The 105,527-nt window shown below is 35.3% G+C and overlaps 3 protein-coding genes and 1 non-coding gene across 4 annotated transcripts; 2 read left to right on the top strand and 2 right to left on the bottom strand.

Annotated features, from left to right (window-relative positions):
* Window positions 1-2,291: 2,291 nt before the first annotated feature.
* On the top strand, window positions 2,292-42,030 carry LOC131855695 (serine protease HTRA2, mitochondrial-like). Its single transcript, XM_059206995.1, has 14 exons — window positions 2,292-2,438; window positions 12,078-12,261; window positions 13,295-13,454; window positions 18,362-18,451; window positions 19,045-19,221; window positions 20,617-20,825; window positions 21,260-21,459; window positions 24,938-25,250; window positions 33,152-33,283; window positions 33,676-33,772; window positions 34,236-34,403; window positions 35,454-35,554; window positions 37,353-37,417; window positions 41,838-42,030. Exons 1-14 carry the CDS (start codon window positions 2,404-2,406, stop codon window positions 42,004-42,006), a joined length of 2,100 nt encoding a protein of 699 aa, XP_059062978.1. The 5' UTR covers window positions 2,292-2,403; the 3' UTR covers window positions 42,007-42,030.
* On the top strand, window positions 28,013-32,439 carry LOC131855693 (uncharacterized). Its single transcript, XM_059206993.1, has 2 exons — window positions 28,013-28,476; window positions 31,507-32,439. The coding sequence occupies exons 1-2, from the start codon at window positions 28,146-28,148 to the stop codon at window positions 32,289-32,291; spliced, it is 1,116 nt and encodes a 371-aa protein (XP_059062976.1). The 5' UTR covers window positions 28,013-28,145; the 3' UTR covers window positions 32,292-32,439.
* A 374-nt stretch (window positions 42,031-42,404) lies between the features above and the next one.
* On the bottom strand, window positions 42,405-44,484 carry LOC131855702 (uncharacterized). The gene is made up of 2 exons (XM_059207002.1): window positions 43,065-44,484; window positions 42,405-42,994 (listed from the first exon to the last, which is right to left on the bottom strand). Exons 1-2 carry the CDS (start codon window positions 44,482-44,484, stop codon window positions 42,405-42,407), a joined length of 2,010 nt encoding a protein of 669 aa, XP_059062985.1.
* Window positions 44,485-63,338: 18,854 nt separating this feature from the next.
* On the bottom strand, window positions 63,339-63,411 carry Trnav-cac (transfer RNA valine (anticodon CAC)). The gene has a single exon. It is a non-coding gene; the product is annotated as a tRNA-Val (tRNA).
* Between the last annotated feature and the right edge of the window lie 42,116 nt (window positions 63,412-105,527).

The raw sequence follows: 105,527 nt of genomic DNA, 5'->3' as shown, positions 1-105,527 counted from the left end.
TAACTTCATGTCCTTCCTAATATTCCTACCTAGAAATTATATTAATATTAAAAATCTTTATCTCCCATTTCTAGTTATATCATTACCTAATACTCCCCTATAATTACAATAGTCAGTGTGATATTAGAATACGTTTTAACCATTTCCAACGTCGTCATATTAAGAATTGATAAAAAGCAATGTAAAATTGATAATGCTTAAGCTTTTTTAAGTGTAACAACATTGTTTTATTTATTTTCGTTTCCATTACTGCTTATAACGAAAGTTGAAGTATTGTAATGAATTTAAAATGCAGTTAATTAGATCTGTTATTTATTAAAGTAGGTTGCAAGTGATTTATTTATTAAAGTTAAGTTATTTATAGTTTAAAATCAATGAAAACATTATTTATTATGTTTTATGTAATATAGACGAACTCTGATGTGGAATTGGTGGTAGACAGTGCCTCGTTTCGAATATGTACTGTTAAAATAGCTCTCATGTACTTGGGTCGGTGGATATCAACTCTGTTGGTAGATTACGGTCTAATTTTTATTTAAAACTACTGTTTTTTTTTAATATTTAGACTATAGTAAATTAAAGTTTAGTCATCGCTGCAGATTTGCAGCAGGTTAAGTACTTAAAATCTAAAAGTAAAGTAAAGCAAGAATCGTTACTCAAAATTATAATTGTGTTATATCTAATGCTGAATCATGCCTATATGACATATATAGATTATTATACAACCTAACCTTTGTACTTTCTTATAGTCTGTATGTATTTGCCATTAAATTATAAAACAACGTAGACAAACGTATGTTGTGTTGAAGAAGAAACTCCGCCGGTCAAATGCCAGTATTCTAAAGACATAAAAATGATTAATTAGACATAATTACCTATTTAAATGTCATTCGATCATTACCTGCTATTATTAACATGGTATTATTGATAAATTATTTATTGAATTAATTTTAATATCACTGGCAGTGAAATTATGACATCAACTCTGAAATACAATGGTGTTATTAGAGTAATTTATGTTAATTCACAATCAAAATCCGTTCACTCGACAGAATTATAGATGATTTCTATCTTCTGTAATTTTGTAAAGTAAAAACGGTAATTCAGTCTTTCATTAGTAAATTAAAGTAGTAATTTTTAATCCAAACCTTCATTGAAACGAAATATTTTCTTTAGAAAGTTTACACTCGATCCTGAGGAGGTAAAAACCATCGCTCCTAAGAATATCCTTCAATTATTCGGGTCTAGGTAGATATCTCTGAAAAAGGGCGAGCACAATAGATCTATGTAGGTAGCGGTGCTACAGGTCCAAGTAACGGACAGTAACCCAAACCCATCTATTAAAAAAATACATTAAAAAACAGTAATTTTGTTTTTTAAAAAGCAACTGCCAAAAATGAGCTTATTAACTATCGTTATTGTTTCATTCAAAATTACCCTAAAAGAACTAGGACGAGCTTCGGGTTGTGAGTGAATAACCGAATTTATTAAGAGAGTGATAACCACAATGGTGCCCATCACTAGTCTAAACGGACGGGTATCCTAATATTAGTTATTGTATCAAAGATCTCGACGTTCCTCAAATTTATTCGATTGTGTATTCGATGTTTTAACATATTCGTTAGTCGAGTGTTGTATTATGTGTGGACGATATAAATATTATGTATAAAATATACGAGATGTTACTTAAAAAAGCGTTTTATTTAGACTAATAAGACATAACCTGTACTAGCTGCACTCGCGGTTTCACCCGTATGAAATTAATAGCTTTTGTGTTATTCTGATATATAAGCTATATTACTTTAAAGTTTCAGCAAAATCCGTGTAGTAGTTTGTACATGAAAGAATAAGAAACATCCATCCATATTCACAAATTTTCGCGTTTAAAATATTAGTAATATTCTGTTTTAACGCAGGATAATAACAGATAGGTATATGAACTATCAAGTTCATTATGCGATTTGTAAATAATTATATAAATAAAATATGTAGATAGCATTTTATTGTGGATGTTACCTTTAAGTGGAAAGCCAAAATTAGTGTTAAAAAAGTTTAGTATCATTTTAACATTATATTACGCAAGTTGTATTAAGCGTTAAAAACGCTTATTTAAGTACAAGCGCGTTTATCACAGCTCTAGCATACCTGTCACTCAATCCCGTCGTTGAATTTTCCTTCATTCAATGCGAGCGACGAATGAGAAAGCCGATATATTTCGCTCGCTCATTCTCGACTGTACGTAATCAAAATGAAATCATTCATTATCATTCAGTTTATTATACGCTCTCTCATAGAGAGTTTGTCTTATTTGAGGCTCGTTGTGTTCGTAAATTACTGTTGATTTCATAAATTATTAAAATTTAAATAAGTTTATTGTTATAAGTGTGTGTTGTAGAAGATATTATGAACAATAAAATGTATTTTGGAGGTGTGGAAGGGTGAGTAGAGGTTATTCCTATTTATTTCCGCACACAAAACCTAGATTACAACTTCGTTGAAAACTCGAAAGTCGAAAGGTTTGCCTTGACTCATAAATTCCTAATTCTTTCGTAACAATTAATTATTAATACGTTTATATATTATTTAAATAAATTACAATAATATAATTATTAAATTTATACGTTATTTTACATTAGTACGATTGTTTTATTTGCTTAATTTTAATGATATTTGTAAATACACTCATCACTTCTAATAATGTTTATTCTGGTATTTTGGTATGTACATAGAACCATGATCTACCTATTTGACATAAAGTGAATAATAATATCTACAGACAAACAAATGTACTAAATATATATAGAGGACAAATTAACTTGAACAATGGAAACTTGAAATATAAATAATTTAAGTATGTAATGTTTTTTTTATGGATTAACATGAACTAGTGCATTCACCTGAGTTGACGTTATTTTTATTAGGGATGATAATGGAATGTTGCACCTGTCTGCGCTTACGGTTTACACTGGCGGGGCTCCAGTGGGGGATGATAAGATGAATATGAGGTCAGGTCAGTTAGCCCATTGTGACAAATTCAACAAGAATTTATCACGATGGTTCCATTAAAAAAACTGTTAGGGGTGGGGAGAAAGGCAATTGTCAGTAATGTCGACTGATGACCCTATAGCAATGCCCCATGTTAGGTTGACCTCCACGCAGTACCCACAGGAAAGCATCATGATAAATTACCTGTGAATTTGTCACGATGGGCTAACTGATCTGACCTCATGCTCATCTTGTCATCCTCCACTGGTGCCCCGCCAGCGACAACCGTTAGCGCAGGCGGGTGCACTATTCCATTATCATCCGTAAGAGCAACCGCCAAGGAGCTTGCTTTGAAGCTGGACTTCGGTTGTAGCATGAGTGCCATCCATAAAAAAAAACCTAGCTCAATTTTTTTCTTTTTTGGTTCGTTTTTCCCATTTTAGGGAAAGGCAAAAGGACTCAGCCCATACAGCCATTGTCTTCAGTAATATTATCTTATATTTTTCATTATCTCCCATTAAAAACTGACGTACGCGGACGCTTTTTACAAAAAGTCTAGTCTCGGTAAACACGTTTCACGTTTATACGCTTAGTTAGTCCATACTTATGATTATGACTAAACTAAAAAACAAATTACTAACGGTATTATTGTATTACTACGGTATAAAACTCACGTACTTGTAATTACGTATGCACGTGTTTATATATATGTTAACCAATAGGAGAGCTGGAAACATACGGCTCGGCTGACACGCCGACGGAATCATCATCATTTAAATATATACTTTATATGTATAATAACATAAAGTCAGTTATGCGTATGCGAAGTTTTGAGGCATTCAAAGAATGTTATGACGTTTACCTTGAACCATTGCATTGAATTTCAATTGAAATATATCTAAAATGCATAATACATTTATGTTTTGTTGTTATCTTTTTTTTATACTATAACTAGTTACCCATCCCGGCTTCGCACGGGTGTACATGTATTATACATATAAACCTTCCTCTTGAATCACTATCTATTAAAACCGTTTCAAAATCCGTTGCGTAGTCCCCCTCCGATCGATCCCCCGTCAAATCAAACGGGGATCGATATTACGACGGCCTGAGCCGAGTTCGAACCCCTAGTGGTGCCCTCAGACTAAAGTCGTATCCGTCAAACGGGACTTGGCCTTCAGCCGCTCCATAAGTCCTTCCGCGGGTTTGGAGTGCCATCTGCACTCGCTCCTAACCGTCCAGTGAAGCTGTAAAGGCCAGCTGCGGCCAACAGCATTACAGTAGTCCGAAAAAAAAACCGTTGCGTAGTTTTAAAGATTTAAGCATACACAGGGACAGACAGCGAAGCGACTTTGTTTTATACTATGTAATGATGTCAACTCTGCTATTTGGCAGTTTGTATTCACACATAAAAATGCAATTTTTAATAACATTTATTTAGATACCAAGTTATGTGTCTGGATCCTCCTCTCGTCCTGGCACGGCAGCAACAGGCGGCAATTTTAAAATGGCAAAAATACACAAATATGGAGAGATCGTATTGATTTCTGTCATTTGCCGCAGAGACGCTGGGCTCTTGGAGCACAGAAGCTTAATTGTTTTTGACAAATATTTCAACTCATCGAGGTTACTTGTGACCCGAGAGCTGGTAGCTACTTTGCCCAGTTCTCAGGGGCACGCCAGTATCTTGGGTACGTTGCACAGTGGGAACTTTGACTCATTTTCGTCTCATAAATCTATAACTTCTGTATTAATAAAGATATGTACATGATTTTTTTTCCTGATAATCTTAAATATATATACTTTTAAATAATGTATGCTTTGTGAGTAAAAAAATATTTCTAATAGTTATAAATAATTTAGGAATACAAGAAATATAGAATTTGTAGACTTACATTTATGTCCTAAGAAGTTTATACAGAAATAAGTAAAAGTATCAGAGTAAAAAACAAAAATTCTTATAAAGATAGCTTACAAGTCACTCAAGAGCTCCTTTTCTTCATCAAAAAGTACTAAATATTTTTAATTGGAAGGTTTTCTTAAACTTGTTATGTATGGGTCAGAGGTACATAAAAATGCGTGTAGAACATCTTTGTTAGAGGCTACCCTCGTACATTGTCTTGCAAGATGAAGCCTGAACTGTTTATAGTCTTTTTTCCGTGACTCTTGAGCATCTTCTGAAAGTTGCCCAAAAGGCAAGACAGAAAAGTAATGTATCACTCGTTCACATTTCATTTCATAACATAAAGCATTTTTATTAATTCCTCATATATACTAGTAATTTCTGATGTGCAATGATAATTTTGGAAAAATCTTGTGGCTGTATTGCCGTCATTAGTGTTGCCACTAACTTGCTTCGGCTTATCTATATTTAATCCAAGTTCTTCTCTGAACCTTCTTTGTACATAAGCCTTCTTTTGCTTTTTTAAATTTTTATTTTCTGTTGTTGTGGCAGATAATTTTTATTGATTTGTATTTTGTTTGTAAGATAAATGTAAAATAAGTTCCACGAATGCAAAGTTGAAAGGCCATATTGATAGGAAGTTTCATCGACAGGTTTATTTTGTACTTTTTCTAAATTGTTCATCTCTGTGGGTTTTGCACTGCAAATGGTACATACATTTGATTTCTGGTTTAACGTTAGTAATTTCTATACATAATTTTGGCGGATAGCACGATTCTTTAGTTTCACGAATCAACCTGTATGATGGAAACAATAAGTAATTCTTTACTATCAAACAACTCCTCATATTTTCGTACTGTGCCTTGTTCAGATCCAATTTTATGAAAATGCTAAGAGCTTAATGTTTTGAATACGCTGTTATATGTGCCGGTTCATTAATAAGATTATTCATTAAGATTGCTCAATTCATCTAGTTTTCTGTCGTCAATGCTCGTAAAATATCAATGATGAAACCCTTAAACCCTGTACATATGTACAGGGTTTAAGGGTTTCACCATTGACTCATATGAGTTCAGTATGAAGTCCACAGGTATCAAGCAAGCCTTGTTTTTCCCTTTCTTTATCCGAACTGTCTTCGTACGTTTTAGAAGGTCTTCCTCTTTTCTCTGTCGAAGTAGGAGGTTCAGCTTCGCATGTAGTTTTTTCTAGATTTACAGTGAAAATATCATCCTATCAATTGCTATTTTATTTAAAAACGTTCTTTCTTTCTACCACATTTCGTATAGCGTTGACGAAACTGAGTTATGAAGGACTTCTGAATACTTGCGATAATTTTTGCTATATTCGGATCTGAAGATTCGGTAAAATTATTTCGTAGTTTGATATAGAATCAACATAATTTGTATCACTTTAAATCAATAAGACACTTAAGTCGCGTCTGGTACACGACAATTCACTCATTGGGGCGAGATGAGTAATTAACAATTGTTTAGTAATAACAAATGCTTATAAAGAACTGTAATGTTTCATATGCAAATACATACACTATTTTATACTTAATAATGATCATATACGTGTGCAAAATTACTTGATAAAAAATATTTATCATTATGCGGTATAGAATAGGTCTGTATGGGAATGGGAACTATATACTGTGTGAAATAGTTGATAAAAGTAAGGCAAAAGATAAAATATAAAGTAATAATTGAGCAAAAAGTATTTTTTTGAATATTCAGACAGAGAATCTCAAATAAAGAAGAAAATCTTAATATACGTACTTAGAAAAAACAAATCTCACCATGATATTATACTCGATTTAAATATTTTACGCAGTGAAACTGCAAAAAAAAATGTTATGCCATCAAATTACATTATATTTCCTAATAAATAAAACCAAATTTAGAACTTCGGCAAGCTTCGGCAACTGTCAAATCTCCAAGTGAAAGTCTGAGAAAAGAAAATAGTACATATAACGATATATGGATTTTTAGTTAAATAATATTCGACTAAACTAAATATATTTTTATTTTATAGTAAAGTACACATTCTAAGCATTCTAAAATGGTATCACACTATATGACTTGATATTGTTTTGATACTATAAACTTGTACCAAACAAATTTAAGTTACAAAATTATTTTTGTATTTTTTTCATTCCTTGACTTTAGAGGCTCTATTCTATGAAGTATGAATAATCATAGATTTGAATCATATTTATAATGATAGAGTAACTCTTTGGCTACAATTTGAGGTATTATACAAGCACACGGAGTTTTAGAAAAAGTATTTATGAGATGGCTTTCTTAGGCGAGTTCCCACTGTGCGTTGCCTCGATGTGCTGCGTTGGATTGCAAGTGATTGTTTTGTTTTGTGAATATTTATATATTTAATTATTTATTCTTCTCAAATAACTATATATTTAAGAAATAGAAATAATCTTTATTGAAATAAACTCATTACAAGCACTTTTGAATAGTCATATTTTGATTCTACCACTCATTCGGAATGCAGATTCATCACAAGAAGAATGAGAAAGAGACTTGTATGTTGCTCTTTTGAATAGATTTTTTTTAATACAAATAATTACACAATAACAAGTAAGAGGCATGCGATAATTTAAAAATTTTAATTTGTCAACTTTGCTATGAGCTAGTAGCTAGTATATAAATAAATAGTTACTTGAGTAAGAGAACAAAAAGGTAATAATTATCAGAGCAGACCTTCTTCTGCATGAATACATCAGTCTTATCTATTTCTGCCGTCTAGCATCTTTGGATTTACAAACAGCATCCAATAACAAGATAATAACAATAATAATAATCTCAGGACAATTCACACAGCGCCATCTAGACCCAAGTTAAGCTAGCTAAAGCTTCTGTTATGGGTACTAGATACCTGATACAAATACATAGATTTTTTTTTGTAAATACATACATATTATACATAGAAAACACCCAGACCGATACAAATAATCATACTCATGAATACATTTGTGCCGTGCGAGGAATCGAACCCGCGACCATCGGAAGTAAAGCGGTGTGCTAAACCACTAGACTACCGAGGCTGCCAAATAAAAACCAAAGCTTCTCCGTTTTAGGAAAATGGTTATAATCGAGTAATAAGCTCCTTTCTAAAATCGATTGAAAAGCTAATATGAGCTTTCCAAATGTTTGTCTTTGCGTTTCTCTGTTGGATCTTGTGTGTGGGTGTGGCATGACGTTTGCAGCTTTGGAAAATACCCAAAATTGGATTTGTATTAGCGAACTTGTTGCAAAACCATGTTTTGACTATTCTTTCAAGTTATTTTCCAACGCGGACAAACAACGTGACACGTAATTTTTATATATAAAGATATGTAATGTTAATTATTCTCTTATCTGTGGTATATATAAAAAAACAATATCTCTGCGTGTTGGGACGAACTGGTGCATCATTCCGTTTATATCATTATGCAAACAAGATAATTGAACTCCTGTTTACCACAGTTCAATACTGAACCATGTAGTAATTGATAAGGTTATTTCCTTCAATAAACAACCTTCACCCGCATGTTGATAAAAGATAACAAATAGATTGCCAATATTGTGGGCATTGAAACTATTCAAGTACGCAATTGACTGATTACGTTGTTTTGTCGCTGTACAAATATTCGAAGTATGACGTATGTACCTATATACCTCGCCGTCTTAAGGGGCCCTTGGGCACACTTGACGTATGTACCTATATACCCCGCCGTCTTAAGGGGCCCTTGGGCACACTTGACGTATGTACCTATATACCCCGCCGTCTTAAACTAAACTGGGGCCCTTGGGCACACTTGACGTATGTACCTATATAGCCCGCCGTCTTAAACTAAACTGGGGCCCTTGGGCACACTTGACGTATGTACCTATATACCCCGCCGTCTTAAACTAAACTGGGGCCCTTGGGCACACTTGACGTATGTACCTATATAGCCCGCCGTCTTAAACTAAACTGGGGCCCTTGGGCACACTTGACGTATGTACCTATATACCCCGCCGTCTTAAACTAAACTGGGGCCCTTGGGCACACTTGACGTATGTACCTATATACCCCGCCGTCTTAAGGGGCCCTTGGGCACACTTGACGTATGTACCTATATACACCGCCGTCTTAAACTATACTGGGGCCCTTGGGCACACTTGACGTATGTACCTATATACCCCGCCGTCTTACACTAAACTGGGGCCCTTGGGCACACTTGACGTATGTACCTATATACCCCGCCGTCTTAAACTAAACTGGGGCCCTTGGGCACACTTGACGTATGTACCTATATAGCCCGCCGTCTTAAACTAAACTGGGGCCCTTGGGCACACTTGACGTATGTACCTATATACCCCGCCGTCTTAAACTAAACTGGGGCCCTTGGGCACACTTGACGTATGTACCTATATACCCCGCCGTCTTAAACTAAACTGGGGCCCTTGGGCACACTTGACGTATGTACCTATATAGCCCGCCGTCTTAAACTAAACTGGGGCCCTTGGGCACACTTGACGTATGTACCTATATAGCCCGCCGTCTTAAACTAAACTGGGGCCCTTGGGCACACTTGACGTATGTACCTATATACCCCGCCGTCTTAAACTAAACTGGGGCCCTTGGGCACACTTGACGTATGTACCTATATACCCCGCCGTCTTAAACTAAACTGGGGCCCTTGGGCACACTTGACGTATGTACCTATATACCCCGCCGTCTTAAACTAAACTGGGGCCCTTGGGCACACTTGACGTATGTACCTATATACTCCGCTGTCTTAAACTAAACTGGGGCCAATGGGCACACTTGACGTATGAACCTATATAGCCCGCCGTCTTAAACTAAACTGGGGCCCTTGGGCACACTTGACGTATGTACCTATATACCCCGTCGTCTTAAACTAAACTGGGGCCAATGGGCACACTTGACGTATGAACCTATATAGCCCGCCGTCTTAAACTAAACTGGGGCCCTTGGGCACACTTGACGTATGTACCTATATACCCCGCCGTCATAAGGGGCCCTTGGGTACACTTGACGTATGTACCTATATACCCCGCCGTCTTAAACTAAACTGGGGCCCTTGGGCACACTTGACGTATGTACCTATATACCCCGCCGTCTTAAACTAAACTGGGGCCCTTGGGCACACTTGACGTATGTACCTATATACCCCGCCGTCTTAAACTAAACTGGGGCCGTTGGGCACACTTGACGTATGTACCTATATACTCCGCTGTCTTAAACTAAGCTGGGGCCCTTGGGCACACTTGATGTATGTACCTATATACTCCGCCGTCTTAAACTAAACTGGGGTCTTTGGGCACACTTGACGTATGTACCTATATACCCCGCCGTCTTAAACTAAACTGGGGCCCTTGGGCACACTTGACGTATGTACCTATATACCCCGCCGTCATAAGGGGCCCTTGGGCACACTTGACGTATGTACATATATACCCCGCCGTCTTAAACTAAACTGGGGCCCTTGGGCACACTTGACGTATGTACCTAAACGGCACACAAGAATTCGGGAACCTTAAGGAAAAAAAAAACTCATTACGTATAAGAACATAGGTTTAGGCGAAGTAATCAGTATAATGGCGTAGTATATGCCTTGTAAATACCTTCTGATAACATTACTGATTTGTGAAAATAGTGTAGTGTGCCCGACAAAAATCTTTTGAGAATAAATGTGTGAGAAAAATTGTCAGTCCTTCGGGGGGCCCTTGAGAATGGGGGCCCTGGGCACGGACACATAAAAAAATCGCTTCAAAATCAGTTGCGTAGTTTTAAAGATGTAAGCATACATATATACGGACAGACGATACATATATAGCGACAGTGACTTTGTTTTATACTATGTAGTGACATGCATATATTTTGGTTTTTTTGCGGAATACTCTAATGCTGTTGGCCGCAGCTGGCCTTTACAGCTTCACCAGACGATAGGGGGCGAGTACAGATGGCACTCCAAACCAAAGGAAGGACTTATGGAGCGGCTAAAGGGCAACTCCTGCCTAACGGATACGACTTTAGTCTGAGCACACCACTAGAGGTTCGAACCTCGGCTCAGGACGTCGTAATATATATTTTTAATAAGTATTCTTTGTGAATTTTTTAAAACTGTGTACGTTAGGTCATCATGCCTATTCCGTATTCGAACCAAGTCACGGGATTAGCTAGTATAGAATATAGATAAGAAGGAGTACAACAAAGTATAATTAATATAAATTGATAATACAATCATATTCGCGTTCTATTTATACATACACTGCCTCGGTGATCTAGCGGTTTAGCTCACCGCCTTACTTCCAATGGTCGCGGGTTCGATTCCTCGCACAATACAAACATTTGTATTCATTAGTATGATTGTTTGTCTGGGTGTTTTGTATGTATATTGTGTAAGTATTTACAAAAAAATACATAGGTATCAGTTGACCTATCAGTTGTCTAGTACCCATAACATAAGTTCTGCTTAGCATGGGATTAGATGGCGCTGTGTAAATTGTCCTGCGATATTATTATTAATTACTGTCACATTGATTTTTTTATGGTTTATAATGTTATAACTCACGCGTCTACGCTAACCGATTTTTTTTATGGATGATAATGAAATGGTGCACCCGCCTGGGCTAACGGTTTACGCTGGCAGTGCACCAGTGGAGGATGATAAGATGAACATGAGGTCAGGTCAGTAAGGTCGCCATTACAAAATCTCAAGAAATTTATCATGATAGTTTCCAGGGGGAACCGCGTAGAGGTCAACCTGGTACATTGATAGCAATGGAGTTATTAGTCCACATTACAAATCCTCCCTCACTGGTCACGGTTCAACTGTTTTTTTAACGGATTACGCTGTCACGTCTATTTTAATCCATTAAAAAAACAGTTGAACCGTGACCAGTGAGGTTACGCTAATGGTTTACGCTGACGGGGCTCTAGTGAACCTAATCCCAAGGTTCAGATTAGTTAGCTCACCCTGACAAAATCTCAAGAAATGTGTCATGATAGTTTCCAGGGGGAACCGCGTGGAGGTCAACCTGACATGGTACATTGCTAGTATTGGTGTTATTGGCCCACATTACTAACCATCCCTTTTTCCCCGGTCACACTTAGTTTGGACAACTTTAGTTAACTGTTTCCTGTATCTTCCTGTAACAAACTTATTATTTACCCCCAGCGGAGCAACACATTCCAATATGGTCATCTGTGACAACACAGGACAAGTGGTTGGAAGGTCCAAAGGACCTGGCACCAACCAGTGGGCGATCGGCATGGAGGAGTGCACCAAAAGGATAGTGGCTATGGTGCAGGCGGCGAGGAAAGATGCCGGGATACCCAACGATAGGGTACTGGATTCATTGGTAACTATTATTTTTACTATAATAATAATAAATGTTTATTGTGCATAAAAAAAGAATAAATAATTACAAAAGAGAAGGAAAGAAATATATGTGAATAAAAAGAAATCGCTCAAAACGATCTCTTACAGACAACCTGGGAGATAAAAGTATTGTATAAGGGAAAGGTAGGTGGCGCACTATAGAAAGAGAGTTAAATATTATATGAATACTAAATACATATACATACAAATACTAAAGAATTAGTCTAGCTATTCAAAGAGGGAACGCTGCCAGTATCTTCGGAACGTTGCCTAAAGGGACCCCTTTTAATAATATATTTTAGTCATCATATAATACTAAAGGTATATAATTATAAATAAAATACACATACATAAGTTATCATCATCATCATCATCATCGCAGCCCGGAAGACGTCCACTGCTGGAGATAGGCCTCCTCCAAAGATCTCCACGACGATCGGTCCTGCGCTGCTCGCATCCAATGCAATGTGGGTTATATTTTATCACAAAAATCTAGACAAAGTTCCGGTTTTATTATACAAAATAGCTTGTGCCCGCGGCTTCGCTCGCGTTAATTTATCCCCTTAGAGATGGGATTTATCAAAATTCTTTCTTAGGGGAATGCCTACATCATAGTAGCTTTGTGCATGCAAAGTCTCATCCCGATCGGTTTAATATAGACAAAGTTTCGTACAAACTTTCATCCCCTATTTTATCCGCTTGGGGGTAGAATTAATCAAAACCCTTTCTTAGCGGATGCCTACGTCATAACATCTATCTGCATGCCCGATCCGTCCAGTGGTTTGGGCTGTGCGTTGATAGATCACTATGTCAGTCAGTCACCTTTGAGTTATATATATTTAGATATTAGCTGTTATCCGCCATTTCGTCGGCGTGATATTGCAATAAATAAAATTACTAAATTAACAGTTGCCTAAGTTACTCCTTATAACATTAGCTATCTACAAGTGAAAGTCCTATCACAATCGGTGCATTCGTTTCAGATATACTATATATGATGCTCTACTTCTCAGGGTCTGACACTCTCCGGCTGCGGACCAGAGAGCAGCAATTCAGAATTGGCAGCAAGAGTAAAAGAGGAAGACAGCAAGATTGGTCTCATCTACGTCGGGTCCGACACTGAAGGGTCCTTGTTTACTGGAGCCCCTGATGGGGGCATGGTTCTGATTGCTGGTAAGTACAAAGATCGGTTTACTTTCTTTATTTCCCTCCAATCGATCCCCTGTACAATTCAACCGGGAATTGATATTACGAGGTTCGAACCCCTAGCGGTATCCTCAGACTGAAGTCGTATCCATCAGGAGGGAGTTATCCTTCAGCCACTCCATAAGTCCTTCCGCGGGTTTGGAGTACCATCTGCACTCGCCCCTTATCGTCCGGTGAAGCTGTAAAGGCCAGCTGCGGCCAACAGCATTAGAGTAGTCTAAAAAAGAAACTTCCTTTATTATTGTGTAAATTTATTTAGTTGTATTTATAAAATATATGTTTATCTATAATCTATACATATGTATAAATAAAAGTGGAGTGTCTGTTTGTAATATTGAAATAACCGTTTTTTACTACATATAAATACAAATACGGTACATACACAAAAATACATTTTTTTACAATTTTTGCCTATCTCTTTGTTCCGGTTAATCTCTGAAATGGCTGGGCCGATTTTAACGGGACTTGTATTAGCAGGTAGCTGATGTAATAAGGAGTAACTTAGGCTATTTTTATTTTAGAAAAATAAAGTTAAATTCCACGCGGAAGAAGTCGCGTGTACAGCTAGTCGTCAATAAAAAAAATAGGTCAACATACGAAGTTAATCATAGGGAGCAATAACATCGTACAATCAGTTGACAGTTGCCGTTTATCGGGTGACCAATATTCCTGGGGCCATATGTCAGACAGTCGCCTCTGGTGTTTGAATACGAGATAAACACGCCACAATGTTACACACTCGGATGCTGTATATCAATGTACTCAAAGATTATTACTTCTTTCTTCTTCCGCGTGGAATGTAACTTTATTTTTCTAAAATAAAATATTTTTTTGAAAATACAACTAGCCTAATTTACTCCTTATTGCATCAGCTACTGTCTGTCTGTTTGTTCCGGCTAATCTCTGAAATGGCTGGACCGATTATGACGCTTTTTTGGCAGGTAGCTGATGTAATAAGGAGTAACCGGAATGGTAACTTTATTTAGTAACTTTATTTTTCTAAAATTAATATTATCTTAAAGTTAAATTCCACGCAGACGAAGTCACGGGTGCAGCTAGTATTAAATAAGTATTCTGTAATGCTTAATAAATGTTCTTATTATTATCCAAAAATTCTCATCTCCCCTCTTAAGGAGAGGAGATGGCAACATACCCCCGGCAGAAGCACAGTCGGCCGGGGTTCAGGGCCCCAGGGACAGAAACCGGCGTACAATGCGGGCAGAATCTAACAGCACCGCTTTCTGCATCTTTCCCGGGAGTGAACCGCCTCGGAATCCCAACCGTCTGAGATGTTGTTCCAGACTGGTTGGGATAAGACCGTTCACCGACATAACGATTGGAATGATTTCGGTGGATATTATTATTATTATTATATGAGCATAATGGATGAGCATGAAGTCGGATAATTTTGCTCATCGTGGCGAATTTACCAAAAATGTTAAGATTACTAGACAATTGATATAAATACATAATTTTTTTTCTAAATACATACATAATATGTATATATTTCAGTACTCGTAATACAATCTATATTCACGTTAAACTCCGTTTAGTAGTTAAAAGGTAACAAACAGTCAGACAGACATGTGTTGAAGTTTATAGTATTAGTACAGATTGTTTTGTTATTTGTTATGAAAAGAGGATGTAAATGTAGGTCAGTCCGCTTGATAGATCTCATTAACTGGGTAATAATGATACTCCTGATAACCTCTCCTTGACTTCTAGAAATTAATACATACAGTGCTATTTACAAGACGAATAATATTTTAAGGAAGGTGTTACATATGAATGTGGATGGTTATAAGGGCAGAGGAAGGCCGAAAAAGAGATGGATGGACTGTGTGAAAGATGATATGTTAAGAAAGGGAGTAAATAACGAGATGACTTGGGTCTCTTGATAACCTATCCTTGACTTCTAGAAATTATATTAATAATATATTTAGTGTAACAATTTACAATACAAATAATATTTTAAGGAAGGTGTTACATATGAATGTGGATGGTTATAAGGGCTGAGGAAGGCCGAAAAAGATGAAGTGTGAAAGATGATATGTTAAGAAAGGGAGTAAATAACGAGATGACTAGGATCTCGTGATAACCTCTCGACTTCTAGAAATTTAGTGTAACAATTTACAAGTCAAATAATATTTTAAGGAAGGTGTTACATATGGATGTGGATGGTTATAAGGATAGAGGAAGGCCGAAAGAGATGGATGGACTGCGTGAAAAATGATATGGTAAGGAAGGGAGTAACGAGATAACTGCGAAGCAGAATAAATGAAAGAGAAGAACATATTACGCCGACCCTAAATAAACGTAAGAAACAAAAATCATATGATGAATTTACAAGAGAAATTGCCATCATCGTCATTTCAAGTATTTATTCATTGATGAATATGGGGCCTATAGGTCCCGCAGGCTATAGACTTCGGCTCAAATAGGGCAATTAACTTACTAATATTAGAAACAGGAAAGTTTTAGTTTTAAATGAGTTTTTGTTACTTTTTCACGCAAAAATGTATTATATACAGAATAACAGATAAGGTATAAATTTTACGCGGGTGAAACTCGAGCACAGCTTGTTCTAAATATTGACCGTCCCTGCTTTGCTCAAGTGCAAATCATTATATAGTACTACCTGTCCCGGCAAACGTTGTTTTGCCTTAAATAAAAAAAAATTAAGGGTGGACTACCCCTAACATTTAGGGGGATGAAAAATAGATGTTGGCCGATTCTCAGACCTACTCAATACGCTCACAAAATTTCATGAAATCGGTCAAGCCGTTTCGGAGGAGTATGGGAACGAAAACTGTGACACGAGAATTTTATATTTTATATATAAGATAAAACAAAGTAGCTGTTGCTGTCTGTTCGTCCCTATGTATGCTGAAATCTTTAAAACTACGCAATGGATTTAGAAGCGGTTTTTTTAATAGATAGAGTTATTCAAGAGGAAGGTTTATATGTATAATACATGGACACCCGTGCAAAGCTGGGGTGGATGGCTAGTAACTTATAATATCAATATATACTCTCAATAAAATAGCAGAAACAACGGACTTGTTTGTGTGTAGTCTGTGTGAATTCACAAAAACAACATTGTATGTTATATGTTATGTTAACGAATATGTATAATATAGAATTAGATACACTATTGTATTGGGCTTAGGTCTGTAATAGTAGTTGTGTAAGTAAATAAATAAGAAATAATTTCAATTAATTATGGTCGAATTTCTAATACTAGGCGACTATTAATTATTATTTTTATCCATTAAAATATATACGAGGAAGTTTGAAAGTTGCGCCGGTTATAGAAAAGTTGCGAGGTAACAGATTGAGCTGGTATGGGCATGTTATGCGGAGGAATGAGGACCATGTCTTATGGAAAGTGTATAATATGAATGTGGATGGATGTAAAGGGAGGGGACGCCCTAAGAAAAGATGGATAGATTGTGTGAAAGATGATATGAATAAAAGAAGAGTATGTTTAGATATGACGACTGATAGAGAGCAGTGGAAGAGAATGACATACTGCGCCGACCACAAATAATGGGATAAAGGCAATGATGATCCATTAAAATATAATTTTTTGTGACATTTATAACTATTAGTATTAAATTTATCGCTATTTTTTGTCTTTTGCAATTTTTTTATGTTAATCTTTTCTTTACTATAACATGTATGTATATCTTATTTATTATTGTTATTGCCTATCTTATCAAAGTATAGTACTATGTATGCAGTTAATAAATCTAGGACTTCTTAGTATTGATATAAATATGATTATGATTACGCAGAAATGATATGTTGCGCAGACATTACGGTTTATTTGTTTATTTTACACATTGACATTTTTCTCTTGAAATGCCTTTACATGTTCATTCACACGGGAAGATTCCCGTTTCTTTCACGCAGAAAAGATTATGCATGTAAATGTAGACAAAGATTCCGCGTCCTTCATTTGTGCGTGCTCTCTTCTTCTTTCTCTCTCGCGTCTTTTTGTAACAATTAATTATCATTGCAAAATGGCGGACTTTCTTATTCGATACACTCTTGACAGAACGGTTGTGGTCATTATGTAGAGGAGTGAGAGGTTATTGTTATCCACCTTACGACAGCTCGCCATTTCTCGCCACTTGCTGCCTGGTACACTCGTTGAGTGGACCGCCTACCGCTGCTTTAACCTGATAAAATGGCGGATATCTGACCGCAAAAAGGCCATAATTCTGGAGTTATTGATAATATATAAATGGTAAACGTGTCTTCGGAGAATAAAATCTGTGCAAAATGAAATTTTAAAAGAAAGTGAAATAACATGAAATTTACGCGCAATCACGTGCAAAAGTGCACACAAAAAACAATTAATTGCACTCACAAATGCGCGTGCTATGCGTGAAAGAGTGAAAATTAATGCACTTACGACTGCGCGCGCTACGCGTGAAAGAGTGAACACGATTGCGCGCGCTACGCGTGAAAGATTGAACAGGATTGCGCTCGCTACGCGCGAAAGAGTGGACACTAATGCACTCACGATTGCGTACGCTACGCGTGAAAGAGTGAACACGATTGCGCGAGCTACGCGTGAAAGAATGAACACTAATGCACTCACGATTGCGTACGCTACGCCTGAAAGAGTGAACACGATTGCACGCGCTACGCGTTAAAGAATGAACACTAATGCACTCACGATTGCGTGCGCTACGCGTGAAAGAGTGAACACGATTGCGCGCGCTACGCGTGAAAGAATGAACACTGATGCACTTACGATTGCGTGCGCTCTTTCCCGCGCTAAATAGCGTGTGAAAAAACATGTCGTATAAAAGCTGGTAATGTTTAATTATGTGTTTTTAACCTTAATTTTTCTGTTCTTTCAGGTACAGGCTCCAATGCCTTGCTAAGAACGCCTGACGGTAAACAGTATGGATGTGGAGGATGGGGCCATCTGTTGGGAGATGAAGGTAGTGGTAAGTTGTAATCTTAGATCTATTTTTTTATATTAATATATGGAATAAATACATATTATATATAGAAAATAGCCAGACCGGTACAAACAATCATACTCATGAATACAAATGTTTGTGCCAAGCGAGGAATCGAACCCTCGACCATCGAAAGTAAGGCGGCGTACCAAACCGCTAGACCACCGAGGCCGTTAGATTTATAAAAAACTAGCTTTTGCCCGCGGCTTCGCTCGCGTTAAGTTATCCTCTTAGGGATGGAATTTATCAAAATCCTTTCTTAGGGAATGCCTACGTCATAGTAGCTTTATGCATGCAAAGTCTCAGCCTGATCGGTTTAAAATTGACAAAGTTTCATACAAACTTTCATCCCTATTTTATCCATTTGGGGGTATAATTAATCAAAATCCTTTCTTAGCGGATGCCTACGTCATGACATCTACCTGCATGCCAAATTTCAGTCCGATCCGTCCAGTGGTTTGGGCTGTGCGTTGATAGATCACTACGTCAGTCACCTTTGAGTTATATATATTTATAAAAAATTAACAACTCCTATCATAATAATTTAGATTAGACTTATAAGTTTAAGATATTTTCAGCTTATTGGATCGCTCACCGCGCGGTTAAAACAGCCTTCGATAGCATAGACGGGCTCCGGCCGTCCCCTCATCCCATAGACAACGTATGGGAAGCTGTTAAGGAGCATTTCAACATCAACACACAGGACGACCTGCTCCCTTACGCGTATAAGAACTTCGATAAACCACAGTTTGCTGGTGAGTTTCGGATTATTATTTTTAGTGACTGTTGCAGTTGTGGACTGTGGGTTCCTCTTTATCGGGCATTCGTGTCGTCTGCTTGGGTAGGCTACGTGGCAGAAGTGTCGAGGGCGATATAAATAAAAGATAGTCTCGTGTATAACCAATTATATTTGGAATTATTTGCAGTAAGAAACGATGTTAGATCGACGATGGCGTTCGGCAGAGAGAGTGTTGCCATCATACAAATTTAAATGTAAATTATTATTAATGTTGCCAACAGTGACATTTGATTTGGTCGTCAGTAGAAACAGAAATAGATAAATAGATAGATAAAATCTTTATTCGTATCTATATATCATTAGTACAAAAATTCAATTAACAAGTAAAGAAAGAAGAAAATAACACATAAGAATAATAAAAAAACACATAACACTTTAATTTACACGTGAAATAAGAACAAAAATAGAATAAAATTAATAGAAAATCATTTATTCAAATAAACTTACACACTATTGAGTAGTCATAACAATTTTTTTTATCTACCGCTCATTCGGACAGCTGTTTCATCACAAGAAGAACGAGCAAGAAACTTATGTTTTTCTTTTAAATGCTTCTTATATATTTTTTTTTATGGATGATAATGAAATGACGCACCCGCCTGCGCTAACGGTATACGCTGGCGGGGCACCAGTGGAGGATGATGAGATGAGCAGTCAGGTCAGTTAGCCCATCGTGATAAATTCACCAAGAGTCTATCACGATGGTTTCCAGGGGGAACCACGTGGAGGTCAACCTGACATGGTACATTGCTAGCAATAGGAATTTCTATTTCCCATTACTAATTTCCAGTTCCAATTCAAATTGTATATTTGTAAGTATTTTTAAAAAACCTATTTACCTATGTTAGGTAATATTATAGGTCCTTTCCCAGCCATTCCTTTTAGTATTAGTCCTTTCCCACCACTGCCCATCAACCGCTTTCTGTTCTTAGGGGCCGTTCAAGTATTACGTAAGCACTATAGGGGGGCGGGGGGTCTTTTCTTTGCTTATTTTGGATGACATGGGGGTGGGGGAGTCTGTGTGATGATTACGTCATCGGTCGTAATTTACTTTTTTACACGAATGGCAACCCTCTCATTGTCTTTGTTAAAAAAACAATACATTAATTGAGAAATGTTTACGTAAGCATGGGGGGAGGGGTAAGAGCTTTGCTTACTTTTGCTGACAACGGGGGATGAGGGGTAAATAATTGTGATAAATCTGCTTACAACAGCCCCTTACCTAATGGTTAGCTGGTAGAGATTGCCATATGGCATTAAGCTCGCCAAATTGTACGATTTTTAAAAGTGCAATAAAGAAAAAATAAATAAATAAATTCATTAAGTAAATAAATATTTCCCATGCTTCCAGCTTTAACAGCAACTCTATCAAAACTGGCCTATCAAGGAGACGCGCTAGCTTGCCATCTCTTCGCTGAAGCTGGGAGTGCAATAGCAGCCCATATAGCTGCTTTAGCTCCGAAGTCTACTGGAAAAGTCAGAATAGTCTGTGTTGGGTCAGTTTGGAAGAGTTGGGATGTGCTCAAACCTGGTGTGCTCAAGGAGTTAACTCATAGGAATGTAAGTATACATTGGTATAAGCACTTCGGTGGTATAGCGGATTTGTACACCACCTTAATTCCAATGGTCATGGGTTCGAATTCTCGCATAGCACAATTGTTTGTATTGGTCTGGCTATTTCAAATCAAAATATCTTCCTTCATGTAGGTCTATTACTGATTCTTATGATATGTCGAATCTGCCGTCAGTTCGGAATGATTTCTATATACATATATTAATATCTAAACTGTTAGACTACCTGTATGTTTTTACACAAAATAATATTTAAATGTTTATAACAGTTGTCTAGTACCCATAACACAAGCTCTGCTTACCGTGAGACTAGTTGCGCTGTGGTAATTGTCCAGGGTTATTTACTCATTCACTCATTCACTCATTCACTCAATTACTCAATTACTCATTTACACATTTACTTATTTATTCATTTTTTCCAGTTAAAAATTGAATTGGAGTTTGTCAGGCTACGAGTTTCCAGTGCAATGGGCGCGGCATGGATTGCAGCGAAGCACGCCAACTGTATACTACCGAGAGATGACTCCCTCTTCTGTGATATATTGTACACATACCGAGGCGACGAAGTCTCCAATGGCACGAATGGCAACGTGGTAAAGTTGAATGGCAACCACAACAACGTGCACTGCGGTTGTGATAATTGGACCAATTGGAATTAGTGGTTGCTGATATGTAAAAAGTAAAAAAAAAACAATAGCTGGGTTCAGATAACTACAGCATACTGTCATGTAAAGTGTTGTATTCATCTGTCACTGCGACAGATGCAAATGCTTCTGATCACCCCATCAGGCATAAATGTCGTGAAGGTACAGAATATAGAAGGGTAATATAATATTCAGAGTCATTGACCTGTAGTGACATGACCTTAACATGACCATTAGAGGCCGTTTTAAGCCACAGATTAAATTAAATTAAATTGACCTTGATTTAAAATGATTCCTTTGTATAGATGTTACTTGAGACTAGTCGAGAGAACTGAGCAAAGAATCACTACGTTTTGGTCAAAACTAAAATAAAGTTAGTATCATGATAATGCAAACAGAGTATAGAGAGTGACGGAATGACACCTCGCTCGCTTCTCTATTTTTGAGTAAATTTAGTACACAAGTCTGCCTTCACTTACCATGTACGTTCCATATTTAAAAAATATGTACTGAATACCAAGGATTTGCTTATCTATTGAGTCGTTTCAAATATATTCTGTTTGTTTTCATTATCCTGTTATAAAAGGGATAATAAAGAGGGCAGAATATTCCTAATGATCTTTAAATCGCACTGCTATTTTTCCCCGCATATTTTATTAATGTATTAGTTTAAAACGATTTTCGCGCGTTTTTTGTCTAAGTACCAGGATTTATAAAATTTTCACAAAGTTCCATATTACATAAGTCTTTTTTTTCTGAATTATTTCGTGCCTTTAACACTGGCAGTGCGGATTATTCTTACCATTTGGTAGACGATTAATTTGTAATTAACCTTAAAAATAAGTTGATTATATAAAAAATGAATGATTATATACGCTTCAAAATGGAGATTAAAAAGGATCTGATGCCAAGCATAACCAAATAATTACTGTAACATGCTAATTATTTTAGTGTATTCAATGTTATATTTGTTATTTTGAAATTTCAATCAAGAAAGATTATAATGTAAAGATTAGAATGCATTGGCATTGGCTATTGCATTAATTATTTAAAAAAAAATGTAATGAACTTTATTACTTTTATTTTTATTTTCGTTTGTACGTTATTGCACGCTAGAGTTGTTACGTTTATTTTATTATTTGTAAAATAACTTTAATTTTTAACAAGAAATCCATGAAATGTGAAGGACAAGTCAAGGACAAATAATTGTCAGAAATTTATTTAAAAAAAAAAGCAAACGATTAAGTTGTGTTTTAAATGCTTATTTTTATGTCCTAATATTAATACAGAATATTATTCGACTATCATAGCTGCTAAAAATGTATATATTGTATATAGATGGTAATCTATTAATATTTAGAAAATTAAGGATAAATCAAATATATTTTCTGTAGTATATAGTTCCTATTTGTAGAAAATATTATTTCTTAAGACATATCATGCTAAACCATTAAATAAATTTATAGTTGTGTTATATTGATTTAGCTATAAGTTTAATCGATTATTTTTATCCATCTCTTATATCAAGATATACCTATAGATAAAAACTAAACTATTTTCCCTACCAAGCAAAATGACTGGAAATAAATTAACATAATTTTTCAATCTTTAAAATGGACCTCTGTGTGAATTTTGCAACGAGATCAGTCGTCAAGAATGTACTCATGCCATATAAAAACGGTTTCAAAAGATAAAAAAAAATAGTACCTAATGTAAAACGTTTTTAATTTTGTTACCTTATTCATATAATTTTTTTAAACTTTGATACTTAATTCTTACACCATATACTCCCAAATTAGCTTAATAATATCGTACATAATAATCTTTATTTTTTTTTCTTTATTTTTTTTTTACGGTTGAATTCATCTAACTAGTCATCCGACAGGTGATACTAAATTTATTTTCCGGCTTGGGTTATCTTGGGAAAATTTGTTTAGTTTCATGGTGGGTATACAATATCTATAGTTGAATGTTGCATTCTAAAGCATTCAATTATAGTATTTTATATTGTAATTACATACACGTTTATTTAAAGTTATGAACAAGCATTTTATGAATGAAAATAAATGTCGCAAAGTACCTATATTGACGTTTCATTATTTTGAAAATAGTGGAGTGAGAAACTTGTTGGCTGTATCCGTTTGAGAATAAGTGTAAAACTGATGAGATTTGAAATGTTAATATATTGTTATGCAAAAAAATGGGACCGATGATAAATATTATCCGTTCGTATATGTCAAGGATTCTAATATTTCTTGATACCTACGTAATATTTCATATAACAAAAGTCAGAATTTGAGTAATGCATTAATGCAAGGTTTCTTTGCCCATTCCTATCCATTATTACGAAGCAGTCTATATCAACTGTTTAATTACAATGCAAAACAATGTACCTACCACATATACATGAAGTTCCAAAATTGTAATTACAAAAGAAACTTATGATAATCTATTTAACAGAAAAGTTGACTCATAACGTTTCATCATCATTGCCTTGCCTTTATCCCATTATTTGGGGTCGGCGCAGTATTTCATTCTCTTCCACTGCTCTCTATCAGTCGTCATATCTAAACATACTCTTCTTTTATTCATATCATCTTTCACACAATCCATCCATCTTTTCTTAGGGCGTCCCCTCCCTTTACATCCATCCACATTCATATTATACACTTTCCATAAGACATGGCCCTCATTCCTCCGCATAACATGCCCATACCAGCTCAATCTGTTACCTCGCAACTTTTCTATAACCGGCGCAACTTTCAAACTTCCTCGTATATACTCATTCCTTATTCTGTCATTCCTCGTAACCCCACACATCCATCTTAACATTCGCATTTCTGCCACGTGCACACGCCTTTCGTCCATCCCCTTTACGGCCCAACATTCAGATCCATACAAAATGACAGGTTTTATCATAGATTTATAAACTTTACCCTTTAGTTTCAAGGGCATTCGGGGGTCGCATATCGTTCCCGAGACCTGTCGCCATTTCATCCATCCCGCACTAATTCTGTGCTTTACATCGCGGTCTATGTCGGCATTGTTCTGAATAACTGAACCGAGGTACCGAAAATCGGAGCAGACCGGAAGCATTACACCGTTTAGATAGATAGGCTTGAAACTGGAGAGACCGCCGAAATCGCAGAATAGGTATTCAGTTTTAGCGTTACTCGTTATAACGTTTAATAGTTATAATTAATGGTTGTAAATAGCAGTTATTTTATGAGTCACATCCCTTTTCACATGCAATGTCAAAAGATTCATTCATTCAAGCAGTTACATTCATTCTTTCATTCAGTTCAGTATATTGTCAAAAATGTCCGTCATAAGAACGTTATCTCGTATTTTTATTAAACATCCCATTATAAATATAAATTATAGATCTTCAAGTAGATTAATATCAACATTTAACACCGATAGTAGATGGCAAGATAATAAAAGAAATTATTTTAGCGGCATTTTGGCGCTCGCCGCAGGTTTTATAGGTTATGTTAGTTTTAAAGACAAAGTTTATGCTGCAACAGTTATTAATGACTTGAAAGGAAGACGGCAGAAGTATAACTTCATAGCTGACGTGGTGGCGGTGTCTGCACCGGCCGTGGTGTACATAGAAATCAAGGATGGACGTAGAGTTGACTTATTCAGTGGCAGACCACTAACTCTCTCAAACGGTTCTGGGTTTATAGTGAAAGAAGACGGGTTGATATTAACAAACGCTCATGTTGTTGTAAATAAACCGAACGCTACGGTTAGCGTAAAACTCATGGTGAGTTGCAATTGTTAATTTTGTTATGCAATCTTATTGACCACCTCGGTGGTGGGTTCGATTCATCGCATCGAACAAACATTTGTATGAGTATGATTGTTTGCATGGATTGGATGTTTTCTATATACTATATTATGTACAGTTGTCTAGTACCTATAACACAAGCTCTGCTTATTTTGAGACTAGATGACACTGTGTGACTTGTCTAAAGATAGGATTATGTCCTGGGAAATACTTTAAATCAATATAAAAAACATTACACACATTGGCATGTAAATACAAGATACAAATATTATGATATCACTTTTTATGCCATGATTTTTTTTGCTACACTTATTTTTGCACTGCTAAAAATTTCTCTCTGTACGACCTATGGTTGACTGGTAGAAAATACAGCATGGTGTTAAATCTGCCATATGTATTGTTACTTTTGTACTGTGTGCATTAAATAAGCATGGCAGTATTGTCTTTAAGAATAATGAACAATGGTAACCTGAATAATGATGAAACTTTTAATTTAAATTAATTATGGTCTAATTTCGACCATTGCGAGACCACCAGTAATAGTATTTCAATGTTTACCTATTGCACCGGTAATAGCAATAGGTAAATATTGAAATACTATGAAAGCAGATGACATTGATGTTATTTTATGGTAGATATGTCTGCAATTTGTCCTATGCTTTATAAATTACTTTAGACCTTACCTTAGCCCTTGTAAATATTTTATCATCAGCTCTGTTCGAGCGCTATCGAACATGAGTTATTGACAGCCGCTAGGCCGGGACACCTTTCACTTTGCCTTGCGCCTACGACGTCACCGCACGCGTACCTTATTAATTAGCTAATGTTCCTTGTAATATTATAACTCCTCGTATTAAATATAATAAATTACAGTCCACTTCTTATTTTATTTACGAGTTATCAACAAACTGGTCCATCAGACTGGCCTTAAGTAACCCGCAAGATTATACCAATACCATTGGAATTTCGTTGGAGTTTGAACTTGGGCATTGCAATAAGTGCTACGAGAATACGACGTGTCATCGCTTCTACGGCGCATCGAAGTCGCATTATATAAGGAGAAGAATGTATCAATAATTATTCCCGAGGCCTTCAAAAGACAGTGGTGTAGAAATTCAAGACAACATTACAAATTGATGCATCCTGCCTTCACTTCGAGAAACTTCTATACATATACTGAGGATAATTCTTGTGGATAAGGACAACATCTAGTGAGTCTGTTCCAATTATTTCCTTTCTATATAATCTCCGCATACTTTCGTGCAATTGGTGCTTATTTTTCAATTATTCTTTTTTTTTCCTTCTTTCACTACTTCAAAATAAGTCAATAGTCGCCAATACCTATATACATATTTAATATTTAAACGCATCTTGCTTACTTTTATATTATACATATTCGATTGTATTAAGCGTGCGTATAGATAAAATCTCGCATCAATATTCGTAGGTACATTTGGCTAACGATTGCATTATTGCACCGCATGGACTTTGCACTACGCTGCAGCTGACCGTAACTTCACTCGCGGTCAAGGTCGTGCTTATCTATTCAATAGAAATTATTTCTTTTGCTCGTGTTACTACGCAATTATTATAATTGAATAGCATCTTTACATATTTTATATACATAAATAACTTTTCTTTTTCATTTCTATATTTATTTTTCGATATTAATTTATAATCTTTTCGTTATATTAAGTTAAAACTTATTTAGCAATGGCAAATAACGAAGATTTATTATGTAGAAAACGCAGTGCTATGAAAGCTAAATTAACTAATTTTAGTAATTTTATTACTGTACTTCTCAGCTGTGAATCTATTTCGGACCTCCAACGCATTGAGTTGGAAGGCCGTCTAAGTAAATTCGATGCATTGTTTGGTGAATTCGATGAATTACAGTTGGAGATCGAAGTACTTGCGGATAACCCAGAGGGAGCGTATGCAGAGCGAACCAAGTTCGAGGAACGGTATCACTCATTGGCTGCGCAGGCGCGTTTACTACTTGGCACTGGCAATGCTGCCTGCGCCGGTGGTGACGGCGGGTCTGTAGCGGGCTCCTCGAATAAAAACACAGGTCAATCATTCCAAAATGGCTTTATACGCATGCCGACCATCAATTTACCTCATTATGACGGTAGTTATAATTACTGGCTAGAGTATAGAGAGACATATTTATCGCTTATCCATAATAGTAGCGCGATAGATGACATTAGTAAATTCCACTACCTTCGTGCGTCATTAAAAGGAAGCGCAAAAGAAATAATTAAGAATATTGATTTCAAAGGAGACAATTATCAAATGGCGTGGAGTTTACTATGTGATCGGTATGATAACAGTAGACTTTTAGTGCATAATCACGTGCAGGCACTGTTCAATGTTGATAAGCTGCCAAAAGAATCACATTTGTCGTTACGTTCACTCATAGATAGCATTAATAAAAATATTAGAGCGTTAAAAACATTGAACGAGCCCACGGATTCTTGGGATACGCTTATAGTGTATATGATGTCATGCAAATTAGATCCCATCACTAGTAGGAACTGGGAGGAGTATCGCAATACATTGGATACTGCACCCACTTTATCACAATTTTGTAAATTCATTAGCAACAAAGCAGATTTATTAGAAACATTAGAAAACAATAATCAAAATCATAAAATACATAAATTAGATAATAAACAAAAAAGCTTCATAGTTGCCACTAATAATTATAACAATCATAACAATAATCAAAACTCAAACCAAATTTCTTACAATAAAACCCCATTAAAATGCCCCCTTTGTTTTAAACACCATCTATTATATACATGTGAATCTTTCAGAAATCTATCTATAGAATCACGAGTTTGTAAAGCAAAGGAACTCAATGTGTGTATGAATTGTTTACGCACAGGTCATATCACATCAAGATGTAGATTATCACGCTGCAAATATTGCAAAGGAAAGCATAATACTCTCTTGCATGTAGATGACCAGACCATGTCTACGTCTATTAATAATTCTATGCCTAGTAGTAGTAGTAGTGTCGCCCTTCCTATTGACATTGCCGGTATTTCTTCTACTAATTGTCCAACAGGCAATGTCGCTTTATCTTGTGACACTATCATACAGAATACTACTTCTTCTATTTTACTGTCCACAGCTATGGTGAAGGTTGTGAGCGATGACGGTGAGAAGTTCGACGCCAGGATCCTACTCGATAATGGTAGCACAGCCAATTTTATTACGCAGACGCTTAGTAACAAGCTGAGATTGCCTCGGCGGAACATTAACTCCACAATAACAGGTATAAATAGCCAAACATCAAATAGTACACAATCTTGTAATCTTACTATTATATCACTTGATGACAATTTTAAAATTACTATTGACTGCTATATTCTGCCTGAAATTACAAAACTGTTACCTCCAGCTTCAATTGACATTCGCAACATTCCTATACCTTCAAATTTACAGTTAGCCGACCCTTCTTTCTATTGTCCGTCAGCTATTGACATATTAGTTGGTGCTGAAGTATTTTGGGCGGTTCTCGGTAGTGCATCTATTAAACTCGGTAAAAACCAACCTACATTATATGCATCTAAATTCGGTTGGATAGTTACCGGTCCTGTGATTGTTTCATCAAAGTCCTTCTCAACAAAACAATCGCATTATTGTAATCTACAAACTAATGAATTAAACTTAAATTTAAATAAATTCTGGGAGTTGGATTCGGTTCCTTTAAAATATAGTTTATCTCCAGAAGAACGAGCCTGTGAGGAAAGCTTTCGTACTAATACCACTCGAAACAAAGACGGTCGTTTTATGGTAACTTATCCATTGAAAGACAACTGTAACACGTTAGGTAATTCTTATGAAATGGCTAAACGTCGATTTCTTTCCTTAGAACGTCGTTTTCAACGTGACCCTAACTATAAAGAGAAATACGTTCAGTTTATGGCAGAGTACGAGCGCCTGGGACATATGACTGAGATTACTTCACCATTGAAACCGCATTCTAGTAGCGAGATTGAGTATTTTTTGCCGCATCACGGTGTGGTTAGGGAATCCAGTACTACAACTAAGCTCCGGGTAGTCTTCGATGCCTCTGCTGCTTCCACATCTGGAATATCATTCAATGATATTCAGATGGTGGGGCCTACTGTCCAGGATGATCTGTTCTCCATTTTACTACGTTTCCGTCAACACAAATATGTAATATCTGGCGACGTAGAAAAAATGTATAGAGCAATTGACATCACTCCCTCCCACCGTTCTTTACAACAGATAATTTTTAGATCGAATCCCAATGAACCCTTAAAAACATACAGACTTAATACCCTAACTTATGGCACAGCTTCTGCCCCTTACTTAGCCACGAAATGTCTGGTTAGTTTATCGCCAGAATCAAGTAACGAAACCGTAAAGACTTCTATTGAACGTGACTTCTATGTCGACGATTATCTAAGCGGTGGTAATTCAATTTCTGAGGTGGTCAAAATGAGTAAGGAAGTAATTTCTATTTTATCTTCTGCAAATTTTCATCTACGAAAATGGCAGTCTAATTCATTTCAAATCTTAACTGAAATTTCAGGTATTACAGAGGCTTCAAATAGTTTAGATTTTTTTGAAAAGAGTACTATTTCATGTAAAACGCTAGGTTTGCGTTGGTTATGCGATTCAGATACGTTAGTACTTTCTATCTATATAGATACAAACAAACAAATTACAAAACGCAATATCTTGTCAATTATTAGTCAGATTTTTGATCCGTTAGGTCTAGTCAGTCCGTGTATAGTAGAAGCCAAAATAATTATGCAAAAGCTATGGCTTAGTAAATATGATTGGGATGACATTATATCTGACGAGTTAAAAGATCTCTGGCTTTCTTTAATAACTACCCTTCCTTGTCTAAATAACTTAAAAATACCTAGATGGGTATTATGTGACAATTATGTATGTAACGAAATACATGTTTTTACAGACGCGTCTGAGGCGGCATATGGTGCATGCATTTATATTCGTTCTACAGATAATAAAGGATTAGTTAAAGTCCAACTTCTAGTGTCAAAAAGTCGAGTGGCACCGGTTAAGCCCACTACAATACCACGTCTTGAGCTCTGTGGCGCCCTCTTAGGAACAAGATTGTGTACTAAAGTGATGAGTTCTCTTACTTTACCTATTAGTCATTGTCGGTTCTGGTGCGATTCGACAATAGTGTTGAGTTGGTTATCTATGGCAGCTAATACATTAAAACCCTTTGTACGCAATCGTGTACATGAAATACAGGAAAGTACAGCAGGGCATACGTGGAGTTATGTTCCGTCCACGGATAATCCGGCGGATTTTGTTTCTCGCGGGCTGAAGGCTGACCTAATCAGCAACTGTTCTTTATGGTGGTCAGGGCCAGAGTTTTTATTGTTAAATAAAAATGATTGGCCAAAAATGCCCAATCAAACTGTGAAACAAGATCCACCTGATGTAGTGTCATCGCATCGCTTTACATCACTCGACCTTACATCAAATCCTCATTCACATGTATTAATAAAATCACAATATAATAATCAGTCATTATTTAAAACACTAATTCATAAATTTTCAAATTTTCATCGTTTGCATAGAGTAGTTGCTTATATACTAAGATTTTCTAACAATTTAAAAGGTAAAAACAATAAGTTGCATGGTTTTCTTACTAGTAAAGAACTTACTGATTCATTACAGCTTATTACAATCCATGCCCAAAAGGATATGTTTCCAATAGAACTTAGTTTACTTTCATCAAAAAAATTATTACCACGTAAAAATAGACTTGCATCTCTAAGTCTATTCGTAGATAATAATGGTATTATTCGCGTAGGCGGCAGACTAGACAATTCTCCCTACGACTATAATATAAAACATCCCATATTATTGTGCGCAAAACATCATTTCACTAAATTAATATTTATTAAATACCATAAAGAATTGTTACATGCTGGTCCCCAGCTTCTTTTAGCCAATATTCGACATACATATTGGCCTCTAGGAGGCAGAAATCTTTCTAAATTAGTAGTCAGGAATTGCATAAAATGCTTCAAAAATAAATGTTTAACAATACAACCTATTATGGGACAGTTACCGACATCAAGAACAAAATTAGAGTTTCCATTTTTACATTGCAGTGTCGACTATGCTGGGCCAGTGTTTATAGCTGACCGGAAAGGGCGAGGTTGCAAGCTTATAAAGTCATACCTGTGTATTTTTGTGTGTCTTGCAGTCAAAGCCGTGCACATCGAGCTCGTTACAGACCTATCAAAAGAAGGGTATATGTCTGCTTTAAACCGTTTTGTGGCTCGTCGAGGTAAACCTCAAAGTATCTTGTCTGACAACGGTACTAACTTTGTCGGCGCCTGCAACGAGCTACAAACGTTTTTACAGAAATCTGATATTTCATACGAGGTCACCCAACAGGGTATTGAGTTTGCATTCGCTCCTCCCTATTCACCACACTTCAATGGTATCGCTGAGGCAGCAGTCCGTTCCACCAAACATCATTTAAGGCGATTACTGCAAGTAGCTCATTTTACGTATGAGGAGATGGCAACATGTTTGACTCAAATTGAGGCAGTTTTAAACTCACGTCCATTAACCCCTATTTCCTCTGATCCTTTAGATTTAACAGCCCTAACTCCTTCACATTTTTTAATTGGACGACCACTAATGTCGGTTCCACATCCACAAGTAATTGACATCAAAATTGAGCGTCTGGAACGCTATCACAGGGTGCAGCACATCAAACAACATTTCTGGCAAAGATTTCACCTCGAGTATATTTCTCTACTCCAACAGAAAACCAAGTGGACGTCTTCAACTGGCCAGCTGTCTGCTGGAACACTCGTCCTAGTAAAGGATAGAGGACAACCGCCGCTACTGTGGCTCCTGGGGCGCGTCACTAAAGTTTTCCCTGGCATCGACGGGGCCGCACGCGTGGCCGAACTGAAGACCAAGAAGGGAACAATTTTGAGGGCTTTCAACAACCTCTGCCCTCTTCCTGTTTCTTGAATACTTCAACCCGAGGAGGATGTTCGAGCGCTATCGAACATGAGTTATTGACAGCCGCTAGGCCGGGACACCTTTCACTTTGCCTTGCGCCTACGACGTCACCGCACGCGTACCTTATTAATTAGCTAATGTTCCTTGTAATATTATAACTCCTCGTATTAAATATAATAAATTACAGTCCACTTCTTATTTTATTTACGAGTTATCAACAGCTCTATAACTCCAACAAGTTCAAACCAGTGTAGCTACCTATTTTTTTGGGTTGATAATGGAATGGTGCACCCGCCTGCGCTAACGGTTTACGCTGGCGGGGCACCAGTGGAGGATGATAAGATGAGGATGAGGTCAGGTCAGTTAGCACATCGTGCAAATTCATCAGGAATTTAACACGATGGTTTCCAGGGGGAACCACGTGGAGGTCGACCTGGCATGGTACATTGCTAGCAATGGGGTTATCAATCCACATTACTAACAATCCCCTTCCCCCCAACCAGTGTAGCTAGCCTATACCATATCTGAACACAATTAGTCTAGGGAGAAAAGGGAATTGTTAGTAATGTGGACTGATGATCTCATTGCTAGCAATGTATGGTACATTGCTAGCAATGAGAGGCTGACATCCATGTTGTTTCCCCCTGAAACCAGCTTGACAAATTTCTGGTGAATTTGTCATTATGGGCTAGCTAACCTGACCTCATGCTCATCTTATCACCCTCCACTAGTGCCCCGCCAGCGTAAACCGTTAGCGCAGGCGGGTGCACCATTCCATTATCATCAATAAAAAAAACAGTATTAATCTAACTGGAATAAAATCTCAATAAAACACTATTAGAAATTGAAACAATCTTTACCCATTACAGGATGGTACCACCCACACTGGGCTAGTAGAAGATGTAGACCTAAAATCTGACCTGGCCACACTCCGGATTCCTGTGAATGGTCTACCAACTATGAAGCTTGGCTCCTCGGCAGATATCAAGCCTGGCGAGTGGGTTTGTATTTTATTAACAAACTAACACACACACACATACATCCTTACTAATATTATGAATGCGAAAGTAGGAATGTTTATTACGCTTTGACACAAAAAAAAACTAATTTTTTTAAAGAAAAGGCGTGATATATTTGACCAAGATAGTCAGACAGGACTGACTTTTTAAGAGCGAGGAGCTGTTCTACTGAAAGCGGCACTCTACCTGTTACATACGGAAAACCACATCTGCTTATAATCCATGTGACTGATTGCAAGATATCTAATATATAAAAAAAAAAAATTTTTTTATAAAAAACTAAAAATAAATTATAAATATATATTTAGGTATGTAGGTACTAAGGTCTTAGTTGGTTCCTCCCCTACTAACTTGTTTTTTAAATATCATTACAGGTAGTAGCAATGGGCAGCCCTTTATCCCTCAGTAACACAGTAACGGCTGGTGTGGTCAGTTCAACGCAGAGGGCCAGCGAGGAACTCGGTTTGCGGGGTGGGTAAGGTTCTCCTTCAATAGTCATTTGTTTTGAATAGTGTGTTTTTGACACTTGATTTAATGTTGTCAATAGCTAAGTTTCCATAGTGGGCGGATCGGGCTGAAATTTGGCATGCAGGTAGATGTTATGACGTAGGCATCCGCTAAGAAAGAATTTCGATTAATTCTACTTTCATCTCTGATTTCATCTCGGAGATGAAAGTTTGTATAAAAATTTGTCAATTTTAAACCGATCGGGCTGAGACTTTGCATGCATAAAGCTACTATGATGTAGGCATCACCTAAGAGTGGATTTTGATAAATTCCACCCCTAAGGCGAGCGAAGCCGCGGGCAAAATCTAGTGATCAATACAGGCCGAATATATTTAAATTAATTAACAATAAAAATTATCATTCTATTGAACTTGTGCTATCTATATAGATAATAGGTTTATTATTCAATCTACATGTATGATTTCAGGTAAAGATATGGTCTACATACAGACAGATGCGCCTATAACGTTTGGGAACAGCGGCGGGCCCCTAGTGAACTTGGATGGTGAAGCGATCGGTATCAACAGTATGAAAGTCACCTCCGGCATCTCATTTGCTATACCCATAGACTACGTGAAGGAATTCCTAGCTAAGAGTAAGTGAATATCATCGTTACATATATAAAATACAGTTGCTGTCGCTGTCTGTCCCTATATACTATAACATTATTTTCTATGTATAATATGTATGTATTTACGAAAAAAAAAATTATCTATTTAGTTGTATCAGTTATCTAGTACCCATAACACAAGCTTTAGCTAGCTTTATCCGTGGAAACCTATAAGTGGCCGTTATCATTTAATTATGTTTATAACTATGTTTGTAAATAGCCTTGGTTTTCCGAAAATAAATAAAAAAAAATTAAATTAAATTAAATTGGGACTAGATGGCGCTGTGTGAATTGTCTTGAGATTATTATTATTATTATTATATGCACATGTTTTATACATATAAACCTTCCTCTTGAATAACTCGCTGGAAAAAACCGCTTCAAATCCGTTGCGTAGTTTTAAAGATTTAAGAATACATAGGGACGGACAGACAGCGACAGCGACTTTGTTTTATACTACGTAATAATGATAGGAGGCCACTAGTTACAATTAATTTATTAATTATTGATACTTGAAATTTATTATTATTATTAATAATAACCCTGTACAATTCACACAGCGCCATCTAGTCCCAAGCTAAATAGAGCTTGTTATGGGTACTGGGTAATTGATATAACAACATAGATTTATTTTGTAAATACATACATATCAGAAAACAACCAAAATTAGTACAAACAAACATACTCAAGAATACAAATTGTACCGTGCGAGGAATTGAACCCGCGACCACTAAATTAATGATTCTTGAAATTGATTATTATTATTAATAATAACCCTGTACAATTCACATAGCGCCATCTAGTCCCAAGCTAAGTAGAGCTTATGTTATGGGTACTAGACAACTGTATTTACAAAAAAATCGATTTATTTAACATAACAGATAACATCAAAAATTAATACAAAAAAACTCTTGAACACAAATTGTACCGTGCGAGGAATCGAACCCGCGAAGACGGTGAGCTAATCTGCAAGATCACCTAGGCCGGCTAATTAAAAGAATGTACATATGTTAAAACAGCAATTACTGTTTTCAGGAAAAACCAAGCCTCCACAGGTTTCAAAGAGGTACCTAGGAATCACTATGCTGTCGTTATCACCCAATATCCTGATGGAACTGAGGATGAGGAATCCGGAGGTAAGGTACAAGGTTCTTATTCCATACTAGTTGCAGCGCTATCTGCATATAATACATTTTTTTTATAATTTACGATCTGTACCCGCGAGTTCATCCGCGTAGAATTTAACTTTATTTTTCTAAATTTTATTTATTTATAATTCTTTATTGCACCAATATTAAAAGTAGATACATAAAAAGAAAATAATATATAACAATACATTAAAGAAAGAAGAAGGTACAGAAGTCTTATCGCTAACGCAATCTCTTCCAATAAAGTAGGTGGCACGTGAGTGGAAATAAGGTAACAAAATATAATATATACATATATATATATATATATATAAACTTACTTAAATAAATTAAAATGAATAAATACATACATACACATAAAAATTATACATACATATAAATATTACACAAATAACACACTATACTAAATGTAAGAAGCAATAGAAGTGGAAAAGAAGTGAACATAAGAGTATTTACGGGGAGAGAAAGTGAGATTTAACTAAGTTCTTAAAGATTTTAGTTCTTTATTTCAGATAAATAAAGTTCCTTTTACAAATTTTGTCTGTCTGTCTGTACCCGCGAGTTCGTCCGCGTACACTTTTACTTTATTTTTCTAAATTTTATTTCAGGTAAATAAAGTTCCTTTTACAAATTTTGTCTGTCTGTCTGTACCCGCGAGTTCGTCCGCGTACACTTTTACTTTATTTTTCTAAATTTTATTTCAGGTAAATAAAGTTCCTTTTACAAATTTTGTCTGTCTGTCTGTACCCGCGAGTTCGTCCGCGTACACTTTTACTTTATTTTTCTAAATTTTATTTCAGATAAATAAAGTTCCTTTTACAAATTTTGTCTGTCTGTCTGTACCCGCGAGTTCGTCCGCGTACAATTTTACTTTATTTTTCTAAATTTTATTTCAGGTAAATAAAGTTCCTTTTACAAATTTTGTCTGTCTGTCTGTACCCGCGAGTTCGTCCGCGTACAATTTTACTTTATTTTTCTAAATTTTATTTCAGATAAATAAAGTTCTTTTTACAATTTTTGTCTGTCGATCTGTACCCGCGAGTTCTTCCGCGTACAATAGAACTTTATTTTTCTAAATTTTATTTCAGATAAATAAAGTTCCTTTTACAAATTTTGTCTGTCTGTCTGTCGGTCTGTTTGTTCCGGCTAATCTCTGAAATGGCTGGATCGATTTTGACGGGACTTTTTTTGGCAGGTAGCTGATATAATAAGGAGTAACTTAGGCTACTTTTACTATAGAAAAATGAAGTTAAATTCCACGCGGGCACAGCTAGTGTAAAATATAAATATTTACCGATTTTGACCGGACTTTTTTATCAGGTAGCTGATGTAATAAGGAGTAAGTAAGTTAAGTTAGTCCTACTACTTTTATTTTAGAAAAATAAAGTTAAATTCCACGCGAACGAAGTCGAGGGAACATCTAATATAATAATAATAATAATAATAATCTCAGGACAATTCACACAGCGCCATCTAGACCCGAGTTAAGCTAGCTAAAGCTTGTGTTATGGGTCCTAGACAACTGATACAAATACATAGATATATTTTTTTTTCGTAAATACATACATATTATACATAGAAAATACCCAGACCGATACAAACAATCATACTCATGAATACAAATGTTTGTGCCGTGCGAGGAATCGAACCCGCGACCATCGGTCGTAAAGCGGTAGACTAGACCGCTAGACCACCGAGGTCGTAATATGAAGTATATTTTAATAGGTCTCCTTTAAAAAGAAATTTTTATTTCTATTTCTGTTTCTATTTTTTTATATTGTTGCAGATGCCGACGGATATCGATCACGGAATACTCGTTTCGAAAGTTATCATCGGATCACCTGCATATAAGTAATATTAATTATATAATTAATAACTAGCTGAAAATTTCATGCCGGCGAAACCGGGAGCATAGCGTATATGTTATTCTGATGTATAAGCTATATCACTGTAAACTTTCATAAAAATCCGTTTAGTAGTTTTTGTGTGAAAGAGTAACAAATATCCATCCATACTCAAACTTTTGAGTTTATAATATTAATAGCTATATTTTGACGACCTCGGTGGTCTAGCGGTCTAGCACACCGCTTTACGTCCGATGGTTGCGGGTTCGATTCCTCGGCACAAACATTTGTATTCGTGAGTATAATTGTTTGTATCGGTCTGGGTCTTTTCTATATATTATATGTATGTATTTACGAAAAAAAAAATCTATGTATCTGTATCAGTTATCTAGTACCCATAACACAAGCTTTAGCTAGCTTAACTTGGGACTAGATGGCACTGTGTGAATTGTCCTGAGATTATTATTATTATATATATATATCTTATAATTAACTAGCAAGCCACCCCGGCTTCTCTCGGGTCCTATATATGAGGTTCTTTTATTAAAACTAAGATGTCTCCTAAAGTGTTCGTTTATTTTTTAATTTTATTTTATTTACTCAATTAATACAATATGTGTTATAATTATACATATGTATGTACAATACGTGTTGGCAATTAGCTGTAAATGTTACAGTTTATATTTTAAAACTATTATATTTCTTATATATAAAATTCTCGTGTCACAGTTTTCGTTCCCATACTCCACCGAAACGGCTTGACTGATTCTCATGAAATTTTGTGAGCGTATTATAGGTCTGAGAATCGGCCAACATCTATTTCTCATCCCCCTAAATGTTAGGGGTAGTCCACCCCTAATTTTTTTTTTTATTTTAAGGCACAACAACGTTTGCCGGGACAGCTAGTAGTTATATAAAGATAGGTTATAGCCCAAGAGCCCACGACTGCCAGACATACGTCATTTTAATAAACGTGTAAGTTCTTGTATGTGTGTCCCCAACACAGGTAAGAACGATCCCCAAATATGAAACCTGGATCGTGGTTCCTTTGGCAGGTACCAGGTAACAAAGGTGTAAAAAAAATCATATCAAATTCGTTATTTTAAGAAACTCCATATTTTCATATATTGTTCGTAGCACTATTATAACTTGCGCTGCTCATTGCCAGACACGTAGTGTGGTTCCAACCCCCGCCGGACCCCCCTAAACTATACTATTTTAGAAATAAACTTACGTCATTTTAATAAAGCTGAAATTTATATATATTATTGAGAGTTCTCTCAAACTGAGATTCCTAAATTGCCAGACAGTTTTCTTGGTTCCTTATCCTACCAGACTCATTGAAACCGTATATTGGGTAACAACGGTGTATACATTTTCATATCAAATTCGTTATTTTAAGATGCTCCATTTTTTCACATATTGCTCGTAACAGTATTATAACTTGCTCTGCTCATTGCCAGACCCTTAGTGTGGTTCCAACCCCCCGCCGGATCCCCCTAAATTATACTATTTTATAAATAGACTTACGTCATTTTAATAAAGCTGAACTTTATGTATATTATTGAGAGAACTATTAAACTGAGTTTCCTAAATTGCCAGACAGTTTTCTTGGTTCCTTATCCTACCAGCTCATTGAAACCGTATATTGGGTAACAACGGTGTATACAATTTCATATCAAATTCGTTATTTTAAGATGCTCCATTTTTTCACATATTGCTCGTAACAGTATTATAACTTGCTCTGCTCGTTGTCGAACCAAGAAAACTGTCTGGCAATTTAGGAAACTCAGTTTAATAGTTCTCTCAATAATATATATAAAGTTCAGCTTTATTAAAATGACGTAAGTTTATTTATAAAATAGTATAGTTTATGGGGGTCCGGCGGGGGGTTGGAACCACACTAAGGGTCTGGCAATAAGCAGAGCAAGTTATAATACTGTTACGAGCAATATGTGAAAAAATGGAGCATCTTAAAATAACGAATTTGACATGAAATTGTATACACCGTTGTTACCCAATATACGGTTTCAATGAGTCTGGTAGGATAAGGAACCAAGAAAACTGTCTGGCAATTTAGGAAACTCAGTTTGAGAGAACTCTCAATAATATATATAAATTTCAGCTTTATTAAAATGACGTAAGTTTATTTACAAAATAGTATAGTTTGGGGGGGCCGGCGGGGGGTTGGAACCACACTAAGGGTCTGGCAATGAGCAGAGCAAGTTATAATACTGTTACGAGCAATATGTGAAAAAATGGAGCATCTTAAAATAACGAATTTGATATGAAATTGTATACACCGTTGTTACCCAATATACGGTTTCAATGATTCTGGTGGAATAAGGAACCAAGAAAACTGTCTGGCAATTTAGGAAACTCAGTTTGAGAGAACTCTCAATAATATATATAAATTTCAGGTTTATTAAAATGACGTAAGTTTATTTACAAAATAGTATAGTTTAGGAGGGTCCGGCGGGGGGTTGGAACCACACTAAGGGTCTGGCAATGAGCAGAGCAAGTTATAATACTGTTACGAGCAATATGTGAAAAAATGGAGCATCTTAAAATAACGAATTTGATATGAAATTGTATACACCGTTGTTACCCAATATACGGTTTCAATGAGTCTGGTATGATAAGGAACCAAGAAAACTGTCTGGCAATTTAGGAAACTCAGTTTGAGAGAACTCTCTATAATATATATAAATTTCAGCTTTATTAAAATGACGTAAGTTTATTTCTAAAATAGTATAGTTTAGGGGGGTCCGGCGGGGGGTTGGAACCACACTACGTGTCTGGCAATGAGCAGCGCAAGTTATAATAATGCTACGAACAACATATGAAAATATGGAGTTTCTTAAAATAACGAATTTGATATGATTTTTTTTACACCTTTGTTACCTGGTACCTGCCAAAGGAACCACGATCCAGGTTTCATGTTTGGGGATCGTTCTTTCCTGTGTTGGGGACACACATACAAGAACTTTCACGTTTACTAAAATTACGTATGTCTGGCAGTCGTGGGCTCTTGCTCTATTAGGTAAGGATTCTTATTTTATTTATCATAGAAGGCAAGGCTTCTGTATACACGTCAGCATCTTGGACCTTACCCAAAAATAAGTTGAATAGTCGCAATGCTCGAACAGTTAGGACAATTAATCGAAATTAAATAATAGTAATAATAATAAACCATTAAGTTCACTACTTATAATGGACTTACCAATTAATAATTCAAATTCAATTAAAAAATATCTTTATTCATGTAGGTCTATTACAGACTCTTCTGATATGTCAAATCTACCGTCCGTTCGGAATGACTTCGAGATGAGAAGAACTGACAAGAAACTCAGCTCGTATTCTATAGTCATTTATTCATAAATCAATAATACAATTGTGTTTGAATATAAGTACAGTTCATAAAATTTTCAAATAAATGTTGTACATGTTTACAATAATACAGATCCATTTTTAAATTCGAATTTGGGAGAATAGAGTGACCATCAGCATATGGTATTGCAAAAGCAAATAGTGTAATCAGTATTCACAACTCAAACAGACCAGTCCCCACAAACTTAATAACATCGGAGGTAAGACGATGCGCTAAACCCAGACCTTTTACGACCTTATGCGGCCTTATTACAAAAAGATAAACCTGGTTTAGCACTAGTAATAAACCATTCACCAATGTATTCCTTATTACAAAATGAAGTTTATCTCTAAACCGTGACTCGTCTCTGGTCTAAAGTTAGACCTGCGATGCCCCTAGTTTAACAGTGGTCTAAATGAAAAAAGTCAAACTACATTTTAAAAATTGTATTGTAAGTTGTTGTTTTTCGAAAAATATTTTAACTAAATTAAAAATATATTTAAAGCTAATTTTACGATAATAAAAATATATAAAAGACGTTATTTGTTATTTTTTCACTCATTTTACTTTGAAATAGTCGCCATTCGAATCGATCCAATAAAAATATCCCGCCGTTCCTTTTCTCCCTATAGGACTCCTACTTGTAATTTAAAACTGATTTTCAGCCTAATAGTACATTAAAAAATATTATATATTAATGAAATAGTTATAATGAAGACATAGATAGTTATAATGAAGAAATAGATAAATAGAAATAAATTTATTTTTTGTTTATACATTTTTATTTGAAGTAATATTATTTTTTATCTTTTCAGTTTTCTGGTAAAACGGAACGTAATCGTACGCTAACAGACATGAGTGACTGATTTCTGTATGGAATACATAATGAACGATTTAACTGTAGTACTAAGTAGTCCTCTGTTAGATCTGGATTCGTAATAATGTTAGGTTTATTCCAAGTATTAACTTTAGGAATGGTTTAAACCTCGACCATTTAGACCACGTTTCGTCCGAGTTTTAACAGATTTTTTGTAATAAGTATATGTTTTTTTTACAGCGGCGGTCTTCAACCGGGGGATATTGTAACGAATATAAACGGAAAGCCGGTGCACAGCGCTAGCGACATCTATACGATGTTGGAGAACTCCAGCGGCAGTTTGCGTGTGGACGTCGTTAGAGGCCGCCAGCGGATCACTCTGTCTGTCACACCTGAGATACACTCGTAACATATTGGGATATTACATGCCTAGTCGTCCCATCCCTAGCCATGGGTTTAGTTGAGTTAGCTTGAGATACATATTGGGACATCATTACAAGCCTTTTTTTTTTTTTTTTCATCAGGAAAATCCGTCATGGAGACCCAGTCGCCATAGGGGGCGAGTGGGTACTGCCGGACTACTACCGGCTAAAAACCTGATGGTATACCTCTCTGCTCGTAGCAGGCGAGGTCGCGGGAAACGACATTCGTCCGTTTCCCCGCCTTGAGCACTGAATGGACACCCCAAGAAGGCACAACGGGATATACGCCGCGCGCCTCCGCTCGGGCCACTTTCCGTCCAGAGAGCTTTGGATGGCCCTACCCATCCGCAGCTCTGTGACCCCGGTTGGATTGGATGTCCAACCGTTAGGTGTCCATCCCTTCCCCTCCGCCGCCGCTGGTCGGTGCCGGTGCACGGGCCTTCGGCGGGCGACACTCCTTGGTGACGCCCACTCTGTGGTCGGACTTGCGACCCGCCGCAGCACAATACCGACATTTCGGTGATGGCGCGGCGCACCGTGCGGCCTTATGGCCGGGCTCGCAGCAGCGGAAGCAGATTCCGCTGCTGTCTTCCACTGCGGTGCATCGCACGCCCACATGCCCTGTAAGTAGGCAGCGATAGCACCGCTGGGGACGTGGGTCCAGCGACTGTACCCGCGCCATCACCCATCCGACCCTTAGTCGGCCGGCCTCGACCAGTTTCCTCGCGGCGGTCACTGGGCACCGCACCCAGATAGATCCCGTACCCTGGGAGTTGCGCCGGATTTCCCCGGTTTTCACCGAGGATTCCAGGCACCCCCCGTCACGCATCACAGCGACGACGACATCAGCTACCAGCACCGTGTCGTCCAGGTCTCCGATCCTCAGTTCGGCCGACTTGACTGGCCTGGAGACCCGGACTGCGTCCTCGGGCAGGACCTCCTCGATTCTGGCAGCTAACGCGTCTGCCACCTCTCCTGTGTTGGCGCCGGGGATCTCCAGGATACGGGATCCGGTCCTTCCGACTCTAAACCTAAGGTCGCTGACGCCGAGCTCGGCCAAAGAAATACTTCGCTTCGGTGAGCAGCGACGCATAGGTGACGCCCCTATCCTCGGCCCCCGGCCTCATGGTCAGGACTACTGCCGTTAACCGAGGGGGGCGTGCTTTCACCCTTTTCTTACGCTCGGAAGGCTTTCGCTGCGGTTCCTCAGTCTGGCCGCCGCGCGGCCCCTTCTTGGGTTGGACTTTGGCGGGACCTGCCTGGCCTGTGCCAGCGCCTTTGCCCTTCCCGCGTCGCACAACCGTCGACCAGCCCTCCTTGTTTGTTTTTGAGGTCGACGGTTGCGGAACGCTCTTTCCGATAGGCTCGCGAGAATACTGGCCATCGCCAGGCACTGTACCGGATGATCCGGCAGTAGGCGCACTCTTAGCCGCTTTTGGTGGTCGCCTGCGGTTCGCCGAGATAGGGTCTTCCATCTCGGCGAAGCGGCTCTCCATCATTTCGCCTACTCGCCGGATGATCCGGTCTTCGGCGTCTTCGTTAATGGTCCGGGGCGGGGCGTCTACCGAGGCCACTACCGACGTCCCCGATGTGATCACGACCGGTGGGAACTCGGCCGCGTTCTTAGCCTCCTCCAGCTTGGCCATAGCTGCATGCATAGCTTTACGGTCCAGAGCATTGGACTTCTTAAGGTCCTCCAGAAGCCGTCTGCTCTCCTGTGCCTCCCGCCTCAACTCCTCTCTCTCAGCTTTCAGCTGCGCTAACTCCTCAATAATGGAGTAGGTGGAGCTCACCCTTACACGCAGGTCCATCAGCTCCGTCTTCTCTGCCATGCACTCCGCGGCTGCCCTGTTCTTCTCATACAGGAGCTCCTCCAGCTCGTCTCTGAGACGGGAGTTCTCTTCGGCGATAGTTGCCATTTCTATGTTGGCCGACCTCGTCTTCAGGACTTCGGACGCCGAGCGGATGGCTTCAACAGCGCCCTTCACTTCCCTGACGATGGTGCCCTTAAGGTTGCCGGACTTTTTGATAGCGGCAAGAACCTGAAGAGCACTCTCCTCAATTGTTGCTCCCAATTCATCGGCGCGAAGCACCAACTCCTTACTAGTTTTTCGGCGGGTACCCGCCGAAGATACCTCCACCAAATCGACGTCGTCCTCGGATTCCGGATGTACCGGCCTCTCGACAACTCGTCTCTTGCGATGAACTCGCTTGGGCGAAGTGCTCATCACTAGGGTGATTGATCCCTCCGATTGCGACCCTGTGATCTCGTCCTCGGTGATGGGTGTTCCAAGCGCCGACTCGTACCTCCTACTACCTTCTCTCACCCTCGACTGACTATCGTTGTCCCCCCCAGAAAACGTGGGACAGTCCACCCCCGGCATATCCGGTGCGGTGGAGGAGGATTGTCCGGCCGCGGAGCGGCCGGTACCTCCCTGGGGTAGTTTCTTTTTACGGCTAGCCATTGTCATATTTTGTTCCTTTTTACGGGTGTGGTCTCGAACTCCCTCCAACGAAACAGAAAAAGAGACATAAACCAAAAGACAGAACAGACCAAAGAATAGGAAAGGACAGAAACAAACAAAACAAAAAAGAACCAAAATAAGAGGGGAAGAAAACCAAAACAGAAGAAGTAAATAAAACAAGAACTATTTACAAATCTATTTACAAAAGAACTATGTACAAATATATTTACATTACTAAAACTAAACTATTTACAATTACCTATATACACTCCTAACTATCTGCCGGACTATCGGCCGACATAGTAGCAGTATCCCGAAGGAACGACTACTATCCCGCCCAGGGCGCACCAGAACCAAACCATTGCTCGGCCACCGTTCCCCGCGGACGTATCCAGGAGGATGGGGAAGCCTCCCAATGGATGGCCCATACTTGGAGGTTGTCCGACCACGTCGCCCCAAAAAAAAAAATCATTACAAGCCTAGTCGTCCCTCCCTAGGCATGGGTTACATACATATTGGGACATCATTACAAGCCTAGTTGTCCCATCCCTAGGCATGGGTTTACTTGAGTTAGCATAGCATACACTCCTAACATATTGGGACATCATTACAAGCCTAGTTGTCCCATCCCTAGACATGGGTTTACTTGAGTCAGCATAGCATACACTCCTAACATATTGGGACATCATTACAAGCCTAGTTGTCCCATCCCTAGACATGGGTTTACTTGAGTTAGCATAACATACACTCGTAACATTTTGGAATGTCATTAAAAACCTAGTCGTCCATTCCTACGCATGGGCTTACTTGAGTTAGCATAGCATACACTCCTAATATATTGGGACATCATTACAAGCCTAATCATCCCATCCCTAGCCATGGGTTTAGTTGAGTTAGCTTGAGATAAATATTGGGACATCATTACAATCCTAGTCGTCCCATCCTTAGGCATAGGTTTACTTGAGTCAGCGTGAGATACATATTGGGACATCATTGCAACCTACTTGTTCCATCCCTAGCCATAGGTTTACGAGTTTACTTGAATTAACATGAGATACATATTGGGACATCATTACAAGCCTAGTCGTCCCATCCTTAGGCATAGGTTTACTTGAGTTAGCATGAGATACACTCATAACATATTGAATATCATTACAAGCCTAGTCGTCCCATCCCTAATGCATGGGTTTACGTGAGTTAGCATGAGATACATATTGGGACAACAGTCATCGTATATTTGTAGGGATTTTATAGATGTCAACGGTTTAGTAGACCGCCTTACGCTGGTCACAGATTCGATTCCTCGCACGGTACAAAAATTTGTATTCATAAGTATGATTCTTTGTATCGGTCTGGATGTTGTATGTATATTACGTATGTATTTACAAAAAAGAATGTAAATTTAAATATTTATATATATCAGTTGTCCAGTACCCATAACACAAGCTCTGCTTAGCTTGGCACTAGATGGCGCTGTGTGAATAGTACTGGGTTATTATTGTTATTAAATCAATCAGTTTAGAAAACAAATAGTTATAACTACGTTAAATCAACTTCCGAATTTATTTGTAACATAATAAAGTTTAATTTTGGATGTAGTAACTAACATATAAAAATGTATAGAATTGTTATGTTTAATAAAAAAATGTAGTTACGTCTTTGTTATTGTTTTATGTAAAAATTGTTATTATTCAAGAACTGTCTGAATAAAGGTTACTTAATTTTTTATGTGCATGTTTTTATTTAAATACTATCTGTACCCGCGACTTCGTCCGCGTGGAATTTAACTTTATTTTTCTAAAATAAAAGTAGCCTAAGTTACTCCGTATTACATCAGCTACCTGCCAAAAAGAGTCCCGTCAAAATCGAACCAGCCATTTCAGAGATTAGCCGGAACAGACAGTCAAAAATTGTAAAAAATGTTTTTTGGCGTATTTATATTCATGTGCATGTATTAAAAACTGTTATTTCAACATTACAAACAGACACTCCAGTTTTATTTATATGTATAGACACCAACACCTTTCACTTTGAATTTCGTATACCAGTTCACGTAACTATACAAAAACTGTTTTTATAGAAGTCGAACATTTTTTTGTTTGAATATATTTTGTAATTCTTTTAGCTTCTGCGTTTACGCTTGCTTTAGCAGAGTGTGAAATGTTTTGGAAGTGTTTTATTTATTATTTACATATATTGTGACGACCTCGGTGGTCTAGCGGTCTAGCACACCGCTTTAAGTCCGATGGTCGCGGGTTCGATTCCTCGCACGGCACAAACATTTGTATTCATGAGTATGATTGTTTAGGTATTTTCTATGTAGAATATGTATGTATTTACGAAAAAAAATTATCTATGTATTTGTATGAGTTGTCTAGTACCCATAACACAAGCTTTAGTTAGGGTAACTTGGGTCTAGATGGCGCTGTGTGAATTGTCCTGAGATTATTATTATTATTTCTTTATATATATATATTATATATCTCCCTTTGATGGGGTAATAGACTGATCATTGCGGGTAAAAATCACCAAACAATGATAGTATAAATGATGAATAATGAGGATGGATAATTTTTAAGTGGAAGACAAAAATTTGCGGACTATTCTCATCATCATCATCGCAGCCCGGAAGACGTCCACTGCTGGACATAGGCCTCTCCCAAAGATCTCCACGACGATCGGTCCTGCGCTGCTCGCATCCAATGCGTTCCAGCGATCTTGACCCGATCGTCGGTCCACCTTGCTGGAGGCCTTCCCACGCTGCGTCTTCCGGTTCGTGGTCGTGGTCGTGGCGGACTATTCTACAAGTGTTTAATATTACAGCTTTTTGGAGAAGGATGAAAGTAAGTGGGTGAAGTTTTAATATCTTGAGGCTACTGTGTAGGGATGTTGGGATGACACCTGTGGACGAGATAATAATTGGGAGAGTTTTTACTGTTTCTATCTGCTATTATTATTATTATTTGTTACATAGTTCGAGGGTTATTTATATGCGTGTGGTATTTTTAGATTTATACATGTTAATATTTACAAGACGAGATTGTATTTGCGATGTTCCTACTTTTAGGAGATGGATTATTTACACTGGTGAAATATTTATGTATATTTATCTTTATCTATATTGAATTAGTACAGATAACATAATATTACATAGTATTAGTTATTAGTTATTTTGGACATTATATTTCTATGTTTAGTTTTAATTATTTATGACATTTTTATAAAAATTATTATTTGCACATTTTGACCCACTCAACACTTCCTATGCCACGCTCTATTGGCTGGACGAGATCTCTTTTAGGTATAAGTCCTCCTTCGTTAACATTAGTTGTAATTAATATACATACAAATGTATTTAAGTGCAATAAAAAGAATATTTAATATTGCGACCTCGGAACTTATTAATATAATAATATCATTAATTAAGAATAATTCTATTGAAATACTGGTTCCAAGAAATAACAGAATACTAAAGCCGTGGATTACATTAGGTATTTTGAGATGTATACGTACAAGAGACAGAATGCACGGAAGAGTAAGGAAGAATCCAAATAATAATACTCTGATAATTACATATAAAAGATATAGGAATTTTTGTAATAATTTACTGAAAAAGGTTAAAAAACAATATGAAAAAGATCAATTAATAAGGTACAAAAATAATTCTAAAAAACTATGGACTACTATCAGAGAAATTACTAACACAAATACACGAAAAGCCTTACCTTTAGAACTACTGAAATCCCACGAAAATCACATTGTAGCAATTAATAAAATTAACAAATATTTTACAAATATAGGAAAACGATTGGCGGATAATGTTCCCACTACTATTCAACCTTTTTCTAATGAACAACAAATCCCCCTGAATTCTTTTGTTCTTTTGCCAACTGACAATGCTGAAGTAGAGCGTACAATTGCGCAACTTAAACAAGGCTGTTCTCCAGGTTGGGATACAATAAGTGCTATGGCATTGAGTACTATATCTCAGTCGGTATCGCCAGTTATTACTGATTTAATAAATCGATGCTGTGAGGAGGGAATTTTTCCTGATGTCTTAAAGAAAGCAATAGTTCTTCCTATTTTTAAGGCTGGTGATAAGGGATGTATCGAGAACTATAGACCCATTGCAATTCTATCTACATTGTCTAAGGTATTCGAGCGCATTATAAATTCCAGACTAATTACCTTTTTAGAAAAATATAAATTACTCTCTAAGGCACAATATGGATTTAGACCTGGTTTATCTACAGATAGTGCGATGCTTGATTTTACAAACTTTTTAATTGATAAAATTGATCATAAAAAGAAATGCTTAACTATATTTCTCGATCTCGCTCGGGCTTTTGACACAGTTTCTCCACAAAAACTTGTAAACAAGCTCAGTAACCTAGGTGTTAGGGGTTCACCATTGGCACTATTAACAGATTATCTCAAAAATAGAACACAGCTAGTTAAAATAGGTGATAATGTAAGTACGGATATACCAATTACACTGGGTGTTCCACAAGGCAGTATATTGGGTCCTACGTTGTTCCTGTGCTATATCAACGAACTGTGTCAGCTTAACATAAAAAATTGCCGAATAGCGTCATATGCGGATGATACTACCCTAACATTTTATGCAGAATCCTGGAGTGAACTTTTTAATGTTGCTCAAATTGGTTTTGATAAGGTATGCCATTGGCTGATGACAAACTCTCTAACACTAAATGATGATAAAACGAAGTATATAGTATTTTCAATTAAAAATCATGCCAATTTACCTGACTCTAATCATACAATTCAAGCGCATAAATGCAGTTTCCCAATAATACAAAATTGTAATTGTCCCAAAATTAATGCTACTCAATCTATTAAATATCTTGGTGTACATATTGACTCAAATTTATCATTTGAAAAACACATACACACGATCTCACAAAAAATTCGTAAGCTCAGCTATGTCTTCAGGCAACTACGCGAGGTCGCAGATATAAAAACAATAAAAACAGTTTATTATGCACTAGTACATTCAATATTATTATACTGCATCACTTCATGGGGTGGATGTGTGAAGACCAAGTTAATAACCTTAGAAAGGGCGCAGAGAATGTTGCTTAAAGTGATGCTCTCTAAACCACGTCTTCACCCTACCACAGAGTTGTATGGAGAAGCTGAGATACTGACTGTGCGACAAATATATATACTTCACACAATTATAACTACCCATTCCACTTTAACGCAGAATAGTGTAAAAACCATTTCCAATACTAGAAGGTATCTCCAAGTATGTGAGCACTCAAATGTGAAAACTACATTTGCTCAGCGATTTTACTTATTTCAAAGTAGATTCCTATATAACAGAATAAATAAATTATTGTATATATCTCGAAGTAATTTGAGAGAATGTAAATATAAAGTTACAAAATGGCTTTTAAAACAAAATTACGATGAAACGGAAAAGATATGCAGTGTAATAAAACTATAATATACATAAATTAAATACACACATGTAAATATAAGTAAATATAAATTATAAGTTTATATATAAATTTTACATAGATCACTCACTCACACACATACACACATACGCACATACGCACACATACACACACACACACACACACACACACACACACACACACACACATACACAGACACACACATGCTCAATGCACTCCACGTTTAAACTTAAAACTAGCTGTATAACTAATTTATATGAAGGGGAGACCTGGTGTCTAAGTTACAGGCTATGGCTTAGTTTGGGCTCCAGATTTCCCACAAATTATATTTGTGATTTTTATTTGATAGCATTTATATAATAAAACTAGAATTATGTAATTTGTGGAGATGAAATAAAAAATTTATTATTATTATTACATATATATATATTTATTATATCTCCCTTTTTACGGGGGTAATATAGTCAAACACGCGGGCCTTAGCCAAGCATGGATGAGTTATGTGATGAAGATAGAAATTTTCTGACTATTCGGCATGTGTTTAGTATGACGGCTTTTTGTAATAGGTCTATTGTAGAGGAGGGGATGTGCAACGTGTCTAGGTGTTTGTTCAGACTTTTTGGTATAACTCCTGTGGATGATAAAACTATGGGTACTATGTGGATGGTGCGTGCTTTCCATTGTTTTTTTAATTCTATTGCTAGATCTGTGTACTTTGTTAGTTTTTCATTGACTGTGCTTTGTATATTGTGTGTGTTTGGGATGGCTATATCTACAAGATATACTTTTTTTTTGATTTTGTCGTGTAATGTTATGTCTGGTCTATTGTGATGTACAGTTTTGTCAGTAATTATTGTTCTATCCCAGTACAGTTTACAGTGATCGTTTTCTAATACATTAATAGGGCTGTATTTGTAATATGGAACTTTGCTTTCTATGAATTTATATTTATATGCTATATATTGATGTATAATTGTAGCAACTTGATCATGGCGGTGCTTATAATCATTTTGAACTAATGTCTTACAAGCACCCGTGATGTGTTGTATGGTCTCGGAAACACTATTGCAATGCCGGCATAAATCATTTGCCAAATTTCTGTCTTTTAAGATGTGTTTTGTATAGTTTCTGGTACAAATTATCTGATCCTGAATTGCTAACATAAATGCTTCGGTCTCTGGGAAGAGCTCACCGCGTTTCAGCCATTTGTTTATTATTATTTATAATATTTGCGGTTATTGGTATCTATCCTTTCCTTTTTTTTTTTAAATTTATTTATTTTTTTTACGTTTTTTTTTGTGTGATTATGAATTATTCGTGATTGCCGGTATGTATTATTTTATTTTATTTTTCAGTCTTTTTTTTACATTATTGAGTGATTTCCGTGTTCAGGACCTTACGTTGATGTATTATTTACACTAATTAAGTATTTTAATTAATATTTATTATAATTAATATATTTCCGGACCGTCTCAAAATATCTGTGATCAAACCTATTGGTGCGGCGGTGGCTATGATCTAGCCTTCTTCGATGGACTATATTGTTGTATAGGAAACTGGCTGGTCAAATATGAATGACTTACCCTTACTTCAATGTGCTTGTTCTTCAGTGGGCCCACACGGTTACGGGAATCTCAGGAAATTCACTCAGGTTGATTACAACTATTAAGACATGCGTGCGATATGAGTGCGACGTGCGCGCGCGGCGAAAGCTATGACATCACTGATTATTGAATTAGCCGGGAGGGGTGTCAATGCACATCAACAAACCAGGTACGCATCGCGTTTGGCGTAACCATGCCCCCCGCCTTGACATAATGTCAAAGTAAAATTAACAAAAGAAAAAAAAATAAAGGAACTACACAATTGAACCTTATTGCGAATGCGACAAATACAAAAAACAAGAAAGAAAAAATACAAAAAATATCAAATGCGGAATTTACTAAATAAGAAAAATGCAAAGGATTTTAACTTAACTTATTAACCTATTATAAATGCGTACTACCTATCTTATAGAATACATATTATTGCAAAGGCAATGGACATATGCGGTGCGTTAGGAGGGATAAGGGTCCACTTAATTCCATTGTTAGCTAATTCCTTATCCCAAACAGATCTACATTCTTGCGATAAAAACAAATAAAGTTCACGTAGGTAGGATCGTGCCACTATAAAATTAGTACCATGATCCGTATACATGCATTGAATAGGACCGCGGCGAGCGAGAAAACGTTTTAACGCGGCGAGAAAACAAACTGTACTCAATTCACTTGCGAGCTCAATATGAACAGCCCGAGTGGTTAAGCACGTGAATAAGCAAACGTATGCTTTGCGAGTGGTTATACCACGACCGCGATAAGGGGTTACAAAAAACGGACCTGCGAAATCACAGCCACAATGGACAAAGGCTTTAGGAACTTCCTTCACCCTTAGTGCAGGCAGATCACCCATCGGTGGGAATGTAGGACGCGGTTTATTGCGGAAACAAATATTACAATTAGCTACGATCGTGCGAATCATACGTCGAGCTGCGAGAATCCAATATTTAGTACGTAGTATTGACATTAACAATTCTGGGCCTGTATGCAGGTTTTTACGATGAAAGTGTGTTACAATTAATTGAACTATATGATCTCTGCCCGGAAGTAATATAGGGTGTTTATAATCGAAATCTTCATCAGAATGAGTCAGACGACCACCAACTCTTAAGAGATTGTCTGATAAAAATGGATTTAATTTAATTATTGATGCGGTACAAGGTTTCTTATTATTTAACTTGCTAATATCGTTTTTAAAATGAAACCCCTGCACAGCGCGAATAATTATACGTTCGGCGAAATCCAAATCGGAACTGGATATGACGCCGCGTGGAAGAATGTTAGCGAACTTATAAATATAACAAGTTACACGAAGTAATTTCATCCATGACGAAAATTTGCGAGCGAGCGAATATAAATAAGGTTCCATAGAATCTTCAATGGTAACCAGTGCGATAGGGTTTTTATTTCCTTCATCGGAAGCTAACTGAGCTACAGTACGTAACGCGAAGTACGGGCTGCAACGTAAGCCAAATGCAACTTTATTAAATTCAAAGACTTGGAGTGGGACTTGAACTTTTATTCGTAAATACATTGGTCGCACATCAGCTGAGATGGCGACTGCGAACAATCTCATATTCAAGAGAATAATAAATAAATCCTGTTGTAAGGAAGGACCTGTATGTAGAATATCATTAAGCGAAAATCCAGTACTAGACTTCGCGCTTGCGTCTAGTACCGGCCTTATTTTCGTGGACACTTTGTCCTCACGTAAGACTGCGTGATGCGGTATAAAATAACTAGGGCTGTTATTTTCAATTACGTCTACGGGAGAAATATATTGTTTTTCTATATATTCGTGAATTACCTCATCATAAAGGTATTTCAGTTGCGGTTGCGATGCGAATTTACGTTCCAAATGATAAAATCTGCGTTTAGCGATATCGAAAGAGTTCCCTAAAGACTTAGAACTATACTTAAATGGTAAAGCGACTTCGTAGTGACCTGATTCGTTACGAGTGGTCGTTGTGGTATAAAAATCTTCACAGTATTTATCGTCTATACTTGTTATTGGTTTGCGATCTACTTCTTCAATCTCCCAAAATTTGCGAATTAATACTGAAACCTCGCACGAAGTGGTGGAACAGAACGAGAATGAAGAAGACGTAGAAGTTAAGGTGGGAGCTTCACCTAAAATAAGATAACCGAGAACAGTCTCCAACGCGTTTGGAGTACCAGGTGAATTTATAATTTTACCTCCAGACAAAAGGGTCGCGAATAGATTGACACCAATCAAAAGGTCAATTTCTGATGGTGTTCCCCACGTATCATCTGCGAGCGGAATATTAGTTAAGTAACTGAGCGCGCCAACATCAATTTGACATGTTGGTAAGTTACCTGTTATTTTATTCAAAACTAAAGCGCGAATATTATAATATTGCTCATGATTAAATCTCGATCGGAAAGAGAGATCAACTGCACCCTTAACTGGTTCAGTGGCGCCTCCTATACCCTTAACGGTGGTATGTGCGTCCGGCTGCATGGTTAAACCCAATTTTAAACAACACTTAGAAGTAATATAATGCTTTTGTGACCCGGGGTCCAATAAGCAGCGAATGACAACATCACTCCCATTACGAGCAGTAGCAAATACCTTGGCAGTAGCAAGTACTTCAGTCACATACGGCTGCTCATGAATGGACGATGAAAGCGTGCATAACGACTCCTTGTCTCCACCAGTGGTGGTTCCAATAGGAACGGGAGTTGGTTCTAATCGTGTCTGTTGTGTGGGTTGTGTGTGCGCAAGCGGAGTCAATTGCGACGAAGAAGATGGTGGTAATTGGCGACCTTGCGTAGAAGATGTCTGTGCGTTTTTCGTACCCTGAGATACTTGCGTAGGTGCGGAATTATTATTTTTAAAACAAAGCAACGTATGATGTCTCGGATTGTTACAATTTCGACAGGCGGAAGTTGATTGACAACTGAAAGAGTTATGTTGACTACTTAGACATCTAGTACACATACGGTTAGTTTTAATATAATTAAATCGATCATTAATTGTGAAAGTTGAAAATTGTTTACATTTATATAATTGAGAATGTGAATCACCTTTACATAAGGAACAATAAATGCGTTGCGTAGGATTAGTACCTAAAAATGTACGTGGCGATCGAGCGATCGATCGTTGATGCGACTGTGCACGACCACTGGCGGACGCGGCGGCGGGACCGTCCAACTTGGTGGCGGCAGCGGCGCCGGCGGTGCGGTTACACGTGCGTTGTAATATTTTTACGTGTTGACGTATAAATTTTATAAAATTTTCAAACTGCGGTATGTCATCTTCTCTAATTGATGACTCATACGACTGCGCGGTAGCCTGATCTAATGCCTTTAATCCCATATAAATAAATATAAAATCATCCAGCTTTTCAATTTTAAGTTGCTTTAATGCTGCGATAGTCGACGAGAAAGTATCAATAAATTTTTCTAAGTTTATTGCCGAAGGACCGTTAATTGATTTTAAAGAAAATAATTTATCTAAATATGACGTTGCAAGAGAGCGTTTATCTTGATACTTGTCGATTAAAGCTTGCCACAATATAGGATAATTTTCGGCTGCTGGTACTAAGCCAGCACACAGATTTCTAGCCTTTCCTGACAGGTGACTCATAAGATAATGAAAACGTTCTGAGTCCGAAAAGGATTCATTGTCATGAATAACCTGTTTGAATGTTTCGTAAAAGAAAGGAAATTCTAAAATATCACCTGAGAAGACTGGTAACACAATTTGGGGGATCCTTACTGATCCCTGTTTGTTGTCTGGTAAAGCAGACTGACAAGCGGGAGCTGGAGTTCGCGAAGATTGAGGTTGTAACGAGACCGCCATCATCTTTATAGAATAAAACATTTCGTCAAAAGCGGTGAGAGATTGATAATTAACTACATAATCAGGGTTTAGTTCCAAATTAAGGAGAATAATTTCATCGACAATTTTAACATACTCGGTGCGCATTTGATCGATCAGGCTAACTTTTGCAATAAAAACATTACGATGTTTCTCCATTTTAGTTTTCGAAGATAATTCATAAATAGACTGAAGTTGCGAAAAATATTGTGCACGTTTTGCTTCATACATTTTTAATTTTGCGTTTGTGTTAGCCATTATTATTATTTATATATATACTTCTTAAAAAATAACAAAGGAAAACCAATAAATGCGATATATAAAACTATGTGCGGTAATAACGTACAACTATACCTGTACTACCGTAAAAGGGCGAGCGATAAACAATAATAAAGTATAATAGGTATTTAATGTACTAAATACCTACAAGACAGACAGATGTACTTGTAGCGAAAATAAGTACACAAATGCGAGAAATGATGCGCGATATAAACTAGCATACATAAAAAATATATGCTTACTATGCTATAAAACTACTAATTAATAATGCGAAAAATAGGTACAACTATTATCTATATATACCTATATGCGAGAAAAATAAAATAATGCATAAAAGCAATATTTTAAATATGCGGTGCGAGAAGTAAATCACAATAACGTTTTAAACACTAAAGCGCGTGACAAATAAATTTATATATACCTACTCATAAGCGGTAGTATGTAGGTACATAAGTGCGACAATACGGAATGTAGGTATCGACCATACATCTACAAAAAAAATATGCGAGCGAAACATAAACTATACATAAAGCGAAATCGAAGTGAGTGATGTCATAGAAAATCAGATAATATATCTATAACTATAACTAAAAAGATATAAAATAACTATGTTCACAACTATTATTTTACGCGGGAGTAGTCTAAAGCGTTGTTGTTAGTCACTGTGTCGATACACCACGTATAACTTAATCATAGGTACGTAGGGCACGATCTTTAACCGACATGTATTGTATAAAACAGCTATGCGAACGAATACTCAAACAATTTACAATAACCAGCGTATTATACGGCGAGTACTGCAAGGAAATAAAATATCTATTACGAACAGAAATAAAATCGCTGCTTATCAATAATTATTCAGATTAAATAGTGTGCTTTCCCTGCTCACTTTCTTGTGTAAAGACTACGGTAACTAATACTAACAATCTTAACATTCAAACACTACAATCATCATACATAATATTCGACAGGTAATATTGTTTCGTCAAATAGTATAACGACAACTATAATATTTCTAGAAGCTTCGATCGATCGAACAATATCGATATAATGCGGGTGAATGTGAAATTAAATGAACGAAACAACGCAAACAGATATAAAGCGAAATTGAAGAATTGAGCTGCGAGTTATGAACAATTCATAAGCGACATAAATATAAACTTATTTATTAACGAAAATACCAATGTATCGTTATATTTGTGCAACCGTGGTATGCAATTTGAATAGATCCTATTACATGCGCAATAAGGTTCAATATTACATGCGAGTCATTCACTCGACTTTCACAATAGGAAAAAATTAAAACAAATTTTAAATAAATAAATTGCGTTTCCTATTGTGATCCGGCGACGGAAGGCCAATAAATGGTGCGGCGGTGGCTATGATCTAGCCTTCTTCGATGGACTATATTGTTGTATAGGAAACTGGCTGGTCAAATATGAATGACTTACCCTTACTTCAATGTGCTTGTTCTTCAGTGGGCCCACACGGTTACGGGAATCTCAGGAAATTCACTCAGGTTGATTACAACTATTAAGACATGCGTGCGATATGAGTGCGACGTGCGCGCGCGGCGAAAGCTATGACATCACTGATTATTGAATTAGCCGGGAGGGGTGTCAATGCACATCAACAAACCAGGTACGCATCGCGTTTGGCGTAACCACCTATTCACAAGAAAGGCGATACTTTAGACATAAATAATTACCGACCAATAGCTTTAATCTCAAACTTTGCGAAAATTTTTGAAAAAGTTATGGCTAACCGCATAAACGATTTTATTGTGAAGAATAATATCATCAAACCTATGCAAATCGCTTGCATGTTACCACTTAATAAAAGATATCTGTGAAAATATTAATAATAGAATACCAACAATAGCACTATTCCTTGATATGACAAAAGCTTTTGATATGGTAGAACATGAAGCATTACTTAACAAATTGGACAATTTAGGTATCAGGGGAATTTCATTGGATTGGTTTAGAAGCTACCTACAAGACAGAAGTCAATATACCGAATTAATGAGTATGCAAAAAAATGTAAGAGAATCAGTACACTCTCAGTTTAAATTTAATAGAAATGGAGTTCCTCAGGGAAGTATTCTGGGCCCATTACTTTTCCTCCTTTACATAAATGACTTGCCAGACTATGTTGACCAAAAGTGTATTCTATTTGCAGATGATTGTACATTACTATGTAAGTGTACAAATTTAGCTACATTTAATAAAGATATTAATAGTGTATTGGATAGAGTTATACGATGGCTAAATAATAATCACTTGAAAATTAATCTACAAAAGACTAAATGCATTCATTTCAAGACATACTCCAGCCCAAAAATTGACTTAAATATATTGCATGATGGAACAAAAATAGACAAAGTGGACTCTACTACATTTTTAGGAATTACACTAGACGAAAACTTGAATTGGAAAAAACATGTTGACAATATTTGCAAAAAAATTAATAGATTTGTATTTGCATTGTTCAGACTCCGACAAGTGGCCACTTTACAAACTGCGCTCAATGCGTATCATGGGTTTGTTTCTTCTGTATTGCGTTATGGATTGCTAATCTGGGGCAACTCATGTGACATAGATAGAGCTTTTAAAGCTCAAAAAAAATGTATTAGAGCCCTTTGCAATGTCGGATGCAGAGAATCATGTAGACCTCTATTTAAGAAACTTGGTATTCTTCCGTTGCCTTGTATGTATATACTTGATATCTGCACGTTTGTGAAACAACATCCAAACTTGTTTAGCACACATGATCAGATAAAAGACTGTCTCAGATCACAGAGAAGAAATAAAATATTGGTACCAAAGAGCAATTTGACGCTTTACCAAAGGAATGTATCATTTATGGCACAAAAAATCTTTAATAAATTACCACCGGACTTGAGAAAAATGCCCCTAAATAAATTAAAAAATCGATTATATTACTGGTTTTTATGACATCAAAGAATATTTATCTGATGATTGTTGACTTTTTTTTTTTTTTTATTACTGTATAATTGGAATGGTACATAAGACATTAATTTTAAATTATAATATTATAAATTATTCCATTTTAATATACCCAAAATTTGCATGCCCGTAAATTGGGGCAATTAAACAGTTGCCAATAATATTATTACCTGGACATATTATAATATCTAACTGTATAATACGCAAATAAATAAATTTCATTTCAAATTTCATTCATTTCATTTCATTTGTGTTGTTTTATTTTTTTAATCACTTTTATATATATATACGAAGTCGGACATTAGACTTAATTAAAAATCAATTATTATTTCCGTGTTTCCGTCAGTACGTTTAATTGATTTATTTCCAATCCAATATTACGCGGACGGTGATATTTGACGATTGGTTATGTCACTACTTATTCTACATACGTACTTAGCAGTACGTAGTTATGTCTGCATTTTGGATTATATTTTTTATTTCCGTAAGTTTTTTTGATATATATTTTATCAAATTAGATGTTCGTTTGGTCGCCGGATAGTCAACACTAATTTCTAAGCTATATCCGAACTCTATTCAACGCCTGATGATGAACCTGATGATACCTCATTCAGAACCGAAACACTTGTCGCAATATGGGTGTAGACTCAATAACGGTCGGAATTTGATCACCACTGCAGAACGTCGTAACGCTTCCATTAGCGAGGATTCCGCACTGAATATTTGTGTACTCACATATGTTAATGGATTGAAACAAAATTAGATTGAATTTCTATCCATTAAATATTTATTTTTGTTATATGTGTATTTTTTAAAATAGCGCTATCTATTCTCAACGGGACAGGGGACTGTTATTAATGGGAACTAGTAACCTACATTACTAGCAATGTACCATGTTACGTCGACCTCCACGCGGTTCCACCTGGAAACCATCGGATAAATTGCTAGTGAATTTGTCACGATAGACCAACTCATTTTATCATTCTCCACTGGTGCCCCACCAGCGTAAACCGTCAGCGCTGGCAGGTGCACCATTTCATTAAGGTCCCAAAAAAAAAATCCCATACTAACCAGAACTTGTGTTATGGTTACTAGACAACTTTTTTATAAATAGATGTACAAATTTAATATATATAAAAAATACCATGACAAACATAAAAATACTTGGGGAAGGGGATTGTTAGTAATGTGGACTAATAACCCCATTGCTAGCAATGTACCATGTCAGGTTGACCTCCACGCGGTTCCCCCTGCCAACCATAATAAATTCTTTGTGAATTTGTCACAATGGGCTAATTGACCTGACCTTCATATTCATCTTATCATCCTCTACTGGTGCCCCGCCAGCGTAAACCATTAGCGCAGGCAGATGCATCATTCCATTATCATCCATAAAAAAAAACAAAAATACTGACAAAAGATATAACAAATTTTCTATATATATATATATTTCTGCCGCTTATGCGGTAAGAAGAATTAGACAATTAACAGATGTAGCAACGGCTAAACTCGTGATTAAAAAATTTAAGTAAGTAATTAAAAAAAATTATGAGGCAAAGCAGCTGATATAAATACAGTATTTATTTTGCGAAAGAGGGCCATCCGCTCCATTTTCGGTATGGGCTCCAGGGAGTCTTTGCGTGAATGTTTTAAAGAATCAAATATCCTCACCGTTGCTTCTCAATACATCTATGAAAATATTATGTATGCCAGGAAAAACATTAACAGTTTTAAAAAAGTAGGTAGTAGGTGATTACACTAATAAAAGCTTACCTAATGTCAACAAACTAATTTCACCTAAGTGCCGTTTAACGAAAATCAGTAATTCGTTTTATGCACATTGCGTAAGGTTTTTACAACAAACTCCCAGGGTCTAATAAAATTGCCAGAAATAAAATTCAAATGTGTCATAAAATATTTTCTTTGTAAAAAAGCTTATTATAAAATTGAAGAATTTATAAATAATAATAATGTTTTTGTAGAAAATATCTATCTTAAAATTCATAACGCTGACAATGTTATCTGATTGAACAGAGATTAAGTGCGTAGCGGTTTCTATGTTGATTGTCGCATGCCATACCTTGTTGTTAATTAAATATAAGTAATTCAATATTTATTTAAAAGAGCAACACACAAGTTTCCTGCTTATTCTTCTTGTGATGAATCTGCATTCCGAATAAGCGGTAGAATAAAAAAAACTTGACTATTCAAAAGTGGTTATATTAAGTTTATTTGAATAAAGATTATTTCTATTTCTATTTCAATTTATAGCTGTAAGATTCGCTACGCCTATATAAATAATATTTTCAGATTATGATGCAAGACATCTTAGGATTCAACGGTCCCAGTTATCGAGTTAGTGAGTATATAATCATTGTTTTTAACGACTGGCTTTCTTAAGTACTGTATAAGAAATTTATATAAAGAGAAATTGCTTGCTGTTGATAAAGACGTATATTTGAAAATGGCAATAATAGAAGAATAGAAATACACGTTTTAAAATATATATTAAAAAATATAATATACCTAAGTATTCCGAATGAGCGGTATATAAAAAAAAACTATAAATATAATACATAAATTATGTATGTACATAGATTTTGTTTAGTTAATTATATATTATAGTATCAATATCATACATTTTTTTCATCACTGCCCTACAACGCTTTTTAGATCTACCCAAAGGTTAACTGGTAGAGAATGCGATATGGCATTAAGCTCGCCTTTTGTATTGTATCTTTTACATTGCACTGAATAAAATATTATTCTTTCTTTCTTCATTGAACACTCTTTGAAGTACTATAAAAAAAATAAAACAATATATTGAAAAGTGCTTAAATTAAGTATATTTGCGTAAAGGATTTTCTGTTTTATAATATTTTGTTTAATTCTGCTACCGTTAGCATGGTGGTCTCTCACCACAAATATTGTGCGGAAACCTGACCACCGCTACTGAAAGCGTTACCACCTTCTACCGTTCTCTATTGGTGACCAAATACAGACCTTTAATCTACTACATCGGAGTAGATTGACAGACCTATTGAGTAATGAAATGGACTTCCGCAAAATATTAAAACGAAAACTCTGATTACCCCGTTCGGGAAAACAGTCGAGGATGTATCCCACAGATAATAAAATATTACATACAATGATATAAATTTGCCTAAAATAAAAATAAAACCTTCCGATTACCCCGTTCGGGAAAATAGTGAAGAATGTAAGCCACAGATAATAAAATATTACAACTATTTTTGTACATTTAGGTGTAATGGATGGTGATATACCTATACTAAGATATAATTCTCAAAAGTCTGCAATAAATACAAGTAATTTAATTTTATAATCTGTGCAGTTAATATAAACAAATGACGAGCGTGCATGGCAATAGTTGTTCATGCACTGGGTTTTCATTTACTGTAAGAAATAGACACCTATATAAATATACCTACATTGGAAATAAACTGGCTTTTAAAAAGAAATTCAATTAAGTTTCTTGCCAGTTCTTCTCAATTAAATCAGTATATTGAACTGGACAGTAGGTAAAAACTATTAATACAAAAACTTGACGTTCATAAGCGCAAGTGCGGATCTAGCTATGGCGCCAAGAGGGTGTCACATAGTCGTGGTCAAGTCAAGAACTTATAATTTAATTTTGATAACAACAGATACAAGTAAAAAGTAGGTATTTTATTAATGTACTATACGTGGATAGTTATAAGGGCAGAGGAAGGCCGAAAAAGAGATGGATGGACTGTGTGAAAGATGATATGGTAAGAAAGGAGGTAAATAATGCGATGACTGCGAACAGGGATGAATGGAAGCGAAAAACATATTACGCCGACCACAAATAAATGGGATAAGGAAGAAGCAGATGATGATGATGATGTACTTAAAAATAATAATAAAATCTGTATGATGACAAAATATATAAATAAAATCATTTCGTTCAATTAGTGGTCCACCTAGGTCCTGACCTCAGGGGGAGGGTCATGACCCCCCCATGACCCACAGGATCCGCGGTTGCATAAGCGGCTAAAATGTCTTTCATGAATATATGTTTTTTGAATTGAAAACAGCTTTATATACTTCTATTTGTATTAATTTACCATAAAGATACAAAACGATATGGACTGGGTGGATTGTATGATTGGATACTTTAATAAGAAAATAAATCAAATTCAAATTCAAAATGTCTTTATTCATGTAGGTCTATTACAGACTCTTATGATATGTCAAATCTACCGTCAGTTCGGAATGATTTCGAGATGAGAAGAACTGACAAAAAAACTCAGCTCGTATTCTTTTCAAATTAATATTGAATTAACTTTTCTAATGTTCCACACAATTTTCTTAATTTCTTATTTCATAAGAACCTTCTCTTGACAATAAACAACAAACAAGAATTACTAAAATCGGTCCATATGTGTGCTGTAATCCAAACGAAATAGGGTTTATTTTTGTATCCTCGTATATTGACATAATCCAGAAGAAAATAAAAATTATTTGCACAATTATAGATATTATTTCAGTGTTTACCTATTAAATATAATAACTTATTTATAAAATAAAAAATAAACAGAAAAAAGCTATGTATCCTCGTATATTGACATAATCCAGAAGAAAATAAAAATTATTTGCACAATTATAGATATTATTTCAGTGTTTACCTATTAAATATAATAATTTATTTATAAAGTAAAAAATAAACAGGAAAAAGCAATGTTTCCGCCCGGGATCGAACCGGGGGCCTTGTGCGTGTGAAGCACACGTGATAACCGCTACACTACGGAAACTTGATGAAAATTGGCGAAACTTAGTAACACCTTTACGAACTTACAACAGTAAATTATGATAGAAAAAGTTTTGTACTGTATTGGTAAATGTTTTTTTTTTATTTTCTGCTTGAATTTTAACGCATTATTTAACTCTCGGAACAGAGTGGCCGGGTCAGATAGTTTGTTTATAAATATGACTATTCAAAAGTACTTGCATTAAAGTATATATGAATAAATATGTTAAGTTTATATGAATAGGACATTTTAGCCGCTTATGAACGTCAAATTTTTGTATTAGATTATTTATTGCCTAACGTCCAAATAAACATGAATACAATATCGGGCGAAACGAATGTTTTTTTTTTCAGAACCAAACGATCCGGAATGGGTAAATGACTTGAAGTATTACGTGAAAGAGTTGTCATTTGGTTATGGGAAGGACGAGGTGAATTCGCGTTTGGAGCCCATCGTACAATGTTAGTAAGCGTTAGTGTTAGTGTTAGAGATAAATGCAAGTTTAACTCCAATCAATCGATCCATCTATTATTCAATCTATCAATCCATCAATTATTCAATCTATCAATCCATCAATTATTCAATCAATCAATCCATCAATTATTCAATCAATCCATCCATCAATTATTCAATCAATCCATCCATCAATTATTCAATCTATCAATCCATCAATTATTCAATCTATCAAATCCATCTATAAATTAATCAGTCCATCAATCAATCAAATAAACAACTAATTCACTAATTAATCAATCACTTTAGTTTGCAGATGAAAGTTTGTATGTATGGAATGTTTGTATGTTTGTATGTATGGAAGTCGAAAAAGGGGTTGTATGTAGGGAATAAAGTACTCATTAGTACTAAACACAAACTACCTTCTTTTAATATCATTTTAAAATAATAATAAAAAAAAATTATCGGATCTTTTCTATAATATTGATGTGAACTCTAGTAGTAGTGTAGGTTATTGTAATATTTTTAGTAGGTAGTTGTACATAATATAATAATTAGCAGTAAATAGTTTTGTTTCGTTGTTTTTTCAGTTCTAGAAAGATATTACAAAGTGAATATCACGGATGTAGATGGTAAGAATCTATTTTAAATACAATACATAAATTTTGATTTAACAAATCATTACCATTAAATAATCTATACATATAAATAAAATTGGAGCGTCTGTTTGTAATATTGAAATAACCGTTTTTTACTACATGCATATGAATATAAATACGGTACATGCACCAAAATATTTTTTTTTTTACAATTTCTGTCTGTCTGTCTGTTTGTTCCGGTTAATCTCTGAAATGGTTGTACCGATTTTGACGGGACTTTTTTGGCAGAGGTTATTAAATGAGAATAAGGAGTGACTTAGGCTACATTTATTTTAGAAAAATAAAGTTAAATTCCGCGCGGACAAAGTCGCAGGTACAGTTAGTTTATAATATTAGTAAAGATATACCTACAACTGATTATCATTTGTTTTTTATTACAGTCGATAATTTTGGTAAGTAAATAATAATCTCAGGATAATTCACACAGCGCCATCTAGACCCAAGTTAACTTTCTTATTATATATTAAGTAACTGGCTACTCGCCCCGGCTTCACCCAGGGGTACATGTATTATACATATAAACCTTCCTCTTGGGGGGGATGGGGATTGCTAGTAATGTGGACTTATAACCCCATTACTAGCAATGTACCATGTCGGGTTGACCTCCACGCGGTTTCCCTTGGAAACCATCGTGATAAATTTCTGGTGAATTTGTCACGATGGGCTAACTGACCTGACCTCATGTTCATCTTATCATGCGCAGGCGGGTGCACCATTCCTCTATCATTCACAAAAAAAAATTTCCTCTTGAATCACTCTATCTATTAAAAAAAACCGCTTCAAAATCCGTTGCGTAGTTTTGAAGATTCAAGCATACATAGGGACGGACAGACAGCGCCAGCGACTTTGTTTTATACTATGTAATTATTAATAGTATACATTTTTTTTAAACAGGAAATGTTCGTATTATTTACATGCCTAAGTCACTGAAAGGAACTCTAAGAAATTATAAAGGTGCGTATATATGTTTGTATATCAAAAAAAATCGTGCCAGGATGTAGTCTCAAACCCGCGACCAACAGAAGTAAAGCTGTGTGCTTAATCTCTAGACCACTGAGGTTGAACCTACACTATATTGATGTTTATAGTAAAATAAATTGAAATAGAAATAACCTTTTTCAAATAAAATTAATATAAGCACTTTTAAATAGTTTTATAATATTTTATTTATTTTATTCGTAAATACAATTTGTATCGAATTTCATTTTAATCGGTTATTTGTAATTACAATTTGTAATTATTTGTAATTATAATTTGTAATTACAAATGTGTGTCTATTTATAATTACAAATTATATACGGTTTCATAAGTGTTTAGTGAAAAGCTGATAATATTACAGACAGACACTTCTATTTTATTTGTATCAATTTATAACTACTTACCCGGTAATGCATTTATATAAATTAAGCCTCATTCGGGAATAAACCTACCTCTGTTATAGACCCGGCTGAGGCAGGAATTTCCCTTTCAATTTACTACCCGATACAGACAGGACCCTTGGGAACATTAGGTATAACAAATTCATAATTCACTTTCCGTGTTACATCTAATCCTGCAAATAAACACAGGCGGTAGATCGATTTTTTTTATACAATGATTGTGGCAAACCAGCATACGGCTCATCTGATGGTATGGTTACCGCCTATGGGCGCTTAAGACACCAGAGGTGTCACGTGCGCGTTGCCGACCCTTAAGAAACCTTAATATATTCTTCTTGAAAAACCCTATGCTGTAGTCGCTCGAGAAAATCTCGGCAGGTAATACCAACGTAATGCACCACAGATGAGTAATATTGCATGGCATGCATGCTGTAGTCGCTCGAGAAAACCTCGGCAGGTAGTACCAACGTAACCCTGGCAGGTAGTACCAACGTAATGCACCACAGATGCAGAATATTGTACGGCGCGCATGCTGTAGTCGCTCGAGAAAACCTTGGCAGGTAGTACCAACGTAACCCTGGCAGGTAGTACCAACGTAATGCACCACAGATGCAGAATATTTTACGGCGCGCATGCTGTAGTCGCCCGAGAAAACCTCGGCAGGTAGTACCAACGTAACCCTGGCAGGTAGTACCAACGTAATGCACCACAGATGAGTAATATTGCATGGCATGCATGCTGTAGTCGCTCGAGAAAACCTCGGCAGGTAGTACAAATATAATGCACCACAGATGTAGAATATCCCCCTCCGATCGATCCCCCGTCCAATTCAAACGGGGATTGATATTAGGACGGCCTGAGCCGAGGTTCGAATCCCTAGAGGTGCCCTCAGACTAAAGTCGTATCCGTCAGGCAGGAGTTGGCCTTCAGCCGCTCCATAAGTCCTTCCGTGGGTTTGGAGTGCCACCTGCACTCGCCCCCTATCGTCCGGTGAAGATGTAAAGGCCAGCTGCGGCCAACAGCATTAGAGTAGTCCGAAAAAAAATGCATAATATTGCACGGCGCGCATGCTGTAGTAGCTCGAGAAAACCTCGGCAGGTAGTACCAACGTAACCCTGGCAGGTAGTACCAACGTAATGCACCAAGACAAACAATATGGTACATTCATATTGTGTTAGTGATCTGAGAATATTCTCAGATCAGAATTATAATATCAGAATTAAAATAAATAAATAAATAAATTTCATTTTTTTTTTATTAAGTATTTTACGACCCTGGAAATCTCCTTTCAGCCAAACAATTACATTCTACAATTTTTGTATGGCAACTTGTCAAGACATCAAATATTTCATATTTATCAGGAGTAAAGCTGTTTGTATTTATGTATATTTAGACATCAGGGTTGTCACTTTCATTTTAAACATTTTATTTATATTTTCTATTATTTAGTATTCGAGTAAACTTGTTATAGTAAATCTAGGACATCAAAACTCTAAATTACAAACTCATACTCGTAGAGAAAATTACTAAATTGAATGCTCGGAATCTTTGCTCGGACATTGCAAAATAGTCTTTTGAACTGGACGGTAGGGCAAAAATAATTATAATGTAAAAACTTGACGTTCATAAGCGGCTAAAATGTCCTACATGAATAAATTATTTTTGTATTTTGAATTTGAATTTTTCGACTACTCGTTATCGATAATATAGTTTTTTTTATTATCTTTTGTATTAATGACATCCCAAGTTTATCATCACGATAATCGTAGGGTCCGTTTAGAAAACATAAATTTCTGAATTAGTATAAGGTAAGGTAAGGTAAGGTATATTTTATACTAGCTGTGACCGCGATTTCGTCCGCGTGGAATTTAACTTTATTTTTCTAAAGTAAAAGTAGCCTAAGTTACTCCTTATTATATCAGCTACCTGTCAAAAAAAGTCCCGTCAAAATTTATCCAGCCATTTCAGAGATTAGCCGGAACAAATATTATAAATAGCGCCATCTAGTATTTATAGACCGACCTACTACACTGACTTCGGTCTATAAATACGCAGGTCGGTAGTTGAATAATCCTCTTTCGTTGCATGAGCCGCGGCATTCAGTCGACGAGCGCAGAGCGCGCCAGTTGTGTTTTGGATACTAAAGTGAATTGTATTAGAAATGGGTTTATTCCGGTCTTAGTTGGGCCTGGGGGGAAGCTGCAAGTAGTGAAGGTGAGTGTTAATGCATTCTAAAAGGGCCTTTTAAACCTACACCCGTGTCACAAGTCATGGGTGCTACTTGGTTTCCCTTACGATAGCCGGCTTCAAAGCCTAAGTCATGATTATTAGTGGATCTTACAATCATCACGATGATTCGCACGGTATCAATAAACCCGATCTCATAAATATAATAAATCCTATTGTTAATCAAGAAACATATTTCTAAAGTCTCCTGAACTGTACCAACTAACGATACGATAAGACTGGCTAATGCCAGTAATTTTTAGGGACTTTTATCATAGTATGATAATTTATTTTTATGATTAAAGCCCCTAACAAAATTTAATATTAAAAAATAACAATAAGCGAAGTTGGCAACCCTAATAGCCTGATTTTACTTGGCAATAATTTCGACGTTTTTTTTTTGGAATGTATTCAGATCACAATTGACCCAAACTTCGATAACGTTTCATCCGAATAGTTCTCAATCACGATTTTATATAGCAGTTTAGTTATGAATAGTTATTGTAAACATTATATACATAAAACTAGCTATTCCCGCGACTTCGTTCGCGTGGTTTTACTTTATTTTTCTAAAATAAAAGTAGCCTATTTTGTTCGTCTCAATTCATTCATTCCTTAGGTACTGATAGGTTCAAACTAATACATTTACATCCTGCATCATCCCTTATTTTATCCCCATGGGGGTTGAATTTATCAAAATCCTATTTAAGCGAACGTCTTCATCATAGTAGCTCCAATCTTTAATTTCAGTTCAATCAGTCGAAAATCTAAGAATCTATTTTATCCCCTTGAGGGTAGAATTAATCAAAATCCTTTCTTAGTGGATGCCTACGTCATAACACCTACCTGCATGCCGAATTTCGTCCAGTGGTTTGGGCTGTGCGTTGATAGATCACAATGTCAGTCGGTCACCTTTGAGTTATATATATTTAAATAATACATAGAGAAATAATCTTTATTCAAATAAACTGACTTTTGAATAATCATATTTTTTATTCTACCATTAATTCGGAACGCAAATTCATCACAAATTTTATAACATATTATGAAATCTGAACACAAGTTACAAAGTTAATTGGTGTGCACAGGTTGTTACAGACATTATACAGCCTCCCTCTGTCGGTCTGTCTGTCGGTTTTCAAGGCCGTAACTCCGGCGACCCACATTTTAATATGCTGCATGCTAACAGCAAACAAATTCCCTTGTATGTATATTTAACGACAGAATGAAACTCCCGGAAAATTAGGAAGTAAAGTTCCACAACTTGGAACATTTTATATGAAACAAAAGTTTCATTCACGTACACGTAGGTACACATTTACTTTTCGGCGATCGTATCACTAGTGTTGTTGAAATCAACAATTGCAATCCCGTGGTATTGGGATTGTATTTTTTTATATACCATAATAATAACAATAATAATAGTAATAACTGAGAGAAAGAGAAAATGTCTCGACCCGGCTCACGAGGTGACCGAAATGTGGGGGGTGATGTCCACCGAAATCATTGCAATAGTCATGTCGGTGAACGGTCTTATCCCAACCAGTCTGGAACAACATCTCAGACGGTTGGGATTCCGGGGCGGGAAAGATGCAGAAAGCGGTGCTCTTAGATTCTGCCCGCATTGTACGTCGGTTTCTCTCCGTGGGGCCCTGAACCCCGGCCGGCTGTGCTTCTGCCGGGGGTAAGTTGCCTTAAGAGGGGAGATGAAAATTGTTGTATAATAATATAATAATAATAATAATAAGTCGGAGTGTTTCGGCCCGTAAGTGTGGAGAAAATCAGCAAAAGTTGAGAAAAAAATAAAAAAAGAAGAATAATAAATAATCTACTTTCCACTACAAAAGGCTGTTATCTTAGATACATGTGCAATAATGCGTCGCTTCTTAAATGCTACAGAATAAAAATAAATTAAATATGCCTAGTTTTCGTCTCAAAAAAGTAAGTACATCTTTCATTGGACATTGTATACGTTTTTATAATAAATTGCCAGATAGTGTTTTAAATTTAAGTGAAGGCAAATTTAAGATACATACACTCTGCTCTAAAGCTTATTATAAAATAAACGACTACTTAAATGACTACAATGTGTGGACTTAATTACAATTTTAACTTTTGTTATGAGGTATATGATTTTCCCATTGACATGGATAATGTAATAACATTAAAGAAACTTATTATAAATTTTGTAATGACATATTGTAAATTTAATATTGTAATGGGTGAAAACTGTGATCGGTACAGCCTATGCTGTAAATAATATCCCATCAAAAACATAAATGTGAAATGATAGCCGAGTTTAATATTATGATATATGCCTTGATTGTTGACTTCTACGACAAAAGAGATGAGATCTAAATGGGTGCCAAGTTCAATGGTCTGTCCTGAAATGTATTTATAACAATATAAAATATCATTTCTTCTTATAACTTAGGATAATATACTGTAGCCTAAGGTCTAACTTGGCCAGTTCTCATTTATGTTTCTATTGCTAGTTACTATTAATATTAAAATAGGAACCGACAAGTAACATGTTTAGAACTTGCGAAGGCTACAGTATATTTCGTATATGAAAACTGACAGTGCGGTTTCAGAGGAGCTTCCTCCCGCGTACACTTAGATTGTGGAATGAACTTCCTGCCGAGGTTTTCTCACGAGACTACAGCTTGGGGTTTTTCAAGAAGGGTATATTAAGGTTTCTTAAGGGTCGCAAATCGCAACCTTATAGGTTAGATATCGAGAAACAAAACATTGAGACATATGAGGGCGGCTGCCATTCGCTCGGACAGGTTTGCGTCAACGTTTTATCGCATCGCTCCCACACGGCGCCGCCAAGGCGCCCTATACCGAAATGTCTATTATTTAATAATTATTTATAAAAATAATGATTTTACACTATCGATGTGCGCTAAATATTGAAATAATAATTAATACCAAATCTCAGTTAATAACATAATAAATACGAAATTCGACTATACTCCTAGTTATAAGTACGAGTATATTTTAGACAGAATCTAGACACGCGGCAGCGTGTCAAGCCGAGTTTCAAGTAAACTGGCTTGCAGCACCGTGTGTATATTTACACGAACCATTTGGAGCCACTTTTGACTCCCTCATAACTCAAAAACTCTATCACACAAACCTGTCAAATTTGGTTCATATATTGAGACTTGCGAGATAAATATGTGTTCCAAATTTCATAAACATATCTCAAACGGTTATTTAGATATTAATGTCCAAAAATCGTCATTTTTATCACTGATCAACTATAGATCAAAATTATAACCCACTTCCAGATGACCTAGGAAGTTCAAATTTGGTATGCAGATAGGTAATTAGGTGAATATAAAGGAAAAAATCTGAAACTGGTAAATTGTTATCATTTTACTACAATTTTTCACTTTAATTGATTCTATTTCAACTTATACTGGACGAATACTAAAATTCTATGAAAACGTCGATTGCCACCAATTGACATTGATCCCTGGCGAAAAATCTCATCTTGTACTGGACCGATAGTAATATTGTATGAAAACGTCGATCATTACCAATTTACGTTGACCCCTTCACATCAGTGTCGATAACTAGCAAACTTCAAATATTGCATTGAGCGGTAAACACTAGTTGCTATAATTTAGATTCTGTCTAAAATATACTCGTACTTATAACTAGGAGTATAGTCGAATTTCGTATTTATTATGTTATTAACTGAGATTTGGTATTAATTATTGTTTCAATATTTAGCGCACATCGATAGTGTAAAATCATTATTTTTATAAATAATTAATAAATAATAGGCATTTCGGTATAGGGCGCCGCGGCGGCGCAATGTGGGAGCGGTGCGATAAAACTCAATGTTTTGTTTCTGGATATCTAACCTATAAGGTTGCGATTTATGCTACGAAATTTATAGCTTTCTTAAATTATACTTATATATTTGTGATTATATTATTATTACATTATTTTAGTAAATACGTATGGTATAGACAATAGTTTAAACCAAAAATTAATAACAATTTTAGTATAGTTATAAGTAGGAATATACAGTTAACTCGAGAATGAGAACTTATTGGTAACAAATTGTTTTCTTGAGAATTCAATAGATAACAGTCAATTTGTTACATAATCGTCTTTACGAACTATAACGTGTCAATAACAAGTTTCAGATTTTAAATAATGTATATGTTGACAGGGAACAATTCCGTATTTGCTTAACATATGCTATTACTATCCACAAATCACAAGGCCTTAGTTTTGGCAGTCCTCTTCTCAACATAGCCTCCTCTATATTTAATAAAGGGCAGGTTTACGTTGGACTCTTCAGAGTTAAAACCTTAGATGGAGTACGTCTTAACAATTTAGATCCAAGTCACGAGAGCTCTATTGTAGAGTACAACCATCTGTGGACGTTATACCGCCCCGATTTGCCCAAAAATTCCTGATACTGAATTGGCATTGCACTTGAACATTTAAAAGTTACAAGAAAATATAGAAAATAACACAAAAAAAAGACAATTATACCCCGTAAATATACGAAAATACAGTAATTTATCAAAAATAATTTGGTATTAATTTAGTTATAAATAAGTACCTCGTATAATTTATGTACAAAAAGTAATGATATCCCATCAAAAACATAAATGTGAAATGATAGCCGAGTTTAATATTATGATATATGCCTTGATTGTTGACTTCTACGACAAAAGAGATGAGATCTAAATGGGTGCCAAGTTCAATGGTCTGTCCTGAAATGTATTTATAACAATATAAAATATCATTTCGTCTTATAACTTAGGATAATATACTGTAGCCTAAGGTCTAACTTGGCTAGTTTTCATATACGAAATATACTGTAGCCTTCGCAAGTTCTAAACATGTTACTTGTCGGTTCCTATTTTAATATTAATAGTAACTAGCAATCGAAAGTAATAATTGGTATATGAGATCTAAATTAGACCTTAGGCTACAGTATATTATCCTAAGTTATAAGAAGAAATGATATTTTATATTGTTATAAATACATTTCAGGACAGACCATTGAACTTGGCACCCATTTAGATCTCATCTCTTTTGTCGTAGAAGTCAACAATCAAGGCATATATCATAATATTAAACTCGGCTATCATTTCACATTTATGTTTTTGATGGGATCTAAATTATAGCAACTAGTGTTTATCGCTCAATGCAATATTTGAAGTTTGCTAGTTATCGACACTGATGTGAAGGGGTCAACGTAAATTGGTAATGATCGACGTTTTCATACAATATTACTTTCCGTCCAGTACAAGATGAAATTTTTCGCCAGGGATCAATGTCAATTGGTGGCTATCGACGTTTTCATAGAATTTTAGTATTCGTCCAGTATAAGTTGAAATATAATCAATTAAAGTGAAAAATTGTAGTAAAATGATAACAATTTACCAGTTTCAGATTTTTTCCTTTATATTCACCTAATTACCTATCTGCATGCCAAATTTGAACTTCCTAGGTCATCTGAAAGTGGGTTATAATTTTGATCTATAGTTGATCAGTGATAAAAATGACGATTTTTGGACATTAATATCTAAATAACCGTTTGAGATATGTTTATGAAATTTGGAACACATATTTATCTCGCAAGTCTCAATATATGAACCAAATTTGACAGGTTTGTGTGATAGAGTTTTTGAGTTATGAGGGGGTCAAAAGTGGCTCCAAATGGTTCGTGTAAATATACACACGGTGCTGCAGGCCAGTTTACTTGAAACTCGGCTTGACACGCTGCCGCGTGTCTAGATAATTGACGTAGTGGAGTAACCTGAAACAGTCATGCTCGCTATAAAGTTCAAACTTGTGGCGGTGTAGTGGGCCGGGTCGATGTGCTCCCTAAAATATGGTCGAGCGCAGTGATGGCTGGCTCATCCGTCATACGCGTGAACGAGTGAGCATGACTACTCATTCCACTCGACCACGTCACAGCTACTTAAAATTACTATATAATAGTTACAGTATTCGCACTTTACATGAGGATGCATGCGGCAATCAATACAAAAGCCGCTACGCTATCATATATCAAGAAAGCAGTATGAAAAATAAATTATAACATTGTCAGCAAATAAACTTATTCTTATTTTTTTACGCAATTATACTTTTTGCGACATTTTTAAGACTGCGTATACTTAAGTAAGCGTATTAATCCAAACAAAGCTTCTTTAACACTTGTATGCGGGTGACAAATGGTAATCTAAGCAGGAAGTGGACTTACACTAATCTTATTAAATACTAGCTGTACCCGCGACTTCGTCCGCGTGGAATTTAACAAAAAAGTTAATTAGTTTTACTCTATTTTTCTAAAACAAAAGTAGCCTAAGTTACTTATTATTACATCAGATAAGCTGGCTGGCTACTGGCTACGCTGGCGGGGAACCAGTGGAGGGTAACATGATTTTGAGGTCAGGTCAGGTAGCCCATCGTGCCAAGTTCATTCTCCTATTGCTGCCCTCTGTGTTACCCAGAATTTTGTAAGCAGGGAATTGTTAGTAACATTGCTACCATGTTGACCTTCACGCAGTTCTCCCTGGAAACCACTTTGCCAATAAAAGTCCCGTCAAAATCGGTCCATCCATTTCAGAGATTAGCCGGAATAAACAGACAGTCAGACAAAAATTATAAAAATTATTATTATTAATATTAGTTTTTATTAGCATGTAGTAAAAAACGGTTATTTCAATATTACAAACAGACACTCCAATTTTATTTATATGTATAGATAAAAAACATGTTGCTAATGGCACAGACTAAAAAGAAGAGGATTTTACATGAAATGGTATTAAACGTGATCATAATAAAAAGTATCCTACATCTTTATCTATGGTAGATTGTAGGCGATAAAGGAAACCAAGGAATAGTTATTTTAAAACTTTCGTTAAACAATCTAGTGACGGTAGATTAAAAAACTGTATTACCTATCTACATTGACATCGCTGTTACTCCAGTCAGCTCGTGACCACGGCTAGTGCAACTCGTCGAAACGTCGAGAGAGGTAAATACCTTTATTTGCCATAAAATTAGTTCGTATTAAAACCCGGTTAATAATATAAATAACCAAGGAATAGTCGTAAGATGTATTTAATATATTTGTTGTCTGTTGTCTGTCTGTTGTCTGTTGTCTTTGTCACATGTTAATTGTAGCGGAATTAATATAAATAACCAAGGAATAGTCGTAAGATGTATTTAATATATTTGTGGTCTGTTGTCTGTCTGTTGTCTGTTGTCTTTGTCACATGTTAATTGTGGTCTTACACAAAATGATATAAATCCATCATGTAGTAAATTAAAATGACTTCTTTTGAGTTCTCTTCATTTTTATTCATTATCTACCGTCCTTCACGCAAAATTGGTAATTTACATCAATTACTTGACGTAAAGTCCAGTTTATCTCCAAAAATGAACTCAATTTATACAGGCCCTTTCTGTATTACTTACTCTATTTAATTATTATGTTTTATTTCTTGCTATAATTGTTTCCGTGTTGGGTCCCGTAACAAATGCTGGAATTCAAATATTATTATGCGGAATTAAATAGAAGCTGCTCTGTTCTCTCATTGTTCTCTCATTGTCACCTATACATATAAATAAAATTGGTATGTCTGTTTCTAATATTGAAATAACCGTTTTTTACTATATGCATATGAATACAAACACCAAAACAATATTTTTTTACAATTTTTGTCTGTCTGATTGGCCCGGCTAATCTCTGAAATAGCTGGATCGATTTTGACGGGACTTTTTTTGGCTTTTATTTTAGAAAAATAAAATAAAATTCCACGCGGACGAAGTCGCATGAACAGCTTATGTAATATAATTTACTATCTATGCCTGCGACTTCGTCCGCATATCTATAGTTCTATATATAGTTCGTAACATATAAAAAACAACACAAAATTTAAAAAAAAAATCAATAGTTTAATCCAATATACAAAAAAAAGGTTTTATCGTTTTAGCTTAAATTCCACGCGGACGAAGTCGCGTGTACAGCTAATATTATTATATAACTCGAGGACTAATATATATAGAAATAATTAATAATGATTATACCACGGGATTTTTGGGTACAACCCTTCAGAACCGGTTCCCATCACTAGGCAATTCTCAACCCTCCAATAAGAAGTAAGTATTAACAATTGAAATGCTAAGATACGCAACTTCCAACAAGTTTAGTTACCATACTGCCTTTTAATTAACGTGCCTTGGGAAAGTGAATTGTTAGTAATGTGGACTGAGGATCATATTGCTAGCAATGTACCATGTCAGGTTGACCTCCACGCGGTTACCCTGGAAACCATCGTCATAAATTCCTAGTGAATTTGTCGTGAAATTCACCAAGAATTGACCTGACCTCATGCTCATCTTATCATCCTCCACTGGTGCCCCGCCAGCGTAAACCGTTAGCGCAGGTGAGTGCACCATTCCATTATCATCCATAAAAAAATAACCTGTTCCCGCGACTTCGTCCGCGTGGAATGTAACTTTATTTTTCTATAATAAAAGTAGCCTAAGTTACTCCTTTAACATCAGCTACTTGCCAAAAAAGTCCCGTCAAAATCGGTCCAGCCATTTCAGAGATTAGCCGGAATAAACAGACAGACAGGCAGACAAAAATTGTTAAAATTTTATTTTTGTGCATATATCGTATTTAAATTTATATGCAAGTAGTAAAAACTGTTATTTCAATATTACAAACAGACACTCCAGTTTTATTTATATGTATAGAAATATCATATACATAGATATCATCCATACAAATACAAACAAACAATATCATTGATATAAACGTTAACGTCATCCGAGGAATCGAACCCACGATCGTCCGAAGCAAATCAGTGCGTTATAGTCGTTACGTGACAAAAGTCGCAATATTTACTAGTTCAAAAGTAATTCTTCTCGTTCAGTTAAATTAATTACAAAGTGTTTAATCATTCGAGAGTTTTTAAGCGCCACAAAAGTGCCTAATGATACTGGTCATTACTAAAAAAACATATTTTTCCTTTTTCTCCTGATGACATGCAATTTTCACAAAAATCCACTCATTTCACTCATGTTGCTGTAGAAAACCTGAGTCTGAAAACGATAAATAATAACCGGTCAAGAGCGAACCTAAATATATTTTCAAGTTCTGTATGTTTATTCTTATTATAAAAGAGTCATTGTCTTTATTCGACGACCTCGGTGGTCTAGCAGTCAAGCACACCGCTTTACGACCGATGGTCGCGGGTACGATTCCTTGCACGGCACAGACATTTGTATTCATGAGTATGATTGTTTGTATCGGTCTGGGTGTTTTCTATGTATAATATGTATGTATTTACAAAAAAAAATATCTATGTATATGTATCAGTTATCTAGTACCCATAACACAAGCTCTAGCTAGCTTAACTTGGGTCTAGATGGCTCTGTGTGAATTATTATTATTATTATTCGTATTAAGAATCCTGAGTTTTTCTTTAATTGATGATAATGAATATAATATAATAGAATAGAATAGAAAATCATTTATTCAAATAAACTTACATTGAAGCACTTTTGAATAGTCATTACATTTTTTTAATCTACCGCTCGTTCAGAAAGCTGTCTCATCACAAGAAGATCGAGCAAGAAACTTGCGTGTTTAAATAATTTTATTATTACTTTACATTTTTAAGTTTAAGTGTGTGAATACAAACCACCAATTAGCACTAATTCAATTAAATACACAAATAGAAAAATATTGAATATATAACCAACTGGTTAAACAATTAATAAGAGCAAATCAGTCATAGTGATTAGAGCAGACCAGTCCCTACAAGCAGCACCCGTTCACGAGTATGACGGATGAGCCAGCCATCACTGCGCTCGACCATATTTTAGGGAGCCCAATGACCCGGCCCACCACGCCGCCACAAGTCTGGACATTTTAGTGAGCATGACTACTCAAAACACTAGACCACGTCAAAGCTACTTACAATTGCCATCTGATAGTTATAGTATTCACATTTTACATAAGAATGCATGCGGCAATCAATACAAAAACCGCTACGCTTTCATATTACTAAAATAATTAAATCAAGAAAGCAATGAGAAAATTAAATTATAACGTTGTATGCTAATAAACTAATTATTTACTTGACATATCAAGTCGAATCGATCGAATCATAGATGACAACATATTGTCATCTATGAATTCGTCTATCCTGTAATAGGCTTTCTTACATAAAAATTGTTTAATATAAGATTTGAATTGCCTCTCTTGAATTTGAATTTTGTTAAAAAAATTGTCCACGCATCACGGAACCCTATAAATCAGAGGTTCGCAGCGTCTCCATTTGATAAATGATCGCGTTTCAGAAAATTTGGAGTGGAACACTCAGTTGCAGGATATTAAGACAAAAGCGTGACCTTGCCGTACTTACGTACGTTTCGTCTTAAATCTATATATTTACTAGCTTTTGCTCGCGGCTTCGCCCGCGTTAATTTATCCCATTAAGGGTGGAATTTATCAAAATCCTTTCTTAGGGGATGCCTACGTCATAGTAGCTTTATGCATGCAAAATCTCAGCCCGATCGGTTTAAAATTGACAAAGTTTCATATAAACTTTCATCCCCTATTTTATCCCCTTGGGGGTAGAATTAATCAAAATGCTTTCTTAACGGATGCCTACGTCATAACATCTACCTGCATGCCAAATTTCAGCCCGATCCGTCCAGTGGTTTGAGCTGTGCGTTGGTGGTTGCGTGCGCTTAAAAAAGGATTTTGATAAATTCCACCCCTAAGGAGATAAAATAGGGGATGATAATTGAAAGTCTAAGAAGATTTATCTTCTTAGACTTTCAACTGATTGAACTGAAATTAAAGATTGGAGCTACTATGATGAAGACGTTCGCTTAAATAGGATTTTGATAAATTCAACCCCCATGGGGATAAAATAAGGGACGATGCAAGATGTAAATGTGTTAGTTTGAACCTATGCGTATCTAATGGAACGAATAAATTAAGACGAACAAATAAACAGGTGTTACCTACTCACTACTAGCTATGCCACATTGTTGGGTTGACTGGTAGAGATCTCTCTTAAAGATAAGTCCACCTTTGCTCACTCTGTATATGTTTAAGTTTAGTACTGTATTTGTAAGTGCAATAAAGAATATTTATATCAATTTTTAGTTCTTTAGGCTACTTTTATTTTATTTTTTTTATCTCAGGACAATTCACACAGCGCCATCTAGACCCACGTTAAGCTACCTAAAGCTTGTGTTATGGGTACTAGATAACTGATACAAGTACATAGATATTTTTTTTTTTCGTAATTACATACATATTATACATGGAAAACACCCAGACCGATACAAACAATCATACTCATGAATACAAATGTTTGTGCCGTGCGAGGAATCGAACCCGCGACCATCGGACGTAAAGCGGTGTGCTAGACCGCTATACCACCGAGGTCGTCAAAATTCAATTCGTCAATTTTAGAAAAATAAAGTTAAATTCCACGCGGACGAAGCGGAAACAGCCAGTTATTAGTATAAATTTAATAAATAAAAAAAACATAAATATACATACACACAACAGGAAAATATTTATTTGTTTTTAATCTATAAATGGACCTGGTCATGTAACAATCGAATGAATGTGTTAACATATAAATAGATTTGCAATAATACGAAACGTTTCCATGAGTAACCGTTTGTTTGCTATGAAAGGCAATTTCATATTCTTTGCGAAGGTTCCAGAATGTATAAATAATTAGGTCCAGTATCGTTATTCTGTAAGCTAATTTATCAAATTACTAGCTACTCGCCTGGCTTCGCACGGGTGTACATGTATTATATATATAAACGTTCCTCTTGAATCACTCTATCTACTACAAAAAACCGCTTCAAAACTACGCAGTTTTAACGACTTAAGCATTTATAGGGACGGACAGACAGCGACAGCGACTTTGTTTTATACTATGTAGTGATTTCAGTCATCGCTTCACTCAAGGCACACATATCCACTTGTCAAATTTAAAGTTCCTACTGAACTATCGACTTTATCTGTATGTCCAAAAATATCACTAGTAGCTGTTTTACCTCCACTCCGTTCTCGACCGTGTCCACTGCAGTCCAGGGGCGGATCTAACTAAGTGTTTTTTGGACTGCAGCCCAGGGCCCCGTGGATACAAAGGGCTCCCAGTCCCCACTGAAATGATATTTAGAATACAAAAAAATATCTAGAATATTAAAAAACTTATCATAAGACTGGCAACCCTGAGATCCATCAACCCATGCAAGTGTGCGTCTATCGAAAGGAGCAGGAAATTTCTGATCGCTTGGTTTTTGGTCGGTGTATTTAGTTCAGTAATATTACTAGGGCTTGGAATAGGTAGTGCATTTTATGTACTTGCAGCAAGAAAGTCAACGTAAGCATGACATGGATAAGACCTGAAATCAGTTTGATTTCCGATAACTTAAATCATGCAATGCAATGTAACTTATATAATTATAAAATCATGAAAATTACACTTATTGTTTATTTATAGGTTTATAGGAGTGAGTAGAAGGAAAAAAAACATGTTCAGATATTTATTGCAATTAAAAAGATAACACAACTTATAGTTATCTTCATACACTTTAATTATACACATGCACACACATTCTTTCTTACAGAAACACACACACACAAGTGACTAATAATATAAATAAATAGTATCTAATTCAGATACTATTATAATATTTGTAATTCTTAAAGTTATTCTTAAAATTGTTCTATTAGTTTTATATGTTGTGAAATTTATAATATTTGATTTGTACTTTTAAATTAATCCTTATTCTGTTTGCCACGTTCTGTTTTATTTTCTTTTGCTAATTCACTGAAAACCTGTTATTGGCTTTCTCTAGATTTGTGCTTTTGATTAATGTATTAGATTGTAAGCTGTTGGTTTTCTAATAAATAAATAAATAAATCAGAGTGCAGTAGAATGTAGTAGGTGACAATTATTCGTCTTTGAATTCAAGATCGCCAACAAAATCATCATCGTCGGGTTTATTATAATATAATACTATTATTTTTTCGGTATTACTGGGTGTCAAGGAATTTCTTTTGATATTCATTATCCATTTATACAGTAGTATAAAATAGTGTGTTATAGGCATATCCATACTATTGATGTCACAAAATCGCAAGTACAAAATTGCACTACCTATTCCGAGCCCCAATAATTAGGTAGGCCCGTAAGTAGATTTAGCCCAGGCCCCACAAATTCACGATCCGCCCCTTCTGTAGTCGCTATCGAGTTTTACAGAATACGAATGTATCTCACCGTGGATTCAGCTTTCGAATTCATAAGTGATGCTTATAGAATAGCTCCAATGGTGTTTTATAAACAATGATATCGCGGAATTCTTGACATTAAATCATAATAGGCTTTTACAGTAAATATGCAGTCGCTATCGAGTTTTACAGAATACGAATGTATCTCACCGCGGATTCAGCTTTCGAATTCATAAGTGATGCTTATAGAATAGCTCCAATGGTGTTTTGTAAACAATGATATCGCGGAATCCTTGACATTAAATCATAATAGGCTTTTACAGTAAATACTGGTCTGTTATAAATCTGCCAGAAAAAAGATTTAAATGTCAAATAAAACAGTTTCTTTGCAAAAGAGCTTACTATAAAATTGATGAATTCCTTAACGATAATAATGTTTTTATAGAAAAACTTTAAATCCATAGCACTGACAATATTATCTAATTACACTAATAATGAGTACGTAGCGATTTCTATGTTGATTATCGCATGCCTCTTACTTGTTATACTGTAATTATTTATATAAAAAAAAACATCTATTAAAAAGAGCAACACACAAGTTTCTTGCTCGTTCTTCTTGTGATGAATCTGCATTCCGAATGAGTGGTAGAATCAAAATATGACTATTCAAAAGTGCTTGTAATGAGTTTATTTGAATAAAGATTATTTCTATTTCTATTTCTATGCAGTCGCTATCGAGTTTTACAGAATACGAATGTATCTCACCGCGAATTCCGCTTTCGAATTCATAAGTGATGCTTATAGAATAGCTCCAATGGTGTTTTGTAAACAATGATATCGCGGAATCCTTGACATTAAATCATAATAGGCTTTTACAGTAAATATATGCGGAAGTTAAATGAATTTATATGTATAACTATTTAGTTCATATGAAAATTGAAGGTTCAAGGTTAACCATCATTACAATAGTAATTACTTAATACTATCCATTACGAAGGTTTATTATCACTAGCTAATTCAATCGACTTCGTCTGTGTTGTATTTTACGTATTTCGTAACATTTTTCAGTTTGTATTCATTATGTGATATAACAGATTGATTTTACCTTAATGCCCTAATTAATAATCAAACAAATTGAGGACAAAATGGGAGTCGTGTCGCATCGAGAATTAAAGAGCATGATGGAAGATCGCGGAATGTGGCAAGAGCTCCACCGACAAGAGCGTAGCTCTTAAATTATGAATGAATGAATGAAAATGTCCTAATTAAATGGAAACCGATAAATATATTAAGAGATAATATGGATTGTTGTTGTTTGTCACAATCTTTATACGATATTAAAATGTTCTGTATAGAAAAATATATAATAAAATTCTTTAGAAAAATACAATATATAAACTGGCCACATAGGCCAGTACGTCTTTTATAGTTTAATACTTTTATAGTCAGCAACATATATGTATTAGCTGAACATTTAAGTTATACGTTTTTTATGTTTTATTCAATCTATTTTGAAAGTTATATATTTAAATTAAAGAGATATTCTATTGATGTCTTTTTAATTGAACTTTTGATCAGATCAAATTATTGTTCCATTCATATACACCTATATAATGATAATTATAATCTCAGGACAATTCACACAGCGCCATCTAGACCCAAGTTAAGATAGCTAAAGCTTGTGTTATGGGTACTAGACAACTGATACAAATATATATATATTCTTATGTAAAGTAAGTATATTTTAAGTAAATTCTATAATGACTGTATGAGAAAGGGCATTTATCCAGATCAATTTAAAATTGCAAAAATAGTACCAGTACATATAAAGGTGTCAAAAACTGACTCTCGCATGTACAGACCCATATCACTTCTGCCAACTCTATCAAAAATTTTTGACTAATTAGACATCTGAGTTCTCAAAATTTTTTAAAACGTAGACAGTTTGGGTATCTATCATCATTAGGAACCATCATGTCAAATTCCTGGTGAATTTGCCACGATGGGTTAACTGACCTGATCTTATGTTCATCTTATCATTCTCCACTGGTGCCCCGCCAGCGTAAACCGTTAGCGCAGGCGGGTGCACCATTCCATTGTAATGTAATGTAAATTGGAATCCAGTCTACTAAAGTAGCCAGCCAAGCTCCTCCCAGAAGCGCAGAAGACTGCTGGTGTCTTCACAGGCTTCACGGAGCGACCTCACCGTTCCGAGGATTTGTTTTCGTTGTATGTCTACTGCTACGCTCCAGGATTACGTGAGCAGCCGTTTCTTCGGCTTCAAAGCAGCCCCGATATAGATGACTGTTAGCGCGTATTGTGTACAGGTGTTTGTTTAAGGGTCAACGACCCGTTATTGTCCTTATCATTATTTTGAAGTTATACCTATCTACTATTCCATTACCATACATTAAGGGGGGAGACTCTAGGGAAAATTTTCAAAATATCGATTTTTTTTTCGATATTCTGAAAGTATACTATGTTGAGCGTGTACTGACGAGCCGGAAAAAAAAATCTCGAATATTTACAAAGTTATAACTAATACAGTGGTGCGGGCCGAAGTACATATTGTCAAGTAATAACCCGACAGAATCGTAAAAGCTTTTCAGAGACCAAAGATGCTCGTTCAGCTCGCAGACAACATCAAATAGATGAAAATCAACTTTTTGAGGAGGCAGAAGGACTGTTATATGGACCTGGAATTGCAAATTAGTCGGTAAGTAATTAATAATTCAGTAAAACTACTCATTTTCCTGTACTGAAACTTTAAACGCGATTATCTCGATACTACTTTTTGAAAAACTGCTCGTGTTGTAGCTCAAAAAATTATTGACCGATTTGTTTGAAATTTGGTGAGGCTTTTCTCTACATTACTACCGGAAGGATAAACCTAAAACTACAGGTATTTCTGATTGATTACTTATTTTTTTTGGGGTCAAAAGGGTCAAAAAAATAGCCCAAAATCGTAACTTTTTTTTAAGGCTGATTTTATCCTTTTGTTTTTAATTTTATAGGTTTATCCTTTCCGTTTATATGTCCTGAAAAAAAAATTTTTTTTGGTGTTTCAGATCAATGGTTGATGAGTAACAAATGGAGCAGTTTCAGACCTCGCGTCAGAGGCAGCCTGCAAGACAAAAATCATGCGGAGCCGCCATTTTTAATTAAAAAAAAAAAAAAATTTTTGTATTCTTAAAATGTTTAATAAAATTGTGTTAAAAGTTCTAAACAATTAAATAATTTTTTCACTGTAAAAAAAATATTAAAAAATGACCGATTTCGAGGCATTTACATGAGTCTCCCCCCTTAATAAAAAAAACCGAGTAACATCATTGAATTATCTTATTTCTTTAATCACTTTCCCCTGTGTTGGGTCTAAAAGTGTTTTATCAGGATTGAATTGTTTTTTTCATGGAACGATATCATAAATTACCTTCATCCAAGTTTGAAGTATCTAACCTAAGTACTTTTTACAGATTTCATCAGTTGAAACGTTTAAAACAAATAAGTTTTCCTGAAAAAATAAGAACGGTGAAGTGCGAGTCGAATTTGTACACTGAGGGTCCCTGACAAATAATATCGAAATGTATTTATTGACTTTGCAAATTTGCATTAAAGTAAACGTTTTATGAAATACTTACAACCCATTACATATTTCGATTTATCGGCTTGTTCTATTCTATATTACACATCTATTATAGATAACAACCTTGCTCATGAATCATTTTTTCACAGCTGAAAACTACGCTAAACTGCGTTACGTAATTTAAATATATTTTTTATTGGCAAACATTTGCGTCTACCGTCACACTTCGTTTTATGTCAATAGTATCAACATACGAAGACATGTGAAGGTAGACGTATATGTCCTCCCATAAAAAAGCTTTGACTAGTCTTCAAAAGAGCAACACACAAGTTTCTTGCTCATTCTTCTTGTGATGAGTCTGCGTACCGCATGAGTTTTAGAATAATAAAATAATTACTATTCAAGGTTAAATTTCAGTAAATATTTTGAAATGAAATGATATTTATTCAGTAGATTCACACATTAAACAAACAAAAAAAAACTCAATCATTTCAACAATTAAAAAAAAAAGTACATTTACCATATAAGTACATCTTAGATATAAAATTCTCGTGTCACAGCTTTCGTTCCCATACTCCTCCGAAACGGCTTGACCGATTCTCATGAAATTTTGTGAGCGTATTGAGTAGCTCTGAGAATCGGCCAACATCTATTTTTCATCCCCCTAATTGTTAGGGGTAGTCCACCCCAATTTTTTTTTATTTTAAGGCAAAATAACGTTTGCCGGGACAGCTAGTTTGTTATAAATTTACAAAATACATGTGTGCGTGTGTACGTGCGTATGTTTGTCGAAACATCTACCGAATAGGTCCGTGCTCAGCATAATGCTGCAGCGGCTGGAGCGCTGCAACGCTGTTTTTCAGCACAAGACCTGGGGTGGTATACTGCTGTGTTGTGACGATTTATGATATGATATACTAAATATATAATAAATCGATATAAATTAATATACATAAATACATTTAGCAAAAATAGAGATAGTACACAAATGACAAGGCGATGAATAAATATAAATACAGTCAAACAAAAGAGATACAGGAAAAAGAAACGCATACAGACTACGGAACTGTAGGTAGGTAAAGTTATATATAAAGTAGTATTGTATTTTTGCCTAGTTTTTGGTAACTGCAAAAGATATTTTTTTAGGTGACGTTTGAAAGTGTAAATATTATATATAAGGGTTCCTTCTAACTCTTCGTTCTGAACCCTAAAACACAAGTTTCGAGTTACGACGAAGAGGATCACCCCATAATGCTATTCTGTCTGTTGAAGGAAGTTATTAAACTTGGAGGGAATGGGCTAAGAAAAGTTATTTGATTACTGCTTCACGCTTATACATTCATTGGAGATAAGCAGGCTGGAGGCTTCTCGGACCTCCGCGGCGAATGGTTTGCATTCAAAATGACCACTTTACCTTTTTTATGCGGCAGACGTGACCAATCATTTGCGAGTTACAATGAAGTTAATGTTTGTATAGCTCAGAAAAATCTACTTAATTTTTATTGCACTTAAATACATTTTTTAGATATATTAATTAGAACTAATGTTAACAAAGGAGGACTTATTTCTAAAAGAGATCTCTTCCAGTCAACCCAATAGAGCGTGGCATAGGAAGTCTTGAGTGGGGTCAAGTTGTGCAAATAATAATTTAATATATATAAACGAATTTTGATGAATCTTTACAGTAATATAGCTTATGCATCGGAATAACATATAGGCTATATTTTATATTGAAATTTATGGCAGGTGAAATCGTGGGTAGAGCAATTAATATTCTCCATTCGTTCAGCTCAAACACAAGAATCATTTAAAAATAGACCTCATTATCTCTCTTCATAGTACATGTTTTTATTTGTTTTTTCTCATTTCTTCCAATATGTAGTATATATATATTTATATATATGTAGGTTTATATATTTATCTCTAATGTAAGTATGTATATTTAGTAGTATAGTAATTTTACGCGACAACGTCGCCCGAGGCACGTTCTCATTGACCCCGACGACCCCATAACATAATAATCTCCCCACGATGGCCCACAGGTTCCACCCCGACCACACTTTTACACACACACACGACACCGTCCTCGCCCGCGAAGACGACGACCTTTTGTTGAACACACAATATCGCGCATTCATCAGGGCTAATATATAGCCTATAAATTTCACGCAACGGCGCTAGTGTTTAATAATCGAATCCAAAAAAGTCCAAAAAAAAAATTCAAACTGGGGATCGAATTAAAATATTATGAATATGAGGTTCGTGAATACCTAGTGGTGTCCTTTCACGACAAAAACTACCGTCAATGAATTTTGATGCCTTCACAGCTCCATATAGTCCTTCCGCATCGGAATACCATATAGGCTATATTTTATATTCCGGTGTATGGCAGGTGAAATCGTGCCAGAGCGGCCAACTCCATTCGATAGTCAAAAAAAATATTTAAAAATAGTGTCTCATGTGTCTCTCTATTCTATAGTACATGTTTTTATTTGTTATTTTATATATTATTTTATGTTATATATATATTTTTATATATTATGGTAAATTAAGTTTATATTATATGTACATTTTATTTCGCTCGTTTTTTTGACCCTTTGACCCCATGTTTATATTCCACCCCGACCATTTTTTACACACCGTCCTCGCCGGCGAAGACGACGAATAAACACATAATATCGCGCATTCAACCGGGCGCTCCACACCGGCGCCCCCGGGCGCCCCTCCGATCGATCCCCCGTCCAATTCAAACGGGGATCGAAATTACGACGGCCTGAGCCGAGATTCGAACCCCTAGTGGTGCCCTCAGACTTTCGTATCCGTCAGGCAGGAGTTGGCCTTCAGCCGCTCCATAAGTCCTTCCGCGGGTTTGGAGTGCCATCTGCACTCGCCCCTAACGTCCGGTGAAGCTGTAAAGGCCAGCTGCGGCCAACAGCATTAGAGTAGTCCGAAAAAAAGTATAGTAAATAGTGTCTTATGTGTGCCACCTACCTATTCTATGTACATAAGTCCTTTATGTTGTTATTTTATGTTTATTTTTTAATTATGGTAAATTAAGTTTAATTATATGTACATTTTATTTGCTCTTTTTTTTCCGTTTGTTGTTTATATTGTATTTTTTACATTGCACTGAATAAAATATTTTTCTTTCTTTCTTTCTTTCTTTATTCTAGGTTGTCTGTAAGAGATTGCTTATAGCGATAAGATCGCCTTTTGTAATTATTTTACTATATACTGTGTTTTCTTATTATTTCATCCGTGTACACAATAAAGAGTTTTATTATAATTATTATTACTATTTATTTCTTGCCTAGTACTGTAATATATAATTAAATTTTAGAGAAAAATCAACAAACGTCCGTTACTAAGAAAACCAGTCGTAAAACTCAAACATCTCAGCGGCTCGCCTCATTCGGTTTGGAGCTCTGAAAAAAAGTCATTTCCATTTCGGGGACAAACATGCACAAATTATACTCCAGAATCGCATTGGTAGAATTAAGTAAACGGTTTCGCTCGGGCGCCGTTGGAACGCGTAATCACCGTGTAATTCGGAGAAGAATCTGTCGTTTTTTCTTAAAAATAAAAAAAAAACGACCAATTGCGAGTTGGACTTGTTGGTTTCGAAAAAAAGGATGATAATTCAAAAGTGCTTATATAATGTTGATTTGTTTAAATATTGCTTAATTCTTTTGTGATGAGCTTGCATTTGGAATGAGTGATAGAATAAAAAAATATGACTATTCAAAAGTAATAATCATAATCTCAGGACAATTCACACAGCACCATCTAGACATAAGTTAAGCTAGCTAAAGCTTGTGTTATGGGTACTAGATAACTGATACATATACATAAATATTTTTTTTGTAAATACACACATATCATACATAGAAAACACCCAGATCGATACAAACAATCATACTCATGAATACAAATGTTTGTGCCGTGCGAGGAATCGAACCCGCGACCATCGGTCGTAAAGCGGTATGCTAACCACTAGACCACTGAGGTCGTCAAAAAGTGCTTGTACTGCGTTTATTTCAGTTTTTTTTTTGCCACGCACAACCACATTGTGTAATCACCTTCCAGCAATGGTATTTCCGAACCGATACGATATTGAAACCTTCAAGAAAAGAGCTTATTCCTTTTTAAAAGGCCGAAAACGTACTTGCAATTCCCCTGGTGTTGCGGGTGCTCATGGGCGGCGGTAATCACTTACCATCAGGTGAAATTTAAGTTTGAAAATTAAGTTTATTTGAGGTTTACTCATATTCTATTGCATTGATCTAAATATTCTATAATACAGCTTATAAATTTCCCGCTCCTTCCTATTCATTGTCCTTGACCGACCAATCACAAGCAAAAGTCAAAAAACATAAGAACGAAGCAATAGCACGAAAATTTGAATGGCGATAACAAAGTGCGCACTCCAACCAAAATAATAATATCGTATCTAAATATATATAACTCAAAGATGACTGACTGACATAGTGATCTATCAACGCACAGCCCAATCCACTGGACGGATCGGGCTGAAATTTGGCATGCAGGTAGATGTTATGACATAGGCATCCGCTAAGAAAGGATTTTGATTAATTCTACCCCCAAGGAGATGAAAGTTTGTATGAAACTTTGTCAATTTTAAACCCATCGGGCTGAGATTTTGCATGCATAAAGCTACTATGACGTAGGCATCCTCCATATCCATAGAAAGGGTTTTGATAAATTCCACCCCTAAGGGGATAAATTATCACCAGCGAAGCCGCTGGCAAAAGCTAGTGATTTAATTTAAACTTATTATAAAATCAATCAAACAACGCCATTTGTTTGATTGACTTTATAAGAAGTATGGTGTAACATATATCGACTGAGTCCAGTCAAAATCAAGCGCAGACTCCTGCAAACAATCCTGTACATTAAACAATAATCATTATCAATACACTCCACTAAGATTTATCACCACTATATGTGTGTTCAGTTACAAATAAAAAATCTTATCTATGTATCTATATTTTACCATCGCACCGCTCGCTATCAACAAGGAATTCATCCCCACACGCTGGAACCGAAGTGGTCTCGGACAGTGCGGTTTCAGAGGAGTTTCCTCCAGCGTACACTTAGATTGTAAAAGTGCTAAGGTTTTCTCGTGAGACTACAGCATGCGGTTTTTAAAGGAAAGTACATTAAGTTTTCTTAATTTTCTTTCTTATGTCTTTAGAGTCTATAAGTTATGGTAACCACGGTCAGTAAGACAATAGAAATAGAAATAAACTTTATTCAAATAAACTCATTACAATTTATATTATATTTATACGCACATTTGAATAGTCATATTTTGACTCTATCACTCATTCGGAATGCAGATTCATCACAAGGAGAAGACTGTCATAGTGATCTATCAATGCACAGCCCAAACCACTGGACGGATCGGGCTGAAATTTGGCACGCAGGTAGATGTTATGACCTAGGGTTTCTACGTCATAACATCTACCTGCATGTCTAAGAAAGGATTTTGATTAAATCCACCCCAATCCCCCAAGGGGATGAAAGTTTGTATGAAGTTTTGTCAATTTTAAACCCATCGGGCTGAGATTTTGTATGCATAAAGCTACTATGACGTAGGCATCCTCTAAGAAAGGATTTTGTTAAATTCCACCCCTAAGAGGATAAATTAACGCGAGCGAAGCCGCGGGCGAAATCTAGTACATATATGTAAATCTACCGAACTGTGCAGAGGATTCTGTTTTAAAAATATCAAATAAATATTTTTTCGTTATTCTTTGTTTCTTTCCTTCATAATATCACCAGAATATACGTGGGCTAGTATTTATCTAATAAAACATAGCAGTAAACTCACGAGAACCGGCATAGGCCTCCATTTATTTATTTATTTCTAGATGAAAACCCGGCTTCGCTCGGGTGAAATGTGGGTAGATATTTCTGTAGTCATCGGTTCTCATGGAATATTAAAAGTAAGCAAGGCATAGATTTGTAAAGCTTCGTTCATTGTGTTTAATAAATATAGTAAATAAAAAGTGCAAATGTTTTTATACAAATAATTTTTATTTTTTTGTAAAACTTTAAGTTGGGCTAAACAGAACTTGTATAACACAAATTAATAAAAAAAATTGCCAAATTTGTCTAGCGATCGGCCAATTTCAGGTTTAAAGAAAAAAAACACACACACTCTTTTATCATAAAAAAGTGACAAAAACAATATTTTCGCGAAACGTCAACGACTGAAAAAAATGCTAGTGAAATGAAAAGATGGCGACTGCGGTTTGTTTGTCAGTGTCATTAGAATTTAACGGAATACACCATAATCCGAATTTTGCGGATATATGTTGTCGACTCGAAATCAATATATTTTTATGTTTTGTTATTCACATAAGGTTTCGTTCGAGTCTACCGTACCCCTTGACGGAATTATTAATATAGAAATATCTTTAATGCACGTCATACATAAGTAAAGAGTACATATGGCGGACTTAAGGCGACGCCGTGATAAACTATTACTTCAAAATCGGGCCCCGCGGTCTGCGCACCTCATGCACCCCGATAGTTTTACGTATCGCCGATCGACCGCCAGCGCTCGCTCGCTCTCCCCGTACCACGATATCACGAACACGCGTCCGTGTCGCAATGTAACGCGTGAATCAAGTAGACGAAGCTTCGGTCCCCAATTGAACAAAACTATTACGGAGTCTTCCTGTTAGTTTATATAATTTATATTTATGAAGGCACATTGATATTTAGAATTTACAATACAGTGGAACTAATTACGATACGAATTAATTATAAAGATTCTTAAAGTAACGAATTAAATAGAAATATTGAGGTAGAGTTACATATTCCCGTGATTATAATTAACGTAAACTAGTGCTTTTATTACTATCTTTGAAAGAAACACCAAAAAATAATCTTTGTGTTTTTCGTATATATTGTAATTGGTAATTACGACGTTTATTTATTTGCCAACGACATTTTTTTGAAACATGTATACTACATATTAACTTACTTACGTTAAATGAAATGTGAAAATATACGAAGGTTAGTTACTTTATAAAAGAGACAGTAAGTCTACGTTTCTGTGAATGATAGGTCTATCAATAAAAAAATCTATATATATTATATATTTGATACAATAAACCTAAATTTAGCAATAATGTACGTGACTTTAATTTTATTTATTTGATACGCGTAGTGGACATTATTTCTTTATGTTTTAGAAAGTATATTTTTAAAAATACGTAAGTAATTGAACAATATATGTAAGTAAAGTACGTAAAGATATACACTTTATGACAAAATAGTAAAACTTTTACAGTAATTTATAAATTATTATAATAAATATTAAGTTTTAATTACATGTAAAAAGGACGTGAACAATTACAACCTAATCATAAAAGATCTATTATCTTCATACAAATGAAATTATTGAATAATTATAGGTTTTAACATGATTATTTATATTTTTATGCATAATTAAATGACTATTCTGCAAACCTTCTCTATATAAACTATAAGTACGCGAAATTTCATATTCATCCGTCCGCGCTGTTTTTCGTAAAAAGGATAAAAAGTTATTACGATAAAAAGAAAAGGATAAAAAGTTGTCACGTATTAATACATACGTTTTAATAAATTTATATAATACTTTTCATTATTTCACTTTTTTATTTATTTATTTCCTTGGACCACCAAGGAATCTTAATTTTACGGCAAAATAATAAGGAAGATGGATAGTGGACATGTTTGCCATGAGTGAGTGAGACAGATATGACAGCACTTTTACCAAAGGCAACAAAAGTAAGTAAAATAATTAAAATGAAGAAAAATCTTAACCTAGTTTAGTTTTATTTAAATAAGGATAATATTGAGGAATAAAAGTTTGAACTCGTTGTACGTGAAACGGATGCATTTCGGGTCTTTGTAAAATACGATGTGCTGTGCTATTACAATAAGAAAGAACGGGAAAAAGAAAAAAAAAAAGAAAAAAGAAGAAAAGTTTGTGTACAAACGTTTGTGTACAAACGAAAATACTTTGGTCATCTGCGACCTTTTGCAACACTTCTTCCTCGTAAGGAAAGCGAGTTCTACCTCCAGCCCGTATTTGATTCGGGAAATGGCCGCCCTCCGTGAGTGCGGCCGGTACATATTAGCAGTGATCTGGATAGCGCTCTAAATTTGGATATCTTTCACAATAAAGCCTAGCGGCAGCAATTGCATTGCATCTGCATTCCTCATAAATGAGGTGCTTGTTCGCAATTTTTTGTGAAGTAAATAACAAGGATACCAACACAAAAGTCCAATTCCAAAAGAGACAACCCAAAGTTGTCGGTATGGAATCAACAAGTTCAATTCACAAAAATCCAAGTCCAAAAAGAGAAGCCAACAACAGCGAATACGGAAAGACGCGCAGTAGGCTGAGCTGAAGCTGAAACAGAATGAGCAAAATGTACTAACTGGTGTCAGACTAGTAGCGTAGCCATTTGCTTGGTATGGCGACTGTATCTGTTTCATTCGCGCGCGTTTAAACGACGCATCTCCGTCTCACTGCGTGGCACATCTGTCTCCCTCGCTCACGACAACATGTCCACTACCCATTTCTCTCATCATTTTGTCGTAAGATTAAGAACCTACTACTATAAGCTTGTGTGAATAAGAAACATTTGAACGGAATAAAATGGGTTAGCAAAAATCGGGTTACTTGAGGTTTTTTTCTCGTTTTTTTTTTAGTAGGAAACTAACAAGTATTGTACATTTACAATCCTGATTAAATGTCCGAACTTTTAATGGGGAAAACTTGGGGCAATTGTGTCATTATTTTTTACTGTGATTCTAGAAATGTTATTTGGCTTTATGGTTCCAAAGTTTAAATGAACAAAAATAATAAAAATTAACCACAATGACCGAATAATGGTTATAGTTTGACCAAATTTCTAAGTTTTTCTTTAATGCCCCTAATTTTCAAACTGCATGGAATAGATTTTTTTCTGATTTTTCTCATGATGGTTACAATCAATTCTCTCACTGCTTGAAATTGAGTTCTGGGACAGCCTGTATAGTATAATCGAAGCCAAATATTTCACCATTACTTTGATTTGCTTTCCATAGCTACAAAGAAAAGTGCTTATCTAGACTTACTACAGATAAAAAGTACTTATCGGGGAAAAATAAAGTTGAAAATATGTCACAAATATTTATGTGATACTCCAACATATAGTCGGACAGACAACAATGATTAATTAAATAATATTTTTGTGAAATTATTGACAATCAATAAGTTTTTTGATTACACTAAATATGTAGTAACATTGAGAAAAAAAATACTTTATTTTGGATTCAATATTATATATTATTAGTATTAGTACGTATAACATTTATTCGTATAAGTAAATAAAATAGTGTAAAAAATGTAAAAAGGGTAACTAAATGATTACATTACTTGAAATAGTAAAAGAATTAAGTTACAGCAATATTTAATTTTTGTATAAATTCATAGACGACTCCACGATTTTACTTTGTTATAATGAGTCAGTCGATTTTTTCTTTGGGTGTAGGGTTGTCACTTCGCCAATCCTAATAGCCGAACAGACCATCCAGTTTGGCGGGACATATTGGTAAAAAGGCCGGATACCCTACATTATTGAGGGTTTTGTGTCTCAATATCATGTAAATATTTATTACAAATAAAATTTTGTAAATTATTATTAATAAGTGTTACTTTAGGTGCGATCCGTCAAAATATTTAAAATTTAAATTGACCCGTTGATAAAAAAGGTTGCTCACCCCTGTTCTAGATAAACAGTTATCAACATTTTAAAATTCTTCTTAACGTCTAATGAAAGGTAATTGCATAAATAAGTATTATTTACCTGTACCTGTTACTTCAGCAACTAACGAAATAAAAAAACATCTAAGCAAAACAAAACTTCTTGAGTTAAGCAATAAAAAATAAAATTAGTTTTACAATAAAATAATGTAAAATCCTACCAAACGGCGTACAAGACTATTTATTTTAGTCAGATGCCAAAAAAAGTCCCGACAAAATCAGTGCAACCATTTCAGAGATCAGCCGGAACAAACAGACAGACAAAATTGGTAAAAAATGTTATTTTGGTATATGTAACGTATTTATATTTATATGCATGTAGTAAAAAACGGTTTTTTCAATATTACCAACAAATACTCCAATTTTATTTATATGTATAGATAATGGGAGTGCCCTATTTTTATTTATAAATAACTACGAAATCAAAATAATGTAAAATTTGTTTATATTTTCTTAACCATTTCTTTACATTAATACTAAAAGTTTTTTATCATTTTTAACAATTAATTGTCACTACTTTACAAATTATTACTTAGTATTACATTCGTAATATGTACAATAAATCGTTACTAACTGTATTAACTTAAATACAGTAATTGTTAAATGTAAAATTAGTAACTGTCACCCGCACCATACTATAGCGTACGCAGTATAGTATGACGAAATGATTTACGATTTGATAGCGAGGCGAGCTCTCCGCGCTAAGCACAGGTCCGACGTTGGCAGGGGCCGGGGACTGACTGACTTGGTCTAACTCTCATAGAAAACAACTTGTGAGCAAGAGATTTTTTGCGGAAAAACAGTTTATCTTGTTTAAAATAAAAACTATTGATTATTATATACATCTGCATTACACTATTTATGTATGTATTTAGTATAATGTATATTGAATAATTCGGGTCTTAAATCACTCCCGTTTTCTTATACCAGTCAAAAATATATTTTCTAAGACCAATCTTTGAGATTTTTTTCTCTGCTACAAAAGTTAATCAATCATGTAACGAGAACTGTCAATATGATGTCAAAGATCTGAAAAATGAAATACCTAAATATCAGCCCCGAAGGATTTGTAATTGCTGAGAAAAGTTAAGGTATCTGAGGTCAATATTTGCGATGCGTCGCCTTAACACCTAATGGCATTTTCTACCAGGCAACCATGAGTTGTGCAGAGATAAGTTGATTTATCTCAAAAAAACAGACAAAGTCGCATTTAACATCTAGTGTTATACATATCACAGTATTGTAGATAGAGTAGAGTTATATGCATATTGTTGCCGAAGGCAACCTTTTTGATAGTCTATAATTTTGAATTGTATATTTTGAAGTTCTGTTTTTATATACCGACTGCTTTCCATTGTCATAAACTTTGTCTTTACGTTTTTGCTAGCTAGCATTTATCTACACAATAAAACGCAAGCAAAGTCTCAGTTAACATCTAGTATTATAAATATTTGACGGCCTCGGTGGTTTAGTGGTTTAGTATACCGCCTTACTTCCGATGGCCGTGGGTTCGATTCCTCGCGCGGCACAAAGATTTTGTACTCATGAGTATGATTGTTTGCGTCGGTCTGGGTGTTTCCTATGTATAATGTTTAGAAAACAAATCTATGTATTTGGAGCAGTAATCTAGTACTCATAACACAAGCTTTAGCAAGCTTAACTTGGGTCAAGATGGCGCTGTGTGAATTGTCCTGAGGTTATTACAGTATAGCAAATATAGTGTAGTTATATACACATGTATATCTTATATATAAAATTCTCGTGTCACAGTTTTCGTTCCCATACTCCTCCGAAACGGCTTGACCGATTCTCATGAAATTTTGTGAGCGTATTGAGTAGGTCTGAGAATTGGCCAACATCTATTCTTCATCCCCCTAAATGTTAGGGGTAGTCCACCCCTAAATTATTTATTTTATTTTTTAGACAAAAATTTTAGTTTCTATTTTTTTATGATACAACATACAAAAATACATACAATCCTAAATTTTCACCCTTCTATCATCAACCCGTTATTAATTTATATGGCAAAACATCGTTTGCCGGGACAGCTAGTTATGTATATAATTATTATGCATATCTAAGTCTACGCTATCTACAATACTGTACTGTGTATAAGAAACATTTGCACATTTCGGTAGAATTATAAGTCTATATAGACTTATATATGAATATCTCTTATATATATGTATATATATAAGAGTTATATACACATATAACTATAGTCTATATACATATAGTCTACCGAACTGTGTAAATGTTTCTTATTCCTAAATACACGAGTAAATAACGGGGGTATCTCACTAATGGCACCCTCAACCTACCCTTACGTAACAAACACGTGTAGCATCGCATGCGGCCTTAATTATTCGCCACACGCCCACCCCGCATCTTAAGATGTACTTAAGTATTTTTTGGGGAAAGCAAAAACAAAAGCAAAAAATATATCCTTCTTAAAATGTTGCTCTATTCAAATTCAAAATATCTTTATTCATGTAGGTCTATTACACACTCTTATGATATGTCAAATCTACTTTCAGTTCGGAATGATTTCGAGATGAAAACTGATAAGAAACCCTGCTCGTATTCTTTTCAAATAAATTTTGTATATGTTTACAATAATACAGATTCATTTTTAAATTCAAATTTGATTTGAGAGAATTTACTGACCATCAGCATATGCTATTGCAAAAGTTATCAGTGTTCGCAACCAGACCAGTCCCCACAAGCAGCACCCATTCACGAGTATGACGAATACAGAGTTCTATATTTTTTTTATACTCCTATGGTGGCAGGCAAACATAGCCCATTTGATGGTAAAATTTTGGGGTTTAGATATTTATTCTTATTAAGTATCTAAATATATATAACACAAAGGTGACTGACTGACATAGTGATCTATCAACACATAGCCCAAACCACTGGACGGATCGGGCTGATATTTGGCATGCAGGTAGAGGTTATGACGTGGATGCCTACGTTATAACCTCTACCTGCATGCCAAATAAGAAAGGATTTTGATTAATTCTACCTCCAAGGAGATAAAATAGGGGATAAAAGTTTATATGAAACTTTGTTAAATTTAAACCGATCGGGCTGAGACTTTGCATGCATAAAGCTACTATAACGTAAGCATCCCCTAAGAAAGGACTTTGATAAATTCCACCCCTAAGGGGATAAAATAGGGGATGAAAGTTTGTATAAATCTTCTTAGATTTTAAACTGATTGAACTGAAATTAAAGATTGGAGCTACTATGATGAAGACTTTCGCTTAATAGGATTTTGATAAATTCAACGCCCATGGGGATAAAATAATATATGATGCAGGATGTAAATGTATTAGTTTGAATCTATCAGTACCTAATGGAACGAATAAATTAAGACGAACAAAATAATTTTTAGTTCTTTAGACTACCTTTATTTTAAAAAAATAAAGTTAAATTCCATGCGGATGAAGGCGCGGGAACAGTTAATTATATATAATTCACTCAACATGAGAATTAAAAATATTTACTTATACAAAAGTAAACAGTAGTGTATGATAATGTATGACTTATCAATAGAATTAAATAATTGTAAAGAAAAAATATATAACAAAGATTTAGAAATAGATGAATTATCACAAAAAATTAAACTATTAGAGAACTCGTTGTCCAATTTATCTTTGAAATACGAATCAGCTAAGAATGAAATACATGAATATTCTGATCAGTTGGATAATTTAATAAAATTAGGTAACTACAACATGGAGCGGTTTGTTTCTCTTACGGATAGATGTCACTGTAATTCACAAGAGTCTGATAACTATATCCAACCGTCCCACCATAATCAGTTGAACATTGATATCTCATCCGTCACGGAACCAGACGTTTCATGTTTACCCACACGAAACAGTACAAAAGTAAATAAATGCAGCACTGTACATGAAACCATCAGGAGAACAATTATTTATTCAGATGAATTTGGCAAGGATTTAGGTAGTTTATTATCGAACTATCTCTCGCAACAAGTAATAAATAATTGTTTTCCGGGATCAGGTATATATAAGATTATAAGAAATATAGTAAATGAAAAATATGATATTCACACGACCCTAGTAATAGCGTTAGGGAATTGTTTGCATATGCGTAAATCTGATATAGTTAATTTAATAAAATCATTATATAATATAGTGGAGCTTGGTATAGGTAAAATATTATTATGCGCATTTCCCTACTCTCAATCCCTGACTAATGAACAGAATAAGTTCATTTATAGTATAAATAATTTAATTTATTCTATGACATATCATTGTAATGATATATTTTATTTTGAAAGTAACAAATTTGTTACAAATTATTATATGACGGGAGGTAATTTTTATCTTCCTAAAAAACAAAAAAAGACTATTGCTAGTTTACTAGCGTATAACATTTATGATCCCATTATAAGTAGTATAACGGATTTAATTAGTAATATTAGTAATAATACTAATAATGTGACATGTGTTAATTTAAACTAACATCTACGACATTGGTTAAGCCACAGGATATGGTCATTATTCATCAAAATATTCGTGGCTTCTCCAGCAAAGAATTAGAATTAAGTCTATTCTTAGAATCTAACAATGTACGGGTGTTATGTCTGACAGAACATTGGCTTAAACAATATGAAATAATTTGTCCTTTTGAACATTATAATATAGCTAGTTTTTTTGCTAGGAACAATGCCATTCATGGCGGGTCAATTATTATTTTAAAAAATGATGTAGAATATAAAAACCGTCAAGACATTGTAAATATTTCTATTGAGCAAACAATTGAACTATCTTGCGTAGAATTAGTTACTTGTATAATAATTTGCGTTTATCGTCCGCCATCGGCTTGTTTTGATTCTTTTGAACTGGCTACGGAGGAAGCATTGAGACGAGTCGCACGGAGGAATAAAACATTATTTGTATGTGGCGATTTTAATGTTGATTTATTATCGGAATGCTCAATAAGCTTAAGATTGATTAACTTATTTAAATCATTTAATTTGCACAATCTTTTTTTAGAACCCACTAGGGTCGCAGGAAATTCTGCCACTTGTATAGATAATGTTTTTTGTAATTGTGAAGTAAAGGTGAAAATGAATTTCGACTGTCTTGGATCTGATCATTATGGACAAAAAGTTATAATTGAAACTAAGGGATCCAAAGGGACTCAAACAATTACATGCAGACAAATAACACAAAAGAATTTGGCACGTTTTAAAAATAAAATTGAACATAAAATATCTAGTGTCATAGTACCTCAATATGACCCGGACATTGTATGTGAACATATTTTTAATTTAATTGAACATGAAGCTAGCAGTGAATTTAAAACAAAAACCTTTTCAACTAGTGTAAAATCAAAGTTTTGTGACTGGGCCACGTTTGGTATTTATAAGTCTAGGGCTAATCTTTACGAACTTTACGAAAAACGAAGCTATATATCCGATCCCTTATTTCATGAACATGTAAAATCTTATTCGAAAATATTTAAAAAGGTTTGTCATACAGCTAAGTCTCTCTATTTAGGTAAAATAATAACTAAATCTAAAGATAAAATAAAAGCCACTTGGAAAGTAATAAATAGCGAAACTGGAAAAGTTAATTTTCAAAGTAGTAAAATAGCTTTAAATATTAATAACAAATTGGTAAATTCCGACACAGAGGTCGCGGATACATTCGAATCTTATTTCACTAATATTCCATTAATTACGACACAGGCTCTAAAATCTTCCCCGTCTGCTGCTGAAACTTTACTAACAGACAATGTTAGCAAGTCATCAGCTGTATTTAACTTTAGACATACATCATCAGTAGAAATAATGAAAATATTCAAACAGCTTAATAATAAAAAAACAGAGGATCTATGGGGTATATCTGTTAAAATACTAGATAGTATAATGGAAATTATTGCGCCCTCTCTTGCTTTTATTTTCAATAAATGTATAGATGAAGGTAAATTTCCTAACATAATGAAAATTAGTAAAATCATACCGCTTTTTAAATCTGGAGATAGGAGTGACCCAATAAATTATAGACCTATATCTATACTCCCAGCACTCAGTAAAATTTTTGAAAAAATAATCCTTATGCAGCTTGTCAGTTATTTCAATTTAAATAATTTAATCCACAATAGTCAATTCGGTTTTTCCAAAGGTCGTTCAACTACAGACGCAGGTGCAGAGTTGCTTAGACACGTATTTGCTGCATGGGAAACTAAAATGGATGCGATAGGTGTTTTTTGTGACCTTTCTAAGGCTTTTGATTGCGTTGATCATAATACATTGCTAAAAAAACTTGCTTTTTATGGCGTCAAAGACAATGCTTTAAATTTAATAAAATCTTATCTATCTGATAGAATACAGAAAGTGAAGGTTAGCAACGCTACGTCTGACGGGTCACTTGTGCAAATGGGTGTACCTCAAGGATCTATTCTCGGTCCATTTTTATTCCTAGTTTACATTAATGATCTCCCATATGCCATGCAGGATAGATGCGGCATAGTATTATTTGCAGACGATACTTCATTGATTTTTAAAGTTAATAGAATGACTAATAATTATGACGATGTAAATAGTGCTTTGCGGCGTCTCCTGCACTGGTTTACAACTAACAATCTTATGTTAAACGCTAAAAAAACAAAATGTGTTAATTTCTCTCTGTCTAAAAGTTTTAATACTAATTGCAATATTAAATTAAATGACGAATCTCTGGAATTTATAGAATCTACTGTCTTTCTAGGAATCACACTAGATAATAAAACACAATGGGGTGCACAAATTCAAAGCCTTGCAGCGAAACTAAGTTCAGCAGCTTTTGCCGTGCGTAAAGTTAGACAGTACACTGATACTGATACTGCTAGATTAGTCTATTTTAGTTATTTTCATAGTTTACTCTCTTATGGAATATTACTATGGGGAAAAGCGGCAGATATTAAAAATATATTCATATTACAAAAACGTGCCGTTCGAGCGATCTACTGTATGAAGAGTCGTGACTCATTAAGAGAGAAATTCAAAGAGGCAAATATTCTCACCGTTGCTTCTCAATTTATATATTCAAATATCCTATATGTTCATAAAAATCTTGACTTATTTCCAAAAAACAGCAATATTCATAATATTAATACAAGATTTAAAGACAAACTTGCTGTCCCCAAGTATCGTTTAGAAAAAGTTAATAGGTCTTTTATGGGAATAGGTATAAAAATTTACAATAAGATACCAAAGGATATGTTGGAATTACCCTTAAATAAATTCAAAACATCTGTTAAATCATATTTACTGAGCAAAGCCTATTACTCACTAAACGATTACTTGAATGACGAGTGTGCATGGCAATAGTTGTTCATGCACTGAATTTTCATTTAATGTTAGACATAGACACCTATATAAATATACATTGTAAATAAACTGGCTTTAAAAAAAAAGTAATTCAATTGAGTTTCTTGCCAGTTCTTCTCAATTGGATCTATATACCGAACTGGACGGTAGGGAAAAAAATAAAATTATAATGTAAAAATTTGACGTTCATAAGCGGCTAAAATGTCCTACATGAATAAATGATTTTTGAATTTGAATTTTGAATTTGAATTTGAATTTGAATTTGATATTAGGGGCTGTATTTATATTAGGTTTGTTCGATATAAAAATTGTATTTTTTTTTCTGTTTTTGTTTTGGTTACAAACAAGAACTAGAATTTTGTATCTGCCAGATTTGAACTCACGAACGTATGTATGTAAGACGGTAAGAAACCACTAAGCTACGACGTCTTTCATAAAAATTTTATTTATTTATTTATTTTTCCACACTTACAATTACAGTCAATTAAGAAATTAAACACTAAACTTTATTATAATTAACCTATTTGTCAGGGTCACAAAATACACGAAAATGATAAATGAAGGTCCTGTATAAAGACGACCGGTTAACTCAATTTGCAAAACGAGGGTCCACAGGTTCAAACCATGTGACGACAAAAACTCCCCTGAAATTTGCTCCGGGTCCTGTTTGCTGTATGTATTAATATTATACTCAGTCTGACAAAAGGCCGAAGGGCAAAGTCGAAATTGATGAAATTTTAAACATATTTTTATGTGACTGGAATAACAATCTTTCGGCTCATATGATCGAAAATGGTAACCGTAGTCTATTAATCTATACAGATAAATAAAATTAGAGTGTCTGTTTGTAATTTTGAAATAACCGTTTTTACTACATGCATATGAATATAAATACATACACCACAATAACATTTTTTACCATTTTTGTCTGTCTGTTTGTTCCGATTAATCTCTGAAATGGCTGGACCAATTATTAATTATTTATGGACTTTTTATTTTAGATAAATAAAGTTAAATTTTACGCGGACGAAGTCGCGGGTACAGCTAGTGTATAATATTTTTACATTACATAGTATAAAACAAAGTCGCTGTCGCTGTCTGTCCGTCCCTATGTATGCTTAAATCTTTAAAACTACGCGACGGATTTTGAGGCGGTCTTTTTAGTAGATAGTGATTCAAGAGGAAGGTTTATATATATAATATAAATTTTACATAGATCACTCACTCACTCACACAAATACACACACACACATGCTCAATGCACTCCACGTTTAAATTTAAAACTAAATGTATAACTAATTTATATGAAGGGGAGACCTGATGTCTTAAGGGGATAAATTAACGCGAGCGAAGCCGCGGGCAAAACCTAGTTATTATTATAAGGTTTCTTCAATTAACGGTAACTGCAAATGAATTTGAATTTTATTCTACATCCGCATTCAAAATGCATATTTGGCGCATAACAGAATGCGCAAGAAAATTGGCTTGAAGTTCTTTCAAACAAATGTTATACAACTTAAACAACATTACGATTTTGTGTGAATACAAATTACCCTAAACATCCCAATTATTATTGTTGTTATTATTATATTCTCTGTGTATTTTCAAATTCAAATTCAAAATATCTTTATTCATGTACGTCTATTACAGACTCTTATGATATGTGAAATCTACCGTCAGTTCGGATTGAATTCGAGATGAGAAGAACTGACAAGATACTCAGCTCGTATCTTTTTAAAAATAAATGTACACATTTACAATAATACCGATTCATTTAAATTCTAATTTGGTAGAATTAGAGTAATATAGAGTGACCACCAGCATATGCTATTGCTAAAAACAAAAAATCTAATCAGTGTTCGCAACCTGAACAGACCAGTGCCCGCAAGCAGCATCCGTTCACGAGTATGACGGATGAGCTAGCCATCATTGCACTTAACCATATTATAGGAACACATCGACCCGGCCCACCACGCCGCCACAGGTTTGAACTTTCTAGCGAGCATGACTATTTCAAGTTACTCCACTACGTCATTTATATTATTTACAGCATAAACTGTTTTCTACCACATATATCACGGGGAGTGTTCTAAGGAATTGTTCGGATTAATACCAGCCGCTGAGTTTCACCACCGTACCACCCGCCAGAAACTAAAATACCATTCTGATCATCTGGACGAATGGCGGTCTTCCACAGTACGGTTTTCTAGAAACTTTTTGCCACGCACAACCACATTGTGGAATCACCTTCCAGGAATGGTATTTCCAACCCAATACGATATTGAAACCTTCAAGAAAAGCTTATTCCTTTTTAAAAGGACTACTGCCAGCTGGCTGCTGTAATTCGCCTGGTGTTGCTCATGGTAATCACTTACCATCAGGTGAACCGCGTGCTCATTTGTTCCCTGTGCTATAAACAAATGACAGAGAGACAAATACCGGCCGATGTGTTTTTATCCATTTGAGATTATTATAACTGAGAATAGAACTCCTTATCCTCAATTAGAGATATTTCAGAGTTGTTTACAAGACTCTCGGATTGGCGAGCATATTAAATAAATGAGGAGACTGGATCGCTTTGCGGAAATTAGATGTTCGGACGAACTGACATGAATGTCTATACAATGTTACATACAGACGACTTGTTGTGAGAACTCTTATTCTAACAATAAAACTAAAATATAAACTAACGAGTCTCGAAGACAGGAGACAGTTTCTTGAGGGTGCATGCTTCCATAACATTATAAATGGTGTCCTTGATTGCCCTGCGTTGCTAGAACAAATAACTATAAACGCACCCTATAAATTAAAAAGCAGTAAAAAGTATTCCTTATTTGCAAAAAAGCAATTCAGAAACAATTTGGTACACCTCTCCACTATTAATAGACTAGAAAATAACTGTAATATTGTAGCGAAGAGTTCGGATGTTGACGTGTTTTCTGGTTTCTCCAAAATCAAGTCAACCATTCAAGAACACATATTGAAACAAAGGTCAAACCCGTTTCATAACACAGTAAAATTAAAAATAAAACTTTAATATTTATACACATATAAATAATGTATAAAAAAAAAGTCGGTATATACATATATATAAATATAATATAATAAACTAGAATAAATAAAATAAAAAGATAAATATGTATACATATATATAACATTACAACAAAAAAAAACGCACTGTAACTAATATTTGCGTTCCTATCAAATGTTGTACAGCCTTTGCAAGACGCCAACAATTTTTCATGTGTGTATATATATATAATAAAATTAACAAAAAAATAAATTTTCATTGTCAAACACACCATATAGCCAAAAACAACCTTAAGAAATGGTTATTAACACTAGATTATGAACAGACAG

This window comes from Achroia grisella, unplaced genomic scaffold (genome assembly GCF_030625045.1).
Source record: "Achroia grisella isolate CSIRO2021 unplaced genomic scaffold, CSIRO_AGI_Agris_v1 utg1462, whole genome shotgun sequence".
NCBI lineage: Eukaryota > Metazoa > Arthropoda > Insecta > Lepidoptera > Pyralidae > Achroia > Achroia grisella.
This window is presented reverse-complemented; position numbering and strand designations above follow the sequence as displayed.

What these genes read in the sequence shown, in the direction of transcription:
- LOC131855702 (XM_059207002.1), bottom strand. Translation starts at nt 44,484, where the DNA reads ATGGCTAGCCGTAAAAAGAAACTACCCCAGGGAGGTACCGGCCGCTCC. An exon ending in TTTCTTTGGCCGAGCTCGGC is followed by an intron (nt 42,995 to 43,064) that starts GTCAGCGACCTT and finishes GCGCCAACACAG; the next exon opens with GAGAGGTGGCAGACGCGTTA.
- LOC131855695 (XM_059206995.1), top strand. Translation starts at nt 2,404, where the DNA reads ATGAACAATAAAATGTATTTTGGAGGTGTGGAAGG. An exon ending in GTTGGGAGATGAAGGTAGTG is followed by an intron (nt 18,452 to 19,044) that starts GTAAGTTGTAAT and finishes AGATATTTTCAG; the next exon opens with CTTATTGGATCGCTCACCGC. An exon ending in ATCGGATCACCTGCATATAA is followed by an intron (nt 37,418 to 41,837) that starts GTAATATTAATT and finishes TTTTTTTTACAG; the next exon opens with CGGCGGTCTTCAACCGGGGG.
- LOC131855693 (XM_059206993.1), top strand. Translation starts at nt 28,146, where the DNA reads ATGAATTGTTTACGCACAGGTCATATCACATCAAGATGTAGATTATCA. An exon ending in CAGGATCCTACTCGATAATG is followed by an intron (nt 28,477 to 31,506) that starts GTAGCACAGCCA and finishes TGTGTCTTGCAG; the next exon opens with TCAAAGCCGTGCACATCGAG.